The sequence below is a fragment of the Phyllostomus discolor genome, chromosome 11 (genome assembly GCF_004126475.2).
Source record: "Phyllostomus discolor isolate MPI-MPIP mPhyDis1 chromosome 11, mPhyDis1.pri.v3, whole genome shotgun sequence".
Classification (NCBI taxonomy): domain Eukaryota; kingdom Metazoa; phylum Chordata; class Mammalia; order Chiroptera; family Phyllostomidae; genus Phyllostomus; species Phyllostomus discolor.
Window position 1 is genome coordinate 31,199,280 of NC_040913.2, and position 144,179 is coordinate 31,343,458.

Below are 144,179 nucleotides of genomic sequence, written 5' to 3' on the forward strand. Positions count from 1 at the left end.
ATTAGTCAGCACTGCACAGCTCTGATTGAATAGGGGAAGACTCAGTGCTATTGATTGAAATAGGATCCCAGAAAACCTTTATAAGGGCTGACCAGGTGGCAAAGACATGAGTGCAGGCAGGCAGGTGAGCAGCATAGGCAGTCCAGTGCCAAGGTGACTCTGTAAGATGCAGTTTGTGTGAGAGGTTCCTGTGCAGAAATGGCAGCTAGGCTCTGCTGAGTTTTTCTTAGCAGGAGCCCTTCTTAGTAGGCCTGTTCCCCTCTGACCTCTCAGTGTTTATAATTTTTTTATTAATTTGAAATTTCAAGTGTCCTTTACAATAAACTTTGTGTAATTTACTGATGCATTACTTATGCCTTAGCATGCGATCAAGTTTGTGATGTATTTTCTGTTATTAGAGTATAGTGTAGTGTTTGGTCTGTGTCCAAAAGAACTGCCTTTTGATAATGCTGTTTACATTTTTTCATCTTTTTTTTCTATTAGCACTGTCTCAATGAGTGTCCTTTATTGTATTTATTCATTTGTTACTTGCATCTTTCCCTCTGTTGTTTTGTGGGGAAGTATTCAGAATGTTTTATCTTCATTGTGCTATGGGGCTTTATGAATTGGTATCAGAATAATTTCTTTGAGTTGTTTAGCTAAGCCTACTGGTATAATTATTTACTGTTATGATAACTATGTTTGTTCTCAGTCTGTCATGTCATATATTTTAATTATTGTATTAAATGTTGTATTTATTGTATATTCATTTTTATTTTTCTTGATTCATGTTTCCTAATCTTTACTCCTTCTTTTCTGAAAAAAAAAAAACATTTTGGTACAGAAGGGGTTTTGCATTTTATTCTAGTGGTTAACATTTTATAAGCATTTTTATAGTGCCCATCATTTACTTTTTTATTACTTGACCTTATAGTTTCTGTCAGTTTTAAATGGTGTTCTTTTTTTTCCCATTTATCATCTATACAACTGGCCATAATCTTATTCTAATTTACCTTCTTTTCACCATCCTTACTTGATTTTAAAAGTATTTTTCAGAACATAAAATGTTGTCATTATTCTTCAACTCATTACACCATAAACAAATCTTGTTTTAATATTAGTTCCACAGTTAAATATTTCAGATACTTACAACACATTTTTATAAATGCATATAATTTACCAGTTATAACTTGACTGGATGAAGCTGACCTGGTTGTGAAGAACAGTCAAGTCAAATTTTTGAAAATTCTGGAAATGTTTTATATCCATACTGTCCCATAGGATAGACTCTACCCACACATGAGGATTGAACATAAAATGTAACCTAAGGACCTAAGGAACTAAAATTTGCTAAATGGAATTGTAGTTAATTTATTTTTAATTTTAATAGCCACATGTAACTAGTCTAACATTATCTGGACTATGTGTCTCTAATAGATTCTTCAGGGATGGCACTTGTTTATAATATTTGTTAATTTTTAGCTTATTCAAAATTGGTTTTCTATGGTCTTAAAACTTAAAGAACAACAAAAAAATTTTGTTCACTATTTTTGAGTGTTTTTGAAAACATTGATCAATATCTTCATGGTTTGTATGTTTTTCATAAGCATGGTATCAGTTTACTTACTTTGCCTTTCTAAGTCGTAAAAATCACCAAGTTTAAGTGAGCCATGTGATTATTTTTTAGTAAATTACAGAGTTATGCAAAAAATTCCAATGGTATAGTTTTAGGACATGTGCAACCTAATAGGACTGTGGTTGGCATTGCATTGAATCTACAGATACATTCGAGGAGAATAGACATATTAACAAACTTGAATCTTTATTCAGTGACAATGGTATTTTTCCTTAGCATTACACTTCAAAGATGGTGGAGAATCTGTTGAAAGTGTTCCACATTCTGGAGGGCCTGCAACTAGAAGAACACCTGAGAATGTTGAACTTGCTGCAATCAACAAAGATTTGTGTTAGGTCCTAAGGTGCTTATTTTGAAGGGGATTGAGGCATCACTGTCCTATGTACAATGTTCCTTGTAACTAACTTCTTCAATAAATGTCTCTATTGTTCATATCACATGGCCATATGCTTTCTGGACAGACCTCGTGTATAGGCATGTGCATATACAGTGCACATATGCATATGTGTGTCTATGTGTCTCTGTGTGTGTATATATGTACATATGTGTGTGTATGACTCTTCTCTAAGCAAATATATAACATATATATCAAAGATTTTTAATTTACTCATATATTTTCTGGAAAAGTTTGGGAAATAAAAAAGATTACTGTATTTGTTTCATAGGGCTAATGTAATAAAGTATTGCAAATTAAAAAAAAAAACATTTATTTTCTCACAGTTCTGGAGGCTAGAAGTAAGAAATTAAGGTGTTAGAAAGGCCATACTTCAGAAACACTTGACTACAAAGTTTCCTTCTTTCCCTCTTACTAGCTTCTGGTGGTGACCGTAAATCCATGGCATGCTTTGGCTTCCACCTTCCCAACTTCCATCTCTGTCTCCATTTTCATGTAGAGATTTTCACACAGTCTTCTTATGAGAGCAATGGTCATATTGGATTAAGAGGCTACCCTACTTCAAATAACCTTTCTTAACCAGTTAACATCTGCAACAACTCTATTTCCAAGTTTCACATTTTGAGGTGCTATATAGATTAGGACTTCAACATATATTTTGGGATGACACATTCCAACCCATAATATATCCTTTTTTTCTCCAAAGGAAATTATGTCAAAATAATAAACAATATTTAAAACGTATTATCAGAGATCTGTATCTTCCTAAGTTCATGATATTTTTAAAAAGCCCACAGAGTGTTGTGATATGTTTTTTGTTGAGAATATCTCAGAAATTTCCTAAAACATTTCCTTCCTGGGATTCCTATTCATTAAGTGGCTACTGCATGAAATGCTCAGATATAAGATAAATATAGTCATTAATCTAGGTCCAGCTACTTATTTTAATGTAAGTTAAAAGAACTCAACAATAAAGGACTATATTAATAGTCATTAAAATAAATCAACAGGCCAGATGAAACCTAATCATGCTTATAGGAGTATTTTTCACTTTTGAATTATTTTATTAGATATGTAAAATGTGCTATAATTTCCCAAATGTGGCCTTTACTTCATTTAAAATACTGTATATATTTTCAAACATTTCCTTGCTGTACAAGTCAATATATAATATTAAGTTATATAGCTTAAGCCCTGGCTGGCATAGCTCAGTGGATTAAGCGCGGGCTGGGAACCAAAGTGTCCCAGGTTCGATTCCCAGCCAGGGTACATTCCTGGGTTGCAGGCCAGAACCCCCAGCAACCGCACATTGATGTTTCTCTTTCTCTCTCTCTCCCTCCCTTCCCTCTCTAAAAATAAATAAACAAAATCTTAAAAAAAAAAAGTTATATAGCTTAACAGCTTTATATTTGATGTATGATTTATTAGCGTTTTTTGATGAGGAACTAACATGAATATGTAACTCATTAATTATCATTTTTACAATTTTGGAAATCAAATGTATGAATTAATTTATTTTAACATAGTTGGCATACCTGTTAATTGACATTATAGTGAAAATGTTTAATTATACATAATAAAATTGTGATCAAATTGTTATGATACTTTATATGAATAAAACTTATAAACTATGTGTATCAAGAAAAATAAATTAATACTATATACATGTATATTTTAAATATAGTGCATGGAATTACACAGAGTTCAGGAAGAAGTCAGTTATAAAATTGCAAATGACAATGGGAATTTTTGCAGATGTTGCACAAAAATAATATTTTCCAAACTTTCAAATTAGGAGGTTCACAAAAGCTTAGTAAGCAAACAGCAAAATATTCTATATGATACAACTCAGACAAGGCCTTGCTTTTTTTTTAACATGAGACAATGGTGTAGATTGCAGATATTTTCTGTGTACCTATCTATATATAAATTAAGTAGATTGTAATATTTATGGTGTTCCAAGTCTAAAATTTCCTGTTTCCTGTATTAAAGATTGTTACTGACTTTTCAAAGCCCTTCCTTTCTCTGCTTTGACACTTATTCTCTCCTATAAACTGTCAAATGATGAAACAGTGTAAATAATTCTAGATTTTCAGTTTTCTCCAAGAATTATCCTGACAGTCAAGGAATCATTTTCAAGTTAGATGTAAATATTTTTTTTACTACATCTAAAATGAAATGATAAAACGTTTCCTCATTGTATCACATTAAAAAAGATAAAATAGGCCTATCACATAAAAATCTCTCAAAAAATAGACATTTACATTTGTGAAATAGAGTAGCAGCTTTCAATAATATAGGTATCATTCCTTTGTTGATGGGTAAAGCCAGTATTTAGCAAACAGCACTGTACATTCAGGGAAAATATATTTGTAGTAACGAGGTTTTAAAAACTTTGAATTTTAAGGGCATCTTCAAGATATGTAAATAAAATTTTAATTCTGTGTACCAATTATACAAATAAATTTGACACAACATCATCGTATCTGAGGTCACAGAACAATGTGAAAATGTAAATGTGTCCAGAGAAGGGAGCATAGGCACAATTTGAGTAAGTCTAAAATACAACAGAATTTTATTTGTCTCACGTGTGGTATAGGACATAAAGGAACTCTTTAGAAGTTTAAATATTGTATCAGAATTCCAAGCTTTATTTTGCTTAGCCTAGATATTTTTGCATAAAAGTATTAAAATTATGAGATCAAAAGATGTAGATTTACATTCCATCCACCCATATATGGCCAGAGTTTAAAAACACTTAGCATGCATTCATCTATGCTAATATTTCTTTGAAGAAAAGAGATATATTTATGACTAGCTCAAACACTGTGCTGATACCTTTGTGATACAGCTGAATAGGACAAATTTTTATTCTCCACAAATAAGAAATTTATTAAAGGAGATGTAAGCATTTACATGCATTACTAGCTGAAGTATGTGTTTACATAAGGATGTATGTAGAAATAGCAAAAATTCCCAGGATGACTATCAGGTGGGTAGTTGGAGGATTAGAGAGTTTCACAGAAGAAAGGGCATAAGAGTGTGGTTTAAAAGAATGCAAATTTAACAAGCCAAGGCTAGTGCTGAGACACTAAAAGAAAATAAGGTTTTGAGATAAAGCTTTTCTAATTATGTTTTTCATATACAGTGAACTTGTTTAAAATTCAGTCTCATTAGCTAAAAAGCCAGATAATATTTTTCCTTTACTTATCTCCATCTTTCATTTCTGTGTTTATAAATCTGCTAATTCTTTCTTCTGCCGTATCTGAAGTGCTGTTGGTCCCATTCATCATTGTCTTGTATTTATTTTTATGTACATGAATGGGGGCTTTTTATATGTTCCATTTCTCTACTTAACATATTCAATCTTTCATCTAATTTCAAATATACAGAATATAGTTGGAATCACCCTTTTAAATAAAATTTTATTTTGGAGCACTTATTTATATAGAAGTCTCATTGGTAGTGCAGGGGGCTTGCTGACACCCATACTCACATCTTAGTTTCTTCTATTATCAACAGCGTACATCATGTGGCACATTTGTTAAAATAATTGAGGCAATGTTATTAACTAAAATCCACAGTTTACATCTTCTTCATTTTCACCAAATGTTCTCTTTCCACTTAGAAGAGTACCTTTACCATACCACATTACACTTAGTAATCGTGTCTACTTGGGCCCCTTTTAGCTGTGAGAGCTTCTCAGATACTCCTTGTTCTGTATAACCTTGCCAGTTTCAGGTGCACTGTTCAGAAATTTTGTAAAATTCCCTCAGTTACACTTTCTCTGATATTTTACTTCTGATTACATTGGAGTAACCTGTTTTTGGAAGAAGACCACAGAGATTTAAGTGTTATTTTCATGTCATATCAAGGGTGCGTACTATCAAAATGACTTATCTCTGTGGCTGTTGACCTTACTGACATGACTGAGAAAAGTCTTGTCAGGATTCTCAATTCTACAGTTATTTTTTTTTAATTTTCCTTTTCTTCACTGTACATTTTGGAAGAGAATCACAATGTGCTGCATACATTTACAGAGCAGACAGTTATTTGAAATTATTTTGCATCAGAAATTTGTTCCTTCTCCCCCATGTATTTGTTCAACATTTATATCATTATGGTCCTATGAATATTTATGAATATGTATTTAAGCTAATGGACAAGCTGAAATTATTCTATATCTGGCCACTGGGAACTATTTCAGTTGGTTCCTATGTCCCCTTGACAGAACCCCATCGTTCTGGGATTTTTATTTGAACAATAATTTCTAGCACTACAAAATGCCTCAGCTTCATCATGTATATTTCCTACTACAGATCTAGAAACAGCCATTTATCCAAATGGTTCTTCCTAATGTAGAATTTTATTAGAAACTATGATGTTAGAAATATGGGCACTAGGTGTGCTCACGTACCAGGATGTAGTTGTTTCTAAATACTCTTGGATGATAGAACAAAGATATAAACATGTGCATACTAGTCCATGTGTATATGCATATTTATAAATGTTTCTCTATGTAACCATCTGTATCTATGTTGAGTTGAACATTAGTTCTGCCATGGTTGGAATGTTTGTGTCACACCAAAATTCATATATTGAAATCCTAAGGGTCAGTGTGATGGTGTTAGGAACTGAGGCCACTGGAGGTTCTTAAATTATAAAAGTAGAACCTCCATGATTGTGACTAGTGGCTTTATAAAAGTGACCCCACTGAGTAATACTTCGACCATGTGAGAATGCAACAAGGAGTCAACTTGGAAGAGGGCTTTCATCCAACTATGCTAGTGCCCTGACCTTGGAATTCAGCCTCCAGAACTGTGAAGAATATTTGTTGTTTCTAAGTTACTCAGTGGGAGGTACTTTGCAATACCAGCACAGACTAATACAAGTTTATATGATAGATCCAATGCTAATCCATCAGTATGTGAATCATTCTAGCTTTCTCTCCTTACTTATTTCTGAATTCCTACTCCAGCATTGAGATGTCTGACTCTGGCCAACAGCAATTTTGTAAAATAGGGTATACTGGTTATTTATTGACAGTTCATTTTGCTTTTAGTATTGTCTCCACTTATTTCCAAAGTTTCTTAGGTCAACACTTTGACCATCTCTCTTTCAGCCAGGTGGTTTACTCCATTTGTACCAAGCATAAATTGTTTTGTTCACATTTTGTATTTCATCCTGGATCTCAGGTTCCTAAATAATTTTTATTTGCACACAATCATGTTCACGCATGCTGTAAAATTACGTGGGTTTTGACACATATGGAGTGTCATATAGCCACCATTATAATGTTAAATAGAATAATGTCACCACTGAAAAATGACCTGTGCTTTACCCTTTCAACATCCCCTTCACCCATGCACCTGGAAAACACTGATCTTTTTACCATTGCTATAGTTTTGCTTTTTCTAGAATGTCATTTCATTATAACTAGTGTAAAAATAATGTAAATTGAGCCACTTTAAAATGAACTCAGAGCTGACATCCCAGAGGTACCGTCTCATATGCATTACTTACGAATCCTTCAGAATCTTTAAACTTACCCAAACAACCCTTGGACTGGACCTAAAGCAGCACTATATTCCCAACAACTGTTTGCAAAGATAGCACGAAAGCAGATATTATACTACCAGAATAAAAATTAAAGACATTCTTTAAAATTACCATCACTATGTTAGCTATTCTGTACTTATAAAAATGTCTTCCTTAGTTTATTAGCATCCATTAAAAATCCTTCCTTTATTCATAGAATTATCCCTCTTCCCTTTCTCATAAGTACCTTTTGTCTTTACCTCATAACCTGAACACTATTTAGGTCTGTGTCTGAATCAGTACTTTGCAAATACCAATTTTGTTGGATATCAAACAAACACCTGTTGCTTCTCCTTTTGGCCTTTTATTCTTAGGTTAACATTATGTAAAGCTTTTCCAGAATGGCCTCTTTCATTTAGCAATATGTTTGCATGTTTGCTGATGAAAACTTCATTGTATTTCTAATTCTTGTTCATCTACAGGTAAGTAATTTATTGTTTTGTTTTCTTCTCTATCTTATTTTAAAGACTTTCTATTTCTTTTTGGTATGGCACTTGGTTCTATTTCTAGGGATAGCCATGGTGCTATTAATCATCCTTTATTTTCTGAGATTTCTGGATCTGTGGTTGGGTTTGTGTCATTAACTCTGCAAAATGTTTGGTCATTATTACTTCCAATATTTATTTTGCTTCTTTTGTATTAAGGAAGAAAGGGGTCATTTGCTAAACCTGACATGGTTGGGGGAGGCTTGAGTAGTATATCTAATTTAACCAGGAAGGATGGCCTAAAATGAAAACTTATTTACTAAAAACAGTTCATGGTAGGTAGTCACGTCTTATGCTGGTATTTTTCCCTAACAGAAGTCAGTCTTTACCTTAACTGAGCCTGTCTGTTTTCTCTTTGCATGTAGGACAACTTACATTTGGAATGTCAATCTCCTTCCTCCGAACCTGCAAAGCACAGGCACAAAACCAGGGAGAGGCGACAAATCAATAACAATCCCCTCATTGTTATTGTTATCGTGTCATTTGTTAACTGTTAGCTATCCTGCATCCACCTGTGTGAAAGTATATGTCTATCATTTTACCTTTGATCATCCCAGAGGATTTCCCTGCTTGCTCTCTCCCTCCTCTCTAATCTATCACCAATGGACTTTGTGTAACCCCCTTATATCTTCTCCTTTAATTCCGATTTATAAAATGAGGTGTTAAAATGCTATTGTTTGGGGCATTTTCTAAACTCATTGAGATTTTGCTTCCTGGTAATTGTCATCAGTTTGTCTTAAATGAACTCAAACATTTTTCTTACAGGTTTGGATGTTTCTTATATTGACAGTATTTCAAGTATATGTATCTCATATTTTTTTAAAGTATTCCATAGTTCTTGGATATTCTTTTTGTCTTATTTAATTTTTGCATTCTTTTTCTCTTCACGTTTTAACTTGGGGAGTTTTTTCTAACCTTCTTCAAGTTCACTGATTACTTAGCCATATGTACTTTACTGTTTTACTATTTTTGAGTTCTAATATTTCTTTTTGATTCTTTCTTTTTTCACATTTTTTTATTGTTGCTCAAGTACAGTTGTCTCCATTTCCCCCCTAACACTCCCCCCAACCCCAGCTATCCCCACCTCCCACCACTGATTGTATACCCCTCTTTGGTTTTGTCTGTGTCCTTTATATACGTTCCTGAAACATCCGATTCCTTCTTATTGAAGTTTTCGTCTCTCCTTAAATCACCCACTTATTCTTGCATGTTGTCTATTTTTCCCATTACAGCCCTTAAAGTATTAATCATAGCTCTTTTCATCAGTGAATTTTAAATTCCTTGTCTTCTAACATCTTTGTCAAATGTTAGTCGGCGTCTTATGCTTGGTTTGTTGTTTCAGATTTATTTACTTCTTTATTTTACCTTTTATGTTTTGCAGTTACATATTGAAAGGCAAACATAATGTATTGGGTGATAGAAGCTGAGATAAATAGTCCTTCAGTGGTAGGTTTTATATTAATCTTACTAGAAGTTTTGTTGAGTTTAATGTTTGATATATATCTATGTGCCAGAGGACTCACATTTCCCTAGTGCCCTAGTTTTCATCTCTCCTGTTGATCCTGGGCTTTCCTAAGTACACCTCTGAGAGTTGCAGCTTTTGCAGCAGTAATCTATTGTTATTAAAGCGGAAACCTGTTCCTGTGCTGGTATGGGGTGTGTAAGGGGGAATCACATTCTGTAATTGTGATTAAACCTCAGCCTTTGTGGCCCTGTGGCCCTGTCATGTAACCATCACCGGTGCTTTTCAATATTTTTCTTCTACTAGATGACACATAAAAGCTCTAAGGGGCAGGAATTGGAAAAGTGCCCTTCCTCCAATTAGGATTGAATTTTGGCAAAGTCGTTTCTTCTTCAGAGTAAGCCTTTCCAAAGGGAACATTCTCAGTATATTTCATCACTGTTATTCTCTCCTGCCCCTGCTGAAGCCAAGAACTTACCTTTCCCAGATCTTCACTGTATGACCTTGCAGTTTTTCCAATGGTAAAATCCAAGAAAATGTGACCCCACCCCTGCCCCCAGTGTTTCTCATCTCCATGCTAATTTGCACTAAGCTTCCAGTAATTCAGCAAAATTATCATTTAATTGTTCCTGTCAATTTCTGGTTCCAATAGCTTCTGTTCCAGCTAAGGAGACCTTGGCTGTGATTCTCTGGATTCTCCTGTCTCTTTGGTTCTTGACATTATGATTTACATTATGACCTTAGGTCTTTGATGGGCTGATTTTCAGTTTACTCAGCTATTTTCTTGTAAGGATGCTAGTGATGACTTCCAAACTTTTTGGAAGTTGGAACTGAAGCTAGAAATCTAATAACTCTCTTAAAATCCTTTTCTACTAGTTCTATAATCCCTGTCATTTTTAATTATTTTAATTTTTTTTCTTTTTGTTATGGACCATATTTTCCTTCTTCTATATAAGTCTGATGAGATTTTTGAAAATTAAAAGCTTTCTTTGTTAAAGAATTTAGTTTTGTGTAGGGCTGCTTAGCTTCATTTCTGAGGAGCTTCTGATTACTCTGTATGATACTTTGTGAATTATCAGATATTCCACTCTGGATAATTAGAACATGAATAAGTTCTGGTATTGTGTGATCCTAACCAAGCAAAGTGGGGCTCGTACACGTGTTGCCTTGATGCATGACTCAATAACTAGTGTTGAGGGAAACATTTTTATTTACAGGATTCCAACCTCCAGGGTGCTGAGAGCACTCCTGCTGGGAGCCCTGTTTTCCCAGAAGACCCAGCACCAGGCTATAAGACAAGAACCTGCCCCAGAGTTCCCCATACCCTTATCTGTTCTCAAGGGGGCCGTGCAGACAGTTCTCCATCCTCTCTGGAAGGTGCACTTGTGGGTTTCATAGTCCCCATCCTCTCGCAGCAGCTCTCTCCTTCAGGATCTGGGGTGCAGTGTTCTCGGCCTCCATGTAGTGGTTCAGGGAAACATGTGCCGTGTTACACTGGGTCACGGTGGACTCCAGGGAGGCGCACGTCCCAAGAGAGTGGCCTCTCCATACATCCTTCAGAGAAGCAGAAGTTAGCATTCCCTGTTCACAGTTCCAGGCATCTCCCACGAATCCATGCTTGGTTAGGCAACTTCCTGCAGTTCCAGTGTCATCAGCTTTGCCACGTGTTTTTCGGGCAAGATTTCCAGTGGGTGTCCTCTTTCTTACTCTAGTACCTTCATTAATACCTTCCGCATGCCGCTTTCCTTCCTTACTACACCAGGCCGACGTGGCTTCCTCCTTAGAGAAGCAGAAGTAGCTCCTCTCTGACTATAGGCAGCATGGCAGAATCTCTTTGGCTGTCTCCCGGCTCACCCACATTTTAAATGCTGGCCCGGAGATTCCTACTTGACCTTATATCCAGGCCCTCCTATAAAGAGCTACTTTTTTGCCAGTTGCCCAGCATTTTTGTTACCTTCTTTCGGCTGCCTGTTTAGTCAGTGCAAGAGTACCTTCTGACACTGGAGCCTCCGCCTCCCTGCCTCTTGCGCAGGCACTATAACTCCCCCGGCCTCCACTAGGTCACTGGCCCCTGAATGCTCTTATAGTCATGTACTCTTTTTGTCAGGGTGGTGGAACAGGTATTAACTTGCCTTTTGTAATGCAAAGTATCTTAAGCACAGTATCGTGCCCTTCCCCTCAGTCCAGGTTTGTGGGGAATATGCTTTGCTACTTTGGAGACACCCCTCTTTGCACCCTGTTACATGACGTCCAGGGATTTATACTTCTGCTTCTTTTGAATGGTTCTTTACTTCATTTGGGGTAGTTTTCTCACAGACATGCACTGATCAGTACTCAGATAAAGTTCCAAGGGAGTCCTCTGCAAATTATTGGGCTTCTCCTTCTATGTAAAATCCTCTCTTTCCCAATACTTCGTCAAACTTCAACCTCCTGGAGACGTTCAGCTCTCTGTTGATAACAGGGGAGATTATCGGGCTGCAACTGGATTCCTTTTTTTCTGAGCTGCAGTCTGGAATCTCCCCAGGCAGTAAAATGTGTTGATTTTTAAGGTTTAGAGTGGTTTCCCACCACTGCCGAAACAAATTACCACGAACGTGAATGCTTTAAAACAGTATGCATTTGTTGTCTCACAGTTCTGGAGGCTGCCAGTCTGAAATCAAGATGTAGGCGGATATGTCCTACCTTAGCTTCTTCCTAGACTCTGGTGATTGCCAGCAGTACTTGGCATTCCTTGGTTTACGGTAGCATAACAACAATATCCGTGTTCTCCATCACAGGGTGCTCTCGCCGTTTGTTTCTGCCTCCAGACTTTTCCTTCTAAGGACATTGGCCATTGAGTTAAGTCCCATTGTGACCCAGTATAATCTTGTTTTAATTTTATTATTCTGCAAAGACCCTAATTCCAAATATGGTTATATTCATAGATTCCAGGTGGAAATGGGTTTTGACAGAGCACTATTCACTCGAAAGCAGAGATCAATTTATTTGTTTCCTGCCTCTCAAGAATCATCTTCTGAATGCTGTTATTTCATATAATTTATAGTATTTCACTTGTTTCATGTGGGAGACTAATTCAGTTCCTTTTACTCTATTTTGGCAAGTAGCAGAAATCTTTCTCATCATTTCAGTTTACCCAATGCTTCTCTAGTAATTTAATTGGAGTTCGGTGAACAATTTTCTTTTAAGAAAATATTCCACTACCTAAAACCTGGCTTAAATACAAAACAAAGTCTAAGCATATCACAAGTAGAAAAAATTATGGTGGGCGAATGTAGACATACACTAATTGCACGTAAATTAATTTGGTAAACATTGATATTTCAATGTTATTGAGGGGCAGAATGCACAATTTGTTGAATTGTATGTAGTTGGAGAAGGCAAATGTGGCACACAGAAAATGGGTACAGTGGGAGAGAAAGAAAAAAATAAAGATTTCAGGAAAGTATTTGCTGTAGAAGTTTAAGGATCTGAACACATATGAGACAGTTTGTTAGGAAAAGATATAGTCAAACCAATGCTCAGGGTGAATTGTCATGGTTTGCCAGTGTGCTAGGAAAAATGAAAATGACAGAACTCTAGCAACACAGGGGTGACAAATAAGTGCTTAATAAATGTGGTTATAACAAATTAATGATTATGGTTTTAGGGAGTATCTGTGGGGTTTGCTCACAAATCCCAATGAAATAGTAAAATGAGGTAAATCATAGATCATGATGAACCTGTGACATAATTGTAGGTATATACTTTTACTCTCATACTTCTATGATGTCTTTTACTCAGGTACTGCTACTAGTGTATTTGGAGGAGTGAAGGTCCTAGGTGAACTCTAATGTTACTGAGACTTTGAAATACCATGGGACAGAAATTATCATTTGAAAGAAGTTACATTCCCAGAATAGTAATTCAGTGTTCTCATCAAATTTTAACATGAACAAAGAATTTCAGTATTCTACACAAAATTCTCTAATTATTTTGACTTTTTATAATAGCCAGTATAATTTTCCCTTTGTTAATACAGAAGATGTTTCCATTAAGAATGCCATAATATCACAAAAATGAACAATGGAAACATTCTAAAACTTGATAACCAAGAGCTTTGTGCTACTATGGGTAAAAGATAATACCAACAGACTGTGTTAATTTACCACTTTTTGCTTTTCAAAGAATTTTGAAAGTTATATCGGCAAATGTGTACTTTTTCTGGGAACTAGATGAATCAGTTACATGTGTAAATTTGCTTCAAAATTACATTCTTATGTTCCTATTTTCTGTTCTAGTTTTAAAGTGTTTATGTACATGATTGATGAGTAAAGAAAAATTCTAAAATTCTGCATGCACTGTGGCATTATTGAGTCTGTGTTGGTAGAAGATGGATATGATTTTAAGCTTTGATATTTATTTTCATAAAGACACTGATTTGGGAGGAACATGAAGGAAAGTAAATGAAAGAATACATTTTATATATACAAATATGCCTAGTAATGATCAGTTTCCCTTTCCAAAGAAGCACACAATGGCAGATTTGATGAGGACAAATTAATGTTTTTTCCTGAGTTTAAGGATCACAACTAATGTAATGCCATCAATGGTTAAATGGTGTGACTAGTAACAGAGCTTTCATCTTCTGCAAAGAGTTAATACATTTTTTTCTTTCTGATTTTGATCTTGGATTGTGCTGCCTTTCTTGGTGTTACAAATCAATATTGGATACAGCAGGTCAGACCTTAATGCTTCAGACTGAGAAATGAAAAATAAAATCCCCAAGGATGGTAGGCAGGATTAAGAGTGTGCATTTTTCTTGTTCACATGTTGGTTAGCGTATATTTTGGTGAATTAAAGTGTGCCACAAACACCTCCATTATATAACCACTCATGTATTTCTTCACAGAATCTAGGTTTTAGAGTGTTCCAACTGTCTAAAGTGTTTCCTCTAGTTAACAAAAATGTAACTCAGATTACTAGTTTATATTATTTGTTTCAGTTGAAAAGGAATGTACATATATCTTTGAAAATTAACAAGTCTATAAAGAACATATTAAAAGTAGTTCAAAAGTTCTATAATTAGGCATTTTAAATATTTATTATATTCTAAATCAACTTTATAGAGATATATTTAACACAATAACATGTGCCCACTTTAAATGTACAGTTTGATGAGTTTTGACAACTGTTTATGCCCAGGTAACTGCTGTCACTATCCATGAATACACCACTTCTATTCCACTAGAATGTTCCATTGTGTCTTTTTACAAACAACAGCCCTACTCAAACGCAAACTCAGGCTATAACTGATCTGCTTCCTGTCACCTTACTTTTGCTTATTACAGAGGTTCATATTAATACATTGTCCTCCTCATCTAAGAAAACACTCTTCTCTTCATAGTAACAACATAATAATGTTATAAATATCATTATTACACTACTACAATTTTTATAAATACTTTTCTAAATACATAATAGAAGGGCTATCCTATTCACTACCTGAAATCGCACTCTTACAAAGCAACAACGATGCCAGCAATGTGTTGTAGTTGCACATTCTTGCACAATGACCACATCTCACCAATGACAGAAGATCATGAGTATTTTTGTACTAATTGGTCACTTGTATATCTTCTTTTGAAGTCAACGAAAACTGCTTGCCTTATTTTAAAATTGTGTTAGTAATCTTATTTGTGAATTGTATGAGATTTTTACATATACTGAATGTAAATTGTCAAGTATATTATTTATGATATGTATAATATTTTCTCTGAGTATGTAGAATGAAAAGACACAAGACTTCAATTTTAATAAAGTCCCAATTTTTTATTTTTTTAATGTTTGGTACTTTTTGTGTCATCTATAAGAAGTATATCAAAAAGTCATTATTTTCCCCCTAAATTTTCTTCCTTAAGTTTTGTATTTTTGTCTTGTATGGTTGGCTGTGTTATTTTATTTGTCATAATGTTGTATATTTCATGAGATAGGTCCTAGGTCATTTTTTAAAAATGAATATCCAGTTACTTCAGCACCATTTGTATTGGAAACTCTACTTTCTACATTGTTCCATCAGTGCTTTGGTTAAAAATGATGGGCCATAAATAATTATAGGCTTATTTCTAGATTCTTTAATCTCTCTGTGTATCTATAAGCCAATTCTGTGTTTTCTGGAAAAATTAGCTTTACATGGTCTCTTGAACTTAGGCAATCACATCTGTCTGTTTTTTGCTTCCTTTCAAAATTATTCTGCTTATTTAAGCTTTTTTTTGCATTTCCATATATATTTTAGAATCAGACTATAAATTCATACCAAAAAAGGTATGATTTTGATTTAATTCAAATTGAATTTATAGATCAAATGGATAATAATATGGATAGTTGCTAAATTATTAAAAATTATGTGAGTTCTGTGAATTGTTCAGTTTGCATGTCTTTGTAGTATTTTTCTTTTCCAAAGTGATCTATGCCAATCTTCTCTGGCATTCTGCCTTACTAATCCCAGACTCCCTAGCCTACTCAAATTCAATTGCTATCTGCACATATCAGTAAATCCTTAGTATTCTGACTGGAATCCCTGTGTATCAGAAAACTGCATGCAGGTAAAATGCATCAGTGATTGTGTTAGTCACTATGCTTTTTTTTCTTTTCTTTTTTTCAATTAAATTTATTGAGGTGACATTGGTTAATGGGATTGAATAGGTTCAAATGTGTATTTCTATGATACTAGATGTGCATATTGCACTGCGTGCTCACCACCTAAAGTCAAATCATCTTCTATCTCCATATACTTGAATCCCTTCACACTTTACTACCCCCACCCCCTTCCCTCTGGTGACCATCATACTGTTGTCTGTGTCTAAGAGTTTCTGTTTTATACCCCACATATGAGTGAAAGTACATGGTCTATAGCTTTTCTGATTCACTTATTTCACTTAGAAAAATATTATCAAGGTCTATACATGTTGTCACAAATGGCAGTATTTCATCTTTTCTTGTGGCTGATTGGCATGCCATAGCATATATGTACCAGAAGGGACCTTTGGGTGTTTCCATGCCTAGGCCACCATGGATAATGCTGCAGTGAGCATCGGGATGCATATATACTTACAAATATATGTTTTTAATTTTGGGGGTATAGAGACACAGAAGAGGGATTGCTGGGTCATATGGTAATCTATTCTTAATCCTATGCTTTTTTCCCTTCTCTCATTGTTTATTTTCCTGCATTGCCTCATCCAATATCTAAATGTTGTTTCAAATCTTACTCAATACCATCATTAATAATGGAGAGTAAGAATATATGCTAATCAGACATTCCATTATAGTCAGAAACAAAAGTTACATTATCGTGTTTTTACTATTAATTATGGTTATCTTATTCAGCTTATTATTTCTTTATAACAAACACACATTTTAAAGTATTAGCTTATTAAATATTGGGTTGGCCAAAAAGTTGGTGAATTTTTTTCAATAAAATAAAGGATACATTTTTCATTTCACCAGTAACTTTATTGATTTGGAGATTTTGAATATGTTGGCTATCTCCCACATGATATCACATTGATTGTTCTCAGTTAATGCCTTGATCTTATTGCTATCAACTTCAACTGGTCTACCCAACCATGAAGCATTATCCAGCAAGAAATCTTCAGCACAAAACTTTGCAAACCACTTTTGACACATTCAATCAGTCACAGTACCTTCTCCATACACTGCCCATCTTTTTTTGTGATTTCAGTTGTCTTTACTGTTCTTGAAATAATAAATCTAATAGGATGAAAATGTTGCATATTTTCTTCCACCTTCAATATTAAAATGGCTACACAAAATTCACCAATATTCATAATTTTTAATGCTGATACGACAGTTATCACAATACAATCTAACAAAATAATTCCTAATGAAGTTAAAGCAACTAAAAACTACTAGAGCCATCTTACAGGAAAATAAATAAACTTTTTAGTCAACCCAATACTTAAAACAATTCTATGACATAGGTACTCTTACTACTACTTTCTAGATGAAAAGATTAAGGTATGATACAAATTACCTGGCAAAGATGAAATGCCAAGTAAATGATGGAGTCGGTATTTAAAACCAGGGAATTGGCTATGAGAAGCAAGGTAACTTATAGGTTAATTCTAATAATATCTCTGAAAGTGCTTAATGTATACCATAGTACACAATAAATGTTCTGTGTATCTATTTTTCTACTTTGATTGGCATTATAGTGAATTAAATAGTGACCCCACAAAAGATACATCCAAGTCCTAATTACTAGAAATTGGAAATATAATCTTACTTGAATAAAAGCTTTACAGATATAATTATGTTAAAGACCTCCAGGTAAAATTATTCTGGATTTAGTGTGGGCCCTAAATCCAATGACAGATGTCCCTATAAGGTAAAATCTGAGGAGTATTTCAAACATAAAGCAACCCTGTGGAAGCCATGTGAAAATGGAGGCTAGTTTGGAGTCAGGCAGAATTAAGACCAGGAATGTCAATATTTTTTGACAGCCACTGGAAGTTACAAGAAGGATGTGAAATGTATGCTCCCTCAGTAGCCCCCGAAAGAACCAACTTCACCTAAAATGTGATTTAATACTGCTGGCTTCAAGAACTGTGAAATAATAAATTTCTTTTATTTTAAGCCACTATATTTGTGATAATTTGTTATGGTAGCCTTGGGAAAAAATATAGACATGATTCTTCTGCATAGTTTTGTATCTGCTTTTATACTCGTTCAGATTTAATATATTAAAGGCTTCATGATATTTCATTTTTCCCACATCATATAATAATGTAAACCATAAAACTGATTAAAACTGCACTAAAATCTAATATTCTAGTTAATCTCTCCCTGCATAAATATTTTTATGGATTTCTATTTCTTTGGGAATCATTTATAATTATTTATTTATGCCTAATGAATTCAGACAAAAGGGCAAAGTAAATTGTTGCTATGATATTTGGGTATTCTAGATCAGTTATAATCGATCATTTAGTTATATCTCTATTGTCAATTTTGTGTCATGGAGCAATAAAATGCAAATGAAAAGTCTGTAGATTTTTAAGATATTTTAAATTCACATACAAGTACAAATTTTAGATCCTTTCCTTTTCTGTGTAAGTTTTCAAAAGGCTTCTAATTTATTATTCTATAATACATATTTGCCATCATGGAGTACATCAAAACGTTGGAACTCTTAACTACTCATGAAATTTCAGGAAAATAAGAAGAGATGACATTCATTAGATTTAAATTTGTATTGGTTGCAGGAGCAATAAGTTTAGATATTTTAAGTGATTGGGAAACATAAATACTACATATTAACAGTCAAAACTAAGTTTGGGTATGTTACCAGTGTTTTCCATATATGAGTCAAATAAAGATCATGCTTCTGAAGAAAGAAGTCATTTTTTTTTGTACAGTGGGGTGTCTTTATCTCATAATTATTGATTTTCAGGGTGATTTGTACTCCCTCACTTTCACCACTATTGACTTCTAAAACACCAAATAAAACTTTTAAAAATACCTTTTGATATTGTTGAATGCCTTATGGAATTCATCTATCAAAAGCACTAGTTATTCTGTTGAATGTGATAAAGTGTTAGGGGCCTTTGTGGAAAAGGTGAGGAAGGAGTTCTCAATCTAAGTGTGGGGGCGAGGGGGTTCAGAAGTGGGAGATGACCAATCCAATTGGCTGACACACAGCATACTTTTTAAAATTTTCATTCTTGCAGCTTATATTTTAGATTCTTTTCACTGACTTCTACCTTCTGGCATTTCATAAAGTTCTGTCTTTACACTTTTGCACTTCTCTCATTCACTCCAGTGTATTAATATGTCTTTTCTTTATATCAGGCTCCAAAATTCATGTTCTTAAACTCTCCTCTGTGGTCTAGTTCTCAGTATCGAATAGTTGATAGTTCTACCAGAATATAATGCCAATTCCTCAAGTTCAATATATTTATATTTAATCTCATTATGTCCTGATATCAAATAGATTTTCTTTGGGATTCTTATGGTTTTATTAGTGATTTAATGCTGAAAACCTTGAGGTTCTATATGACATCCTCTTCTCCTTCATTATGCTTCTCCATCTAAAAGTCATAGTTCTTTCAACAAATGTCTCACCCTCTCTCTACCTTTTTGCATCTCCTTCCAATTTCTCCTACCAATTGCTTATCAAGAAATACTGCATTTGCATCTGAATTGGTCCTCTTGTCTTTATATTTCCCCCCTAATATAATCCCTTCAATACTACTTTTAACACCATTCCATAGCACTTTTTCAACGTGTTACTCCCTATCTAAAAGTTTCATGTCTAATTTTTTCTCTATATTAAAGTGTATATCATAGAAAAGTGATTTCAATCATGGAAAAATATTATATTTGTGGTGATTATAGTCCACTAAGTGGGTAAAAAAAGTTAAGGTAAAACATGAACTACACACATCTCTTTAAAAAACCCAACACAAATATTTTTCCATATAAATAACACAAAATTTGTCCAGAAAACATCCAGCCATATACTATGAAAATTGAGACATTTATTGGGAAAGATACAAGAAACATTGTACATAGGTCAATAATGCCTCATTTCCCTTCAAAATAGGACCTCACACAGTTCTCCCAATGTCTTTTCCACTGTTCAAAACACTCTGCAAAATGCTTTGTTGGAATCACGATCAGCTGCCTCATTGCATTTTCCTGAATCTCATCAATGGTCCAAAATCTCTTCCCTTGCAAAGGTGATTTTAGTTTTATGAAAAGCCAGAAGTTACAGGGTGTCAATTCTAGATTGTAGAGGAGCTGAGTCACCTAGGTGATCTGATGTTTCACCAAAAACTCTGTAGAGGATGTGATGCATGAGGATGTGTGTTGTGATGAAGCTGCCAATCACCAATTGCCCTAGCTGTGGCCACTTTTGTTGCATTGTGTCTCTCAACTGATGAAGAACACTGAGGTACTGCTCCTTATTGTTTTCCCTGGAGGAGTATACTAATGATGGACACCTTCCCAATAATAATAAAAAAAAAACACACAGTTAACATGGTCTTGATCTTGCTGGGACTTTGCTGCACCTTCTTTTGGGTGTGAAGAGACATGTGACTTCTGCTTGGATTACTGGGCCTTTGTTTTTGGATTTTACTCATAGATGTAGACCAGTTGTGACCTTCTTGAGGAAATCTGGTTAATTGCTAGCAGTTTGAATCAAGTCATTAGCAACTGTAGCACCATGTTCCTTCTGCATGGGTAGCAAAAGCCATGGTATGAAATTTGCCATGACACATTTCATGCCAAGATCTTGTGACAAAGTCTTGGACATGGTAGATTTTAGAATCTCTAGACCAGCTTCTAGTTCTCACAGTGTCAGTTGCTGATCTTTATTGATTGCAGCCTGCACACATTCAACATTCTCAGGTGTTCTGCTTGTTAAAGGCATTCAAGAACATGGATCACTTTCAACAGATTCACAGCCATCTTTGAAGCTTTTGTGTCACACTTTTATTTGCACTGCACTCATTGCATCATACCTGAAAGCCTTCTGAATCATCCAAATGGTTTTCACAGAAGAATATTTAAGCTTAATGCTCAATCTGATTCAGAATCATTGCTCTACTTGCTCAATCATTTTGAATGTGATAATCACACAGTACACATGCTCACTCTATGGTATTGATTGCCCCCACTGACTAGTACAGTGAAGCAGACATTGTTCCCACATGTGCATTCCAGTCCACTCTCCTTGGCTGCCAGGTTACAAAAATGCTGCAGACTGTTCTCATTATATTAACAATGGCTGAACTTTTCCTGGATAAACCTTGTATGTACTAAGAATAATTCTGGAAAGGTTAAAACATATATTTGCAGATGTTTTAAAAACATGTTTTAGAAAGGTAAAACCTTCAAAATAATTATACTACTTAGTTTCCAAATGTCATTTTGAATTTCTACAGTATATTGATATACATTTTTATGTAAACTAAAATACAGAATACAAAGATGATAATATAGAAAATACAGAATTAAAATATGATACATAGTAAATGGTGATATTTGATGGAGTTAGCAAATTCTAGTATCTGTTTTATATTATTTTTGTCATAGGTACATAATAACATTATAAAAGTTGGTTTTTACCTTATCAAAATAAAAATAAATTGTTATCTAAGTTATGAATAATGAAAAATTATCGATTTTTTTTTATCAGTCCATTATGGACAATCAAAGGACAGAAAGTTTGTCTAAACACTGAGAATTACAGTGGAGAAATATTGCCTATTTTATGTGAATGGCACCACCCAGGAGAATGGGAAGCTAATGCTCAAAAGCTGAAACTCCCTGATGAGCATATTGGTTACAAATTGTATAGGGAAAAAAACGCAAGACTCCACGGTTAGGGGGTTCTGGATCATGCTGAGAACTGATTTGTTGGAAGTGAGGTAAGGATGAGAAATAATTCATTCAGGCCTTGAGTGTTGGGAACCGCCCTGACTGGTATCAGAAGCTGAAACCCCTGCCTAGGCTAAGGCTAAGGGAACGCCCTTGGAACCGTAAGCCAGCAAGGAGACAAAAGCTCATCTCCCTGGTAGGAATGCTACTTCTGCTGTATTCATAACTGAACCCCAAAAAGCTTGGTCGGTTAGCCAAGACGGGTAAGATTCCCCACGGGGGGAACAACCTAAGCCAGGCACGATCACTTTGGGACGCCCCCCAAAAGAAGGATTTGTGGGGCTGCAGCAAAAGAGGGTGACAGACCCTCGCTCCTCGGCTTTGACATAGCCTGAGTTCTCATCATCTGGGAGAAAATCTCCTTATTGCCTTAGTTCCCGTGCTAAGCCTGAAACAATGACAGGGTGGTGTAGCTCTGTGCTGAAAAGGGGCAGATTCCCTGGGTGATCAGGCCTAAGAAAGAACATGTAAATTACTATGAAACCTGCTTTGTTTAGAATGCTCTCATTTGAATGAGAGGGGCCCAAGGAGGAAGTTGGTTCCTCAAAGTCTTACAGCTCTTTGACTCCCACTCAATAGACCAGCAGAGTTCCTTGTTTTCTATAGTTCCTTATTTCCCCCTGATGAGTACTGTACTTTACCTGAATTATTATGCAAAATGAGCCCAATAAAAGCATGTATGGACGGTAAATCGGGGCCCTCCCCACTAGGGGGGGTGGCCATTCTGCCCCTACTTCCCCATAGAAACTAGTCTTGTCTCTGTGCATGTGTGTTTGTTTTTTCGGCGAGCCATCCACAGCGTTCCGTGGTCACTGCTGGCCGGTGACCCACGCGCAACACTTGAGGACAGTTCTGAGGTCTTTTCCAGTGTCCTTCTGTTGGTCTCACGGGAAAGAAGCCACCTTAGGGCTCATCAACTGAAACATAACTTTGGTCAGGTATACCAGTAGCCTGCCAGAGGTGCGGACCTTGTGATCATCGTTAGGACCCAGCTGCCTCAGGTGTTGCTCTTCATCTGTGGGGAAATCTAGGTCTCTGATGGGGTGAGTGGTGGGGAGAGAGAATTTCTAGAGTGAGAATATAAAACTAAATTTAATCAATCATAATGTCCCTCTGGTTCAATTGTGACAATGAAAGTTATTTCCACTACACTCATTTGTCATCAGCCCAATCAATGCCCTGTATATTGATGATACTCCTGGGAATTATGATGATAAAAATCTCTAGATGATTATATACATGTTCATTGTATCAATACAATAAATATCTTACTTTGAACAGATTTAGTTGCTAGTTATTTCTTCCAATGTGATCTTTGTAATACATCCTTGCCTTATTTTATGTGTTTGTAAAATAAGAAGGTTGTGTCCCATATATTTATGAATTTATCTAACTCTAAAATTCTGATTTAATAACATATACATCTATATGTCCATATTGGAACTAGGTATTATAATGAAGTAATCAGTTAATTAAAATAACAATATAAATTATATGGTACATTCGTTTTACATATCCTTTGTACTTCTTCTGCAATAATCATTAAAGACAAATTGTCTTCTAAAAAAAACAGAAAATATGCACATAATTAAAGGATCCAGATTTATATATGCGCTTATCCTTTCTAGATGAATTGGACTTTTAAGTATAGCATAACCTAAAGCAAAATTTGGCCTCTGAAATTCCATTTCCACCTGTTACAATGATATAGTTTCTAATAAAGGATCTGATTGTGGTAGAGTGTAGCAAAGCGATTAGTTCTGCCAATTAGATAAATGTTGTGGAAAGTGAATCTCCCACCACCCTGTGGTAGTTTAGAATCATTGCATATTGGCATACTTCATTTAACTCGCCTTCCTAAATGATGCTTTCTTAATGAATGTGCATACCAAGTTATATTAGTGATACATAAAGAATGTATATAACAAACCAAATGTCCTACCCATACTTTGTTGGAGAAAAATCTGCTACTGACACACACTTTAGGTTCAGAGCAAGCAGTAAAACACTTTCAGATTTGTCATTAATAATTTAATCAGGAAGTCGCAGATGCCTTCACTTATACTTTATCTTTTTAGAGATCTCTGAAAAAGGTTATCACATGAAACACAATTCATTTCCACACTGAATTATTTAAGGCAGAATAATCTGTTTTGGAATTCCCTGGAATTTCACTTATAGTATTGTTTCATTTCTAAATCAATATAAATTTCATTCTTTGTTTTTTAAAGAAACTATGAAAAATATTGAGTAGAATTATTGATTGACTTAGAAGAGGTTATGTAGTATTTTTTATGCTTATTTTATGTTCTTAATATGTGCACAATGCTTAACTGCTGGCATAGTGACAATAAGCTATCACAGATATAATTTGTATTTGTGAATCATTATTAAATATTTATCATAATTAAGTCATTGTACTTACTGTTGTTATATAATATTCAGAAGCTGTTTTGTTTGTTTATTTGAGAGATTTCAAACTCAATGATATCAGGATTCAGATGGTAAGCTGAGTGAAATTAGAGTGGTGATAAGTGAAGAGGCCTTAGGTTGTTTGAAGCCTTCATGTTTTGCCTGTAATAATTATAATATTTTTAATTTTACATTTTGCTATGCATGAGACCTGAGAGCTAATTTGCTGTTTATGTTTTTTGTCATTTCTCTTATCTTTCTCATATGCTTTTACTTTTCTCACCACTCTGCTGCTACATTTGTAATCACAGCTCTGAAGTAAGACATTGCATTACACACCAGAGAATTCATGCATATAGATGTACCTCTCTTTGAAATTATGCATAATACCTAATGATATCATGGAAAAATACAGTAGATAAAAAACCATATTCTATGGTAAATTTGAATGCAAAAAATGGGCGTCCTCCCTCTGACTTTGGCAATAGATTTCTGTATCAAGGCACAAATATATTTATTCATATATTTAATGGCAGAAATGGCTGAATTTAGAAACATTCTTTTAAAAAAAATTACAGGCTACATATGCCTATTTTTTTTTCTAATTTAATAGTTGTTATTCACTAGAACTATTAGTTCTACCTCAGGAAGAATTGATGAGTTAAGAGCATACCAGCATAATCCAGAAATTATAAAAGTCTTCTTCACTCTTTTCATCTTTTAATTATTTTAAGAACCAAAGCCCTGGCTGGCATAGCTCAGTGAATTGAGCGCAGGCTGGGAACCAAAGTGTCCCAGGTTCGATTCCCAGCCAGGGTACATTCCTGGGTTGTAGGCCATAACCCCCAGCAACCGCACATTGATGTGTGTGTGTGTGTGTGTCTCTCTCTCTCCCTCCCTCCCTCTCCCTCCCTCCTTTCCCTCTCTAAAAATACATAAATAAAATCTTTAAAAAAAAAAAGGAACCAAAAATAACATCATCTACTCAATTCTGTGACTCTTATCATTGATGCTGTAAGAGTGCTTTGAAATTTACTTAGCTCTCTGTTTTTTGAATGTCCTGGGGTCATTGAGTTCAAGCCTACTCCTAGGAGTCTCAGAACACCAGGTTCATGTAAATTTGGAGTGTTTGGTCCAATTTGAGTCTAACAATGTTGCTAGTTTTAGGAGTAATACCATTGTGTTCAAATCCAATCAATGTAAAGTGGGCTTCTGAGACCAAATAGTGTTCCTCCTCTTACCCCAGGCACATGCTTAAGATTATCAAACTGAGGGGAAAAAACACTTTAAAATAACTAATGAATGGACTTAGAATGTATAATGTTAAGTGAAATAACTCAGAAAAAAAGATAAAAACCTTATGGTCTTACTTATAAATGGGATCTAAAAAAATAAACAAACAAAACCAGACAAAAGCAGAATCATAGAAACAGAGGTCGAAGGAGTGATTACCAAAGGGGGGGGTTGGGTAGATGTTAAAAAAAGTGAAGGGAAAGGTAGTAAATAATGTTGTGATAAGTTTGATAAGTTTACATGGTGACAAATGATTACTACAGTTAGTGGGTTGGTCCCATTGTAAGGTTTAAAAATGTCAAATCACTATACTGTATACCTGAAACTAATATAAATAAGCTAATGTTGTATACCAACTGTATTTACATTTTAAAAAATAAGTAAAATAATGAATAGCAATCTGCTCTACTCAAACTGAATTTAGTTAAGATATTTATAACCAGACTAAATTCATACCGAATTGTTTTTCTTGGTGCAAGACCAGGAAATAATATAAAACTTTTAAGGAAACAGTTGTTTTGTTTTCTTTTGTTTCTCTGTCTTTTCCTTATTATGCTTATGCCTTTAGCTATTATTAAATATATTTTATTAAAAGCATTGCCTCCATAATACTTTTGCATAGTAAATATATGATAAAACATCAGAAAAGGTAGTCAATGAAGAAACATTCTTCCTATGTTGCTATAGATATCATACTGTTCATCACATCTCTAGATTCCTTCATCTTACATGACTGTGACTTTGTATCATTATACTAAGTGAAATAAGCCACACACATAAAGGAAGAAAAACTGTATGATCTCACTTACATGTGGAATCTAAAAACCATGATACAAAGAAGCAAAATAGAGTGGTAGTTACCAAGGGTGGTGAGGGGGCCACATGGGAAGTTGTTGGTCGAAGGGTACAGAATACATTTCTTTTTATTTTTTTTTTTCATTCTAGGTTATGTCTGGAGTGTAGAAATACAATTGATTGTACTGTTAAATTTAGAAACACCCACCTTCTAAGCTCATCAGTTAGTTCTATAAAATCACTGATATGTCATTTGGATATTTCACATCTCCTTCAAATTACAATGTTTTCTATGCTTTAAACTTTATGAACTTATTTTTATTTCTTACTGAATAGGCCATGATTTTCAAAACAATGTTCACTGGAAATTGTTACCAGGGAGACCCAAGTTAGGGGAACCTTCCTCCTCAGTTCTTGTCTCGCTCATGAGAGATTAATTCAGTTAAGAGACAAAGTATATATTGGAAATGTTGTAGGTGTCGAAGATTCCGGCCAGCAGTATCCATCTCATCTGCGGATGTTCATCAAAACATGCTAAAAACGTACACAGAGACAACCAGGTCCTGTGGGGGAATAGGGACAGAAGGGCCACTCCTTACATGGGGAGTGCCTTGGCCACTCTCTCCTGGAGGGCACCATGGCCACTCCTCACGTGGGGAGCACCTTGTGTCCATACCCAAGCAGATTTTTATTGAGAAAACAGACTTAGTTTGTGGATTCACAGTTTGGCAGAAAAAATTAAAAGATGTAAACAACTTACAAAGGTGGGGACAGCACTCCTGCTGAGATTCTGGGCAAGGTTTGGGGTTTTTAACATATGAAAGAGGTAGAGGTTCCAAAAGTTTCCTGCCAATGCTTTTAACTTCCAAGATAATAACATTCTCCAGCAAACAGATCTTACAGGATCTTGCATATTCTATGTCCCAGGCCTGATGGCTCCGTTTCTGGTCTGGGCTGTTTCGCCCCTGCAGGCCTGAGTTAACAGAGAAGACAAAGGCAGCCAGGAGACTTGGATTTCTTACATCCAAGAACAAAGACTCAGGCTTTGACAAAGCCAAGGCAGGCAGGGGTTGATGCCTGATCACCCCTTCATTTCCACAGCCCCGTGAATTTCTTCCCTGTCATTCCTTTGTGAACGTGTCTGTCTTAGATTTATTCTCTATCCGAGAGAATTGTTACCTGTCATTGACTGCTGTTCAAGCCAGGGACATAAGTTTTGTCTCATTCAGTGGCTCCTGGTTGAGAGGTCTTTCACTCAGCCTAAGTCATGGGGGATTACAGCTTCCTGAGACCAGGCAGGGTGGCCTGCAACAGGTAGGACGTTTATTTATGAAATACAATTGAGCATGAAGCTGCAAACAAGCACCCAGCTAATATGTGTGCACCACCTATTGGGGTTTTATGCTTGTAGACAGAATCTAGACGTCCCTTCCTCCTCCCTACCTTCTCCAGACTTTAGGATTAATCGAATTTCAAAGGCTTCCTTTCCCAGATAGTGGAAAGGTTATACACAGATTTCAAAGGCTCCTCTCCTCCTGCACTTATCATGGCCTTTCTTGCGATCTTCAGAGCACCTGGCATTCTTATCTCAGAACTGCTGAATTAATGGGCGAGTCTTGTCTCCCTCTTCTCCCTGCCTGGGTTCACTATCTATTCTGCCTAACAGAAAAGGTGGTGATGAGTAATCATGTAACTTCCTAGACTTAAAGAAAAGTATTTCCAACAAACTTCCTTATGTTATGATATTTTTCTGTGGGATTTTAGGATTCTCTTTTTTCCCCAAACCAGAATCAAAATATTTAATAAATTTTTAAATTTAAATGTTACTTTTTTTAACATTTTCTAAAAATTTTAAATACGTTATCAGTTATATAACAAAATGTGTATAACAAATGGTTAACTTTATAACAACATGATTAAACAAATAAATACATGTATATTGTGTTTATTTATTGTTCAAGTACAATTGTCTCCATTTTCTTGCCACCATGCCCCCCTGCCCTACTGATCCCCACCTCCCACTCTTGAACCTACCACCTTTGGCTTTGTCCATATGTCCTTTTTACATGTTCCCATGGGTTAAGAAAGTTCCCCTAAGATTATATTTTTAAATCAGTGCATATTAAATCCTATTAAATACCTTTCTATGCCTAATTAAATGGGCAATGCTTCTTCTTTTATCAATTAACATGGTGAGATGAATTTATAGATTTTCTTATGCTAGTCTAGCTCTTTTGTTTTTGGAATAAATAGGTGTGTCTTGGAGCATTCTTTTCTTATAATTTTGAATTTTGTTTGCTAATATTTTGTTTTAATTTTGTTTATGTATACATTTATTTATGTTTTGCTATCATATAATACTTATTACTTTGGGACACAGTATACTATGCACACTATCAATATCAGTACTTCTTTACTTTGGAAAAATATACCTTAATTTTTAAATAATCATCCAATATTTTGTTGATTTGATTAAAATATGCATCACTTTTTCATTTTTTTCTAATCACTTGAATGCTTCATTTTTTTCTGGGTTTTATTCTGCTTAAATACATCAAGTCTATTCTCCCAGTTTGTAACTTTATTTTCATTAGGTTTATGTTCTATTTGCTTTGCTAATGGTTTATTTTTATAATTGTTTATTTTCCTTTTCATGTCTATTCTAAGCTTTGCCAGTTTATTTTTTAAGATATTGCATTTTCTTATAATTTATTGAATTGTATTTTTTGTGTATTTTCACTTTCTGGGAAATATTCCATTATGTATATTAATGTCATTTGTCTTATTCCTTTGTGGTTCTTCACATATTTTAGCCCCCTTTGAGGACTGTAAATTTTGTTTGTCCATTCTATTTTGAGAACAAGGGTCTGATGGCTGCAACACTAAAAATCATGTATTTATACGTATTGATTAAATATGTTTATCATTCATTTTTCTGTACACCTATGTGTATTTCAGTTCTGTACTAGCAGACTAGCAGCAACAATGGTTTATAGTCTAGTAGTGACTTAGTATTTATTTTTCTTCAAAAGATAAAATAAACCAAACTGGAGGAGATTGACCCACTTTTCCTAACCTTTGTGCATCAATATCTTCAAAAATACAATGCATCTGTTACTAGTGTTTGGCCCCACCGTTCCTGATGAGTTTTATCAAACTGCATTTAGAATGCTCCGAAAGAGTAAAAAAAAGCCTTTGTTTCATCTTTTTATTTTAAAGGCTTACCCAAGGATATGTTTTTGAGAGACAGAGAGAGAGAGGTGAAAGAGCAACATCAGTCAGTGACCTGTCACATGTTCCCCGACTAGAGATCGAACCTACAACCCACTTCTTCATATATGGCATTCAGAGTAATACGTATTTTCTAGCATGTCTGAAAAAAGTAGTTTCTTGTTTTGCTCCTATTTTTTTTTTAGTTTTATGAAGATTCATGTGGGGCTTATATAATCAGTGTATTTTTCTCCAGTATTTTATTATGACTGCAAAAATAAAATTAGGGAGATGTTATGCTAATCTTACTTGGTTAGAGTTGCTATGATCTGCTGTAATTAGAGATTAGTCAGTCACGAAGATTTATTGACTCCACACTCGTTTATGAAGCACCATGCTAAGTGTATAGAAAGTTTTGCTGAGGATATTAAAATCTACTGAAGAAAACCAGAAACATTTTTCTTGCTGTGTGCCCCTGGGAAAGTTAATTGACCTCTAAAAGATTGAATTTCTTCATGTGTAATAAAATGATAATAACTTACTAGGCTGCTGTTAAGAACTTATGGTATAATAAGGCAAAAAAAAAGTAAAAAAAAAAAAAACCAGAACATTGACATTGCTGTATGAAAAGTTTATTGAGCTTTTCCTCAATGTATGTGAAGTAAATTAGTAGATAAGGAGATGCATGAAATGTAGATGTTTTATTTAGCAACTTTTTAAAAGATATAAAATGATCTAAATCAAATTGTTGGCTAACTGTGCTTGTGGTGCATACCACTTGATGGCTTGGATCAAGCAATAGCTTATAGTTGTTTAGAGTTGTAGTCCATCCCACTTTTTATACACTCACTGACAATACCATTAATTCACACCCAACATTATTTTAGTCTACAATCTAGAAAGCTGATAATCCATAAGAGTAGAAACCTTATACCAATATCAATCATGTATAATAAGATCAGATCAATGGTTACCAATTAATTTTAGTAAAACATGATTATTTTTCCTAAAGGACTACTTTGGGTAGTATTAAAAGATGTAACTGAAATGCATGCATATTAAAAACATAAGGGTTAACCATTGTTCCATTAGGAGATAGAACTGTCACTTCCCCAATGTGTTTCTGCCAAAAATACCTTCAGACATGAACTCATGGGTTAGAACTTTAACTACTAAAATTACCTGAATCTATCAATGCTATTCTGTGTTACAAGATATGTTCTAGGTTAATTATGTATTTTTCAATTTAATTTGTCTTTTTTTTTTTTTTAATTTGTCAGACATTTTATTCTGGAATTTAATAAAATGTTCTCCCATCTTAATGTAACTTTTTTTATTGTTGTCAAAATACAGTTGTCTCCATTTTCACTGCACCATGTCCCCCTGCCTCACCCATCCCCGCCTCCCACCCTTGAACCTACATCCTTTGGCTTTGCCCATGTGTCTTTTATATATGTTCCTTGATGACCATTCTTCTATTATCCCTCTCCCCTTCCTCTCTGATTACTGACAGTTTGTTCTTTACTTCAATGTCTCTGGTTGTATTTTGCATACTTGTTTGTTTTGTTGATTAGGTTCCACTTATATATGAAATCATATATTCTCTTTCACTGCCTGGCTTATTTCACCTACCATAATGCTCTCCAGTCCCATCCATGCTGTCATGAATGGTAGGAAGTAGGAAAAAGAAGTGGTAACAAAATATATTTAGATAAAAATGAATTTTGTAGAAATTCTGTAGTTTTTATTCCATACCTGGTGATATCTAAGGTATTCACCCAGTTTAGTAGAACAACAATATCATTGAAGACCTGGACATTCTGTGTGAGTAAAGCTTTTGTGATACTCAATTGAGTGCATTAAATAATCAAAAATATTTGAGAATAAAATGTTAAGCATTATTACTTTATTTATTCATTAGATTCAAATAGTTGCATTAAAAACACACAGAACAGTGACTGGGAAATACTAGCATAGTCGGTCCTTATTAGCTGTTTAAAACATGATGAATTAATAAGTATTCATGATAGTCAATACACAAGTCAAAGATAGTTAAGAGGAAATTAGACCTTTGTTAAGGTTAAGAAACATTAAAACCTTCTAAGGGCTCCATTAACCAAAAAGAGATACACGGTGATTTTGAGATTCTAGTCACCATACTGCTCAACCCAGTGCTCACAAATATTAGAACACCTGAGAAGAAAGGCCACATACTCTGTGGAATTTCCAATTACCATTCAATTTAATACAAAAGCTACTATATAAATATCAGTTCATAAATAAGTCCTTGGATCCTACATTGACTTCTGAGCAGCTTTTATCAACATCAGTAGCAGGAGAGCACCCCTCACAGTGAGATCCTTGAGGACAGTTGGACATTAAGCATGGAAGGGATGCTGATTACAGCATAACTTCGCCAGGTTGACATATTTAGAAACTCAAAGTGCACAAGTGATTACTATGTGATACGATGAAAGGATATTGAATGCAGATGATGGCTTAAATTATTTTAACATATCCTAAAGCATTGCAAGATAATTTAAAACACTAAGAGAAAGATAGAAACAATTGATATTAATAATAGCTTGAGCTCAGGGATAATAATCCCTTCAGCAGACTCAGGTAAAAGTAAAGCAACCATTGATTTCAAAATTATTTTATCTTTCTATTAGGTAAGCATATGCATGTTTTCATAATCTCTTTTAAATCAGACATATCCCTTCACAAATGTGCAATTATTTTTCTCAATAAAAGTCATTATTAATTAGAGATTAGAATAATAAGGAGCGGTGTTCAATATTAATTGAGTGGCTTCTGTGAGAAGAAACTGCTATTTTACCTTCTGGATTCATTAGCTTACTTAATCCTTACAATAGCCTTGAACAAAATGGGATTTCATCATATACGATTTCTAGAAAAAAATTCAAAAAGTAAGGGAAATTACACAAAGACAGATTTAGCCACTGAAAGGACTCAGGACACTGTATTAAAGCCAATGTTGTTGCTTACAAATGGCAGATGATTATTCCTAAACACTATATGTATACTATATAACACATCCATATTATTGAGATTTATATGTACCCACATATATATAGAGGTATATGTAGATAGGTAGATGGATATAGGTTTATAGATTGATAAACACTGTAAGTACAGTTTACATATATGTAGGTATATGAGTACATAAATGTACAGAGTATGAATTTATACACAGTAGCTTTAAGTAGTTTTCTTCATTATTTCTTGCATAAAATAAATAATTCTCCACTAACCATCCCTAAATTATTTATTACATATTATTCAGATTTATAATTGTATATATTTTTGTGTTATAACTGCATAAGTGAATAAAATTCAGTTTAATGAGACTTATTTAAGGAATTTCTGACATTATTATTACTTTATGTTTTTCTAGCCAATTGATGAATTAACATAATTTTCTAAGTGACAAAAACAGAGTTTCATCACAATGAAACTTAAAATCTAAAGTCAAGGCAAGAATTATAAGTAGAAATCAAGGAGCTCCTATAAAATCTAAAGTGATTAAAGTGGCTCTTCCACTATGTTTGTATATGTCAGAATCTCTAAGAGTATTTTTTCTATGTGATCTTCTGACACAATGAACTACTTTTTATTTAATGCTTAAAATGCTGAACCTTCTGTTATGTGGCAGCTGATTTGTAATTGCTTTCTTATATTTTAATGCTGTTGATAAATTCAACTAGTAACTGGAGGAGGAACAAAAGAACAAGCCTCCAAATTAATGTATTTCCTGATCATTCAATTATGCATTATTCCTGGCCTCAATAATGTCATGTCAACACCAGTATGCATTAAGGGAGAAGCTGTGGCTGTCGTGGAGAATCCCAAATCCTTTACATTTTCTCTGAGTCAAATGATAGACCAAGATTTATAAAGAAATTAGTAAAATATAATTGAAGTTATAGTTACAGATTTCAGCAGTCCAATTTAGTATACTTTCATAGACTTTTCCTTTAACAATCTGAGTGTGTTCAATTACATAAGACGACTCAACAAGCTGAGAATCCTGAGCAATGAACAAAACCAACTTAATAAATTTATCTAATATTTTCAACATTTGACCACAGAAAAATAAAAGAAATAGAAGTCTAATCTTAAAGCACTTAGTTGCTTGTATCATATTAAAATTTTAAAATTGAGATGCAATTATAAGAATATTTAGAAAAATTATATACATTCTTAGGTTTAAACCCTTATTATCTGAGTAGAATGGAATATATAAAGTTACTACTTTGTTATATCAGTAATTTCATTATATATGTTAGTTGACAAAATGTTAATGTTTTTATAAAAGTCTGTCTTTTCACTTGGGAGAATTCTTACAACCAGTACACAGTGACTATAGAGCACATTTATCTCAAATTATATAAGTCAAATGACACTAAAAAATTCTTTAATGGAAACTAAAAGAAAAAGAGATCTGGCAAAAGGTTTTTATTTTTATTTTTTCTATTTTCTAAGGATAAAAATAATAAATATTTGTATATATTTCTGGAAAGATATTCATTAGTAAATTTTTAACATTATAATTAAAATACAACATGCAGATTTGGGGGGGATTTCTTCTAACGCCCCTTATTAAGAACTAACTAGTGTTTCAATAGAATATATAGCTGAATATTTTAAGCAGTTATGTTCATGGCCAGACACTGTGATGTGAGAAACATATATTATCCTAAAGTGATTATGTGACCATATTGATGTCCAAGCCATGCCTACCTTTTCTATTACTGTGGTCCTCTTCAATTTGCAGTGTCACAGAGTGGGTGATTAATACTTGGAAAATGAGTAAACAATATATAGGTTATTGTCATGCACGGTTTAAAGTAGAGAGTACAGTAATTTGGCATTGCTGATCTAAAAAATTGTGTTGATATGGATAGTAGATATTTAATAAATATTTACTTAATGCAGAGTCCTCTTTAGATTGAAATTATTCTTTAAGCATAAAAGAGGAATCTTTCCCAAGCTCAAGGCCTGACAAAAGCATCCCTTAAGAATATCCAGTTCCATCTGTTTGAGTTAGATGATTACCAATTTCTCATCTAATTTGGTTTTTACACCAGAACTAACCACTGTGAGGAAGTGACTTGTGCAGGCAACCAGCAAATTATAAATACGTAAAATAGCATTTCATTTTATAAAGCACTATCATGGGAGTAATTTTTGTGAATTTCTTACCTGGAATCCAATAACTGCTCTTTCCTGTATTCTCTAATATTTGCAGATACCTTGAGGGCCAGGTAAAGCTTACAGTTTTAGCCCTTCCATACTCGTGCCTAGCACAGTTATTGTGTTATTGTGTTATTTAACAAAGATTTGAAAAATGAGCTAATAAATCAATAAATGGTGAAAAAAAGAAACAAAAACTAACAAGCCTGGAGATCGTGTCCTACACACAGTATCAAACCTCTCACTCTGAAACCACAAAATTACCCCTGTCTAAAACTCTTCCTTTACTGGTTTCATTTAACATAAAAATATTGTAAAATGATAAATCATTTCAATATCAGGACTAAATTAATCATATTTTTGGAAATTTGAAAATGGCTTTTATTTGTTTTACTCATCAACCAATACTTATGAAGTTATTGAATGCATACTATGTAGCAGAAATCATTCTCTACTTCAAATGAGCAGGTACACTACCTAAACTTTTTCATAATTAGGTTTAGACATAACTGTATGTGATTAGAATCTAAAATCTACTTGTAAAATATAATTTTAAAATGTTTCACCAGCAACTTATCATTAAAACCAAATTGTTTTAAAACAACTGTCTGTAAAATTTATGAGAAATATTTCTGTAAGATAATTCTCCAATTCCTTGCATTAATCACAAATATACTAATTTTTTTCATAAAAATTTATACTGAAGTTCTTTCTCAATAACCTATGCATTAAAATATGTAACCTGTTCATTTTTCTAATGGATAAAAACAGAAAAATAATTTAACAACTTTACTTTTTAAAATATTTTAACATATTATTTTCTAAAGGAAACAATACTATATATGCCTCTCTTGACCAACTTGTATATAAAACCTTAACATAACAGCTTATACCCAGTATATATGAAGGAATCTAAATACAGTGGCATTACTAATATTCATGGACAGCTGCTCTTAGAATTGGAAAAAAGTTTAGGAATATAAATCACAGAGCTTCTTTTTAGAGATATAGACTGTGGAAAAGATATTTGCACATCTTAGTGAGATAGAGATAGTCTAGACAATATTTGCTTAAGAATTCACTGCACTGAGAAATGCACCGATGATTCCCTAAATCCTAGAGAAGCACCCCACTTTCATGATGATTGAAGGGCTTAGTTCTTATCTCCATGCAAGTCATAAAACTAGTCATAAGAGAAGCCTTTTAAAGGAGGTTCTGCTTTCAGTGTACCTCTTGGAAACAATATATTCAATGTGAAAAGCTATATAAGAGGATAAAATATCTTATTATTGTTTCAAAAGTATATTATTTGCTACTTTAAAGATAGAGATATCAGGACACTATGGGATTGGGCAATATACATTTGTTTTTATCAACCCTCTCCAGAAACGATGATCATATGTATGCACAGCAGGCCCTGCTGATGAAGCTGCAAACTTCGTCCTCAATGATTTGGTTCATTGAGCTGATGTGGTGGCATCCCAGTAGCTTGTAATTCTAACACTTCATTTTTCTTCCCACGAACACATTACCTTCATGATCTTTTACTGTTATTTATGTTTATTATGAAAATCAATATTTTTTTCTAATTTTGTCTTCTCAAAATGTATTTTGCTCCCAATTATCTAGGGCTGTTCAGCAAGTAACATATTATCAATGAATCTTATTACCTGTGTTTTATCTAAACCCTACTCTGAGGTCAAAAAATGCTTTTCCTTATTATCTCTTTGGGTGAAGACTTACAGACTCTAATTAAGGAGATAGATCTTCTTTATAAATTTTTATCTTAGAAAAATAAAACAAAAAATCAATTTAACTCTATAGATGATTTATTTTCCTGATGGCAGGCACCTGGAATGAATGATTTACTGGAAACTAAACTCAGCCATTGCTCACATAATTTGTCTTCCAGGAGAGATGACATCACAATACACATCTTTCATAAAGATAGGAACAAGCCTATTTGAAATCGGATGTCAGAGACCAATCGAGAGAATGTAATTAACACAGTTGAAATTTAGCCAGGATTATTTGTATATAGGTGATTAAAGGCTAACTTTCTACACCATTTAGAAACAAAAATGAAAACAAAACTACTGACAAATTATATTACAACTTACGTTTTATGAAAAGTGAAATTGAATGTAAAGCATCCTCATTAAAAATTGAATATTCTTTCAAGCCTTCTATTAGTATTGCATTTGCAAATAGGTGGTACTGACTTATAAAAACTAGCTGAATCCTACAGTTTTGTAAAATATTACCAATTAACTATAAGACATAGTTTATTTTCAAATAAATTCTTTAGTTAAGCCTATCATTTAAATAACCAATTACATTCAGTATTACTTAAAAGTTTTCCTACTAACAATCTTTCCAAACAGTTTTGTATGAGAAATAAAGAATGCTTGCAATTAGAGAGATGTCATTAAAAATGTTAATTTTCTCACTGCTAATAACTTTTAAAATTTAATCAGAAAGTAGAAAAATAATTATACTGTAAAATGCCTTTAATTCAATTTAATTAAAACTAGGAGAATATTTCCTTTGCACATTAACAATAAAATTAAATTCTTTTAAATCTATCGTTTTAGTGTTAATGGTTATAATTGCTTAAAAAGCATGACAATGAAATTGTTTTCTCTTTCTTCTATTGCTTCCTCTTTAAAGGTTATATGTCATTAACCTAGATTTAGTTCTAACTGCTTAGGAGACCATGCATTCTTCTCATGGAATGTGTGAGTGGATTTGTGTCCCACTTATACCTGCCTGAATTTACTCGTTTATTATCACACCAGACTGCCATGCAGGAATAACCTTTCTGGCTCCTGTTTTGAATAATTGAACAATAACTTTTATTTTCATAGTGCTTTAAAGATCACAAGACTCTTTCACAGGCATTATGTTTTTATTGTCACAAGAGCTCTGGAAATTCTTATTGCTAAACCCTCTGTACAGATAAGGAACTAGAAACTAAGCGGTTATTTAATATCATACACCTCATAAGTTAAACACTTTTTTAAATCTATGAGTTAATCCAAGTCATCAGATTTTTCAATCTACAAATGGTTATTTTTCAAATATTCTAGAAATGAAAAACTGTAGATTTTGCTCTCTTTGCATTTTCTTTCTAAAAGTGAAATCTATTTAAATATGGCGCTATATTGCTATGTCTGCTTTGTTCAGCACCCTACAAATTCAAGAGTGCACAATGATAACACACTCAAAGAATCTTTCCAAATTTCCTAATGAAGACTTGGGTGTAACCTGATTCCTGAGCTGCTCTCACAGCCAGGAACCAACTGGGTTTTGTGGGACACCTGAGGAAGTTCAGCAGGATTCAAGTCTGAGTGAAAGCTGCTATTGCTGTGATGATGATGATGATGATGATGATGATGATGGTATTTCTTCCTAAAACGGTAGCATTTATAAAAAATGTTTAAAATATATTTTTATATTTTACACATGTGCTTATTAAACTTTGTAATATTGATAGTAATATTGCATCATACATGTGTGATATTTCTTTTCAAACAGTAATTGCCAAAAAAAGTTTGTCTTTTTATATTTATTGTCTATTTTGTGTCAGGTACTTTTCTGAGTGCCCATAGCAGTGCCCGAGCAAACCGAGGTACCCTCTCTGCTGTTGTGCTTCTTTTAGTAAGAAAAATGACAAGGAAGCAGTTACTGGAAAACTCCAAACTCCTTGTTTTAGTGATCTGAAGTTTTTTTCCCAATTGTCATGTAAAATTCAGCAATATTTCCGTTCCCTCCCTTATGCCAAGGAAGCTTACAACTACATTGTTTTTTCTCATGGCCTAGGTGCTTAGTGAACGCAACTGCTGTTTTATATTTATTCATCTTGAATACCAGGATCAAAGTCTTGGTGACACCTTCTATATAGAATACAGCACATGCTGTCATATTTATAGGATTTCTAGTTGGAGTCATTCCACTATTTTTTTCCTTTTTCAGTTTGTTTTGGTTATTTCATATATATTTTATATTTTATAGATTCATAGATGCATTGGTTGTAGAATGGATGATTGATCTGTATACCATGCAGTAAGAAAAGAAATTATGGTAAAATGCCCTACTCTTAATGCACAATCCATAAAATAGTCACAACTCTTTCTGGTTGCATGAAAATTTTTCTTCTACTCCGTGGAATTTGGCAATTTCTCACACCTTCAGGTTTATTACTGGGTAAGTGACAGGATTTTTTTGTAACCATCTCAAAAATAACATGTTGCCATCTTTACATGTGATGCAGTTTTTTTAAGATTCTATAAAGCATGTGGTTATTGCTTTACAAGAAAAACTAGAATTTCAATAATTCCTCCAGTAATTAACATTTTCTTCTTTGAGGAAATTCCATACTGCTTTCCACAGTGGCTGCACCAGTCTGCATTCCCACCAAAAATGCACTAGGGGTCCCTTTTCTCCACATCCTCACCACCTCACCTTGTTGATTTATTCATATAACCATTCTGATAGGTATGAAATGGTATCTCATTTTGGTTTAAATTTGCCTCTCTCTGATAGCTACTGACATAGAACATCTTTTCATATGTCTAAGAGCCATCAATTTCATAAATCTGGAACTATTGCAGCACTATGGATAATGGTAAACACTTTGGGAGTTTACCATTAATAATAATAATCACATGATTTAAAATCCTGGAAAGTAGATAATCCTTGGGAAAGTCTATAACCTGTCAGTTAATGCATTTCTATTTTAAGGAAGGAGACAGAGGAACTAGGAGACTAAGTGGTATTTGAGAGAAGCAGGTTAATGTAATTTTGTGATATACATGTGTGGTTATAAATATTAAATAACAACAGGGGTTATTAACAACTTCAAAACATTTTAATTCCATGCATTACTATTGGAATGGTCTTCTGGTGCTTTTCTTTAGGGAATCTTTTCTAATTAATTAAACCTGAATTTGAGTAACATTGTGTGAGCATCAGTGTAGTGAAGAATACATTATGAATGACTAAATTTTGTTTACAGAAAATACCACATCAACAATTTGCACTTTGAAAATTATAGGAATATCCCCATATTTTAGTTATTTTTCATCTCTGTGTTAACACCAGCTTTACTTAGGTATTATTCTTGATTTAGTGGATTGTGATATGTTATTTGAAACAAGATTATTTTAATAATTTCTTAAATGTTGGAGTTCACACCTTATTCTTGGATATCAAAAATCTCAGGAGGGTTGTATAGACTATGCAGTTTGTTAAAGAATAGTAAGCTGATTGTAATTTTTAAATGCTTCAGAGTTTAATGTTTCTTAACATCATTTAAAACATATTAATATTTTGATAGATTTTTGAGATCTGAAAAAATACAGGATGGTAGACAAAGATTATAAAATCTGATTACCTTTGTTTATTAGAAAAGGAAAATTTTCACCTTGCTTGGAAATACTTCAACTAAATATTGTGTTTCTTCCTAACTGTCTCTAACCACCTCAAGCTATTGAAACAACAGCACGAAATGCCATGAACTGTGTGAAACTCATCAGTGAAAGCTGAAAAATGATTACACTTTTTGCACATCTGTGGAACATCAGACTTTTACTTGGCTAACACTGGAAGCTCTTTCCTGACCAGTGGATAGGGGCACTTGTTTAACAAACTGCATGTAGCCATATAAATTCATTTTGTCTACAGTACAAAATTCATTTCTTAAGTAACATAACTATCATGAACTCCTCTGACTTGCTCAAATATGCTCACCCCTGCCCTGCATTTTCTTCTCATCTGATTCAGTGAGCTGACTTTTGCTCTTGTTATATGATGTGTCCTCTTTCCTAGAAATCTACACACACCTCCACCTCCAGTGTTCTTTGCTTTATTCTTTCAAAACATTATTTTCTTACCCTCTCCTGATTTTAAGATATTTCCATCATTTTCATTTCTGTTTACATCAACAAAAATAAATATACCCCTGTTTCTATTTTCCACTTTCTAATCTCTATTTTTTTTTTCAGTTATCTGCACTGTGACTTCTTTCTTACTATTCCACTATTTTTGTGCCTTAAGACCAAAATTTAATGGATTAAAATGACTATTATTATCCCTTACAAATGTGTAGGTTGAGTGGATTCGTCAGAGCAGTTTTTTCTTTGAGTCTATCATGTACTGTAATCAGATATCTGCTGAGGCTCCAATAATCTGAAAGCTCAGCCATGCTGGTTGGCTAAGGTGTTGACTCGGAAGAGTGGCAGTCAATGTCAGCTGTCGAATGGGAGCTCACCTAAGGATATTGACTGCAGCATCTTCATTTGGCTGCTCCATGTGACTTTTGCATTCACACCCCCTCCTTCTGAGAGGAAATATAGTAAGCAAGAATTTTCTGAGAAGCAGAGGCGGAAAGTACCACAAAAATACATGTATGTCTAGGTCTGCTTTAGTATCACTTCCACCCATTCTATTTGCCAAAGTAGAAACATTGATCAACTTTTAGTAAAGAGGATGCAAAAATTAACTTTGTCTATTAATGAGATATAAAAAATTCACATTGAAAAAGACCACAGATAAAGAGGTATTGTGTTGGGCCTTGGCACACTAACTTTTCCTTTTTTTACCTACCATTAAACATATACATTCAGGCAGCCCATGGGGGAGAGAGAGGGACATAAAACTAAAGAAGAAAGAGTCATGTAGTTCCATATATTCCCATTTGATACATTGATTAGTTTGATCATAACAATATGTCTTTTTAATATTTTATTTTATTGTTGTTCAATTATTTTGTTGTTGTCCTTATTCCCCACTTCCATTGCTCTCCCCCATCCCACCTTGTTGTCCATGCCCATGGGTCCTTTATTCATGTTCCTTGACTAGACTTTTCATCTTCCCCTTTATCCCCCTTCCCTTTCCCTCTGGTCACTGTCACTTTTTTCCTTATTTCCATGCCTCTGGTTCTATTTTGCTCATTTGTTTGTTTTGTTCATTAAGTTCCACTTATAGGTGAGATCATATAGTATTTGTCTTCCACCGCCTGATTTATTTTACTTAGCATAGTACTCTCCAGTTCCATCCATGCTGTTGCAAAAGATAGGGATTTTTTCTTTCTGTTGCATAGTATTCCATGGCATAAATGTACCACAGCTTTTTGATCCATACACTCACTGATGGGCACTTAGGCAGTTTCGATCATTTGGCTACTGGCAATAATGTTGCTATGAACATCGGGCTGTATAGGCTCTTTTGAATTGGTGTGTCAGGATTCTTAGGGTATAATCTGATCAGTGGGCTTACTGGATCAAAAGTTAGTTAGCTCTTTGAGGAAATTCCATACTGTTTTCCACAGTGGCTGCACCAGTCTGCATTCCTACCAACAGTGCACCAGAGTTCCCTTTTCTCCCCAACCTTGCCAGCACTTGTTGTTTGTTGATTTGTATATGATGACCATTCTGAATGGTTTGAAGTGGTATCTCACTGTGCTTTTAATTTGCATCTCTCTGATGGCTAGTGATGCTGAGCATCCTTTCATGTCTCTGGGCCCTCTGTATGTACTCCTTGGAGAAGTGTCTGTTCAGGTCCTTTGACCATTTTTAATTGGATTATCTGTTAATATTTGTTGTCGTATATGTCTTTATGTTTTTATAGTATGTGAGAGTGTCCAGAGTGCTATGCAGACCATAGTGACACAGGTACAGCCTTCACACTTTGGAGCTTAACTTCTCATGTCATTCTCAGAAAGAACATTGGTTTATACCTTTTACTAATTTCTGATTATATTTTTGTCATTAATATTTCCTATGACATTAGTTTAAGATTCTGAATCTGCACATAAGACATTTCTAGTTTCTTTCGTTGGCCAGTATGGAACGACCATCCATGAAAATGCCTGAAATTGGATTATATTTTCAGATTATGGTACTCTTTTTGGAGTAACTTGTTCTGGTATCTGTGCATGTTTACATAGGCAGAGCATGCTAAACAATATTATCTGCCTAGTGAATTTCAATACAGGGCTTTTTTGTTTTGTTTTGTTTTAGTATTCATCTCATAGCAAAAGCTTGCATGGCTTAATTCAAAAAATGATGCATTTATTGATTTAATGTGTAAAAACGAAACTGTTGAAACTTCCTATTTCTTAGATAGGTGGGTTTTCCAAAAAGGACAGAGTGTTCTCCGTGTCTGAAATATTTTTTCAGTTACAAAAGCTGTTTAATCTTCAAGTGGCTGTTGCACTGACAGGTTGAAGTAGTGTGCGACTGTCATGATCATTTTATTCTGAATTGTGGCACATCTCCTGCTATCAAAGCTTATTTATACAAGCAGCAGAAAGCACTTCAATGGGGAGAGCAAGTTTTTTCTTGGCAGGGTATTAACAATGTGACAGTTTTTGTTTTTTGATATTTGCTGAAATGGGGAAGGTACTCTGTAAAGTGGTTGGAGACACTAATTGTGATACACAGTTCTGAGATAATTTTCACTTTATTTTTTCTCTAAATAATCTTGCTATTGTTGAATTATCATGGTTCCATGGAGTCACCACATGGGAAAAATGCAAATTACATAGGGTGTAAATCTCATATTTAACTTGCACTTAAAATACGTACACATACAGTTAAGGTAAAATAGTGTTTCTTTTTGTAGAATAATTGATTTTGGGATAGATACAAATTTAAACTGTCATTTCATTTTGATAAACATATTTTGAGTTTATTATAGCAGACTATTCTTGATTCACTATTTTATTTATTTTACACTTATTAATTCTAATTTCTATAATACATAATATTTGTTTAAATTCAGAATTATCATATATGTCAAATTCTGTTGCATATTCTATCTAATTTGTAAAAGGCTTATATGATGATACTCTTGACATAGTGTGAAAATAAACCAAACTTGGAAAATAAGTGGTATATTTTTTAGCCATTCTTATTTTCACTTAATATCTTTTTGAGTCTGGAACCAAGAAATGGTATATGAACCTGACTTTGCTTGCTGGTTCTAAGTCCAACACCTTTAGCCTAACGCGTTGTGTCTCATCCATCCTCGCCAGCCTCCATTCTCACTGCTAACTTACTAAATTACCTAATAATCAATATGCTAAATACATACTATTCAAATACACTTAGAAATTTGTGTTTCGAGATAACATTTTTCTGTTATTTTCGGCTGGGTGATCATTTTGATAAATGGGCTATTTATTTATTTTTTTATTTTCAAGCCAGAACAAAAGGGTCTCAACATAGAAGCATTGTACAATAATTCTTTGTGGCAAGATGATTTAAAATGAATAAATATATTTTAAATACCTCTGAAGAATGTTATGAATCTATAAAGGTAATGCATCAATTTCTAAAGTAGTAAACAAAACTTACTTAAATATGTTAAATTCCTTAAGTACCATATAATGATAGTAGTCCCTATTTATTTGTTTGATTGGTTGCTAGCAGTTGTATTTTAAAATATCTTTCTGATGAAATATGAAATCAGAAATATTTCCTTGCTCTTTAAAACACCCCCTTTCGAAATTGTTTACATTGTGTTTATAGGGTCAAATATTTTTTCCAAATTTCTTAAATAACAATAATAAACTATAGAAATATTCACCTTATACATGTGCTAATGTAACTCTTCCACATATTTGTAACCTGGTAAAATTAAAATAGAATAAACCATTTTTCATTTTTACATGTATTTTGTTTTTATTTTTTTAAATTTTTATCATATTTTCTCACTGCTAATTAGCCCATTTACACCTGCCTTCCCCCCACAATTACCACACTATTGTCCATGCCCATAGGTCCATGTTATCATTCCTAAATCTTCTCAGAAATCTCAAATTATTACATCTTTTAAAATTTTTATTTATTTATTTTTAGAGAGAGAGAAAGAGACATTGAGTTTTGTTGTCCCACTTATTTATGCATTCATTGGTTGATTCTTGTATTGTGCCCTGAGGATTGAACCCACAACTTTGTTATATCAGAACAATACTCTAACAATCTGAACACCCAGCCAGAGCAACAGGCGTCTTCCTGATGATCTTTTTATGTGGCTACTTAAACCCTGCTACATGTAGTAGCTCAGGATTCTTCAGTATAAATAGGACTGCTTCCTTGTTAGAAACAACCAACTACTAAAGTTTCCATTGTGGCAAGGATAGATTTTAATTATTTTCTTTCAAATTTAGATTGTTAATAATGAGAATAAAAACAGAAAAAATGGAAAAGTTTATGAAATGCAAAATATTGCATGTACTTATGCGTAATGGCAAAGGTAAATTAGTAAGATGATCTCTCAGGAAAGAAGAGAGGAAAAATACAGATATGAATGAGTAAATAAAGAAATAAACACAGCAAAACCAATGACATGTCGTTTTCACTTTGAGCAGGAAACATAAGTGTAGACATCATGGGACACATCAGAAAATGATAAGAAAGTAAAAGGCTGTGATACAGACAATAGGTAAATCAAAACACATTCAATCACTTTAGGAAATGTGTGTTCTAAATTGATTTCATATCTATGTAAGAAGGAATGTATGTGTGTGTATGTACAGTTTTCCCTTGTTTCTTTCCCACCCCAAATTTCAGTGATAAATTTCTAATGATATTCATAGGCAGAATTGGGGAAAATAAAAGTATTTTTTTATAATGTGAATAAATGTTTTTGGTTCACTAGATCACTACTTTTCTATAAAAATTTCTGAGGAATTAAATGATATTACCATATGTCTTCCATGTGGCTATTTTGTATGAGCAGGAACATATTAGCCTTTTCTAAATAGATCTAAACTATTCACATAAAATGTTTAGATATTATTTTATATCAAAAGAGTGAGTTTTTCTAACAACTGAAATATGTATATCATCCTCAGAAACACATTCACTTTTTTATAAGTTTAATCGGGGTACTGTTTCCTTCCCTTCCTTGCTTTCTTCTTTCTTTCCCTTTTTTTCTTTCTTCATTTTCTGTTTTCTTTCTTCTTAGCTTCTTAGGTTGCTTCTTTCAAATGTTCAGAAAATGATTGCCTTAAATATGCAAAAAGCCTTTGATAGTCTTTGCATTGGTGTATATTTGGGGATTCACTGTCTCGTTTTTGCTTAGTTCTTCAACCATAGTTGAGAGAATGACATAGTGAGAATAATGGCTCATGTATTGCATTTAATTTGGATTTTGCCAATACAATAGTAAGTGCAACACACACACTCCCATACACACATGCATGCATGGTGTGGCAAAAGTAGGTTTACAGTTGTGAGTAAGGAAGCACAGCACTTATCCTTGTATCATTATTTATTAATAATTGTATTATTTTCATACAAATAACTGTAAACCTACATTTGTCCCACCCTGTATACCTAAAAAAAGCCCATAATGTCCTACTTCTCATGTTCTCCACTACTCTTGGCCTCAAAATAGTGTTTGTGTAGAAAGAAAGGAAGGATACTAGAGGGCATAGAGATGTAAGCATAAGTCAAATGCTCTAAACTTATATTATGCATGGGAAGTCCAATGGACCAGAACTGTAGTCATCATAAATATCTAATTTGTGTTTGAAGAAATAAGTATTTCTGAATCCATATACTGAGAATAACCAAGTATTAGGTTATCAAGCATAACTATGGCTTGATGGCATCATTCTTCAGATTAATTCATTTGATTTACAGCAAATTCTTAGTTGAACTCCAAAAAATTTAATCAAAGCTTTCTTAATGTACTGCTCATTTTTGGCAATATAAAATTTTTGGTAAGATTCATGAGTTTTAACAAGTTTGAGTCAATATTGTAACATTGAGGGAGCATGATATTTCATATATAAATAGTAAGCAAAAGTCTTGTTAAATTGGGGGATATTTTTGTATTTTCTTGTTAAGTCGTTATCATATTATATTATAATAAACTTATATATTATGATGATTCCTTGGAACTGTGAGAAGATGAGGTATTTAATGCATTTTATACTTTTTGCACTTTGGAGATGTTAAAATAACTTTACCAGCTCAGGTAGACATGACCATAATTCAAGTGTAGAAATGGAATTTTGGTCTTAACAGTTACGTGAATCTGACTAAAAGTCTAAGTCCAAGCAGGATGAAAGACTAGGTATGAGAGAGAAGGCATATACCAATACAGTTGGCAATTAAATACTTTTGTAAGAAAGAAAGAAAAAACATTTTCCCCCAGAGGTTTTCTCCAGGGGAAAACAGAATTGACCTAATACAATGTGTTCTTTTAATGTTACAATTTTAACTTTAAAAGTAAATTTAAAACCAATCAAAACAATCAAACAAGCAAAATATAACCAGAGACATTGAAATAAAGAGCAAACTGACAGTAACCAGAGGGCAGGGAGGAGAGAATAACAGGGAAAAAAAGAGGCAGGATGGTCAAGAAACATCTATGAAGGACACATGGACAAAGGCAACAACAACAGGGGCAGGATTGAGGGTGGTAGGTGGGGATGGGTGGGGTGGGGGGAGAATGGAGACAACTGTACTTGAACAACAATTAAGAAAACAGAGCAAAAAATAGTATAAAATAAAATGTTAAAAAACATCTTCCTTCTTTAGCATAATGAAGTATAGACAGGGAGACAACTTTTCATTCTAGTACATGTAGTAAACATGGATTAAAAATGAAAATAAAGTGTCTGTTGACGTTTGATATTTTTGGTGGGAAAGGGGGCTATATGAGTAAGACTATAAGTCAAGTAACAACATAATTAGTTAATACTAGCACATTCAAAAATAAACTATAAAGTGATAGTGCAATACAATGAAAAACTACATATTGACTGTTTTAAATGAAAAACTATTTTAGAATTGTTACAGTAAGTTTTAATTGACAAAAATATTAATGCTATTGACATTATGTTTTTTTAGATTTTATTTATTTATTTATTTTTAGAGAGGGAAGGGAGGGAGAAAGAGAGAGAGAGAAACATCAATATGCGGTTGCTGGGGGCCGTGGCCTGCAACCCAGGTATGTGGCCTGACTGGGAATCCAACCTGCAACACTTTGGTTCACAGCCCATGCTCAATCCACTGAGCTATGCCAGCCAGGGCGATATTGTATTTTTTTAACCTCTGTGAAGTAGGTACTCTTTCATGAGTCTAAAGAACTCTTATATGTATACACATACAGATACACACATACCACGTAGCAGCGCACCCCAAGTGACAGGATAGAAAGCTATTAAGTCTCATTTATGAAAGTGCTATTGCACTGTACTTTAGAGAGTTAAAATGTAGTAGAATAGCTATGTGTATTGATTTAACAGTTTTCTGAATAGACAAAACAGAAGACTATGTATTAGAAAAGCAAGAAATTCAATTGAATAAACATTTATTGAACACCAATTATATATAAAGTAGTGCAATAACTTCTTTCAGAAGGCATAAACATGAGTAATCCTTCTGTGTAAGAAGCCCACAATTTAGTAGATATGGTAATGCAGTTTAAAATATTTATTCCAAACTGCAAAGTAGATAAACAAAACAAAATATTAATATGAAGAAAGAAGCTTAAAGTATTTCTATAGTAGCCTTTTATCCCTTTGTATCCTATTAGCTATGCTCAGAAAGGAAGTATATATGTTTCTTGTTTGTGGTAGTTCTGACTCTACTCCATAAATGTTATTTAATTTTCTTCAAATAGTATATGGATTGATAATCAAAGGAAAAGTTGTGATCCATAAAATATGTGTTCATTTTAAAATCATAAAACTTGACTTTGTTTACTTGTATGTTGGAAGATATCAAAAGTATTGCTTTAACTCTGCTTACCTACTTTCTTTAAAATATTTTTAAATAGTGCCCTGGCCAGATGGCTTGATTGATTATAGTGTCATCTGGTGCACCAAGGGGTTGTGGGTTCAGTTCCTGATAGGGCACACACCTGGGTTTCAGGTCCCTTTCCCAATTGCTGCATGTGTGGGAGATGGCCCATTGACATTGCTCTCTCACAAGATCTCTCTCTTTCTCCCTCTCTCCTTCCTTCTCTCTCTTTCTTCCTCCCTCTTTCCCTTGCCCCCTTTCTCTCTAAAAATCAATAAATTTTAAAAATTATTTAAAAGATTTAAAATAGAAACATAATCAGAATCAATCTTTTGTTCAAGACTATTTTCTGCCATGCTTACAGTTCTCTCATAGGTTTATGAAATATTATTCTTTATAAATATGACCCTGTACTACTTTCTCTACTTACATTGGTCCTTCCTTCTCTTCATTTTATGCCTCTTACTTGTCATTAAGTATCTAACTTGCAAGTTACCTCCTCTATGACACTTTTCATCCTTAAAGCTGCTTGTTTCTGACTTTGTACAGGGTCCATAATTTTAGTGTTTTAATGTCATACACGATGATAATGCATCCTCTACTATCCACTAGAGGACACAAGGTCTGGGTCTCTTTATCCTTGGCATTTGTTTTTAAACTAGTGTCTGACACATTAATGACATTTATTAAATGCCTGTGGAATAAAAAATAATGGTTATTATTAAGATAAAGATACTAGCTAACAAAGGAAAGAGCAGCAAGACTAAAGATCTCACCCTCCCCATTGGGTTTTTATTGAGGAAATTGCTGTAAATTTATCATCAATCTTGTACCGTCCAGGACTAAAGTACAATGCATAATTTCTCTCCTCAAAATGACCTCTCACATTTAGGGATCAAATTTCAGTTTCAAAAGTTAATTGGTTGTAAGTCTTTTTAAATTATTAATGCAAAAATTAATTATGTGGATTGAGTGAAGAAGAACTGAAAGGCACCTTCTATAAGCACTTTGAATGTAGACATAGTGTAATGGTAAATCATTGTTTTAGGGACCCTATTGGAAGAAGACTCTTCCATAACAAGAAGTTCAAATAAAGCATATTGAAGTTCCATTTGCCATGCTTTTTCTTATCCAGATGCACCTTCACAGATGTACAGGTCCATTTTTTAAAACACACCATTTTAAAAATTGCACATAGAACAATTATCCATAATGGTGAACATAGGGGTGGAGCTCATTTCTGAGTCTTTGCCCTGATAAGTGTGCTTGGTAAGATAAAGATAGCAACAGATTTACAGTGTTTAAAGTATAAACCACAAAAATATGTTAATATCAGATAAAATATTATAGTATAAGCAATACTGTATTGTGGTGGACTCCGGCCAGCAGAGTCCGTCCATTGTGACTGAAGACGAGAATAAATGCACAGGAGACAACAGTCCTGTGGAGAAAAAGGGGACGGCATGGCTACTCTCTCAAGGGGAGAGTGCCTATGAGTGCCTTGGCCACTCTCTCAAGAGGAGAGCACCTTGACCCTTGCCTAGACAAGCTTTCACTGTTTTTCTCATACCTAACATCAGAGAAAGATTTATTATCTATTACATAGAATATTATTGTGTACATTTTAGGTACAATCAAGGAAATGAAAATAATGTGCAGAGAGGAATGGCGATGAGCTGATTAGCTCTGTCCTTGGGCAAATTCACACAAGCTTTGGAAATTACCTTGAAGATAGAAAATACACATTTATTGTTTTAGACCAAGATGTCAGAGTTTTAGCAAGAGCAAGCCATAGCAGTCAGTATGCATTTTCTAGGCCTGATTCCCATGGGAAAACTCTGTTTGAAGGTCTGGCTCCTGCCCACCACTTCACTGCTGTAGGTTTTCCATACAGAGCTGAGTCACATTTGCTAGACTGAAAGAAACCAGTCCCCTACACTGTATAATTCTAGCTACTGGGAAGGAAAAAAAAGGTAGGTGGGAAATACCCAAAATAAAATGTTACTTTTTGTTCTTAGAAGTGATTTTTTTGTAAAGGATATATTTCAAGAATATCAGATAATTATCTAGATTCTAATGCATGGAAGTTATCATTGGAGAGATTTATTTTATTAACAGTTGCAACATGGAGGCAATCATAGACTCAATGAATTATTTGACTCAAATTTTCAGTAATGGTAAATGTATTTCTTATATTACAAGGTGTTGCAAGTAGGGATCTGTGGTACCATGATGCTTTCAAGGACATGGGGTTTTCCCCTTCTTTCTCTCTCTCCCTTGGTGCACTCACTTTGTTTCAATGCGTCATATCTTTCCTTAACATCACCTCTGTCACCTGAAGAGTAAGGAAATGTTTCTTAAGTTTCTGCCACCACAGCTGAATTCACAACTATATGGCTAAAACCAGTCACTAAACTAGTCACTGTTCACAATAATGCAACTACTTGACTTGGGTGAATCAGGGATTATCACGGATGAATATTACTTTGCTTCTGAAAACTGAATAGACACAAAGGTTGGCTGAATACAACCAAGTTTCTCTCAGCCAAACTGAAAAGTGGAACAGATATTGAAAGGGGAAAATGTTTCTAGGGCAATTATTGTATTAGCAGAAACAAAACATAATAAAAGTAACTTAAGAAATATGCTTTGAAATAAATCCAGAAAAAGGAGAGATTTCTAATTTCCCAGGGACATTTCCAAAAGTTATGAAATCAAATAACTTTAAAAATATCATTCCTTGGCTTTTTTGGAAATATAAATCAACTGATGAAGTCTTAGAGTCTGAAAGTATGAAGTAGAAATAAAACAGTAATGATTTCTTGATTTCAGTACACCGTTTCTTGCTATTAGGGGAAAGGATGTGAAATTTTGAAGTAAACATTACTACCATGCATATTAACAAAAAATGTAATATATTGTACTTCATGGCTACCTGCAGGAATCTGGATTTTACTTAATGTATGAACCATGCATAATGGATCATCCTAAGTTTCTGGCTTGAGCTTTTAAGATTTGACATTTAATACATAATAAATATCTTGTGAACTCATCTTTACTTTTATATGCCTAGTCTTTCACTGATTACAGCAGTAGATACTGTTTTTTTTTTCCTGAATTATTTCAAGGGTTATTTGTGTACAATCTCTTGTCAGAAGCTAATTTCTGTTAAATCTTTTTACACAATACCATAATACTATCCTTTTCTTGCAATGTAAACAATTGAGATTACTGCAATATTGAAATTTAATAACATGCTTCACTGAATATAATGTTTTCACTTATTTTCTGTTTTATTTAACCTTCATAAGGTAATGATCACCTAAAATTTAATAGAATTATATTGAAGTATCTAAAATATAAAATATCCATATCATGTGAAGAAAGTAAGTATATATTTTAAAGTTTGTATGATCTATAATTTTGAAGTATAATTTGTTCTTAGTGTATTTATTATGTATATGGTAATAAGGCTTGAATATAATTTTGTTATATAAATTTTACTATCACTGTGTGTCTATTTTTTCATTTATACATGCAAACTTAATTTGAAAAAGCTTTAGAGTAGGTCTATGAATATTACATGTGTATATTAGAAGTAAAAATATGTAGTTACTGTATACATTATTGAAGACTATCTTAGTAAGAGGTTGTACACTGAATTATTTTTTCTCTTCAAATTCTCCTCATTTTCATGTTAATGTCTTTGGAAATGTCACTTCAGTACTTTTGTGGTTACAAACTTTTCAACAACTAACCATAAATAATGCATCAGTGACAATATTGTTCTAGTAACTTATTTAGGCCATAATTAATTCACAGCTCTAGGCATATTTAAATAAGGGTATTTTTAAGTGTATAGTTTTTAGTGCTGCTTAAGTAATCTGCAAAACAAAATTCAAAACCAAAGTAGAATGCTTCCTTTTTTTAAATTGTTGACACTATTACAGATGTCCCCACTTCCCCCCTCCCTTTGCTTACCTCCACCCAGCCCCTGACCCACTTTCCTCTGGCCATCACCTTTAGTTTGGAAATTGCAATCTATAGAAAAACATGTGCCAATAGACAAATTATCTGAAATATTGTATCCTTGTAGGATTTCCCCCCTACCTTTTCTTTAATTTGCTCTGGAGTTTTAATTGCTGTCTATGGATTCTTCTTCTCTATTCCCTAATTGCAACTTTTCATGCAGAGGAGTTAACAGGGCTATAATCTCATAATTAATGAAGATAATTTTAATTTTAGTGAAGATAATCTGATGATTCTTTATCATGATAATCTTGTTAAGATTATGGTGTTTCATTTGTTACTCCATGTGAACAGTTGGTTTTGTGGAGACAGCCTGTGTTACTGAGTTACTAATTCAAAAAGCAGTCCTGGCTAGTGTGGATTGAGCACCAGCCTGTGAACCAAAGGGTTGCTGGTTCGATCCCCAGTCAGGGCACATGCTTGGGTTGTTGGCCAGGTCCCCAGTTGCAGAAACGCAGGAGGCAACTACACATTGATGTTTGTCTCCCTCTCTTTCTCCCTCCCTTTCTCTGAAAATAAATAAATAAAATCTTTTAAAAAAGCAGAAAATACAAGCTAGCTAAGTCTTATCGCTAATCTAAAACCAAAGTTAGTTTTAACTTTCTGTAAATTTATTAAATGAACCTGATTTGACATATGCAATATGAGTCATCGAATAAAATATATAGCTTCATTAAACAGGTATTTGATTCCATATTTATTAAATTATTCTTTCTAAAATGGACATCTGTATGTCATTCTGCACAGTAATAAACATAAATGAAAACTCATTAACTAATTTAGCAAATGTTGTAACAATATTGGAAATTTATAATCATAACAATACCCCATATATATATATATATATATAATGCACTACATGTAACTTTTCATTTACATTATACCTTGAGATATGCTTATGAAAGAATAATATTTGTAACTGTACTATAGTCCTTGATGATTTGTGAACACGGCTGGCCTTTTTCTGAGTGTTAATGGTCAAAGGCAACAATGCAATATAGGGTAGCAGTATTCATGTCTTCATGAGTTATATGCAGCAAGTGCATTTACACTTACACAGTTTATATATTTATGTTCTAACATATATCTTTAGATTTAACATCTATTTGTTTAAAGGATTTTTCAAAGTAAATAATTGAGTGATTTTTCACCATGTCTACCTTTATATTATTGAAGAATAAGTCATTGAAAACAAGGGAGTTCATATGCAGCAGTAACTGTCTCTTTCCTGTTTAAGAATATTTTGAATGGATCAACATGTTATATGAGACTGAATTAAATCACTCATTTACAAAAAAAAAACTCACTCTGAATGCAGTTAAGGGAGATTGATGAATGTTTTAGAGCATAGAAAATTATTGAACCCTTTTTATGAATCTTCATTATTATTTAGTGTTATTAAAGATCATGGAGCAATCTAGTAAATTGTTACAAGATTGATCTGGTCTTATTACATAACACATTTTGAAATTATTTGCAGATTTTAACAGAATGAGAAAAAAGAGTCAGTAGAACTACCATATGATCTAGTAATCCCAATTCTGGATGTACATGGTAATGAAATGAAAACAGCATATTTGCCTCCCATGTGTGAAAAGGTGTCTGCCTTCTGTGTTTATTGTAGCATTAGTCACAATAACCCAGGTATGGAAATAACCTATATGTTCACCCACATATGAATGGAAATATATAATGGAATATAATATAGCCATAAAAAGAAGGAATTTCTGCTGCTTGTGACAACATGATGCACTTCTGGGCATTGCACTGAGATGAGTCTGATACCACTTACATGTAAAATGTAAAAAAGCTGAACTCATAGAAACGGTGAGTAAAATGGTGGTCATCAGGGACTGGGGATTGAGGGGACTGTGGAGGTGTTGGTTACGGGTACAAACTTGCAGTTAGAAGACAAATAAGTCCTGGAGATCTGATGTGCAGCATAGCGATAATAGTCAACAATATTGTATTATATATACTCTAAAATTGCTAAGTGACTAAATCTTAAATGTTCTCACCACAAACAAGAAATGATAATTATGTGACAGGATGGAGGTGCTAGCTAATGATAAGGAGGTAATCATGCTGCATTATGTAAATGCATCAAGCCAATACCTTGTACATCTTGAACTTACATAATGTTATATGTGACTTATATCTCGATAAAAAATTTTATGAGGTCCCGAAATAGCAGTTAATAAATTTTAAAGTTGTTATAAATAATATGGAAAAATCTAATAAAGCACTCACATCAGAAAAAAGGAGTAATTGCCTATCTTTCAGTGAGTAAATTTTATCTAGAAAAGTATAAAAGTTAATATTAGCTATAACCATTTATGTTATACATAAATGTGTTGAGGCAAAATAAAAACATATACAGCTATGTAAGTAGAAGCACAAAACTATGGGGGAGAAAAATGGAACAAAATTATTTTTAAATCACACTTGATAACTTACTAATTTCTTTGAGAATAAAACTGAATGGAATAAATCCTAACTTGCTTTTTAGCTTCAGTGTTCTTATGAGCACAGAATTTGTTTTATATCACCCACAAAAGCAGCAAACCCATGGAATAAACTTCAGCAGTACTCGCTAAAGCAGAGTTTGCTTTCTGGGAAGCCTGGTATGTTATAAAAATAAAGTGATAGAAATGGTTGAGAGCACAGTGTTCCCAACAATTTGCACTGTATTTCTGAAGATATTCACAAAACGTTTGTGTGCCGCACTTTATCCACCATGGGCAGACACTCCTGGAGGCAAGCAACTCCTGCCTTCATGCATAAGCCATTGTCCTTCAACCTGTCGGGATAAATCAATGTAAAATAAAATAAGATAATAGGATAATGATTTTGAAATTAATATTTTCCATTGAAATAATTGTGATGATGTTTTCCTCAGAAAATAAAACATTAATGTTTCTACAAATTTTTTTGCATTGTGTGTAAAAGCTATGGTTATGGTTGACCTTTAAAAAATATGGACAGTGTATGTCACTTAGTACAAAGTGTATCAGATATTCATATCACAAAGTTTTGAAATTAATGTGTTATTTTCCTCAACAAAAGTTAATATAATTTAGTTGCAATATAAAGAATTTTCAATTATAACTATGAATATTAATAAACTAACTCAATTCTTTCCCCTCAGAGGGTTACATGGAGTTATTTATTGTATGTCCACCTCTAATATCCATGAGTTAGAGAAATTTTTACCTTAATGCTTGTGCATAATGTGCTTTTTTGCTGCTGAATATCCCCTTAATATTTAATAAATGTTGTTAGCTAGACAGGATAAAACAGAACATTCAAGATCTAAAAAATTCAACTATTTTGCTCAGCCTACTGAAAAATGTTGCAACATGAGGCGTTTGGGTTCTTGTGGGTAGTAGGATGCATAATCTAAAAATTCATGCTCTCTTCCTCTCTGCGCAGGGAAGAGTGATGGGTAAGAACTGATAACTACTTTATGTAAACAAATGATCATAACCTAATATTTTGTCATAATAATTATCTTTTTGTCATGTTTTTTGAGGATTAGGGAAAAGGATATTTATGAGAAACTCCAGTACAGTTCCTAGCATTTAAGTGTTGCTCAATAATGATTTTTGAATACTATTCCATTGTATACATAAACTACATTTTTTTGTTTCACATAATTCTATTTATGTGGGGTACTCCTAATAATTATGGATCTCAGAACAAAACAAAACCAAACCCCATAACCATATATATCTTCCAACAAATTAAAGAGAGGTTGAAGTAAAGAGGAAATATTTGTTGACAGTAGAATTTAAAAAGCCTTTATATGTATTTTAAGAGATGAAGAGTATTTCTAATAAATAATGATATAATGTTTTCTGAAGAGTTGCATGTACCTAGAAACTTTTGGAATACACTTTGGAAGAACTCTCTTCAAATATATTCTATGTCCAGATTAAAGTTCTGATTAAATTGGATTAAAATTCTGATCCAACATCCACAAACCTGCTTTTCCCACAGGTGTCTTCATCTGTCAGCAGCAACTCCATCTTCTAATTTGTTAGCCAAAGGAAGCAAAGAAATTGCTTGGTATTCTTTTTATTTCCTTCTTTACACTGATGTGTGGATCCAAAAATCCCATATGACCTATATTTAAATGAAATCTGAATATGACCATTGTGCACCTTCTCCAGGGTAAAACTCTGTTTAGACACCATCACCTAGAGCTTGATTATGGAAGTAGCCTCTTAATTAATTAGTGCAATAGCCCCAATTATTTCAATAGTCTGGATTATTGCAGGACCCTCTGTGTTATTGCAGTAGCTCCTAATTAATACTATAACCCCTCATTATTGCAGCAGTGTCCTGGTTGTTGGAGAAGCCCAGGATCGTTTCAGTGGTCTTCTGATTATTGCAGTAGTACCTTATTATTGCTGCTCTCCCTAATTGTTGCAGTAGCTCCTCATTACTGTGTAGCGCAGTAGCCTTCTGTTTATTGCAGAAGTCCCTCATTATTATAGTAGCCTTCTAACTGCTCTTCTTTTTCCATCATTGCGCCTCTTTAATCTCTCTTGAACATTGCAGTCAGCATGGTCCTGTTAATCCTTAGGTCAGACCACATTACATCTTTGCTGAAAACCCTCCAGTGTTTCCCATTTTATGTGCAATAAAAACCAAAGCATGTAGCATGCTCTGCAAATTCTTCTGCTGCCAGGGATTAAATTTGCACATTTTCATACTCTGCTGTAGCCACACTGGCTTCCTCATTTACCTCAAGCATGATAAGAATTCTGCAGGCCTTGGTGCTTGCTCCTATAACAGCTCCTATGTAAATGATTTGCTCCCTCAACTTTTGCCCCCTGTTCTCAATGTCACATTCTGTATGAGGTTTCCCATGTCAGTGTTTAAAAATGCAGCCCATTCTCAGCAGTCCCTCCTCCCTACTCTGTTCTATTTTTTCATACTTAGTACATATTATCTCCTGTCATACTAAAAGTTTATTTATTTTTTTACTTGTTTGTTTCTCTCTTGCCCCAAATAATGCAAGCTACATAAGGGTACACATGTTTTTTGTTGTTTTTGTTCAGCGTTAGATCCAATTTTTTAGGTTCTACAATATAAAGCACATAAACAAATATGAGCACAATTGAGAGCAAAGTAAGTATGTGTTTAATGAGTGAATCTCAATGTATATGATTCAAGGCTCAATTACCGAAAAGAGTGAAACATCTGCTTCACATCATCATGGCCAGGAAACTGAAAAGACAATTGAACTTGTTGAGACCAAGCCTATTCTGGAATGACTCTACTGAATCTGTACCAGCCAAGCCGGAGCTGACCTCAGATTATCCTGTGAATACAGTACCTTTCTTAGCTGTCCCACCCTTGATATTTTAGCCTGAATGACTCAAAACCTGAGAATTGCACTGTGAGATATGACAAGGTTCCTCTGCTTGTGTAAAAGTACTTGTGAGCAGGGGAGAGTAATGCATTCTCAAACCTGGACAATATTTCTGGGTGCATGGTGGGATTGCCCACAGGCAGATATACATTTTCAGTGTGGCAGTTTGTAAGTGGTCTGGTCTAAGAAATATCCAGGTTTGAAGATAGAGAAGTTAGGAATAATGAATTAGGGAAGATACTGTTTCTTTGCATTACTGAGACTATAATGGGAGAAGCAGTTTCCATGCCTCTCTCCTACACTGTAATTTCTTTGGGTTATTCCATTTCAATATGATAACACAGATCCAAGAATAAGAGAACAAGGTAATGAAGGAATGTTCACACCTATGGAAACGCAGGGATTCACATGCTGCCCAGTGAAACCATCAGCAGGACATAACAGCAAAGCAGGCAGTAGGAACCCATGGTAAAGTTAGTAATTGTAGCTAGGAGCACATTGTGGGGTGGATGCAGACAGGAGAAAAACCTTTTTTTTTCCTCAAAACATATTTGGAAAGGTGGATATTGAAAATAATGAAAAAAATGACCATTGTTAAAAGCATAGTCCTCCTTCATAGGAATTTGAACAAAGCATATACTAGAATAATTGAAATTCCCATTTCAATTAGTGGGGGCATTACAATGTTACAGTTTTTTTAGATCATCTTATTTTAACAGAATTATAAAAGTAGCATAAGACATTAGTGAGTAGTAGAGATAATAAGGAAGTATGTACCATCTCTTTTTTTTTCTGGTTAAAAACAACATCACTAGATAAAATTGTGAGTTAAAGGGATAAGGTCATTTCAATTGTTCATCATGATAAATATTCATCTTCTCCCATTTATTTATAAAATTAAAAATCTGATGGAAAAAAATTTTCCTATGGGCAGGGGTTAGGGGATGGAGGGATAGAGAAAAATAGGAAAAGGACTCATGGACATGGACAGCAATGTGGGGCTGGGGGGGTGAAAGGGGACAAAATGGTGTGGAAAAAAATAAAAATAAAAAAATAATAAAAAATATGATGTTACTTCATAATCTTATATGTCCCTAGGTTAATGATTTTCCAAAAGAAACCTAAATAAACAGGAACTTATCACATCTATAGACATAAACAAATGTGCAAAACGAGCAGGTTCATCTTATGGGTTTTATTTTTGGATGATACAGATTTATGCTACCTGACATATTTCACTTCAATTTCCAATCAAGTTTTGTGGTTAGAATTTGTGTCCTTTAATCATTGTTTATTGATTCAACATCATACAGAACCCTTGACTTCTGATGTACAAAACAATCAAATATCACTACCTGAATATTTTGTAGGAAATCAAAGTCTGCATCATTACACAGGAAAACACATTAATAGACTACTGTTTGGAAAGCATACCCACATTGATTTATGTGACCATAGCCATTTAGATCATTATACGTGCAGCCCTTTTTGATATATCTCAGCAATACAGAGAAGTTAAAATATAGAACATAATTTTAAAGTGTTATTAGTTATATTTAAATGGCATATAGGAAGAGAAACAGAAACATTTTAATATAGTTTTTGAGACTACATGTTAAATTAAATTTCATATTATCTCCCTTTTTAGTAAATTGACACAAAGTTTTGGGATTATGTGTGTATAACTGTTCAGGTTATTTCATGTATCATGCCACTTTAAAATTTGGGAAATTTGAAGTCAAATCCCATATTAATCTTGTAATCCTCAAGAAACAGACATAAAACATTAAGATTTGATATTTTTATCTTAACTATTTACATAGAAAATTAGTATACAGATCTCTCAAGATCTCCTTTAACAGTATTTACCAAGTGACAGTAAAGTTAAGGGGGGAGTGGTGATTCAATTAAAATGGCTATTAAAGAGTTTGAGTGTAGAAAAATGTTTTGTTTTAATTATCTGTATTAACTATGCTATTACTTGGGAGTAATTTCATTCCTTTTGTTTTTATGGGCATGAAAATCAAATTAGCTATCAAAAAAGCTAATACATGAAGTGAGTCAAATTTTAAGATTAGAAGCTTTACTTGGAGATATTTGGATTTTTTTTAGTAGCTTAGTACTATGTTTTTAATAATATAAAAGTTAGCACTTCTGTGAAACTTCTATTAATATTTAATATTTACAGTATATTCCATTTCACTTACAGTGCAAGGCAATTACTTTTATTTCAATCTTTAATTTGGTATTTTAAGTAATTTAAAATATTTAGAAAATTAACACAAATTTTGACTTTTATACATCATTATATGCTTTTTTCCCCAAGTGCTTATAACACCTATAAAGGAAAAATATTGTAGTAACTTTTTAGTGTTTCTCTAATTTGTATATTTTGTCAATTCTAGATTTTTTTTAACCAGTGTAAAGGTATAATATTATTTTGGTGTTTGAATAAAATTCAAGATACTTTAGTTTGACTCTCTTTAACAGATTAAAAAACTGACACAAAAGAGTGTGATCAGACATGTTTACACAGTAAGTTAAAGAAAAATTGATAACTCATATAGAAATGTAAAAACTCAATTTGACTTAGAAAATAAAGGATTTGAATAATAAATATTTAAATAACTACATTTTATCTTAGGAATGCATCTCATGCATTCCATGCCATTCTATTTGCTTTACATGTACTTACTCAATGCACACATTAATTTTCACTTAAGAAAAAGTTATGGTCATTTTCATTTATGAAGTGGGAAATTCAAGTGCATTGAGATTTAGATATGTTTCCAAGCACAAATTGCATTGCAGATCTGGTCTTTAAAATTAGTTTTGTTTGATTTAATAGCCTAAACTCTTAAACATGGCTCTCTACAATCAAGAATTCTGTACATAGAATTTCTAAAGTAAATAGTGTCATCCTACAGTTTTATTTTCTCTCTATAATCTCTGCCACTTCTCTATTTCAACACTTATTTTCTTCAACCTATAACCTTTATATCCTTCTTATTTCTATTATTTCCTTAACTCCTATCCAAATCATGGCTATTCTTAGATCATTAAATGTTGAAATTGGATGGGACTTTGGGGGTCACTTCTAACACCTTCATGTTACATATTAGGAAATGAAATGCAGACATTTAAAATTGCTTGCCTGAGGCCCTACCTAGAAGATGGTAGAACCACAGATGAAAGCATGTCTTCGGCCAGTTCTATTCTCCTGACAGTAAACTTGTAACCTTCTTTTCCATCGTACAATGTTTATTCTACAATAGTAGAAATATGACAGTGTAAAAGTGTTTTAAAAGAAGGCCTTACAACTTGAAAAAACAATTTGTTGTTTTACTTCCTTTCAAGAAGAGACATACTAACAAACCTGAAATTACAAGCGTAAGAGTGAACTATGACCTTTTAAAATATGGGAGAAGTATAACATATGTTTGCTTTCTTAGAATACATAAGAATGACAATTACACTATTATATGAGCCAGGGTCATGAGTAAAATAGCTGGTTTGTAAGCTACTTAAAATCTTAGAAACTTAATGCAATAAATCTTTACTATTTACTCCAATCACAGGTGGGTGACAGTTGGATAACCCCACTAGACAGATTACCTCAGCAGGACTGAAGGAAAGAATTGCCCCACATCACCCTGCTCTGTTCTCCCTTAGGAACTTCTCAGAGGTGTTTTCCAGATGGTCAGTCTTCCACTCTTTGTGCAGACAGGGATGCAAAGGATCCTACAGATTAATTTATGACAAAGCTTGGATTCACTCATCGTTTCTGACCACGTTACATTTGGATGGAATCCAGTTACATGACCCTAATGCAATTATAAGAAAAACTGAGAAAGATCATCTTTCTGTGTGTCTAGGATAAGAAAAACGAGCTAGTGCACATCTTGTCAGTGCATGCCTCAGATTAAGTTCTACTGTAGTCTATCCCCATATGGAATAATACTCTGGTAATTAAGACTACGCTTTTAATCAAGAGAAAGCAAGCAAAATGGACAAAACTATGCAATCTGAGAAAAATTAATACAATATTCCTTTTTTAGCTTATACAGACACATACTAGTTTTTGGTACACACAAGTACATTTTTTCAGTTATAAATGTTTAAATAACTTTACCAAGGAGGTCAAAACTTATTCAGATATCAAACTTCATATCTAATATCTGTGGTGCTTCATTGTGCACTCAATATATTTTACTAAATACACCTCTGATTAGAATTTGGGGTAAGAATAAGCATATACATTTATTACCTCTTCCTAAATGCATACTCAATCCCTATGTGTATCTAACACTCATAAAACACAAATGTGGCTGATCTGGATGGTGTGACTCAGTGGATTGAACATGGGTTGGAAACCAGAGGGTCACTGGTTCAATTCCCTGTCAGGGAACAATTTGGGTTGCAGGCCTGACCCCCAATAGGGGGTTTGTGAGAGGCAACCACACATTGATGTTTCTCTCCCTCTCTTTCTCTCTCCTTTCCTCTCTCTCTAAAAATTAATAAATAAAATCTAAAAAAAAATCTAAAAAAACAACATAATTATGGCCTGGTTATCTTTTTGCCTCCAGAAAAATTTACCAGTGAAAGTAGATTACTTCCTATCTCTATACACTCTCTTAATTTGAAGTCTTGACAAATGGTAGAATCAATATAAAACTGTTAAACTTTTTGTACTTAGTTTGTATATGCTAATAAATTGTTGTAATATATAATGTATTTTACAGTTGTAAAATATCAAAATCTTGCATAATGATACCATACTACAAGTTTATTATGTGTACTTAGTTTTTAATGTATTGTTCTTTTGTCTGGAAAATGATTCTTACTAATAGAACTAAATCCCTAAGTCTCACATTTCATTATATGACCTTGTCCTCTAACTGTAGTTGACTTGGTAATGGTAGAGAGTTGACTTGAATAAACTCAGTTACTATTTACCTCCTGGAAATGTGAGGAGATCCTTGGAATTAAATTCAATGTTTTTGTGTGTGTGTGGTGTGTTTGGAACTTTAAATTTTTACATAAAACCTATAACATTTGAGCTATCCATATCCTATTCTGTGAGTGTTTATTCAGAATATATGTCAACAGAAGGAAAAAGGAAGGAAGCTAACATACAGAGAAAAGAACAAAGTTCATAAAAATCTCTGGGTTATTTGTCCAATGACAAAATTTAGCTCTTGTTGAAAAAAAGGATCTGTAATATTCCCCTAGAAATTTTTAATCAAATATTTATTTTTTAAAGATGGTTGAGTGGGTTTCTTTACTTAAAATAAAAAGAAATTCAGCTGTAACAGATTCTACTTCAAACATCTATCAGATTCAGGGAAGCTGTATACATAAATAATACGCCCGTTTCAAGATAACATGCATTTTATATTTTACTTTGACTAATAACAGCAAGAAAAAATTTAGACCTTACATGTAAAACAACATAAATAGGGACAATCTTAGCCTTTAACTTTTTATGCCAATGCCACTTAAAACTCTAAAAAGTGGAATACATTTTTAATTTTCAAGCAATGAAAGTTCAAACATCACTAGCATTGAAGTAACTTACTTTAAAAATCCACAATCTATTTTCTGAATGATTTTGACCATTTACTTGTAACCCAGCCCACAATCCTTTTAACACTATTCTGTAAATGATGACTTGTTAACTAACATGTGACTACACATAAATAGCCTGTTTGCTTAAGAATTCTAGGAACTAACTTCTATAGAAACAGACTTCGACCTTCAGATATTCTGGCTTTGGTGTATTTACTGACCTTATATCAATTTCTGAACATACTATTTGGCTTGCATGTAGTTTCCTCAATGGAGAACTACCAACCCACTCTTTTTAATTTCTTTGTTCTTTTTTTCTCTCACCTTACAAAAATCCCTTGTCCATCTGTTAAGATAATATCTGTGAGGAGAATCGGCCATCTTCTCAAGCTCCCAGTTTTTGAAAATAGCACTTTTTCTTTCATCAGCCCTTGATGTTTTTAATTGCTGGCTTTTGAGTGGCAGACAGCCAAACCCAAGTTCCATATGAGAATTGTTGAGCCAGCCAGAAGGGCTCAGACTCAGACAGGTCTCACCCTCCTCTGTATAATATTACTTGGGAGAAACAACGACTTGTCTGAGTGTCAGCAGCTTACAGCAGACTTACCCTGCTGCAGAAACTGCAGAGACTTCCCAACAACTGCCAATAACTTCTTATATCAAGGACTTTCCTTGGTCTCCCTATCATGGCATTAGCTCTCTGTAATGCTTGGGTGGTGGAACAAAACAGTCATTAGGGCAGTTAATGAGCTCTGAGAGTTTGTAAGAGTCATTGCTGAACTCTGTGGTGTGATATAAGATTCTAAGACTGGTGTCTCAGTTTCTCCTTCCAGAGGATTTGGTTTGAGAATACTCATTTGCTTGAACTTTGTTTCTGTATTAAAATGGTGTTGATTCCAGCCCTGGCTGGTGTAGCTCAGTGGATTGAGCATGGGCTACAAACCAAAGTGTCGTAGGTTTGATTCCCAGTCAGGGTACATGCTTGGGGTGCAGGCCATGACCCCCAGCAACCGTACATTGATGTTTTTTTTCTCTCTTTCTCCCTCCATTCCCTCTCTAAAAATAAATAAATAAAATCTAAAAAAAAAGCTTTCTTTAAAAAAAAATGGTATTGGTTCCATGAGAGTGTCCATTATGGTATAGTCTAGCTTCATGATCGACTTATAGCTATAAGCCAATGACTAATTAAAATTGTTTTGCCAATGTCTAGTTAATAGGAGATCTCCTATGTATAAGCTTTCATGTTATTACATAATAGGATTCTACTCAGAAATTATCTAAATTGACAGTTCAAAGAAGGGGAAACTTCACTACCTTTCTAGACAGTAAAACTCAGGAAGAAATAGAAAATTTTAAAAATTAGTCTTTTGAATACCCTAAATTCTCCTCCTAGAGGTTCAGGAGTTGCTGAGGTCCTGGGAACAATAGGGGAGTTAATGCCACTCCCAAACCCAGTGGGTCTGCAGGAGCAGCCTGGGCAACTCCCCCACCACAATGTGAAGGGAAGAAGTGGCACTTTTAAAAAACTTAACTGGCTGAAGTCAATTATGCCAGATATCTTCCCTATTTATTCTCAAGCTTCCTTAAAAAGATATCAAGGGCAAATAAAAAATCATGTCTTCTCTACAATTATTTGTAATACTGTTTATGTGTACAGTAAAAAAATAAAAACTATCCCAAATGTTTTCTTTTCCAGGATCACGTGTTCCCTAAAAATATTTGATATTAAAACTGTTTTGGTGGATGGCTTTTAGAGTTATTAACATAAAATATATTTTCTGTTGACTTGATTTACAAAAAAAGTTCATTTATATCTATTATGTACCTTGAAAATGTGAATGTGTTTGCTGGTGAAAAAACCTGTTTCTAGATGTTATGAAATGTATTCATAAATTTGTCAATCTAAATAATGCTAATTGCTTACTTTTAGTTGTCCCTAGAAATTAAGCTTTCAAAGAATTAAAATTTTTAATTAAGTTGGTAGTAAAAACTATATGGTTTTGGTAATAAAACATACAATGTATGAACATTATTTTTGTGAAATCAGGAAATAAGTAGGTTGTTCTATAGCTGCCTAATTTCTAAATGAGATAAAAGGGGGCCAGCTGAAAGAGAGTAGGAGAGTTGTAAAAGGTTTATAAAAAGAAAATCATAGAAAAGAAAAAGAGGTAAAAATAGAGAAAAAACAAAAAAAATTGAAGAAGGCAAAAAGCTAAAAAGAGGTTAAAGAAGAACAGGAAAGGAAAAATCAGAGAAAGAAAAGAATTTAAAAAATAATTAGCCACACATCATTATCAATGTAGAGAAATTTTGGATTCAATAGCATTGGCTTATTTTGGCTATTGACATATTTAATATCATATAACATATAGTACTATATATGTTATGTAATATATAATTCATGGAACCCCTTCATTTATTTTTCTTTTCTTTAGAATATTGACACATTCCCTGGCTGGCATAGCTCATTGGATTTAGCGCAAGCTGTGAACCAAAGTATTGCAGTTTTGATTCCCAGCCAGGGCACGTGCCTGGGTTGTAGGCCAAAGCCCCCAGCAACCACACATTGATGTTTTTCTCTCTCTCTCTCTTTCTCCCTCCCTTCCCTCTCTAAAAATAAATAAATAAACCTTAAAAAAGAATATTGACACATGAAGAGATGCTCTTTCATTTAATATGGTAGAAATATGCCAATTGATAGTCATGCATATCATTAGAAGCCATAAAATTAATACTGTTGGTGGGATTGCAGACTGGTGCAACCACTGTGGAAAACAGTATGGAATTTCCTCAGAAAACTAAAAATGGATCTGCCTTTTGACCTGGCAATACCACTAATAGGATTATATCCTAAGAATCCTAAAACATCAATTCAAAAGAACCTATGCACTCCAGTGTTCATAGCAGCACAATTTACAATAGCCAAGTGCTGGAAACAACCACTTCAAAAAACATGATGCAAGGGGTTATGAAAATAAAGGCCATCTAGATGAAAACTGATGTGCCTATTGCAGGAAGGACACTAAAAGAAGGATCATCTTAAACTTAATAAGAGAAGAGGCATGTAGGAACATGATGGAATGGAGTGCTTACTCTAATGATGAATGAAGAGGCCCGGCATTTCCTTTAATTAAAAAAAAAGTCATTTCCACACAGAAGCCACAGGAACAATTGACAATAGGGAACGCATTGATTGATTCTTTAGTCAACACCAGAGTGACTTAAAACAACCATCTCAGTAGCAGGGGTTACCAGACAGATGGAATGAAAGGCCTTTTTCCATCCTTCCTAGTGTTTAAATTTTAAGAGACTTATTCTTAACCTGAAAATGGTTTAGAGTTATTCCAGTGAGTCCCTAGAATACCTCAAGGATTTGTTCTTTCGCCTTATAACAAAAAATGTTAAACTAATTAAGTCTATTCGATATGCTTAAAGTATGTGGTGTGGTAGTTTTTGTCAAATAAGTAATAATTATGTTCTATTTGCATACATATATTTTATCATTAAATTGGATATTCTAGAAATCATATAAAAATCTCCAAGTCTATAAAGTTCTAATATACATTTATTTGTAATTCTAATTTTTACAGAAAAGCAAATGCCTTAAAGTGTTATTATATATAAGCAAATTCCTTTGTCAATTAATTTATAATCGGATCTATAAATATACCATTTTTAAGTTTTTTGTGTCCTTTAGAGACAGTCATTATTTTAGCCTAATGCATTAGCAAATATGTTAATCTTCAGAAAGATCTATGGAAAGGACTCTGACTTATTCTAAAATATGGGTTTCTGAAAATATTTTCAGAACTGGATACTTGAACTGAATGTTTACGAAACTTCAAGAAGTAAATGAATTCATAAAAATACTGGCCAATAATCAGAATAAACACAAATTGATTATGGGACTCAATGAACTGAGAGTATTTATTATTTTTATCATTTTTTTCAAAATATTGATGATTTTTAAAAACTATTTCACCTGGCTGGCATAGCTCAGTGGATTGAGTGTGGGCTGGGAACCAAAGTGTCCCAGGTTCGATTCCCAGCCAGGGTACATGCCTGGGTTGCAGGCCATAACCCCCAGCAACCGCACATTGAAGTTTCTCTGTCTCTCTCTCTCTCTATCTCCCTCCCTTCCCTCTCTAAAAATAAATAAGTAAAATCTTTTAAAAAATTATTTAAAAAAAACTATTTCAGATATAAGGAGACTTTTTTTCTTAGAGCAAGTTGGCAAATTATATATTTATAAGGAATATTGAAACATTTATATTTTCTACCCTACCTGATCCCTCTAGAATTTGGAGACCCTTAATTAGTAAATATTATGTTCATGGAAATATGTTTTCTTTAGTTCAATCTGTTTTCCTTATAACAAGATACAACTGAAAGCTGGTTTATTAACCAAACCTTTGACAACACTGTCATGTTTGAGAGATATGCCTAGACTGTAGATGTCAGCAGAAAGCTTTAAGAAATTAAGTATAAGGAATAAGTAGCATAAATAGTAGGTAGAAAATAGACCAGGGGATAGTATAATATAGTATAGTGTAGGAAGTGTAGAAGCTAAAGAAGTTATATGTAAGACCCATTGACATGAACTAAGCAGGGGAGAATGTGGGTGGGAAGATGTGTGCAGGTTGGAGGGGAGATAGAGGGGGGAATGGGACAACTGTAATAGCATAATCAATAAAATATATTTTAAAAAGATATTAAGATTGACTTTGGAAGTCTATAAAAATCCCTTGGAAAAACAGCCTGGTACCTTGTTTATTTACATGGTTTATGGTAGTCTTTCCAGGTAAAGAGTGAAGCTTGCTTTCTTGGGAGATGGCAAAGAAAAAACTTCAAGACAATCTTGGGGACCTTGAGAAGTTGAGAAATTTACTCACACTTATGGGAACTGCAGGTGAAGTCTTATGGCAGCTGTGTGGCTTGTTTTTTTGCCCCAAGGTTCCAGTAAAGCAGGTTTAAAAGAGACTATATAATCAACTAGTCTTTGTATACATATGCAAATAATCAGACAGTTAAAACAGTACTTAATGCAGTGATTAGTCTTAATTTGGCTATCCTTGCTATAAATGAAAGTGATTTTTAGAGAAAAAAATGATTCTCAACAACACACATTAGACTCTAGTTCAGTAATTATCTTTAAAGTTTTGTTTTCCACCTATAAACTCAACTGTATCCAAAATTTTCTAACTTTCTTAAATACTGTGGCTGTAGCCCTGTGAACTACTGTTATACTTTGTTCCCATCCATTGACTTGAAATTATTGAGAACTAATTTTTGCTGAGATTTGCAGCTAAATAATATGACACAAACTTGGAAAATCATGAAAACAGCTTGAACACTCTCAGTGACTGATGCTGTGTAAACCACGCTGAGTTTACCTGACCACCTAATGTCATCACCAGAGACACACATAAAGGAAATACAGAGGGTATATCCGATAGTCACTGCATGCTTTCATTCCAGCAAAAGAAACTGGGGCTTACACCCTCAAATCATCTTGATTGACAGCCTTACAGACTCAGAAACTGGTTTATAATTGGTTCCGACCATTAACCTCTAATATTTCTTCTGTTTCCATAGACATATCCCTTATTAAATACCTGATTGATTTTTTAACAATATAAACCTCACTTTGAGAGCCATCTGTATCATCACCTGCTAACATGAGACTCAATAATTCAACTGAACTGACATCTCAGAAATAAATGAATGAATCAATGAAATGAAACAATCTGCCAACATAGTTTCTAGGATGTAAATTTTTATTACAATATTTAAAATGTCAAAGGTGGGACTAAAAACATCAGGATTCTTCTACATTGAAGCTTCTTCTTCCTCTAAATTCCAAAACTAAAAGTTATATCTCACAAAAAGTTAGGGAGATTCATGATAAATTAATGCTCCAATGCTCTGCTACAGATTAGTCAGGGAAACCTCCATGGAAATGGAATAAAATAAATTGACAGTGGGGAAGTATAACCAAGCCCATCATTCTTTTAACATTATTTCTATAAATGATAACCTGTTAGCTAATATGTGACTACAGATTAATAGCCTGTTTGCTTAAGAGTTTTAGAACTAACTTCAAAAGAAGCAGACTCTGACCTTCAGACACTTTGGCTCTGGAATATTTGCTGACCTTCACCCAGTTATCTGAACAGACTGTGTTGACTTGCATGTAGTGCCCTCCAATGAAAACCCACCCCTTTCCTTTTAATTCATTTGTTCTGTTTTCTTTTTCTCCTCTGCCTTACAAAACCCCTGTCCATGTCTAATTATTAAGAAAGTTTTTGTGACAAGAGTCTGCCGTCTTCTCAAGCTGCTTGTTGTTTAATAAACCATTAGCCCCTGCCTCTTGATTATTGGTTTTTTGGCAGTAGGCAGATGCACCTGAGTTTGGTATCATACTGGATTCCTACTGAGACCTGAACTTTTATATGAGAAGAAATCTAGTGCCCAGAAACCTTTAATCTGTGGAAAAATTGGCCTATAGAATTCATTAGAGGAAACCTATTTTAGCTCATCCTGAATGAACCGTAGCACTAATAAAGAAGTCTGATCTGAAGGTGCAAGAGTATAATTTCCTCTCCATTATGAGCTATAATTTGGTTAATGTATTAATATTTGTGACTATCAAGAACAGAGACTATCATTCATTATTAGCTTCACAAATATGTGTAACAATAACTAACTCTTCTCTCACTGGCAGGTTATGATACTTGAGTGCCATGACTTGTAGAAAAGAAACAGAATATTGTCCCAAGTTTGAAATGCAAATGTTCCCCTAGCTAACAGGATTATAGCCCGAAGTCTTTCTAAGAACAAAATTACAGCAGGCTATTCATTTGTCAGAGAGATGGTGTTCTGTAAAGTGGACTTCTAAAGTATAGGTAGCATGCACAATGCAGTTAATTCCTAGACTGAATATAAACACAGTTCATTTGGGAGATTATAAATGCCAGTGATGAAAAGCTTGTGTCATTTATAAATGATAGAGTCAGTGGACTTTTATAAATAAGAAATTATACAAAAATGAATAAATATAAACATAAGAAAACAATTATTTTTCCAAGTTTATAGTGCTTTATGCACATATAAGATTTCTTCCTCTTCATTTTGTTAAATAAAGCTATGTTTCTGCTTACTTTCATTTAAACATATTGGTGGCTATCATTTATTATTTATTCTTAGTGACAATAAAAAATCCGTAGGCTGAATAATTGTTATGATGGTTTAGATGATTTATGACAGATTATTTTAATAAAGCTGTATTCTTAGCCTTGTCCTCCTCCTCCTTCCTCCCACTAGGTTTTTGCTGTGTAAATAATTGATAATTTGTCCCACTTCAAAACAATGAATTTGTTATTTTGAAAAAAAAAAACCGTTAAGACAATTATGGGAAACTGCTGTTTCAAAGCTTTTATTTTCCCCTAAATTGGAGTCTCATTTGTGAAACAAGCCAAATTTAAACATAACTCTGGCCTAGCCCAGAAATGTGCCTTGATAAAATTATATTATAATCACACCTGTTTCATTCATTACTTTGGAAGTTATGATAGTCAAGGTAAGCATGTGTCAATGAAACTACATTTAATTCTAGAGTTTATTCTCAGTGAATCCAGACATACCCACAGGTCTCTGTTTCAGAAGTCCTTGACAAAACCCAGTAGATACAGTATCATAGCAATGCACATTCAAAACATACATAGTACTATTAAACATTGTCATCCCAATTAATTTAATAAAACTTATTTTTAGGAAAGTAAAAGTGAAAAAGAGAGAGAGAGAGAAAGCCCAGTAAAGGTAGCACTTAGAAGAATAAGACTAACCAGTATCCCCAGAAGGATTTACTTATCCAGGAAAGCAGAAATTATTTGTTCCCACCTTAGAAACATCAAGCACCAGAGAGAAGATGAGTATAAAACTCTAAAGAAGGAACATATGTAGAACATATGTGCATCTTTCCACAACTGGTTCCTTCCTTGGCATAAGTAAATTAAAATTAGAAAGCTTATAGAATTCTGAGCCAACCTGAGACATAGCATGTTCCTTATCATGAAGCCTGCAAGGTGCACTTCTCCGGAAGAGATGAATTCATCTTTGTAGTTGTTATCTTGTTATTTTTGGAGTCTAAGCAAAATCTTTTGGGATGTATCATGTAATAAAATTAGGTGAACCATATTTCATGTTGATAATAGAATTAAATGTTTCAGTAACTATATACATTTCTGGAAACATATTGTTGATTTTTTTTAAGAAAGAGGATGATTTCTTTAGAAAAAAAACAAACAACCACCTGTCTAGTTGTCCAAGGGCTTCTGTCATTATCTTGGCTTAGTATTATATTATTCCCCCAAAATGAGTGAACTGTTTTAGGCATCATCTGCCACCTTTGAGAAATGAAGAAATTGATCTGAGAACTTCTATGGTTTCTAATATACTTAAGACTATTGTTTTTAAAATCTATCAAAGTTATACATGTTCACAGAGTAAGAGTAAAAAAAAGCTCTACAATCTTTGTTACCAGAATATGGAAGTTCCATTAACATTTCTGTTTTGAGTTATTCCTTCATTTGCCTTTGTATCTGTGAATAATGTACTTATGTTGTTTCCTTTGATTTTTTCAACAAGCACAGACAATGCTCTTATCAATAGATAATGTACTCTAGGAAAGATTTGGATCTGCTGTCTTCACATTGTTTTACCGAACTTTGATATGTGGACATATAATATGTATATTATGAATAATGTATGAGAAACAATTTTTCAGAAGGAAATAATTCTCTTTTCGTCCCTTAAGCTTATTAAGCTTATCCATCCCTAATTTATCATGAAACACTCACAAATAGGTATGTATGGTATGTTTAAATGCCTGTATTTTTTGTGTGTTTACATGCATGTTTGTTTCTGTCTCACCATTAGGAACAGGTCTCTTCTAAGAACCTTTTCTAACCTTATCACAGTGACTTGATTTGTCCCTATGCTTGCCACGCATCTGTTACAGAGACCCACTGCTGCTGTCATTTCAGCCAGTCCGTTGACATACAAGTTGTGTATAAATTCCTTTTCCTGGATCCATGCCTCCTGCTTTTTGTTTGATTCCCTAATTTGGTTGCATACCAACTCTAGTAATTTTATGGTAAAGAGTACACGGAGTTAAAATTTTTGAGAGATAAGCTATCCGAAATTATCTTTATTTTACCCTTACAATTAAGTGCTAATTTGATTTTAACATTTATGGTAGATAAGGTCTTTTATTGTGTGTTTGTTTTGAGATATTGTTATTCTGCCCAGTAGCTTCCACAATCACTTATTTTTATTTTTTACATGAAAAACCTCTCTCTGTCTCATTAGACCCTTATTCCTAAAAGTATTTAGAATGATCATTTAAATTTCCCAGTTTCTTGTTTTTTTTTTTATTTTCACCTATTATACTTCCGCCATAGTAGATCCTTCCTAAACAAAAACTGACATCCTTCAAATTCATTTTTTAAAAATTGCATTATTTGTTAAGTGAATTCCTCTATTTTTATTGTTTTACACACACACACACACACACACACACAACTCTTGTTATGTAATTCAATGAACTCCCAGATTGATCCACTAGTTTGCACTAATTTTCTCATCTTCCCCCCTTATTTTTTAACCTAATTGTATTTTGCTTGCCTTTTGGGAGTTTTTCATTGCTAAATGAATGACTGTATTCTGTGTGATCTTATTTTGTAGAGAATACTGTTTTGTTTTTGTTTTTGTCTTTGTGTTTTTGCTGATTATAGTAGCTTTTCTCATATTTCTAAGTTTATTAGTAACATATATTTTGGAGACATTTCTTGTATGGCCTCTGTTTTAAGGGTGTTTTTACTCTGCTATTCATTTATTTAGTTTTTTCTCTCTCTTTCATGTTAAATATTTTTAAATTATTTTGAGCTCTTTCTCTGTTTATACATATTAATGATAGTGAGCCTAAAAGATGATTAGAAGTTTCAAGTATAGAGGGATAGACCTTGGGCTTCACTCAAGTGTGGTCTGGCTGGTTGCATCTAGGTAACCCCCAGGCTAATGTCAGTAGAGAGATGAATAAGAATTTGTAAGTGTACATTTTCATGAGTTTTTACAAAGATTACATATCAATGCAATCAACATCCAGAACAAGAAGTAGAATATTAAGATCATTGAAGACAGCCCTTACCACCACCATGTCCACAACCAGTCACCGTTTCTTCCTCCTTCACAAAGATTTCTGACACAAGAGTGTTTCTGTTTTAAATATATTTTATAGCATAATTTTCATCATTACATTCATAGAAAAATTGAATTAGTAATGACATTATGTCTCATTATATACTGTCATATGTCAGGGCATTTAAAATAATATATTATGTATGAGGGACAATACTGGCAATTCTCTATAGTATTCTGCTTAGAAATATACTTATGGAAGTTTGGAGCAATTTTCCAAGCCTTCTACTTCAGAAATTTTTGAAAATTCTCTTGACTTACAGAACATTTTCTTTATTCTATATTTATCTCAACTTTAAATGATAAACATACTTTTAGTGCAGTAAAATATTTGTGTCAAGACCAAACACTTATCATCTATTTTCTAGTTAATACATAATTGAAGAATTGTTTTATCAATGTGAATCTTAAAATTGGAACAATATTTTACTTTTAAAAAAAATTTTATTGATTTTATTTATTTCTTTTTAGAAAGAGAGGAAGGGAAGGAGAAAGAGAGGGAGAGAAACATCAATGTGTGGTGGCCTCTCACATGGCCCCCACTGGGGACCTAACCTGCAACCCAAGTATGTGCCCTGACTGGGAATCAAACTAGCAACCCTTTGGTTCACAGCCCACACTCAATTCACTAATTCACTGAGGTACACCAGCCAGGGATATTTTACTTTTTGAAAAGTAGGAAAGTATCATTTCTTTAGAATATGTGTTTTTATATATATATATATATATATATATATAATATTTGTGTGAGTGTATAATTGTAATTTCCAAGAGATTTATCTAATTTGAAAGAATGTTTTTCTTCATAAATATAAAGAAAGTTTCCAATTGGGAAACTATCCACACACACATGCACGTGTGTGGATATATATATATATATATATATATACACACATATACATACACATATATATGTATACATATATACACACAGATACACATATATATCTTCAAAGTTACGGTGATGTATATATAAATATATCCAAGAAATTTTTTTCAAACTATACATATTATGTTGCAACACATGAATTTTAGTTACAGTAACATAAATTGAAATTTTATAATGGATTAATTTCTTACAAATATTTCATCTTCTTTCAAAGCACTACACCAAAAAACAGAATGAGAAAAAAACAAAACCTAAGTCTATGCTACTACTTTAAGCTGTTCTTTTTCATGACTATGACAGCACTGTGTATAGGCTGAAGTCATTTTCATATTTTACTTAAAGCCTAACATGGGTCAGGCCTGTAACCACTGGGGCACTGGGTCACAGCTCCTTTGATCGTGGAGCTTACATTGGACATAGTCCTTCAAAGTTACATTCTGATAAAAATTACAATATTTATATGGATTGTATAATAAACACAAACAGGTATGGTCACTTCATTGTGATTGTTTACTTATTCATGTAGAATCCTCTTCGTGAACTTCATGGAATGCATTCCACCTCTCATCTTCCTATTTAGTAGCAACCAGCAGATGGTGTTATATTCTCTTTTCTTGATAGAATAGGAGAATACTGAGATAATATAAATATAAATTTAAATATGAATATAAATAATTTAGACCTAAACATTAGGTATCTTTCAAGCAAGTTCAGATTATCTGATAGGTTATGATAACTCCTTCAAATGAGTTGTAAAGCATGAATCTTCTCTGCAGGAGAGAAAAGGGATACTGGTGGTAGTAGTAGTTGTGACCTTTGCACTTCAAAGAAAAACTAATTATTTCTTTCTCTTATTTATCAGTCTTCTCTGTATATGCTCTCCTCTTTATACATCCTGTCACCTCTACTTAAAGTAGCAAGTAAATATTCTACATTCTATTTCATCTTTATTGTTTATTGTTACTGCAGTCTAATACCCTGATATCTTTGTCTCAGGTGACAATGTAGCTTAAAATTCTATCAATGCATTTCATTAGTTTACTTTAAAACAACTTGTTTAGTATAGAACACTGTAAAATTAACATTAACTGGCCACTCAATGCCCTGTATATATAAAGAGCCCTCCTAAAAAATTTGTTATTGTTTCAAGAAAACTCCAATCAATTATCAACAAATAATAACAAACTCCATACTGCCCTAAAGGCTTGTGCATTTATCAGAGAAGGTTAAAGAGTTTCTGAAAAATACATTAGGGGTTAAATAGAACACTGCAGAAAACCAAACAGCCTAGAGGAAACTAGGATGAGGGGGTCAGTTCATTTAACCTGGTGTGTAGACTCTAGAGTTCTGGGAGAAAAAAAAAATCCCTCCAGTTAAAACCTGTAAACACATTCATAAATTTGAACCTGCAATTCACATGTTATAATTTTATCTCTTCACTTCCATTTCATTGTAATTTCCAAAATATTAATATCATTCAAACTGTTTTTTTCTTTATATATTTTTGTACCACTTGCTGCTGTCAAATTTTATTTTCAAATATAAATGAAATTTACATTTGTCATAAAATTCTAAATTATTATAATCTGAAAAATGATGGGGATATTTATTAAGATGTATGAAGCAGAAATCGACCCAAAAAAACACCCTGTAAAAATTATAATCATTCCAAAGTAAAGAATTATTTGTTTTCCAGTAGATAATAATATAGTTGCTGTTTTCTATGTATAGGAAATTTCCCAAGGAAACAATGTAAAGAATGGCTATTTTAAGATGTATAAACATGCAATTCCTAGTCCAATAAAGTAACATGCATTCATTTGAATCTTAATATAGCCAAAATACATTAATAACTGATGATATTTTAAGAACATATGTGAAGATTTCAAACAAAAAAAACAACAGTTTTTTTTCTTGATTAAAGCATTTTAAAATCAGAGAGATGGAGGCTGCTTAGGGAATTGTGAAGGCTGTCTGCCATCCTTTCAAATACTTATTAGTAGGAATAATTTTCCTTCAATCTCACTTTCACTTCGTTCTCTTCTATAAGGATATAGTTTTTTACCACTATCAAAAACTGGTTCAGAAACAGTGATGAAAGTGAAGATTTCCCCAGCTTTAGGGAAGTTAAAATTGGTCAGTAGGTTCAGCTGTTGTCAATCTAATCTACCACTGTCATTCCCATAAATTATATATATTTGACTCTCATTTTATCTGCATTTATTAACTGGATTTTTTAACATTTGGTAACTTTAAAATATAGTTCATATAGGAAAAGCAAAAAAAAAAAAACAAAAAGAGGCACAGGAATTTTCCTTTTAAAACCTAGACAAACTTGAAAGAAGAAAAAACTTAAAATGCGATTTAGAAATATTTAAGAGGAATTGTTTAAAAAAGACATTACTAAGTTATATACAATTCAGCGATCCTATAATACTATGTATAATACTACTGTATTATACAGTAGTTTTTCCCCTAACTAATTATATTCAGTCTTCCATTTGATAACCCAAAGCCTACTTTAGTTTCAACTTGCATTTTCATCTATATTTCATAATATGCTTCCCATTTGTAATGGAAAACAGATCTGGTAGTTGTAATCTTCCTTAATCTCATGTACATTTATTTTAGTGGATTTCAACTTTTTGACCCTAAAACAGCTTTTTGTTAGTTTGTTTAAAAATAGCTTCTTATCCTTCTGAATTTCACTTGTTTCTGTTGTCACTGTTACTAAATAAATGGATGAATTATCTGCAGGCACATAATTCTTAAGAACACATTTTTTCTGTACCATCTGTCATGGTTTCTTTGGTTATAACAGCTGTAAAGTGACTTGTTGCCTTTTCAACTACTTTTAGAAATCCTTTACAAATCCTCAAAATCAAAAGTCAGTTTTAAAAAATAGCATGCACTCAAAATGATTTCCCCACTATTAAACTATAGAATTAGTTAAGTTAGTTGATATGGATTAAGTAGATACTTAATATTGTAATCTTCCCCAAATTCTGTATTATTTTCATATCTGTTCATGCAGTTCTTGACACAATTCTTTAATTGGACTGTTTTTTAAAATACTTCATTTATTTATTTTTAGAGTGAGAGGAAGAGAAAGGGTAAGAAACATCACTGTGTGAGAAAGAAACAGTTGCCTCTCACACACCCCCAACTAGGGACCTGGACCGCAACCCAGGCATGTGCCCTGACTGGGAATCCTATCTGTGACCCTTTGGTTTGCAAGCAGGGACTCAATCCACTGAACCATACTAGCCAGAGCCTGGAATGTTCTTTACAGTGGGTAGAACAATGATCCCCCAGAGATATTCACATCCTAATCTCTGAAACCAGTGAATATTTTACTTTACATTGTAAAGGCTTGTTAAAATGGGTAGATTGGAATTAAGGTTGCAAGTGACTTTAAAATGAAGATATCACCCTGAATTATATGGATGCTAATTTAAGTATGGAAGAAGGAAGCAGACAAGTTAGGGTGATAAAATGTTCAGAATAACACTTCACTTGTATAGTTAGTTTGAAGAAGAATGAACAGGTGAATAAACCAAGGAGTATGTGTGGCTTTTAAAACTGAAAAGGGCAAGGAAATGGATTCACCCCTATAGCCTCCAGAAAGGAGTGAAGCCTTGCTAGTGTTTTGCTTTTGTCCAGTGAGGCCTGTTGTGGACTTTTGACCTTCAGAATTGGAAGACAGTGACTTGTGTTTTTTTTAATCTATTAAATTTGTGGCAATTTGTTACAGCAGTGATATAAAACTAATATAGTGTTTCTTATTAATAGAAGTAGAATTCTGCTGAGCATAACAAGATGTTAGAAAGGTTACAAAGTGTTTAAATTAAGAAGATCTTGAAATTGTTATACTGAAGTGTTATAGATTTCATGTTTTTCATCTTCCCTTATAGCATGAATACCAAATGGTGCTACTTATAATTCTTAGCTGCAAACAGAAATGGACTTGGAAATATTTAGCAGAAGTTTTTTAAAAGGTATCAGGAGATTCATAAATAGATAAGATGTATTATTAGTCACAGAAAACATACAGGAATTAATTATGGAAACTCATACATAAGTTATCCAGGTTTGGATGCTACCTACTGCCATAGCTACACTGTCAAAGCCACTCTTCCTCCTGGACACTTGTCACTGCCTTTGCCACTGTGAGAAGTTTCTCACTTTCTCCTTAGTCTGTGAGACATTAGTCAATACCCTAGGTCCTAGGTGCAACTTTTTGAGGGCCAAATCTAATGTATGTAACACAGTCTATATTATAGGAGAAACTAACAAATTGCTTTGAATTTGGGGGGAAGAACATTCTCTATCTCCCTCCAAAACTCACAGGAGAGTTTCTCAAATTGAAGAGGAATGTGTCAAATATCTCATAAATATTCTGCTATATAAAAAATAGCCTTATTTTTGTTGTCATTATTACCCCACTGAGGTTGTGAGGAGGTTAAGGTTTAGATTAGTAGCCTAATGTTATTTAAGTAGTAAGAAACAAAGAAGTAATCTTCATTTTTGCAAACATAATGCCTAAAATTCAGCATATATTTTATGTACTGGAGTAGGAAAGTGGCTATTTTCAAACTGTAATAATAATTAAAAGTGAATATTGGCTTCAGAATAACACATATGGATTGCTTCAACATAATGCATTTTTATATTTAAAAATATTTTTCATCTTATATATCAGCTACACTACTTATTTTAGGGGATACATTATCACCTATTAAATTTGATCATATTACTAAATGATCAAATCACTAAAACTCCTTGATTTCAATAACTAATTGAAACTTCAGAAACCCCAAGTCCTGATGACAGTTAGGAAAAGCTTACGCTTGCTGGGGGTAATGTTTTCTGTTTGTTTAAAGTTCAGTTCTCCACCAAGGCTGTCTGTGTTTTCTCTGCATTATTCTCCATGATCTGCATACAAGGACAGAGGGGCGTTAACCACATGGGGTTTGAAGTCAGGAGAGTGAATGGGACCCACGCGACTACATGCACATCCTCAATGATTTTATCCTGGGTTCTGGACCTTCCAAGGTTTCGCCAGCTACTGGTGTCACTGCAGCTTGCTCCTTAAACTCAGTGCTGGTTGTGTCCAATCTTTCCTCTGCTAATTCCAGCCTCCAGGAACTGTACTTTCCTCCCCTTGGTGGAGATTCCCCTGCAGTCACAGCTCCATTTTTGAGTTGTCATTTGTCTCAATTGCTCCTACATTTACTACTCAGCAAAAATGCTGGGAAGTCTTCAGGAAGGGAACCAAACTTAGTCAAGGTGACATGGCTCAAAATGTGTTCTATTAGAATTTGTTTTCCCTTAGGAGTACATTCTGAAAAGAATATTTTATCAGCTGTCTACTGTAATGTCTGTTAAATTAATTTATTTTAGTATTGCTAGTCTATTACATGTAATTGTAAATATAATGCAGATATTTAATATATTTATAGTATATATGCTTACTTATGCATTTTCACTCTATCATTTCTCTTTACTGAAGTTGGTTTACATATCCTTTTATTTTTATTTTTTTAAACATTTTTAAAGGATTTTATTTATTTATTTATTTATTTTTAGAAAGAGGGGAAGGGAGAGGGAAACAGAGGGAGAGGAATATCAATATGTGGTTGTCTCTCATGTACCCCCTACTGGGGATCTGGCCTTCAACCCAGGCATGTGCCCTGTCTGGGAATAGAACTGATGGCCTTTGGATTAGCAGGCCAGAGCAGGTTTATATATCCTTTTAGACAGGGTTCATGCTTATTATTTTTTTGAATGGCTTACTAGGTTTTATTTTCTCTTTTTTTTCATAACTTTGGCCAGCATGGGATTTATTTATACATTAGAAAAAAGAGATAAATGAAAAAAATCACCTGACATAGACAATCCAGGTATAAAAATGGCTACTCTTAATATATCTCCCAATTATGATGGTTTGTAGTATTATGACAGTATTTTCTTTATCTTTCATGACATTGGACTTCTAAAAAATACGGTCTTTAATTTAGTTTCATTTCTACCATGTCAAGCAGAAAGAAATTCCTTAATGTGCATTTCAACTATAATATCTATTCTATTTTTGGCTTTTAGTGACCAAGTTTTTGTTTTAATATATTTCTAGGAAGATTATCTGTGTATTAGTTCTTGATTCATTATCTTTGGTAAAAGTCCTTTTAAGTCTTTGTAAGAAACTTTTGATTACTGCCTTTGTCAGGAAGATATATTACTTGTCTATGCAATCCTGGCTGGAAGTAGATCTAAAAATCATGATTTTTTTATTCATTCAATCTTGATAACATTATTTCCCCTAAGAATTTAGGTTTAACATTAGGTTTACTTTAAATAAAACATTAGATAGTTAAATAGTGAGTTATTTTATGGTTTATATATAGAAATATCTTGTTTTACACTTTATAGTCTGGAATGATTTTCAAAATTTGCATTTACTTACAAATAATAAACTGTAATTTCTATTATCCCAAATTGCATTTTATTGCAGAAAAATATGTATTTGGCAATTTCTTTTCTTATACCTCTATCAAATTTGTTTTCTTAAACACATATAATATGTAGATTGGAGTCCATGTAAAAATTACTGAAGCTAAAGCACATTAACAAAAGCACTTTTAGTTAATTAGTCTTTTGGAGCTCTTCAAACAAGTACTTCTATAAAGCTGCATCACATATAAACGCTGATTCCATCATATACGCTTCACATACTTTGTTTCCCCATGAAGATTGATTGGTTTCTGCTACAGTACAAAATGAAAATCAAATTTGTAATTTAAATAAATGTAGCTTTCCTTATATTGCCTCTACTTGAAATAAAAGCCTTTACCCTCATCCATAAAATCGTCCCCAAAAGTGAGATTGTATTTTTCTGTTTAGTAAGGGGCATCAGGTCATCAAAATAAGGACTGTGGAAATTAAAAAAAAAAAAAAAAGAAACTAGGAATCTTCAATGAAAATAATTATAAGGCTAACCTTTGACTTAATAACATTCAATTTCAATAAAATGAAATTTTCAGGAAGAGTTCACTCAGGTGTACAGCCAATGAGGTCAATCAACTAAGAAATTAAGCACCCAATCTTCAAAAAGTTTTGAAAGATGGTTATTTACCCAAAAGTGTTACTCAGAATGTTGTGTTGTATTATGAAACAGCAACAAAAAGATTGTCACCTCCTTAGGGGCAGGGATTATGTCTTATTTTTATTTTGTTTCCTGGGCTGAAGGTAAAGTAGATTTAGATTTTTATGGCAGGGAAAAGATTGTGAAGAATTTATCAAAAGGCATATAAAGATGGACTCTCAGAAGCAATAGGGATTTAAAATCACTTAGATAGGAATGTGCTTATTTATTCAATAGACACTGAATATTGTTTTACTTTTAACCTAAAGTAATTTTCTCTTTAATTTGGTAATATCAAAAGATTTTTTAGTTAGGTAATTATTTATTTATTTATTTATTTTTAAAATATTTGATTTATTTATTTTAGAGAAAGGGGAAGGAAAGGAGAGAGAGAGAGAAACATAAATGTGTGGTTGTCTCACACGTGCCCCCCACTGGGGACTTGGCCTGTAACCCAGGCGTGTCCCCTGACTAGGAATCGAACTGGTGACCGTTTGATTCACAGTCCCATGCTCAGTCTACTGAGCTACACCAGCCAGGGGAAGGTTTTTTTTTTTTAAGTATTAGGATTACCATCTATTCTTTCATCAATCTATATTTAACACACACATTTAGCTTGTACTTATTCTTTGACAGGCAGTTGTATAAGATATTTACATATATAATTTTATTTAATTGACAACAATGCAACAAAGAAGCTAATATAAATTGATTCTCTTTAGAAAAGAAAAACAGTGACATGTTAGTTTTACAATTGTACAATTTGACTCAACTGTAAATTATAAGCTTCAAGTTCTGAATCCATGTTTTGTTAACATGTCATTATTAACATTCAGATATTTTTATTTCCTATAATTCTCCATTTCACCATTCATATAGCCTGCTTTTTCTTCTTTATCCCATACACTTTAGCCAGAGCTAATATTTTGAGACAGGAAGTTTAGCAAAACGACAAGAACAAAAAAATTACCTAGTAGTGGTTTCAAGAAGTAAGGAAAGATATGGTTGTGAGGCACTGTGAACCTACAGGGATATCATGGTACAATACTACAGACACGAGGGTCGTAAGTGTGTTTCTGCACATAATGGAAAAGCTTAGAGAGAAAAAAATCCATGAGAAAGAGGATTGCTTAATAAAGAACATACTGAAGTAAAATGATAGAAGAAATGATCAAAAATGATCATAGAACAGCTAGCCTAGAAGAGGCTAGGCAGAAAGACAAGGCAGTAAGCAGAGTTAAAGTATCAGAAAATTATGAGAAGGATTTAAGTGAACTGGAAAAATAATGAGACAAAGAAAAGGGAAGGTGAGTAAACACAAAGCAGATTGCTTTGAGCCCAAAAGGAAATGGGAGCTAAACTCTTGAACTAAAGTGAAAAACTTTGAGTGGGTAGAGGATAGTGATACAATGTTTGAATTGGGCACCAGTGAGGCAACTATGCAGTCAATTAAGAACAATTAGAATGACTAACAAACATCACTGGGTCATTTAAAGTCACTTTAAATTTATATTAATTTTTTTACTTTTTGAGATATTAATTGAATCAACCTGCTGTATCTTCCTGAATGGCATGCATATGGAATTATCAAAATGCTGAGACTTTTAATTTTTTAAATTGATTGTAATGATTACATGAATAAAAAACATGCTTTTTCGTTTGCAATATAGTGTATCATTAAATATTTCAAACAATTTTGTCATTTACATAGACTTGACAGCTGTGTGCTTGCATAAATAAAAGGCTTTCTTTAAATTGTAGAAAATTTAAAATTAACAGAGATCTAAGCACTCTTCAAACAAAACCATATATTTAGAGACATTACTAATTCACTCAAACAATATTTTCAATTAAAATAGAAAATCTCTATACAGCATAAGATTTCAAAGAGGAAAAAAACAAAGCATCCTTTTAAAAATGTTAAAATTTTCTCTAGTTTTTGTTGTCAAAGAACTGATTTGCCATCTCTATGTACTAACATAGATGAAAAGAATCTTTATTAATTATAAAAATAAGATGAATGAAGCACTGATCTTCAAACTATTTTAAACAATATTTTAAATTAAAAAATCGGTGCAATATGACATTTAAAAATAGAAAGTGTCTTTTTCTGAAATTTGATTACAGTGTCCCACAAAATCATGTGCAGAAGAATGAATCATCTAAGTGGGTTTTTAATTACAATAATATGTAATAATAATAGTTGGACAATATACTAAGATGACAATATTGAGAAATATCCATTTCTAGAGTAGAAGTTTATTGGTTAAAGATTGGAAATAGAAATCTCAGATGGGAGGGGATTAGGAAGATGGCTGAAAAAGGGAAAGGATGAAGATGTGTAAATTAACAATTATAAAAACAGTCCCAGGATGTAAGGTGCAGCATGGAGAATAGTATTAATAGCATTGTAATAAGCCTGTAGGGTATCACATGGGTACTAGACTCGTTGAGGTGGTCACTGCATAAGATATATAAATGTCTAAGGACTATTTTCCCCCTGAAACTAATACAATATTGTATTTCAACTAAAATTGAAAAATAAAATATCATTAGAAAAAGAAATCTCGGGGATTTAAGGGGACAAATTGTCAAATGATTAAAAGCTGCAGTTTTCAAAAACATTTCTGGAATTTTACCGAAGTGTTATTTCTTGTTTAATTCTATGAATATACAAACACTTTAAATATTTATGAACAGAGTGCAGTTAATTTTCAAATGTATCACTTTTATGTAGGATTTCCACAAGTATAGTTTATTTTGACTTAATTTGAAGCTGTCTTTTGCAAATTTTTATTGAATTTTAATGATAGTTTTCATATACACTGAAGAATGTAATGAATATGTTCATATATGGAATATAAAAATAACAGTAAACATCTCTACTCACTCTAGTTAAATATGAGAATATTACTAATATTGTTGACAAACAACACAGATATCTGAATATTTTATTTTCTTTTTTGTAGATTATTTCACATGCATTCTATACATACATATATATATAATAAGTTTGAATTTGATGTAAATTGGATTTCACTTCAAATTTTACCAATTTTCAGACTTGAATTATATTTTGAAATTTGGGCAGTTACAAATTGTTGAGTCATAGTAAGTCATGATTAGAATTTCAATGAATAAACATGTCAAAGCTTATATTATTTTGCTGAAAATAATTAGAAAAATATAGTATACATAGAATTTGGCTGTGAACATCTAAATTTGCCTATTATCTAAACTTTATTCTAAGTGGCATTAGTTTGGATTGAAAAATAAGATTACACCTGTGGTGTTTTTAGAAGTAAATTTTTAAACTTATTTTATTAAAGAAGTGTAAAGACATATTGATATATTTTAACTTTTTCTACTGCTTGAATTTTCAATTGTAAACAAAAAGGAAAAAAATATAAAATGTAAGAACATACCTGAATGCATACATCATGGAATAGCTGCCTATATCAGTATAAAAGAAAAAAAATAAATACTGCTACTTATCAATGAAATTAAACTGTAAAATAAGTTATGTGTACATTATATTATACTACCTTGATGTTTTTGGTAGGATCAGCTTCAAGAGTAGAAAATGAAAAAGCAAAGGAGGCTTTTTACCTATCAAATGTTAAGAGAAACTAGTTTATTTTTATTTTGGTGATAGAGAATTTTACTTCTTCAAAACATTTTCATATTTCTACAGAAAAATACAAGTAGAAACTAGGGGAGAGAAAAATAAAATAATGTAGAATTATATTGGAACACATTTGTCAAATTTGTTATTAACCCTAATTATGTATCTCACTATGAAATAGCAAATGTAAAAATAAATATTAAAATATTAATCATAATTAGGTTAAAACATAATTTAAAATAATTTAAAGTTCACATATTGAACTTTCACAAAATGTTATTAGACGTAAATTGTATAACTCAGTGTTTTTCAGGTTATAACCTGTCATGTATAGGCAAAGAACGTGGAAAAATAATCAACAATCAAATTGCAATATTTAATGAATGAAGCACAATGTGCCATTTAATGGAGAATGTTTAATATGTAGGCCAATGTCTCAGCCAAAGAAGAATAAAAATTTTTAACATCATACAACTGAATGTAGGATTAATAATTCCAAATTCATTACTGTTTCCTTTACAACCATACTAGAGATATTGTTATTATACTTTGAGATCATTAGAGGTATATATCTGACACATGGTTTTATCAATCATGACTTGATATGATATGTCTGAAGTTTTCATGTGGACTGTTGTAGATCTGTGATCTTGTCCATGGACCTTGATATGACAAGGTAGGGTTGTGAAGGCTCTGGAATCAGAATTTACTTGAATATATGTGAATATATTACATATTTTTTTAAAAAATTATTTTATTGTTGTTCAATTATAGTTGTCTAAATCCCCCCAACCGTTTCCCCCACCTCAGCAAAACCCCTCTCCTTCCCTTGCTCCCACCCTCCCCCTTGGTTTTGTCCATGTATCCTTTATAGTTGTTACTAAATTTCCTTCCCCCCACTATCCCCTCCCCCCCCGGCTATTGTTCCTAATCCCAATGTCTTTGGTTATATTTTGTTTTCTTTTTTCTTTTGTTGATTATGTTCCAGTTAAAGGTGAGATCATACGGTATTTGTCCCTCACCGCCGGGCTTATTTCACCTAGCATAATGTTCTCTAGTTCCATCTATGCTGTCACAAAGGGTAGGAGCTCCTTTTTTTTTTCTCTCTGCTGCATAATATTCCATTGTGTAAATGTACCATAGTTTTCTGATCCACCCATTTGATGATAGGCACTTAGGTTGCTTCCAGCACTTGGATACTGTAAATTGTGCTGCTAGGAACATTGGCGTACATAGGTTCTTTTGGATTGGTGTTTCAGGGCTCTTAGGATACAATCCCAACAGTGAAATTGCTGGGTCAAAAGGCAGTTCCATTTTTAGTTTTCTGAGGAAGTTCCATACTGTTTTCCATAGTGGCTGCACCAGTTTGCATTCCCACCAACAGTACCCTGGAGTTTCCTTTTCTCCGCATCCTCTCCAATACTTGTTTGTTGATTTGTTTATGATGACCATTCTCACCAGTGGGAAGTGACCATTCCCACCAGTGGTTTTAATTTGCATCTCTCTGGTGGCTAGTGATGCTGAACAACTTTTCATATGTCTCTGGGCCCTCTGTATATCCTCCTTGGAGAGGTGTCTGCTCAAGTATTTTGCCCATTTTTAGTTGGGTTGTTTGTCTTCCTGAAGTGGAGTCGTGTGAGTTCTTTATATATTTTGGAGATCAAACCCTTGTCCAAGGAGTCATTGGCAAATATGTTTTCCATATAGTTGGTTCTCTTTTCATTTTAATGCTGTTTTCTTTAGCCATGCAGAAGTTTTTTAATTTGATGAGGTCCCGTTTCTTTATTGTTTCTTTTATATCTCTTACTTTAAAGGACATATCAATGAAGATGTTGCTGTGTGTAATGTCAGATTTCCCTGCCGATATTTTCCTCTATGACTTTTATGGTGTCATGACTTATATTTAAGTATTCTGGGATAAGATCTTTAATTTTGTTTCACATTCTGAAAAATATTAGTGACTTCTCAAGACATTTTTAATCATTAGTGTAGGAAATATTCTTTTAAAACACTTCCACTTAAGAGAATAGAAGGTTTTGAATACTTTATTAGCACTTTTTATATAGTTGAAGGGACTAAAGAGAAGTACTTCCTTCATTGTTTTATTTAGATTACAAAAAGATGTGGCAATAAATTAGATTTCAATGTAATTTTATGCCAATTCAGTTGAGTTCAACTAGCACCTATTTAGTGATTTACTCTGCACCAGATATCCTAACAAGAACCAGGAATTTAAAGTTGTTGCCCTGACTGGTGCAGCTCAGTGGATTGAGTGCTGGCCTGTGAACCAAAGGGTCACTGGTTCTATTCCCAGCCAGGGCACATGCCTGGGCTTCAGGCCAGGTCCTTAATAGGGTATGTGCAAAAGGTAACCACACATTGATGTTTTTCTCCCTCTCTTTCTTCCTCCTTTCCCCTCTGTCTAAAAATAAATAAATAAAATTTAAAAAGATGAAGTTGCATAAAACACTGTCCTGATCTCTAGCTCTTTGTCTCCTATAAAGTTAAGAAAAGGAGAAAAACATATGTGTATAGTAACACATACATACACTCAAAGCACAAACACATACTTTATATTTTATATAATGAATAAATAAATATTACATCTGTTATCATCTGTTACATTGTCTTAATTTACATACTTACCCTATTTTTAATTTCTAGCTTCTGGAAAACACTGAATTGAGCCCTGGAGTGCACATAAACAAACATGCAAACTTTGCTTGCTCATTTTCCAAGGGGACTCATAATACAGTGGAAAGACATAAAAATATCAATAGGAAAGTTAGATGAATGAGAAAGTCAAAGAAAAGTAATTTTGTTCTCTTGGAGTTGTTCAGAATGATAAGGGAGATTTCCAATTACAGCAGTTACAGAGAAAATTGCTAGTGAATTTATGACTAAAAAGAAATCAATTTTAATGTTTTTCTCATGAAGGAGAAAAAGCAAATATCCAGTCAGGATGGACACTGAATGTTTTTGCTAAACATGTGCAGGTTGCAAGAGAGAGACTTGAAACTTTAAAAAAAATTGAGACCTCAGCTGACTTTGTGCATAAAATTGCACCAATAAAAGTGGCCAGAAATGATTTTTCAGCATCATGGAGAACAAACTAAATGTGTGGCCGTCATTCATAAACACAAAATAACTAAAGTAACTACAGAATTAAAAACTTGCCTTGGCTGGTGTGGTTCTGTGGATCGAGTGCCAGCCCATGAACCAAAGGGTCGCTGGTTCAATTCCCAGTCAGGACATATGCCTGGGTTGCAGGCCCAGTAGAGGGCATGCAATAGGCAACCACACATTGATGTTTCTTTCTCTCTCTTCCTCCCTCCCTTCCTGTCTTTATAAAAATGAATAAGTGAAATCTTTTAAAACACTCATGCTATAAATTATCATAATTCAAAATCATGTACCACATTGGTGACTTACCTTTATAAACATAAAACACAAAATAATATCCAGAATAGATGGAAGGTGAGTGTACATTGGAGAAGTATCATAGATACTTCTTAGACTTAGGGCCTGCAAGAAACTAAATTTTCTTTCCACTCTTCTTAACTGCTTTGCTTTTAAGATAGCAAAGGTAGATTGTTTTCAGGGAGGTGGATTTGTAGGGTGGATTTGAAAAAGACTTTGTGCATTGCTGCGCATTGAGATTTACCCCACTATATGTACTTGCATGTCCTATGTGCAGAAGCCCACTCAAAAAGATAGGATTGATAGAGGCATACATCAACGCACTGCATAGTGCAGTGCCTTCCACAAGGTAATGTTCACTAGCAGTAAAATATGTAAAATAAGCCCATCTAACAGATGCAATTGTATCTGCTCACTTGGCCTTAACACCTATCATTATAGAGATCAAGAGAATTTTCTAGATATGCTAATACTAAATAAACATTGAGAAGGTTTACTTCAAGCTCGCTAATCCACTGATTTAAGGATAATTGAAGATCATCATATCAAACTTATGAGTACTTTGGAGTGACTACCAAAGCAAACTGAAGTCCTGATGTCTCAGGATGAGCCAATATTTGGGTGCTGGGTAAGATCTGAGCCTGGGTATTGTTGAGGAAAATCATGTCCATAATACCCCAAATTAATGCCATTTCTCATTATGCCATTTCTTAGTTCTCATCCTACTGAACCTATAAGCAGTTCATGACACTTTTGGTCTACTCCTTACTTCTACAGTCTTCACTTGGTTGATCATATAGGACTTTTCATGGTTCTCATCCTACTTCAATAGACAATCCTTCTTAGTTTGATTTGCTGATTTCATTAGTTTCTTCACATAATCCTTGATAGACTTAGATGAGTTTCTTGACATCTTTTGTATGATAAACTACACACCCTGTCACATAGTTTTATGTTTCATTTATACGCCCACTGTTCTATAATTTATATTGCTTGTCCTACTCCTGTCTTAAATATATAAAGATGCAGGTAGGTTCCTTGGACTGTATACGTACTTATGAATTTATGCTTGACATTTCCAAATGTTCTGGATAAAAATTCCTAGGTCTGCTTCTTTCTATTTGCAGGACTTTGTTTGAATTACTTCATGAATCTGAAACCTCATTATCTCATATTTTACTTGTCCTAATAATAGCAATGAAAAACTGAAGCTTCCCAGGGAAAGAAAAGTGCATTTTGTTTTACTTAAAGTTCCATTATCTGCTAAGGCTGTTTCTTCTCTCTCTCTCTCTCATTTTTAACATCTGGTTACATAGGTCATGCAACCTCATGCAAATCCTAGAACTATATTTTTGGTCTTCAGTAGTCTATAATCGCCACAATCTTTTTTTGAAGTTATTTTCTAAATAAATGTAATAAATATCACTGCAGTTTCAGAGTAAATAAGTAGGCTAAGCATATGTTATGGACTGAATGTTTAGGTCCTCTCAGAATTCCAGTGTTAAAACCCAAATCTTCAATGTAATGGTATTAAGAATTGGAGACTGGGAGTTTTCAAGGTCAGGAAAATGCATGATAATGGGATTCATGCCCTTTTAAGAAGAAACACCATAGAGTTTACTTACTCTCCCCACAAATGTGGAAAGACCATGTGAAGATACACGTCAGCAAGATAGCCTTTACCAGGAACAGAATCTGCTGGCACCTTGACCTTGGATCTCCCAGTATCCAGAGCTGTAAGAAAATAAATTTATGTTATTTAAGTAATTCAGTGCATGGGGTTTTTGTTATGGCAGCCTGAACAGATGAAGACAATTAACATGAATTTTTTTTGGTAAGTAATTTATCACAATGACCATTCTCAATAACTTGTTACTTCAACATTTTGGTTACTGGTAATTGGCCATATCTTTTGAAATCTGTGGTGTAAATATCTCTGAGCTGCAAGTTGTTTGGATTATCTATTTCCTAGTTTCTCTCTCAGGTGTTGCATAACGTATTAGGCATAAATCAAGACGAGCTGACGGAAACTTGCTTTATATTGTCTTGGTATAACAGGAAAACTTGTCCATTTTGTTGTATTAGAGATTGTGACATTTGCCATCATTTTATAGGTATTTAACATATTTCCCTGTGGCCAACTGGAACCAGAATTTCAAAATTGCATTGCTAAAACAGAGATCGTTTGTGATTTTTAACTCTCTTACATTTGGGATATATTTTAGCTGTCCAGTGTACTTACATGTCACTCAACTGTCAAATTTAAAATGATCATTTTAAATTTTTATTAGGGTAAGTTCTAAGACATAGGTAAAATATAAATTTAGTGGCTAGCAATTTCACTATCCTAGTTAAGTCCTACAGCCTTCTAAATATTTCTAATCACATTAGCCAGTGATCATATGTTGAATCTTAATTTTATTTATATATTTATTTATAGATCTATCATGTTTCTGTCTTGAGCAGATTAACAAAGCTCTTGTTATTTTCAAAGGTCAATATTTTAAAAAATTTTAAAAATATGTCAAGAAATTCAGGTTAAATTTTCTTACTTTTTCTTACAAATTAAAGAGAAACTCAAAGTTCCTTTTGAATATTTTGTCTGCAAAATATTAAAAATATATATTTGAATAGCTTGAGTGTAAAAATTAATTTATTCCTCTCTTCTTGAATCTATGTTTTATTAAGAAATAGATGGTATATTTCAATATCCTGCAAAATTGTGTGTGAAAAAAATATTGCATGTGGCTTAGTCTCCAGGGTCAAAGTTCCATTAGAAGCCCCATTCACAGAAAGAACAGCTTCCTAAAGTGGCTGCAAATCACAATTGTTCAGCACTCCACAAATAAGTGCCTATTCTTTTTATCACTGTGATACAAGCATGACTCTGACATAAAATCTATTCTCACCATCTAGTGAATAAAAATGATGGGTAAACAAAAATTTCAAAGCATTACAGCAAATGCTTTATGAGCATAATGTTCTAGGAGTGCAATAGAGAGAATAATTAACTCTGTTAGGGAAAGCTAAAGAGGAATTCACGGAAGTGATATTTAAGACTTGGTCTGAAGCCTGAATATCTATCTGTTCAACAGGAAGTGGAGAGACTAAGATAGGCTTTCTGGACCGAAGAAAGGGAGTTACGGAGATAGGGAAGTGAATGGGTTTATAAAACAATTATGGTTAATTTAGAGTACTTAGATTGGAGAACATATTGAGGGAAGTTAGGGTGCAAGTTGAAAGTTACAATAGAATTCAACTAAGGCTAATTTAGAGTTAGGGTTAGAAATATGGTCTGTGACTGCATCATGAAGGACCTTTTTTCCATCCCAAGTGATTAAATCTTATTATTGAGTTAAAAAGGAGCCCCAGAAGGAATAAATTTTTGTGTGTAAAACATTTCAGCCCTAAAGTCTATTAATCTCTCTCCCTCTCTCTCTCTCTCTCTCTCTCTCTCTCTCACACACACACACACACACACACACACACAGATGTACACATCCTTTTGTTTCCCTCTCTCCCCTTCCTAAATGGAGATATGGAGATACTAACACCTCAGTATTCCCCAAATAACATTAAATTGCAGGCTTTAAAAAAATTAACTACATTAATGTTTTGTCTATGAGTGAGGGGGCTTGCAGCCAAATCTGATACATTTTGACACAGCTGACTGGCTTGTAAATATCCGATGAGGGGTGAAAAGTCTACATTGGTGAGATATTTGTAGAAATTTTTAGAACAATTTTGAGTAACACTTAACAAAAAGTTGTTGTTTCAGGAATTACAGTTGTTTGCCCTTCACTCTTCTGCTGGAAGGTTGTTGGAGCCATTCTACATGCTCCTGTTTAGAGCAATGTTTCGAAGATTGGGGGCAAGTTCTGAACAGCACACATGTTTCTAGTTACCAGGGAGAACTGGGAATGCATGCATGTGCATGAGGAGAATTTCTGATGCTTACATTCAGTGACATGATAATAAAAATGTTTTTCTCCTGCACCTGGAGCTCAGGATTCTTCTGGAACTCTGTACTCAAGCATAGGATGCAAAGGACTGCTCCGCCAGTGCAGAGCTATGGCTCCAATATAAAACTGCAACAGTCATTTTGAGGGCTTCTGCCGTGTTTGAAGATTTTGTCTGTAAATCCCAGAATGAGCTGAAAAAAAGTGTTCAGGATATGGAATTAGGTAATAGATTTTGATAATCATTAAGAAATAGAACTCTGTTTATTTATTGGATACCAGAAGCACTATGGATAGAATTGGGGATTCCTTGTTCTCTTCCTTGCATTCCCAGTTTTAGTTTTAAAAATGACCATGGATAATAAATAATGCCTCTCTAAATGTGGAAGAGTCAGAAGCAAGTTTTTATAAAATTGGTTGTGATCTGGCATAAATAATCCCATTTATCTGAGAAATTGTCCAAAGACAATTAAAGGGTAGTGAAGGAGGGAGTTAATATGTGCACATTAAGAGAAAATGTGAAGAGTTATCTGTATTTTTAGTTTTGTAACCTTTTTTCAACAATTTTTATGTGGTACATTTGTGTTGGACAACTTTACCATTGATGTCAAAATTTGCATATTAACACAATATGTTTACAAGTAAAACAAAAACTGGAATCTTTAAATAAATGTGAAAATATTCTCCATATCATATGTCATTAGGCATTGGGGAATTGCTCATTAAAACAATGATGGGATACCAAAGTATATCTAATAAAATGGGTAAAATAAAAAAGAAAACACTGACAATAGTAAATGCTAGTGAGGATGAGGAGCAATGGAAACTCTAGTATTCATTGCTCATGGGAGTGCAAAACTGCACTGTCCCCTTGGAAGACAGTTTAGAAGTTTCTGACAAAACTAAAATTGACCTGACGACATGATCTTGCAATTCAACTTTTTAATATTTACCCAAATTAGTTGAAATGTTATGACCATACATAAACCTTTACATAAATGCAGCAACTACATTCATAATTACTAAAAATTAAAAGCAACTAAAATGTTCTTCAGTAAGTGAATGGATACATTATTCATGGTATATCTAGTCAATGAAATAATATTTAGCAATAAAAATGAGCTATCAAATCATGAAAAATACATGGAAGAATATTAGAATATGCTAAGTGAATTAAGTCAACCTTAAAATAATTTCAATTATGGAAAAGGCAAAACTGTAGAGAAAAGAAATGATCAGTGGTTTTCACAATTTAGGGAGAGGCAGAGAGGGGTACATAAGTGTAGTACAGGATACTTTTAACACTGTGAAACTTTCCATCTTATACTCTAGTTATGTATGCATGTCATTATTTTTTGTCATAACCAATAGAATGTACCATAAAAATAACTAACCCAAATGTAAACCGTACACAGTAACTGACAATATTTGAGGTTTTCTTGCATTAGATAAGAGAATGAATACCCCTTAAAAATAGGTGCATTATGATTTCGTTTATCAATATAAAAATGGGCATGAATGTTTTTCGATTCTGAAAAGTCAAATTGATGAAGAAATATTCATATAGTCACCATTTCTCATTTTTGCGCTTCAACTACAAATAGTCCCTCCTTCAGTATGATCAATCCCACATTGGGGAAGGCAGTAGCTTAGCTCCTGGATCAGAAGTTTACAGTGGTGAAATTCAACCAATTAGATTCTCAGATATAGAATTTGGAATCTATCGATTTTAATGCAAAAGAAAGGAAAGTTTAACATTTCTTATGCTGACAGTGGAATGATGTTCAGCAGTAACAGAGAGATTACTGGGCAAATTTCTGCCCAGATGTTCCTGCTGCCAAGTTCTCCGAGTCTCACTTTTGCACATTTCCCTAACCTAGGTACTCCAACCTGCAATCAATACAGCGGTTGCCCTTGTACACATCCACTACATTAAACCTTTGCTTAAAATACAGTCCATGCCTGGTTCTTACATCCAGGAACAATCAATGACATAACTGTCATTATCAGTGTTTTTATTAATAATTATTATCCAGCTTATATGTAAGGAGAGTCAAGAAGTCCAACATAATAGGACAAGCAACAATCCTGTGTTGCTTCTTTATCTAATAAGCTTGTCATCCACTCAGAAATATAAATATTTTTAAACAGTAGTCCACATTCCCACAGCTTAAAATCATTTCAGCTATCAAAAACACCTAAATGTGTACTTTCTTTTGTGAAGTTAATAAGTATCATCAGGCAACATATTCTTCAGAAAAGAAAATCAAAAGTTTTTTCATCAAGAACATTTCAGAGTCAGCTAAACAGTCTCTGTAGGCGACACTACTCATTAACCTTTTCATAATACGTACACCCCCGAAAGCCCTACTGTTTTACCAGTGACATACCTTCATTATGGAGCTGTCAGTGTCTCCACACACAGAGCTCCTCTGTATCTTTGGTGACAATTAAAGTGCTCTGATCACAAGGGCAAAAGGCTGAGAACAGACAGACATGTTTATCAAGCCCAAATGTGAATCCCTACATATTAATGTATTATTAATTTGAACTAATTGGAGTTATAAAAATAACTAGTTTATGCCATGGTGACACAAAGAATTCACTGAATTCCCAAAACTGTGAGGCTTCAATCTGTTTTCCTAAATAACAACAAGTATACACCATTTGTGTGTCTATTGATAAATGTACATTACAATGATAAGCATTTTAAAAGTCTCAAAATATGACTTCTACTTCTGTTAGGCAAATGTTTCATATCATTATATGGAAATTTCTACTTTTTTGGAAAGGCTCAGAAAGGAAATGTAACATACTTCCACAGTACAATAGCAGAGATTAGAATGAGAAAGATATGCTAAAAAAGCAAAGTGTTTGTATATGCAGTAACATCATAATACAAATTGCTGATATTTGACATTATTATACAGGGAATGGTTGTTTTTATGTATATAAATGAACTTTAATAGTTACCCTTCCATGTATGTTTTTCAGATAATTATATAGAGCTTTGATTGAAGAGTGACTATGAAGCTTTTTATTGAATTTATTGGGATGGCATTGGCTAATAAAATTAATACAAGTCTATAATGCATCATCTGTACATTGTATTGTGTGTTCACTAACCCAAGTCAAATCTCTTTCCATCATCGTTTATCCCACTTTTACCCTCTTCTACCTCTCCCACCCACCTTTCCTTCTACTAATCACTATACTGTGGTCTGTATCTTGAATCATTTTTCTTCGCTTAACCACATCACCTTTCTCACCCAGCCCCCAAGCCCCTTTCCCTCTGAGAGCTGACAGTCTGTTCTCTGTGTCTATGGGTCTGTTTCTATTTTGTTTGTCAGTTTATTTTACTCATTAGATTCCACGTATAAGTGAAATCATACAGTACTTGTTTTTTCTCTGACTAGCTTATTTCACTTAGTATAATACTTTCCAGGTTCATCCATGCTGTTGGTGAGGATGTGGAGAAAAGGGAACCCTTGTGTACTGTTGATGGGAATAAGACCGGTGCAGCCATGTGGAAAGCAGTACAGATACACCTTAGGAAAATTAAAAATGGAACTGCCTTAAAACACCCAGCAATTCCACTTCTGGGAATATATCCAAAAAAGTCCAAAACACTAATTCAACTAATTGAACTTGCACCCCTATGTTCACTACAGCATTATTTAAAATAGCGAAGATTTGGAAGCAGCCCAAGTACCTATCAGTAGAGGAGTGGATAAAAAAACTGCGGTACATTTACACACTTGTTATTTATGGCCATGAGAAAAAGGGAAATATAATTTTTCTGAAATAATTAAGATAGTGTCACTAAAAAATATTCGGTAACTCTGTTATTGTAGTGTTTGTAAATGTTATTTTCTTTTAAAGAGTGGAGGGAATCATGGAGGACACATCATCTCACTAGAAAAAGGTGAGAATTATGAACCAAAAGGAGCTCCTCTATTAAAAAGAAATGACAAATGCTATCTTTCATAAAGGCATTCTTTTAATGTAGTAAGAATAGTGAACATTCTTTAAATTGTCAATACCTAAGAAACATAATTTTATTATTTTCTGAATTACAACATAATTATATGCATGTGACAACTTTCATTAGATATAAACTCATTTGGCTAGCACTCTTAAATAATGGGTGTTCTAAAAAACAATTTATACTATTTGCTAAAAAATCCTGTTAGGTTTTCTGTACTTACATTAACAGCTACTCTAGAATTTTTTCTTAGCATTTTTTTACAAAGTTTTCATGGCCAATAAGAAATAAGACTGAATAGAAATTTATCATGTGGGCATTCCATAATTTATTTAATAAATATGTCAAACTGTTTAAGCTTTTTCCAATACTTCCAGAATTTGTGAAATGTAATTTTATAGTTAAATTTATTTAAACAATTAAATTTTATGTTTGCAACCTACTTTTATACTCTGTTTATCTTTGCCTGTCTCACTTTGCAATACTTCATTTTTCTTTATTATAATTTATAATTTTAATGCTTATATTTATTTATTTGCCTTGCTTTATTTTCATTTTTATGTCATCCAGAAAATGGTTAAGTATAAAGTATAATATTTAATATCCCCTTTTTTCATACATTAAAAGGAAGGCTGCAATATGTTGCTATTTAGTAAAATATCAACTATAGGTTCTTCACAGAAGCACTTTATCATAAAGATATTTCCCATCTCATGGGTTGCATGATAGTTTATAATTATTTAATTTTAAGTTTGTCATTTATTAAATAGCTATAATGCAGTAAATAAATGTCTTAACTTTAATGAAGTGATTTTATAGGGTTGAACATATATTTATTTATTTATTTTTAAGATTTTATTTATTTACTTTTAGAGAGAGGGGAAGGGAAGGAGAAAGAGAGGGAGAGAAACATTAATGTGTGTTTGACTCTTGTGCATCCCCTACTGGGTACCTGGCTTGAACCCAGGCATGTACCCTGACTGGGAATCAAATCCATGACTTTTTGGTTAACAGGCCCACGCTCAATCCACTGAGCTACACTAACCAGGGCTGAAAATTTATTTATTTTTATGGTAAAAGATTCTTCCTGACTAGTAAAAATGTTAGGTCAAAATTCTAATATATATTTACAGTAGGGTTACACTGGTACTGTGATGATGATTGCATGCTTATGAGTAGATTTACAATTATCTGCTTAACTGATAATTTTTTTGGAGCTGTACCTGTACCAGGAATTATCTATAATGAGGTTTTTTGGAGGGTTTTTGGTGACTTAACAGCATTGTTTTCTTTTATAAGATAATCACAATAATAAATCTACCATGATTTTCTTTCACTCCCATTCTTTTCTCCTTTAATTTTATCGCAATTAACTTTGAGTTTGACAAGCAAACTTTGTAATACTTTTACAGCTTTGAAGTGGTTTATGGGAATTTATTGCATGTGCAAATTCAGTTAGCAATAATGAAAATTGATGGATATATAACTGTGAATGCAAAATTTTGATGACTTTGTCACCCTTATTATTTTGGCCTATTTTGTATCATCAAAAAATTGTCACTGGTACATTTCACTAACCACAGTTGCTTTAATACAAGAATTTCACAGAAAAATTTCATTAAACTTTTCATTTTTAGGAATTCCACAATTAAAATGTAAAGCCTTATCGCTTTTATATTAGCATTATTACCTAGTGCAGTTTTTACAATTCTTCCCTGAACATTTTCTTCTATAAACTTAATCAATCAAATTCATATACCTGGAAGTTTTACCTCTCACTTTTCCCCTGTAAGTTAATAAGGTCACCATGGGCAATAGAGTCAATGTGCTACTCACAATACATTTTCATACTTTAGATGAGTTAACAGAAATGTTTCATTGTTTGAGACACGACACTATATTTCTAAACAATGAAACAAAATGCACACCAATAAAGTTGCATGCAATCTATGTAAAACTGAAATGTTTGATATTTACTGTGACCTCAAAATTTCTGATTTAGCTTTTAAACATGAGGGCATGAGTTACTTCTCTCTTTAAAAAATTATTCTGTTGTTTTTTAAGTATATTATGACCTTGAATTAAGTCATCAGGAGAATTTGGGCTTACCTCAAGGAATTCTGAGTCAGTGTTTTGGGGTAGGTCTCATGAATTTGCATTTTTAACAATTTCCCAAGTGACATTAAATGAACCTTAGTCCTCATAGCTTTAATAGCACTGGGCCAATAATGTCAGGTACGTGCAATATCATCAGTACACATCATAATTGTTTATATTCTACTAAAAGATTATAAAATAAATTGTATTACCAAACTAAAGAATAATATATTAGTTTATGTTATATATAAGAAATTAGGTCTCGAGTGAACTCTTGAAAGTAAGACACACATAGATACAAGTTGGTAACTTTATTGGGAACAAAAGGATATGCTTCCTTAGTTGCCTTCATTCAAACTACCATTAATTCTTACCCAGTTCACTGTAAGTAATTTCATAAATGGCCTTCCTGCCAACAATCTTGTTATCCTCTAATAAAATCTGCATGTTGCCTGAATTTTTTTAAAACACAAACCTGACAAAAATTATGTATCAAAAATACTTTTTATCAGAATAAAGTTCAAACTTCTACATTTGCATTAATAACCTTTATGACTGCATTACTACCTCCACTCCCATCAAGTGCTGAGCCCCATCCCTGCTAGCCACTTTGGAGAACAAGTGGCAGTTCCATCTTCATTTACTGGCCAAGACCAGTAAATGGTCTGTTTGCTCAGACCATTTTGGAACCTAGAATCCATTCCCATCTCACAACATTTGCTCCTCATAAGTTTGCAAAGTCTTACTCAACTTCCAGATATTACTTTCCCCAAGAAGCCTTCCTTAGTCCTTTAAAACTAGCTAAACAATTGTCCTAGAAGAGACTTGTTGGCAGCAGAGCTTTTGGAACCCTATGGTTTATTTTCCATTCTACTACCTTGTAAGGAAGAAGTGTGTTTTCATTTCCTTCTTGTCTTTCGAAGAATGGACATTAGTTGTTTTGACTTACATCTGTGTAATAACATTATAGCTCAACAATTAGATACATCTTTGCTGGACTAGATCTACATAAAATAAGAGTAGATCCATATAAAGAAAAATAGAGAATAGGTCCATATAAATATGACAAGGGGAATTTATTTGATACTAGTGCTTGTTTTTACAATCCACTACATAAAAGGATCCTAAAATAATTTTATATTTCACGTTCTTTTTGCATTTTCCTATACAAATAGATGAATACAACTAAAACTAAGTCTATGATTATAAACATATAAACATACATTTATATGGTCTTTTAGACAAATGAGATATTATTTTAAATAATGTCATAATTACTTTTCAGTGAACTCTTACTATTTTTTCATATGCCAGTAGGTCAATTTTGATACTAAAACAATTAAAACTCTAAGAATACATTACACCAGCAATTCCAAATGCACAGCCTGCTTGCATACTTACTGGCTTATGTCATATACTGTTAGCATTTATAATCAACACTTGCTATTGCAATGTAAAAATAAATGAAATAGTTTAAATAACTTTAAGACAATGTTCATCAATGAGAAAGAGGAGTGAACAGAATGATTGAGATCAGGTGATCTATGTAGACATTTCATTTTTTTAAATTAAACAAATAGATAATGTATTCTTTTTATATATTTAACAGTCAAAAAAGAAAAAATACTATGTAAAGTTTGATGAAGAATTTCATTAATAATGGGCCCTGGCTGGTGTGACTCAGTGGTCAAGTGCTGGCCTGGGAATCAAAGGGTCACTGGTTGGATTCCCAGTCTAGGGCACATTCTTGGGTTGCAGGCCAAGTTCCCAGTGGGGGCGATCGAGAGGCAATCACACATTGATGTTTCTTTCCCTCTTTTTCTTCCCCCCTTCCTTCTCTAAAAAATAAATGAAATCTTTAAAAAAAGAATTTGATTAATAATAGGTTTCCACTTAATTATTAAAGATGACCAAACCATGCTTTTAAAAATGATATTACTTTTTTAGTATAATTCATTAACTAATCTAATACATTAATACAAATACATATTACATGTTTTAAGGATTGTTTTTTATAGTTGTTCAATTAAAGTTGTCCCCATTTTCCCTCCATTACTCTCCCTTGCCTTACACAACCTCTCGTCCCACATTCAATCCTCCCCCTCAAATTGCCTTTGTTCATGGGTTCTTTATACATGTTCCTTGACCTCTCCCCTTCTTTCCCTGGTTACCCCCCTCCCCATCCCCTATGCTTATTATCAGTTTGTTTTTTTATTTATATGTCTCTGGTTCTATTTTGCTTATATGTTTGTTTTGTTGACTAGGTCCTACTTATAGTTGAGATCATATGGTATTTGCCTTTTACCACTTGGCTTATTTCACTTAGCATAATGTTCTCCAGTTTCATCCATGCTGTTACAAAGGGTAGGAGTTCTTTCTTTCTGTTGCATAATATCCCGTTGTGTAAATGTACAACAGTTTTTTGATCCACTCATTTACTGATGGACACTTAGGCTGTTTCCAGCACTAGGCTATTGTAAATTGCAATGCTATGAACATTAGAGTGTATAGATTCTTTTGAATTGATGTTTCAGGGCTCTTAGGATATAATCCCAGCAGTGGAATCAAAAGGCAGTTCCACTTTTAGTTTTTTGGGGAAATTCCATACTGTTTTCCACAGCAGCTGCACCAGTCTGCATTCCTACCAACAGTGCACTAGGGTTCCCTTTTCTCCACAACCTCACTAGCACTTGCAGTTTGTTAATTTTTTCATTATTCCCATTCTGACCAATATGCCCCCTAGAGCAAGAGACAAGAAGAAAGAATAAACAAATGGGACTTCATCAAATCAAAAAGCTTCTGCATGGCAAAAGAAAACATCAGCAAAATAAAACGGGAGACAATTGTTGTGCATGGGTCACCGGCCAGCAGTGACCACGGAACACTGTGGATGGCTCGCCGAAAAACACACCAGAACAAAACATGCACAGAGACAAACTAGTTTCTGTGGGGAAGTAGGGACGAAATGGCCACCCCCCCTAGTGGGGAGCGCCCCGATTTACCGTCCATACTTGCTTTTATTGGGCTCATTTTGCATAATAATTCAGGTAAAGTACAGTACTTATCAGGGGGAAGTAAGGAACTATAGAAAACAAGGAACTCTGCTGGTCTATTGAGTCGGGGTCAAAGAGCTGTAAGACTTTGAGGAACAAACTTCCTCCTTGGACCTTTCTCATTCAACTGAGAGCATTCTAAACAAAGAAGGTTTCACAGTAATTTACATGTTCTTTCTTAGGCCTGATCACCCAGGGAACCCGCCCTTTCCAGCACAGAGCTGCACCACCCTGTCATTGTTTCAGGCTTAGCACGGGAACTGAGGCAACCAAGAGATAGGAGTTTTTCTCCCAGATGATGAGAACTCAGGCTATGTCAAAGCCGAGGAGTGAGGGTCCATCACCCCCTTTTGCTGCAGCCCCCCAAGCCCTTCTTTTGGGGGACCCTCCAAAGTGATCGTGCCTGGCTTAGGTCGTTCTCCCCTTGGGGAATCTTACCCATCTTTGGCTAACTGACCAAGCTTTTTGGGGTTCAGTTATGAATAAAGCAGCAGAAGCAGCATTCCTGCCAGGGAGATAAGCTTTTGTCTCCTTGCTGGCTTACGGTTCCAAGGGCATTCCCTTAGCCTTAGCCTAGGCGGGGGTTTCAGCTTCTGATACCAGTCAGGGCAGTTCCCAACAACAATCATATGGGAAAATATATTGCCAATGATACCTCAGACAAGCATTTGATCTCCAAGATGTATAAAGAACTCACATGACTCCATACCAGGAAAATAAAAAATTCAATTAAAAAATAGGCAAAGGCCCCCAATAGACACTTCTCCAAGGAGGACATACAGAGGGCCCAGAGACATATGAGAGGATGCTCAGCATCACTAGCCATCAGAAAGATGCAAAATCAAGGATTTTGTCCTGCAATTTAAACTTCTAGAATTCATCTTTAAGTGTGAATGTGTATATACATATACATATTATTCATTCAGAAAATTATAAACAAATTTTAATTGAGTTCCTTTTGTGTACAAGCTTCTGATCTAAGACTTGAGGATATGAGAACCTAAACAGTAAAGAATGTACAAAGAAATAGAAAATGTTAAAAAATCATTGTTCTATGTCAAGCAAATTATCCAGAAATGATACTGGGAGCTATTTCTATATTTAGTATATGATGCAAAAATGCCCTGGGTCAAACTATTTTAATGCAATCTGTACATAATTAATTACTTGTTATCAAATAGACATTGACAACATACTTTTTTGTATTACATAATAACATCTTAAATTTCAGTTTTCTAAAAAATAATATTCAGTAACTGCATTCAAAGTAATATTATTCTTGGCTGTAAGTGGAAACACAATGGGTTACACAGAAATATATTGGCCTCCATAGAAATACCTTCATAACTGTGTTTTTAAAGAAGGCTTTCAATTTGCGTGTGAACGAGAGACTTGGAGAGTGCTAGTGTGCATTACAAATTTGCTGTTTTATTTTATTCAGCCCTAATGATTTTCATTATATCCTTAGTTGATAGAATCCATTTCCAAAACCAATAATCTCTTGAAATCCACTGAGCCACAAATTACTCATTAGAGAAAATTTTCAAAGATCATTACCTTTACCATAGATTTTCACTTTTCATCTCCTGCCTACTCACTTGTAATGCTCCGCATAAGGGGAGGGGAGATTATAGAGTTACAGACAATGGTTTCAATATAATACAGACCAATGACTTATTTACCATTAGAATCACGGTATTTTATTAAAAGTTAATATTTCAGTGTGTTTTATCTTATTTCATATTTGAAGATCCAATGCATTATCCTTAAAAATAAAAATGGTCTCTTAATTACACTCTTGTGATAGTTTCTGAGGTATTGTATAACTTCATTATAATTATGGGAGAGGGGCAAATGTGTAAAAATATTTGAACTTCCTTTTAGTGGGGAACAGTAATAGTAGGATAATTATTTAACATAACTTAGGACATTTCAAATATAAGGACATGGTTTTACAAGTATAAAGTTTTTATATTTCTAGTAAAATATATGTCTCATTTGTTAAGAAATCATGTCTATTGATGTGACTCATTATAAGAAAAACAAAAATTCCCATTTAGCATGAACTTAATCATTTTGAATTAAATGGATGTTGCCCTCAAAAATCTCTCTCTCACTCTGGCTGGTATAGCCCAATGGATTGAGCGTGGGCCTGCAAACTAAAGGGTTGTGCGTTCAATTCCCAGTCAGGGCACATGCCTAGGTTGGGGGCTTGGACCCCAGTGGGGTGTGTGTGAGAAGCAACCACACATTGATGTTTCTCTCCCTCTCTTTTTCCTTCCCTTCCCCTCTCTCTAAAAAATAAACAAATAAAATCTTTAAAAAAGTCTTTCTCTCCTTATATATATACATATACATTCAAATGATCAAAGTCAATGTAGAAATGATTGGAAGTTCAATAAAAATCAGAGTAGTTTTGTCAAATAATAAATATTGAAATATTGTTATTTAGAAAAATATCATGCCACTTAATGATGTCTTTGTTTTTTTATGAATTTCGCTAAAGAGTCCTGGCTCCTGTAGCTTGGTGTACTGAGTGCAGTCCTGCAAACCAAAGGGTTACTAGTTCAATCCCTAGTCAGGGCACATACCTATGTTGCGGGCCAGGTTCCCCAGTAGGGGGCACTCAAAAGGCAACCACACATTGATGTTTCTGTCCCTCTCTTTCTCCTTCACTTCCTCTTTCTCTAAAAATAAATAAATAAAATCTTTTAAAAAAGAACTTAGCTAAAGAGATATTTTCCAATGCATATTTTAGGAAATCTTGGTTTCAATATTGATGGTATTATTTAAGAGCCTTGTGACCTTGGGCAAATTATTTAGCTTCTCTCTTTCTCCATTTTCTTACTTATAGGACAGAAAATGTGGTCTTTTTCACAAAGCTCTGAGCATAATGGTACCTGGCACATAGAGATTGTAATGGATGTTTGATTTTTTACTTTTTGACTGACCAGTCCTACATTTTATGTTTTGGGCATTTTATATGTAATGATCATTAACTGACCGCAAACACTTTTCTAGCACTGTGATTGACAGTGCTATTTGCCTGCTTCTCGTCTCTATGTCACGCAGGACACAAGCATGTGGCCCAGGCGCCAGCAGTCAGAGGCATCATGCCACCGTGGGCTCAGGAGCTGCTGACAGATAAAGGTCAGAAACAATGAGTGCTGCTTTTCAAGAGTTGGTAGAAAGAGCTGGAACAAGAGAGCAGATCCATTACCAAAAAGAGTATGGAATATTATGATGGGAATATCTGGTGCTAGCCAATATATAGCAGTATGTTCATAGTGGTCATTAAAATAAGGTTTAGGGCCCTTTTCTTACTGTTTAGCATTTGACCCAGTTCCCAGCTTTTCTAATGATTCTGTGAAATGCTCGATATCCTCTTAATAAACTCCTTTTCTGCTTAACCCAGTAAGACCTACTTGAAATACTTACAAATAAGAACACCTTCTGATGCAGAAAGTGGTCACTGAATTCTGATTACTCTTTTCTTATAAAGTGGAGCAAATAGTTCGTGGGGTTTATTCAGTGGACACACAGTCTTTCATTTATAAAGGAGCAGACTGACTACATGGTCCTAACTTCACATCTAGCCAAATGCTTGTGATTCTGTGATATCATATGCCTGATGGATTTTGAATGTTGATGTTTGCATAGAAGAGCATGCGTGTATGTGTGTGTGTGTATGTGTATACATATATATATATTATATTCTAATCACACCTAGAAGTGGAGGATTTATTGTATCTAATCTATATGAAAGATAAATAAAGAGAACAATATATGTTCATACAAACACAAAAGGAAGCAGAAGGACAAAAGAAAACTTATTTCTGAGCTTTGAGAAATAAATGTGACATACAAAAGTTCAGTGATCTGTGTTAATGATATCTTGTACTTTACAGCTATAATTTCACTCAAAATAGATAGTTACATTTAAAACATTCAAGACATGATTATTTTAATTATTTTATGTCATGCTTACTTACATTAGATAAAACAGACTGTTTTCATGCCATTTTCCTACATAGTCCTTGCGCTAATTAATCCAGCCATACAAAGGCATAAAATGAACACTAAAAAGACATAAAAATTAATTGATCTCCCGAAGGCAACTTTCTTGGCTTTTCCAGGTAGTATATTGATCCATTAAAGTACTTGCCATTACTTGTATTCATTAAAGTAAGAAAAAAAATCTATTTTTTTCATAAAAAAGCCAAACAAACTTTTTTATCTTTGTTCTGGTTCCATAGTGACATTTTTAAAAATTGGGCTGACCCTGACTATCCTTCGGGCTTCTCAGAGAATAATGCAGGCAGATCCATGTACAGTGAAGATAAGTGATCCTGGAAGAACCTCGTGAAGTGTCCATGGAACTGTGGATACAGTGTGTACAAAATACTCAGAGTTTGAGTGAATGTGAATTACATGTGACTGTCAAACTGCTAGAGGTCACAACTAATTACAGCAGTTCTAAAAAATGTTAATAGATGTTTTATATATTAGCTAAATTATTTTATTTTATTGACAATATGTTTCAAGTGTCATAGTATACAAGATTTGTAAAAATATACATGTAATAAAATGCCTCGTATAGGCTTAATATATTATTGTCCTTATTATATAAAGGACAATGGCTAAGAAAAGGAAAGCACTAATATGGCATTTGACAAATATTCAAAGAACTTAAATAAAGAAATACAAATTGCTAATATACAAAATATGTTTAAATGTATAAGCAATAAAAATTATGCATATTTAAATTGTAACATATTGTTTTTTTCTACATATGTAAAATTGGCAAACATTAGGGAAAAATCAAATAAATATTTAGTGCTGGAAAGCTGCAGTGAAAGATTGAGTCTCACACACTCATTTGGCTAGGTAACACATAAAACTTTTGGCTAGAAAGCAAGCACCAGAAGCCCTTAGTAATATATTCACTTTGACAAAGTGATTCCACTTTAAGAATATATCCTAGATGAATAATAAAAAAAATTGGCCTCATATTTGAGGGTTTTTTTTAAGCAAAGCATTATTAGAGTGCAAAATTATAGCAATTTAGTTTTAAATGAATAAGGCAGACTATAAAAATCTCATATAGTAAGGTCAAATTGTTCATATATGTGTATATATACACATTAATTCCCACTTATTAAGCTATATAAATTGTTGTTATACTGTGTTCTTTACAGGAAAATGACAAGAAAACAAAAGTATGCGTATATTAAGTACAGAGGCAGCCACCACAACCATCATAGGCCTAACTACATGGTGTAAGTTAGCAACCAGAACACTTTTAAAACATATTCCAATCTCAGTTGGTGGACTTCACAGATGTGGAATCCACAGGTACAGGGGGCTGACTGTATTATCAAATCAACTGTGTGAAGATCAAACATTTAACCAAAGTATGGTTGCTTGTTCTAATTATTTATCCATCCCCCTATTTTCTTCCATCACCTGCCTCAACCTTCCTCAGGCTGAAGAAGTTGACCTGTGTTGTTTCATCAACAGGGCACCACTGCATTTCAGGCAGGTTTACACAATGGGGAGCCTTATTAGGAGATTATAGAAAGTAAAGGGATGAAGTTACAGTACTTATTTCTCTTGCTACCTTTTTAAAAAATATATTTATTCATTTCTAGAGAGAGGGGAAGAGAGGGAGAAAGAGAGGGAGAGAAACATTAGTGTGTGGTTGCCTCTCACCACCACCCCCACCCCCGTCACTGAGGGCCTGCAACCCAGGCATGTGCCCTGATTGTTTCACAGGCTGGAGCTCAATTCACTGAGCCATACCAGCTAGGGCTCTGGCTACCTTTTTATGATGTTGATTTGGGCTTCTCACTTCAGTTCTTGACCAAATTAACATTAATGTCAAGACTACTAATGCTACACAGTGATCTTTCCTTCTGGCTTCTATGCCATATTTCTGATAGTTATGATATCTGGCTCCTGGGCCTAGGGACAACAAGAGTTTACTACTATCAACCCTGAGTTACTGCCGTGTCCCTGTGGTTTCCCTAAAACTACATCTTTATAACAATAAACATTATAATTAAACTCACATCATTGAATTATGAATGTGCCATTCTTTTCCTGTTAGTCTTGATAGGGTATGCATGTAAATTTGCAAATAGCTTATATTTGTCATTTTGAATTACTTTCTCTTCTTTTTCCATGTTTGGTTGGAATCTTATATAAGCACGTCTTCCTTTATCACATTAAATTATTTGTGTAGGCCTTCAATTTTTCTCATACAATTTTATACACATTTAAATCATATATAATAATATAACTTTTTCTTGTGTCACATCTTTTTATCTACTTAGAGCCATGTCAGTTTTTATACTCATACATTAAGGACAGAGCCTTACCAAATTATGTTTCTGTAGTTATAACTAGCACCATGCCTTCTAGATACTGGTTAATTTGAACAACGTTGATCTTCAAGGACATGGGCACCCTCCCTCTGGTGTGTTCTGTAGAGTTGCTATGGCTGCCACTTTTTCTGCGAGTTCTGTCTATAGTGCATCTCTGGGGCTCTGTGAGTTCTGTTTAGAAAACTCTCTCGTCTCTGTCTCAGAAATGGAAAGGTTTTTATGGTTTTCTCTGTCTTATGAAACAGAAAAAGAGTCCAATTTATATAAAATTTAGAAAAAAAATCCCAACAGTGAAAAATTTCTGAAATAAGAAGTAACTAGAAATGGTTGCTTAAACATTTCAAGCCCTCCTTATGTGAGGGATAAAGATGCATGTTCTTTGATACACTAGTTCCCTTCCAGCAACCACTGATATAATGTATATTTTTATTTTTTGTTTTAGAGTTCAGTTATGCATAATAAAAGTTACATACTATTAACCAATGTCTGACTACAACCCTAAACTATTATTTAATTTGATTAGTATATTCAATATCTTATTGTCTGGGAAATCTTTGACCCAGTTAATCAGCACATATATATTGAATACCTAAAAATGTTGAGCATATATTTACTCAACAAAAACATTTACTCAGCCTTATAGAGAGATTTTCAAAGCCCTGAATATATTCATTCAATCTGCAAACATGTATTTATAAAAGGCACTGAAAGACAAAGAAAACAGCTTTTTACAACTTCTTATCCCTAATAATTTTAGTGTATTATTATTATTCATGAATCTATTTTGTTTATTTTATCTATGTCTCCTCTGATACAATGTATTATGGGCAAGTTTCTGTTGTGATTTTGTTTGTATCAGGAATTCTTGTTACAGTCTCTGTCTCAGCGTAGGACTTAGTTCATTATCTTCTTTCTTAATCCTCTGGCAGTTCTAATTGGCGCCAGGGTGTGGAATGTGCTGCCAGTGCCCTTCCTCAAGCCAGAGAGGGTGATGCCTAAAGATATATTTCTTAATCTAGCACATATACAAATATATATCCTAAACATTGCTTGACATTTTAGTCTTTTTAGGGTCTTATGCATAAGAGAACCCTTAAAAAGTAAATACTTTTAGTATTCCTTCTCCTGCTCATCTGAAAGTAATAAAACAAAAATATATATTTTCTTTAAATTGTATTTCTTTTTTTACATTATTTGCTTTGTTTTTTGGAAGGAAGGTCAGAAGTTGGAGTAAATCTTTATCTTTGATTTATGCCACATTATCAACATACACCATGAAAAGCCCTTACAATTATTCATTTAATTATTTGTCAGTGAACAAAATGAGAAGACACTAGATATTTTATTTAAAAAAAAATAGACATTCAAGCTGGAATACTGAAAGCAAATAAATATTAGTGAGGCGCGGGGCCTGTGCACATCCTGCTCTGGGCTGTCAGCATGTTCAGCTGGAAACTGGAGGGACGAGCTCCCAACCATCCCTGATCCAAGCACTGAGAGTAGCTCGGTGTGGAAACTTTATCTTCCTGGTGGTTGCTTGTCTGCCCTGAATAAATGTGGTTGGACCATCTCCAGCTTGGGACCTAGCATCTTCTAGCAGCTTACCTGAGAGGGAACCCAAGGGCCAGGGGACTGCCTGTTGTGTTGCGGGGTAGGTTCCCAGGTGCCTGTGAGGGTTTGTATGCAGTCCTCGAGAATCCATGTGTCTGAGGGAGCTTAACATTAAATAGCAAGTTAAAAATATGTGATCACATGACATATTGAAAATATGCCATGACATGTAGACAGAAGGACTGTGGAAGAAAATCTTTTTTTATGGTTACTACTTCTAATAGCACTTTTTATTCCTTCTTTTGGAGCAAAGGTCTTACATTGAAATTATGCAGTATGGTTGACTATTACTGGCTTACATTTCCACTGACTTCAGAGGAAAAGATATATGAGTTTTATTCATTTTCTTTTTTATATTCTTACTGTTTTGTTTGCTTTTTTTGCTTAATGTTTGATATGTTTTAGTTCTGTTACCAAATATATGCCACATAGCAGAGAATGAGAAACTATAAGCATGTTAAATCATTCCCATAAGGGTACTTACAGAGGGGATTCTCCATCACCCTTAAAAACTAAGGTGGCCAAAATGCCAAAGTTCTCAGTGCTGAGAGAAGAAATGTAAGTGATTACTAGGAGGAAAATAAATTGCATATGTCAAGAAAGTCTAGTCAAGTATTCCCAGTGGGTGTCTCCGAAGAACTCACAAATAAGCTCCCAAACAGCTGCTTGTTTTTATTATCTGTCAAGCTAAAAGTATGTCTGTTTCCTTGGCAATTACCAAGACCAGAAGTATCAAAACCTAATTACACTGATGCAAGGAGAAGAGGGCCTTTTTGTATCTTACCTCTCATGCTTCACCACCTCCATTCATGTCTAGGAGCAGCCTGTTTGGTGGAAAAACGGGAATGGAAGAATTATACAGGTAAAGAGAGAAGTGACTGGCCCAGTTACCTTCCTTCCAAAAGACTTTGCATTGGGCTGGAGGTGGGTAAGGCCAGATGATGTCCTGAAACTTGGAGGCTGCTCAGTATTGCCATGTATATTGATCACATGGCAACATTATTGTGGCTGATAACAAGGAGAGGACCTTTTATTACTGAGAGAGATTGAAAGCATTATAAGCTTTGACCTAGATTTTATCATAGTAAGAAGTGTTTGAAGGCAGATTGATTAAGGCAATCATAATAAAGGTAAAATAGTATGCTATGATCCTTATTGTAACCCATTATGGCATGCTTATGTGGACTTATCAATTAGCTATGGTACCTTAGAAACAAAAGCTTAGCCCTGGCTGGTGTAGCTCAGTGGATTGAGCCAGTGTCGCAGGTTTAATTCCCAGTCATGGTACATGCCTGGGTTACAGGCCATGACCCCCAGCAACTGCACATTGATGTTTCTCTCTCTCTCTCTTTCTCCCTCCATTCTCTCTCTAAAAATAAATAAATAAAATCTTTAAAAAGAAGAAGCAAAAACTTTATTGAAGCAATGTAAATTCTGTAAATAATGGATATTACTTGAATCTCAGCAGTTTACTTCTAATCCTCGTTAGATTATTTGTAAGTGACCCTAAATAACATATGCACGGTAATTAATGTTTGTGAATTCCTCAATATAAACATAATTTTTATAACATGTTAAACAATAAATGGCTATTTTTAAGGTTCTGAAACATTTGTTATCAATATTGATTTATAAGTTTCATTTTATTTATATAAAATAACCCATTTATCATTTATCTAGAGTGATTTAAACATTTTTCTGACTGTGTCTGAACTATCTCCCCCATGAGAACTTACTCTAAAGAGATGCAAGCAGGGCAGCATTTTTTTTCTGTGCTCAGGATCTTTGGCCCCACTTAAAAAATTTCCAAAAATGTACCTTGCTATGAATCCCACTGCTGACATTGACACTTTTACACATTTCTCAGAGTCTGTAAATACATCTCTGAATAGGAGTTTAGGAATAATTATTCCCTCAGAATAAATATACCCTGAAGCTGTTTAAATATCTAAATATTTTGGGCAAAGAGTTTTGCAGGAAAAGTGTATGTATATTCACAACCTGTATGCTGACCTGCAGGGAGTTTGTTTATTTCTCCACCCTGGCTTCAACTCTCCAGAAAAGAAACACATCACACTTAAAAGGAACATTGTTTGCTCTATAGACTATGGGTAGGGTAAGGTTGAATTTATGGTGCTTCTCAATTCAAAAGTAAATAAATAAGTATATGGTTTTATGTATTTCTTGAAATGGAAGAAAACAGAATATTTGCTGAAAAATAAAATATAAGGGAAGTATTATTGGAAGTGTAGCAAATATATGAAAATATATGAAAATATATATATTTTTCTTATATACATAAGAAAAATTATGTTTCATAAAAAAGAAAGCTTTTGACCAAGATCACTTACTCTTAATTAAGGCAGAAACACATTGTAAAAAATAAGTAAATAAATAAATAACTCAATAAATCAATAACTATATAAACAAACGATTAAATGGGCATCTTGATTTTAAATAGGTAAATTTTGATAACATCACATTTGTTTGACTGTGTGGAAGATGAGACTAGAAATCTAGTTTGGCACCAAAATATTATAACCTTTTTTTAGACTAAGAGTTTTCTACTTTATCATATGGGATAATTAGGTAACTTGGGTTTTTTTTATCCCCAACAAGTAACTAAGTATTATTTTTATAAAAAATAATGATTACAGAAGTGATGGAGTAGAGAACAATTCTAGTTAGCCGAATATCAAAAAAGGCTGGATGAAACACTATTGTGAAAAGACAATATTCAGGTTAAGACAGGGTGAGTTTGAGAAATAGTTGATTGGTGGCATTGGCAGGATTCAGAAACCAAAGAGACATATCACTTGTAAGAAAGTGCTGGGGAAATCATAGTCATGAACAAGGTTCCCAACCATGGTCGGCAGCCAGGACAGTACTGAATTCATAAAACAGAATCCTGCCCTTCTCTAACTATTTGACCTCCTCAACACTGTGGTTTAATTTTCATGCCCCATTCTCAGCAGGTGATACCCCGTGCTATGTCAGATTTCAATTTATTGGGAAGAATAGCTCAGCTTCCCACCAGGACCTGACAAATCTGTTTCCTTCTATAGTCTCCTCAGCCTCACTTACTACCCAAGAAGAGGCACTCACTGATTCTCCAGTCTAGCTCTGATCCCTCTACCTACATTCCTGTATCATTTCTCTACTTCTCTTTCAATTTAGTTACACACTTCTAGATTGTTAGTCTCTCTATATATACACCAATTTACTATTAACACTTGTTCAAATCTCCATCCTCTGTGGGCTTGGGAGTAATCCCATTTAGTTTTTGCCTTGTCTCACTATTTCCCTTTTCAACAACTTGTTTATATTTGTTGTCTCAATATTTTGTCACCTTTTTGAAAATCTAGTTTTTGACTCTGAACTATGATGTCAATCCCCACATTACAAAGTCAAAAGCACACTTTTTTTTGTCTGAAATATTAATTTATTTATGCTTATGCTGTATATCTCTTCCAGTTGAAAAACGACCTTAAGGACAGCAGATATTTTTCTTGGAAGTTTGCAGGAAATATTACTCTGACTGAACTCTGTTCACTCTACTCATTCCTTACATTTTGGTATTTATTAGTCCAAGCATATCTTTTTTTTTTTTTTTTGAGGTTTCAAAAAGTTGTCTATGAGCCAGTGCTGGGTTGGATATGTTTGTTCAGCATGTAGTGTTGTAAATAAAGCACTGGCTACTTTTGTGGAGAAGCTATTTAGCTCCACAGCAATGACTCCTTTTGAGGAAGATCCCCTACTAAGTATTGATGAGAGAATTCAGGGCCTTTTCTGCCATTCAGGAAGGCAAAGTTGTCTTAACCACTTTATCTGCTCACTGGCACCTACAAAGTTTATTTGCTCTTGGCTGGCCAATCAGACACTCCCTTTGGAATTGTGAACCTAAAGTTAGGAGAGGAGAAATAAAAATGAGCTGATTTCAGTGATTATGCTGAAGATATGTGGACTGATTGTACAGAATGCCAAGCCTACTGAGACTTACTGATTTTTGTCTACTTTGTAAGCCTGAAACTCTTTGAAGTATCCCACCAGTTATGTGAGGATAAATATCATCACAAAAATTCCTCTTTTCAATTAAAACATTCAGAGACCATTTCTTTGCTTGCTAAGATAATTACTAAAATAAACAATGGGCAGTGTATGTATAAATATAGATATCTGGATTCCCTTCAAAATTAGGTGATCTGGCAATTCCCTTGTCTTGGAGACCAGCTGTCTTTCATTTCTAAGCCTTCACTACTGCTCTTACATTTGAAGCTTTGCTTGTTTACAGGGTAGGCATTTGACTCTGAGAACTGCAATTTACACCTCTCCCCAAGACATCTCATTCACTCTTACTGGTTTGGACGCTGTGTGTGTTAAAACTTCAAAATCTAATACACTGCACAGAGAATATTATTCTGAGCTTCAGATCTATTTTTATAACTGCCTTTTATTATTTTTTTGAAAACTTTATTATGAAAATTTTAAAAATACAAAATGGCTGAAAGAAATTTATGGCAAACAGAATTCTATCATTAACAATTTACAATATTTGTCTTGATAGATAGATTTTTAATTGAATTTATTGGGATGACATTGGCTAATAAAACTATATAGGTTTCAGTTGTACAATTCTATAATACATCATCTGTGCATTGCATTGTGGTTTCACCACCCCAAGTCAAGTCTCCTTCTACCACTGTGTGTACCCCTTAAGCCATCCCTTCTACCTCCTCCCACTTGCCCTTTCTCTCTGGTCATCACCATACTATTGCCTGTGTCAAGAGCTTTTCTTTGTGTGTATGTGTGTGGTGGGTTTTATTGTTGTTTGTTTGTTTGTTTGTTTTTGTTTAATCTATCACTTTCAGTGACCTAATATTAAAAGTAGTACAGAGATCATCACACATGAAAAAAATCCCTGCTATTTTTCCTATTTTTATTTATTTAAATGTACACAAATACAAAGTTAGAAATCCAGGATATATCACAAACTTTGTCAACTCTATGGTTAATTAATTGTGACAATCATTCAATTGCACATACTGTCTCTTGTATTTATTTTTTGCTCATTTCTTGTCCCATCAGTCTGGTTCAGGACACAGTCATTTCTCATGAGCATTATTGTATTTTAACTACTCACATGATATATTTAACTCAAAGCCTCATTTCCAGAAATACATTTTCTGCATTGTAATTAGAGCATAATTTTGACAATAAGGAAAATCTAGGTAATACCCCATTAAATAACTTTTTTTAAATGTTATATCTATAATTCTTAACATTGTTCAAAGATCTTATGTCAGTGGCCTCATCATATCATAACATTTATGTTTTACATACCCAGGTGTAATGTGTAGATACAGGTGTAATGTGTAGATACAGTTAGATATTACAACCAAATAGATGTAAACTTTAGCTTTAAACCACTGCAGAAGTAAATTTAGGTTGACTGTGGCATCCAGGTTCTGTTTTGGGAAAAGGAGGGGTGGTCATTATTTGCCTGTAGGTAAATAGGAGCTTGAGAGTGCAGGCAGATGTATCTGAACAGTGAAAACGTAAGAAGAGCCTTTAAAGGCTTCATTAATGTAAAGAAGTTTAAAAGAGAACCTTGGTGTAAAGCAGTGGGATATTGAGCCCTGTAGTGTGCAACACTTGCCTAAGTCCCTGGTGTCAAAGAGCTTAAAACTTAACACAGATACAATCAATGTTTTACAAATATACCAAACTGTGATAAATTCTATATGGTTTGAAAATGCAGGTACTCAAAGAGTGTATATTACTTTATTTTGCCTTATCAATTTTTGAATATCCACCTACTTTAACAGTTTTATGCAGGTTTTCCCCAAATGTGAACCCACTAGAGCTAGGCTATGTAAGATGGCTTTTTAGATGGTGCATAGGCTAGTACTTCAGTGGCCCACTTTTACCTGCAGTGCTGCTGAGTTTGGCATGGGTTGGAGAGACCAGGTACGAGACCAGAAAGACAATGAGGGGTTAGAATATGCAAGATATCTTAAGTTATGTCAAGACTTAGGAGTTTACCTTGAGTGAAATGGGGAACCATTGCAGTTTATTGTAGAAAATTAACATGCTTTATATTATTGTAAATTCAAAAGATCATTATGTTGATAAAGGTAGATGTTGATAATAAACTATGGGAATATGGCAGATCTAAGGGGACTAGTGAGACAGCTACTGGTGTTAGCGTAGTCAGCTACTTATTAACGGAAGGGAACAAAACTAGCTAAGCCTAAACGTGATTAACTCTGAAGTTACAGTTCATCAGGCTTAAGCCTGCAAGTTATAGCTTCAGACAGCCCAAGGGACAGCCAAATCCCTGCCAAGGGAATTAACATTCTTCTGCCCTCCCTCTTCCATGAAGGGAAGAAAAACCAGGTTTCTAATTTCACCAAATTGCAGGACAGGGAGGAAGGGAGAAGGGGGACAATTGTTCCACTCACCCAGACCATGGTGGGGGGGGGGATAAAAAATGAGGGGAAGGGGAAATTCCTCTGCTGGGTGCTCGCTCAGTATAAGCGAAGACGGCACAAAGGGAAGAAATAAGCATATGCGCACTGGAAACCAGACGAGGTGACAAAACTTTGAAGTATGCTCAGGCGGAGTCAAAATGGGGCTATAAAAGGGGCGGAGCCTAGCTTGGGACAATCTGAAGAGAAGATTGGATTGGATAAGGGACCCAAATCTCCCCCACCCATTCCTAAGAAAAGGGATTGTTTAAGGAGAGGGTCCAGCACAAACCTGTAAAGAATTGGGAAATAAATTAGTTTAAAAGAAACCCTGCTTTTTCCCAAGTTCCAGGTAGTAAAATCAAAGCTTAACAAAGGTCATCTGAGTAGCATGTGTTAGTTTTTCCTGTTTTACCTGTGTGTTCTCTCTCCATAGAAACAACAGTGGAAATGTGGGTCCAGGCATAGCCTTGGCTGCAGATGAGGAAATGAAACACAAAGAAATTCTGTATCTCTGGGCCCTGGCCCTCCTGGGCTTGGTGAGGACGAGTTCAGGCTTGCAGCCTCAGAGCTGGAGTTTTTCCACAGTGGGATGGAGCTGGGCCATCTGGACATGGTTAAGACACGGGGCACCTGGAGGCAATCCTTAATTCTTGCTCCAATAAATCTCATCACTGTAACTCATCCTCCTATGCACAGGTCCCCAAAATGCTTTTCTTGAGATTCCTTGAAAGAACCCCACTTTCACTGGCAACACTTGGATAAGTAAAGTACAAGCAATGGTGAACAAGACTAGAAGAGTAGCAATAAATGGAATGAGAAAAATGTGGATTCTGAACACATATATTTTCCTTTATAATATTTATTTTTCAAATTTTCACTTTCCATGTGTTTATGCATAAAAATAAGGACATTTTCTTTAACCAGAGTTTCATCATCAAAATCATGAAATTAGTTTTGACCCTCTATTATTTTTATATCTGCACATATATTTGAGGTAGAGCCAACAAGATTTCTCACCAAATTAAAGTTCTTTATAAATGAAAGAGTAGAGTTAAGGGTGACTCTAATTTTTTTCTCTAAACATATTTAAAGATAGGGTTGACACTGGTGAGAATGGTAAAACTATGGGTGGAGCAGGTTTTGGGTGTGGAAAAAATCAGAAGTTCATTGTTAAGTGTGGAAAATTTGAGAATTTACCACCCAAGTGGAGGTCAAGTAGCCAGTTGAATATATCAGCCTAGAGTTCTAGAGATATCTCTGGAAAATTGTCCTTAGAAGGGAATGTAGATATTTCTTCTGCCTACAAAATAAGTTTGGTAATGGTGAATGAAGGAATAAAGCTATTTAATATTTGAGATGAAGATAATTGATTAGTTTCATGAAAAATAATCTCTGTTTTCTCAATGAAATAGTCACAGAATAAATTTTGAGGGGTAGCTTTGGGAGTAAAGAAGAATGTTCACCACATGAAATACTTTATAAAGGGACAAGGAAAAAAGTCGCAAATGTGGAAACCACTATTCCTTCAGAGATGCATGAGGGGAGAGTGCAGGGTCTGAGGGGACAGTCAGAGGTGAAGAACCTACCTGGTTAAAGCGATGCGCCAAGATATGCAGGTTGGATAGAAAATAAAGGGCAAAACAGAGGAAAATAGAGACATGAGAAAAAGATGTTGATAAAAAGGTTAAGGAATGGAAAGGATACAATAATAAATGTGAATAAAAAAGAATGAAACAGATATTTGCAAGGATATCCATGGAATATGTTCAAAGAAGTATGGAGTTCTATATTTGAGTAAAAAAACAAAAACAGTTCCTAATGATAACAATGTTTAGGTTGTGCATTGAATTCAGTTATTGAGATGGGATGAAGTTTGGTGAACTGGAGGGTACCCTTAACAAGAAAGAGATTTGAGACCCGGCAGAGACAACATTCAAAAGGACAAGGTGGCAGTGTCAGTACTGCAGGACTAATTTACTGTTTTGTTTTGTCCCCTGGCAGGAAAGGGGCTAAAATCACACAGCATCTACTTTCTCACTCTTTTTTTCTCTTTTGCTACTTCTTGCAGAATATTTTCTCTCTTATCTAAACATATCTTTCCCTTCTATACTACTGAAAAGCTTTGTTTCTATTTATTTGCTTCATTTACAACTGAAGTTTATTTGCATTCTTTATATCCACTCTGAATCAATAAATAGAATCAAGTTTCAGGGTACTCTCATCCCATCTAGCAAGAATCTCTTTCAGTAAGTCTATAAAAGTGCCTGTCTCTTATCTATAAAAATTTACATGCATTATATATACAGGATAAGCTGTGGTTCCCTGATAAGTCAACAACTCTTTAAAATGATCAAAGCTTATCAAGGTTTCTTCAGTTACTGAATCTCCTCATTCCTGAGGGAAAAAGAAACCACCCAAAACAACAAAATTCTATTATCTTACGAGCCTTACATGTCATTGAAAGGACTTATAATTTGGATATTTTATTTTGAAAGGCATTTGTATCACTTTTTTCTCCTCGCTTGGCAGTCTTAGACCAGTATCTTCATCTGTAGTGAGTAAAAATGTTATTACTTGCTAGCACATCATTAAGGTCTGGCAAGAGTATAACAAGTTATACCTTTTCTCTGCAAAATTATTCTAGCACTATTTCTGTTGAAATGTCTAAAACTTGGAAAAATGTTGGTCTTCCACTTGACACAAGAGAATAGAGATATTTTATAATTATCAAGGTCACTAATACATTTACAGTCAGGGTTGTTATATGATTTTTGGTCTGCTTATATATAGAATGAGCCAACAAAAGAATTCCCAATTAAATGTGGAGCAAATCAGAGTATATATGGAAAAATGGCATGACCCGTTTGTGAATATATTTGGTAAAAATGGAGCAATTTAACCATTTACTAACATTAGTGTGCCATTGGACAATATTGTTAAATTATTGAATTCAGATATTCAGAGTAGAGATATTTAAGGTGATGTGGGTCAAAAGATACTTTTTTTATATATCTGTGCAAGTCTCCTTATAAAGAGTTTTCTGTTTGACCAGAATGTTTGCAGGTAGTAGGAGTATACATGAATAATTTACTATACTTTATTTCTTCTGTAGGTCTTAAGAAGTAGAATTCAGAAAAAGTTAACAGGCAGAACACCAAAGTCACAATAATTAAATTTATTATTATTTTTAAAAGATTTTATTTATTTTTAGAGCTAGGGGAAGGGAAGGAGAAAGAGAAGGAGAGAAACATAAATGTGTGGTTGCATCTCGTGCTCCCTCGTGGGGACCTGTCCTGCAACCCAGGTATGTGCTCTGACTGGGAAGGGAACCAGTGACCTTTTGGTTCACAGGCCCATGCTCAATGCACTAAGCTATACCAGCCAGGGCCACAATAATTAAATATAAACTATTAAATTATTTACTAACATTCATCTTCATTGCCTTAAACTGTTATATTATAGAACTTTTGTTGGATGTCTAAATAATATAAACTTTTATTTCACTGTATTCCAATTGTTTTCAGATCAACTGTCTCATTCTATCCTTGGAATAACTATGAGCTGGTATTTACATGCTTCCCTTCTCTCTTTAACCACTGGATTTGGTTCATATGGTTAATCTCCAATTCTTATCACCTAATTCAATAATAAGACAGTTGACCCCATGGGTACTTAGAAAATACCTCAAGAACCTCACTGTTTTGAAGCATAAATTCTAGCTGAGGTAACTCTGGTGCTTCTTGGGAAAACCAGGTTATCATGCATTTTTGAAACATAAATAGCTTTTGGTGTAAAAGATATGCAATTCAGATAAAAAGTATCCAGCCTTCTTAGAAGAGCTTCCAACTGAGTTAAACAATCTTGCAATACTTTAACATAACAATTGTTACATTCTTCTGCAGTTGCTTATTTACTTTTCTATTGTAAAAAATGGTGTTGATTTCTTAAAGAGAGAAATTATCTCTTTTAAATCTCTATTTGTGCCTAGCAAAATGTATGGCACCTTTTTGATACCCAACAAATTTTTGTATACACAGGACTGGAATTCTCATCTTCATCCCACATTCACCAAGGAATTTTACCATCATGAGAATTTCAATTGACTCACGGATCTTGAGATTTCTTCCTAAAAGCAATTGAAAACCTTGGAAAGAAGAGAGTTGAATGGAATTAGCACACTGGAGTGCACTGGGGAGCACCTGGAAAGCTCCATTAATTCTTCCATCTTTTCTTTACTTTCCAAACCCACAATTATCCTGTTTGAGGACAGGTGCCTTCATTAACAAAGATGACACCACATTCACAAGCCTTTGTTATCTAATGGAGTGTTCTTGGGTTGTGCTTATTATTCAAGTTACTGTTGTTTACTGACACTCACATGCCAAATGTGCCAATATCATCTATTGTGCAAACTCTTCCTTGGTTCTAATGATTCATATCTATGTTTACTGTGAATATTTTATGTTTTGTATGTGGATCAGATTCTGTAATTGTTGCATATATCCAATTCTTTCTGGTTCAGAGTATCACACTCAATTTAGACCAACTTAAGAATATTTATCTCCAACTTTTACAATGATAAACTATAGACATATTTCACCCTTCTATTTTCTCAGTGTTTCCATGTGCATTCCTGATGACTTCTGAGTTGTAGTTCAGAGCATAAAAAGTCTGTGAATGACTTGCTTTTTTTAAATTTAAAAACCCTTGATTTATTTTAAATTTGTGTTATACTTAGAGAAATTACATTTTAGCCACAAGTACTGCCAATTTTGTGTATTTTATATTATTAAATAAAACAGTGAAATTACAAAACATTATTTTATGAAAAAGAATATAAGAATGATGAATATGACAAATAGAGCAGTGGTTAAACAGTACTTAGGATGAGAAAGGCTAAATAAGTGAAGTGAAGAGGATTGCTGAAAGTGGCTAAAATGTTCTGTTTGCTATAGTATTGTAGATACGTGCCAGTATGCACAAAGACCTTTACTGCACACTGAGTGTGTCTTGTTGTATGCAAATTTGAAAGTTTATTTTAGAAATTGAGAGATACTAGTATGGTCATAGTGTACAACAAAACAATCTAGCCATATTAAAAATAAATGGAACTGCCTTGATCTATGGGATAGGGAAAAGTTGCAACCTAAGTAATACTGGAAATGAGTGGAGTCTGTAAAAATAAAGTGAAATAAAACTGTACACAATATCTCTAATGGATAAAGTTGTTCCCCATGGGAGTTTGGCTAACAACTCTGAAACCACTATATATGTATACTGAAATTGAACAGTTAAGTAAATGGGTAGCAGATGGTAGAAGCTAGGTTTCTCAATGTTGAAGTGGGATGTTACACATAAGCAAGGAGAGGAGTCTACAATGAACCATATGGTAATGAATTAGAGTCGGAGGCATTAACATGAACTTGTGTTTAGCTTAATAGAGATACAGATGGTTACATACAGAGTTTTCATGTGTGTGTTTATATAATACAGATATATTTATAAATATTCCATATATTTAAAGCACAGATTTTCTGTGCAATGAAGGGACAACCATTAATAATGAAGACTAATATTCTTGTTATCGTGGAGTTTATTTCCATAAAAGTTCGGCTGGAGGTACAATAACAAGATAAATAATTTGGTTAGATTATATTTTCAATGAAAATAAGTGTGACAAGTTAAGAATGAGTTAAAAATTAGGAATACATATAGGTTTCAATTTAAAATAAGCTAAAAATAACTTGTCATTTTTGCAAGGACTTGAGATGGGGGTTCACAGGGGTTGAATCTCCTGTACCCCAGGTTCACAGATGTGTCAGAATGACTAACTTAGTTCCTCCAAGCATCAGGTAAATGGGAGCAACAGAAAAACGCCAAGGCATAAGATGAAAGCTATACAGTGAATCTGAATAAGGGTACTATTAGTTTATGTATGTGATATTTGACACATTTGTGACCAGTTTCATATTTTCAAGCTTTACTGTATACCATATAGTGACCACTAAGGATTGTTTGTTGACTAAGTAAATATGTGAATCAATTAAACATGCTCTAAAGAATGAAGAAGAATTAGTTGGAGCATCTACTGATATATGACATCCAAAGATTTATAGTGAATAAGTGAAAGATGATCTTAAAGCTAAGTGTAAGTACAAATATTGCATGGATTAAGGAGATTTAAGCATATAGAATGAGTGAAAATCATTCTAGAAATCACCATAATGACTGGGAGATGTTTTGGTAAATACTCTTTTTTTTTCTGTTACTAAATCCAGAGAAAGGTTTTTCTCATCAGTTTTCATAAATTTTTCATTGCTTATTTTAGTTTACCTTATCATTAACTTCATCCTAACAAAGTAGTAATTCACAGGTATGCCTTACAGTGTCTTTTAGAAAATGGTGTATGAAATAGTACCAATTACTAATTTAAAATATATACTCTTGAAGTTTCACCAAAAAACAATTGTATTTTGACACTCTAAATTACCATGTTCCTCCCAAATTTAAGGTAAATGAGTGTGTTTAGTGAATCTTAAAATTGGTGTCACATAGTGAAGGACAGTAAAATCCCAATATTTTCAACAAAAAGGCTATTTAACAGGAGGATGCCATCAATGTTTCAGGAAAATTTAAAAAGTATTCTTTAATATTAATATGAGCAAATCCTTATTAAATGTTAGATTTTTTTTTATTTTGCTCTTTATTCACCAAAATGATAAAATAAAAAAAAAATATTCCTGAAACACTGCCCATTCTTGCAACCACCTGGCCATTCATAAAAAGCTGATGGTTCTGTTCAAAGGTCAGAACCTACAGGGACTGTAGAAGGATCATGAACAGGAAAAATAAATCCTGGTAGGGTGGAGTTTGATCTGTATATCTTCTGTTAAATAATTCTTCATAATACATTAGATGCTGAAAACTATTCTAGGATTCCTAAGCAGAATGATGTGTAAATGAAGAAACACGGTGAGAAACGTCTCAGCCTTTTGTCTTTCCATGGTCCATTTTATCTTTTTGACTTAAGACGCTGGTGCTATAGTCCTCTCAACACTACTGTGAAAACTTGTATGAGTGAACTAGAGAAACAAAGTTAGAATGAATTGCAAAATCGTCAGGTAAATAATTTTACTTCAAAAATTCAGGATTGGAGGGATTCTGGCAAGTTGGTAAACAGGGCTAACAGCACCAAAATTAACCTAAAATATAGAACAACGATTATTCAGTACAACCAGAAATCAAGCTAAATAAAAGTCTTACACCTATAAAATTAAAAAAATAAACCACACTGAGGGTTGCGGAGAGGGAGGAGATGCAGAATAGGCTGGTTCTGCACTCATGTGTGGTGAACAAAAATTGGGAGAGATAGCTCAGAAGTGAGGGGCCCCAGCCCATGGCTCCAGTGCCCGGAAGATAAGTTTCCATAACTTATGGGTATAAAAAAAGAATGAAGATTGAGGCTGTGGAAGACAGGAACTTCTGGAGTTCCAGGCAGTTCTTCTTAAAGGGCTCACCCATGGACTTACATGGACTCACTCCCTCTGAACTCCAGCACTGGGGCAAAAAGCTTGAAATGCACCATGGACATGAAGGGAGAAACTGAAGTATCTGCTATCAGCCTGCAGGGCAGCTTTCTCCCTGGCAAAATGTTGGCAGAGGGCATTGTTCCTTTTCAGAACCCTCCCACCGAAAATCTGGCAAGCAGGTGACATATCTGAGACTTCGTCAACCTGGCTCACACTGTTTTCCCCACCCTGGAGATTCCCTGAGACTCTGCTCTACTCAATTTTCAGGCTCACTGAAGCATGTCCAGTGGTTTTTCCATACAAATGACTTTCCTTAGCTTATGTTTGATATTTTCCTGAATTATCTCAAACAGCCCTGGCTGGTGTGGCTCAGTGGGATGAATGCTAGACTGTGAACCAAAGGGTCACTGGTTTGATTCCCAGTCAGGGTACAAGGCTGCTTTGCGGGCCAGGTCCCCAGTAGGGAGCACATGAGAAGCAACCACACGTTGATATTTCTCTCTCCCTCTCTCTCTCTCCCTTCCTCTCTCTCTAAAAATTAATAAATAAATAAATAGAAATTATCTCAAACAAATAGCATCTGGCCTCAATGAGTCCTGAACCTCTTGCTTAATGGCCCTAGGCCTGGCACTAGCAGCAACTGATCTTGGTTCACAGCTTGGCCTCTCTTGGGTACCTCTAAGCCAAGCACAAGTAGTAGCCATCTGCAGATCTCTTTGTAACTTATTCCAGGTGGCCCCAGACAGAACAAAGATGGTGGCTAACTTGGTCTATACCTCCTAGGAAGGCTGCAGGGCATGTACACCCAGTGGACAGCTACAGATCAAGTTAGAGCACCACCACCCAAACACCTCCACAAGTGACACACATAGGGGGTGGATTCATCAGGCATCAGAGCCCTGCTGAAGTAAGTCTTGCTCTGTGGAGTAGGCTCCTGCAGAGCCAGTCGTCCATGGTGGTTGGAGGTTGGTGGTCTGTAGTAATAGCCAGTCCTTGGAGCTAAGTGGTCTGGGTAAGTCCCTCCCATTGACCTGCTAACAGTAAGCAGAGCTCACTGACAAGAGGAGTGTTACAGAGCCCACATTGTGAGCATACTTTGAGTGTTCTGCTTGGGTAATAAGGTAGACTGTGCCACTGGACCCTATAGGACACCTGCTACATTAGGCCACTCTACCAACCCAGGGAGTCATAGCAGCTTTACCTTAAATGTAGAAATAAACACAGAGAGGCTGCCAAAAGTGAGAAAACAAAGGAACATGGTCCAAAACAAAGAACAGAACAAAACTCAGGGGAAAAAAAAACACAAAAAACTAAACTAAATGGAAAGAAGCAATCTATGAGATACAGAGTTCAAAACACTGGTTATAAGGATGCTCAATGAACTTAGGGTAAGGGTAGAAGAACTCAGAGTGTCAAGAGCATAAAAAAAGAACATGGAAACCATAAAAGTAATCAGTCAGAAATGATAGACACACTAACTGAAATGAAGAACAATTTACAGTGAATTGATAGTAAAGTGGAAGAGGCTGAGAATCAAATCAGCAATTTGGAACATAAGGAAGCAAAAAAATACAACCAATCAGAACAACAAGAAAAAAAAAGAAGTGAGGATAATGTAAGGAGTCTTGAAGACAGCTTCAAGCATACAAACATTTTTATCAAAGGGGTGTTGGAAGGAGAAGCGAGAGAGCAAGAAATTAGAAACCTATTTGAACAAATAATGAAAGAAAATTTCCTCACCTTGATGAAGGAAATATACATACCAGTCCAGGAGCACAGATTGTTCCACGCAAGATGAACTTAAAGAGGCTCACACCAAGACACATTATAGTTAAAATGCCAAATGTTAAATATGAAGAGAATTTTAAAAGCAGCAAAATAAAAGAAGTTAGTTACCTAAATACAAGGGAGCTCTTATAAGACTGTTTGCTAATTTCTCGAAAAAAACTTTGCAGGCTAGAAGGTATTGGCTAGAAATATTCAAAGTGATGAGAAACAAGGGCCTACAACCAAGATTACTCTACCCAGCAAAGCTATCATTTAGAATCAAAGGACAGATAAAGAGCTTCCCAGACAACAAAAGGCTGAAGGAGTACATCACCACCAGGCCAATGTTATATGAAATGTTAAAGGATCTTCTTAAAGGAGAAAATAAAAATTGAACAATAAAATGGCAATAAATATATATCTATCAGTAATTGAACCCAAAAAAGAAACAAAATAAAACAAACAAACAAACAGAACAGAAATAGAATCAATAGATATACAGAGAACATTTTCATGGTTGCCAGATGGAAGGGTGTTTAGGGTATGGGCAAAAAAGGTGAATGGATTAAGAGGAACAAATTGGTTCTTATCGAATAGTCATGGGGATACGAAGTACAGCGTGGAATATATATGCATGACCCATGGACATGGACATCAGTGTGGGGATTACCTGAGGGAGTGGAGGGGTCTTGGTGGAGGGGGGCAAAGGGGAAAAAACTGGGTAAACTGGGACCACTGTAATAGCATAAACAATAAAATATAAATCAAATGTTAAAAAATCAAGATTGAATATCTCACAAAAACTTCTTTTATTACTTCTAATGTTTACTAAGAAAAATATCTCACAGAAAACACAAGGATGTTAGTTTTGAAAAATATACCACACAGGTTAACATTAATCAGCATCAATAAACTTATTTTTAAGGAAAACATATATGACCCAATGTTCACTGTTTTTCTTTATCTTTACTAATATTTTAAAAATATTTGTATAATGCTTAGCATGGAAAATTGATTCACCACATCCAATGTTATTGACTAGGTAACATTTGAGAGGGGATCATTGGAATTTCACTTTCTCCCCTTCCTAAACAATATATGTTTGTTTGATAAATAAATTATCATTTAATTGCTGGTATTAGCATTACTTATTTAAATTCTAATTTCATTTAAATGAAAATATACTTTTTTATATTAAGTATCAAATTAGACTAAAACATTATTGTCACCATTGACAAGATCCCATTAGGGGTAGTATTCACTATCTTAATAAAGATGCTAACACATAAAAGAACAATGTGATAAATATTTTTAAAGGTTAAAATTACAGTGATATATGAAAGCTGACAAGAGAAGTTATGATTTCTAGCTGAGATACTTTAAGTGGGTCTTTCTTATACAGGTTTGGAATCTGATTTTATCACAAAGATATAGTTTATTAATTCAGATTTTATAGTATATAACAGAAATGTATAATTTAAGTAGACAGCATAGATGTAAACAAACATTAAGTAATTTAAAAATTGAAATAAGTTTTGAATGACCAGAGATATGAGCTCTCGGCTTAACTTCTAAGAATAAATTTTGAATTACCAGAAGTCACCATCTGATTTAAGGAAACACTTATTTGCTAAGAAAATTTTGCTTTGCTCCCAAACCATCAGAACACACTTCATGTTTCTCTTTTAAGTGCCTGCCACAGGGTATCTGGAGCATACTCATCTGCAACAGGCACTTCAGGCAGAGCTGGACTCAAGCCAAAGGAAAAAATCTGTTTGCATTCCATCTGGGAACAGCTGGAGAATATTTTATTGCTCAAGATCCCTCTTTATGCAGAATATTAATGGCCCTCAAAGGAATGGACAATAATAATACACTCAGAAGTGTTCTGTATGCTGTCTCCGAAGTCCAAAACAGGGGTGTCTAACCCTTTGGCATCTCTGGGCCACATTGGAAGAAGAGTTGTCTTGGGCCACACATAAAATATGCAAGCACTAACAAAAACTGATGAGCAAAACAACAAAAAGATTTTAAATAGAGTTACAGTTTTCTGTTGCACTACATTCATAGCCATCCTGGGCCACTTGTGGCCTACAGGCTGTGGATTGGACACCCCTGGTCTGAAGAGACATCTCCTGCTACTGTTTCATTAGTTCAGGTTTCAAGGCAAAGCAATTTCACATTCACTTTGAAGAAGCTATATACTAATATGTCCCTAACCTTGCAAAACACTTATTTCTGTTGCATGGGGAGGCCTTCAAATTTCATTAGTGATGTGGGTCAGTGTAATGAAAATCCTTGCATTTTAATTATGAGTCAGAAAGGGGAGCACTGATAAAGGCAAGAGCAATCTTACTATGTATAATTTTTAATGAAGGTACTCTGCTATTCTTGTCATGGGAATGCAACCTGCTTCTGTTTTTCCCAGGTTCTATTCACACCAATATGCCATTTATAAAATCATTGGTTATCCAACAGATACCAGGTTTCTATGGATTTGTCCCATCAAAAAGTCTGTGTTTGAAATATCTGCTGCAATTGGAATTTCTGCCTAATTTGATTTACAATAATACACGATAATCTTTCAAGATACATCTATCTGCAGAAAAAAAAACCCAAAAATAAAAACAGCTCTTCCTTTGGCTGCTTTTACATAGTAATATTCTAATATATATCGCTCTTCCTGAAGGTCATTAGGTTATTGTTTTGATAGTGAAGTATACTTCCACAATTTCCACTTGCCACTTCTAATCAAAATCCCTTCTGTGCCAAATTTTACTTAGAGATTTAGCATAGAAGGTTGAGGAAATCCTCAACAATGCAAGGAATGATGTCCAAAAAAATCAGTATTAAAGAGCCACAGAAAACCTGTCCACTTGTTCTATATCTTTATAATAAAATTCCTAGTGTGTGGAGCAGAAAAAAGCAGAAGGAAATAAACTAACAAAAATGACAGAAAAAATTTTCCTAATCAGATGATAGTCCTCAGTCTCCTACTTGAAAAGGCCAATAGACTGCCACACTAGTTACAAACAAAGTAACCAGAGATGGGTATGTTTTCTCAACTACCAGAATACTAAACATAACAGAAGATTGTAAAATCATTCAGAGGAAAAAAAATGGTTTGGTTACAAAAGAGCAAATATCAGATGACCATTAGACTAATACATGTATTATTGTAAAATAAAAGGTAATTAAGCCTCTTTAATTTCCAAAAGAAAATAATATCAACCCCAAATTTTACATTTGATTAAAATATAAATCTGGTGTGAGAGGTTTTGGTTTAAGAGAGAGAAAAAATAAAGAATATTTTTAGATAATCTATTATTCATACATTCTTCTGATTAAAAAAATAAAAAATTGGAACTTTCCTGCTACCACTATGGCTAAGGATATTGCATATTTCAGAAAAAAAAAATGATTTCTATACAGAAATAATATTTTTTAAGGATTTTATTTATTTCTTTTTAGAGAGGGAAGGGAGGAAGAGAGAGAAAGAGAGAGAGAGAGAGAGAGAGAGAGAGAGAGAGAGAGAGAGAGAGAGAGAAGCATCAATGTGTGGTTGCTGTGGGTCATGGCCTGAAACCCAGGCATGTACCCTGACTGGGAATCGAACCTGCGACACTTTGGTTCACAGCCTATGCTCAATCCACTGAGCTATGCCAGCCAGGGCTAGAAATAATATTTTAAAAATTATCTACCATGCTGCTGTTCATTTTTAATTTTTCTCATTTCTTTTTGGTTGCTTTTTTTTTCTGTTTTCCTTAGTACTGACTTCTATAATAGTAGTTCCCGGCATTATACCATGGATCTTTCACTTCTCACAGCTGTCCTTCACATAGAGCAGTATCATTTCCTATATTATAGAAGAAGCTTGCCATAGTATACTTTCTTGGACTCCTACCCTTTTTTCCTATAATTATGGTCATGCATTTTACTTACAAAATTATAAATTTAATATTGAACTGTTGTTATTTTCCTCTATCAACTCTCGTCTAAGTAGTTATTGATATTGAAAGAATACAGGTTTACTCATTCTATTGTTTTTCATTCCTTCTAAAGATCTTCCTTTCTTTAGAAGTATAAAATCCCCTGCCAAACAACACAAATAAAGATATATTTTTTCTATGAATTTTTCCTTAATTGGTGGAAGCACTATCAAGATTCACAGTCAGATCTACCCATAATAACTAAATCATGTTTCTTCCAAAATGTACTTCCTTTGTGTCCTGTACCCAGACTCACCTTTCTTGGCTCCAGTGGCAGATTTAACCAGGGAATGAAGGTCCTTTATTCTTATTCTTGTTGACTATTGCTAATTGTTTTGTTTCTCAGCCAAGTCTCATTCCATTTTGTAATGAATGCCATTTTTTTTTCATTTTTTTAATGGCAATATTAGGAATCTGGTTCTGATTATATTATTTGACCAAATGGTTTTTTTCAAGCATCAGACAACACTGATTATACCTTTGTATTTATGCTTTGTGTTTTCTTGTGTTGAGGATTCTGTTAACTCTTGATTTTTAGAAACCATTCTCTTTACCAATATACTATAAAAATATGATTTTGAAAGATAGAAGGCTGACCTCTAATGCATGAATGACAAAGTGCTCATATTACATATTAAATTAAAAATTATGTATCATCTGATTATTGGAAAGAAGTCTTTATGTTATTTACACATTTTATCAATTTGAAAAATTCACAGAATATGCAAAAGAAAAGGCTTAACTTTAGAAAAAGTTACTCAAATAGATGTCACTTAAGGAACATCTCAAAGAGCATATATGCCTCTTCTGCCTGACTATTCCTACAGATCATGATGCAGCTGATTGCTGAATTTAGTTTGAAATACATCAGATTATTTTCTGTGTGTTTACATTTGACCAGTGGCTGATGTTCAAAAAAATAAGGCTATTGTTTTTGTGGTGAGTGTGTGTGCAACTAATTTGTTAGTTTTTTTCCTCTTCAAAAAAGAAGATAATTAGCTTTTACAAGAGCTTGCTTCCAATTGTAGCCCTTTTGTGCTATGACTGGCTTCTTTGTAAAGCTTTTGGAGATTAATTGGTCATATAAATCTTTCATTTGTGTGCACTATAGAGTTATCTAATTGGAACAGATCTGTTATAAAGGGGGTGAAATGTATGCAGAGTTTTAGTGACTGACACTGTTTTTGCATGATTTAGAGAGCAGAGAGCTCTGACAAACAAAAAGGAAGAAAACTTTGCCTGGTTTAGATAAAAATTGTATAAGTTGAATTACTGTCAGAATCAAATGTGCATGAAATGAAAAAGCGTATGTCTGGCTTGTGAAGGGTTCTTTCCCTGCCTGAGATTTTAGAAGGGTTCCAATTGCATGGTTGTTCTTAATTTCTTTTCAAACACACATACACACACATGCACACACATACATGCACACACACATACACACAAGAAAGCCACATAAAAATGAATGTCTAGGTGAGATATTTACAATAATGCTGTGTTTGAAAAAATGATATTCTTTATTTTGATCCACAATCTCCAGACTAATGCTTTAGCCAAAAAAAAAAAAAAAACCACACAAAAAACAAAACAAAGCAAACAAAAAACAAAAACAAAAATACCCACAAATGAAACAGGTAGATATATCTTCTGACCCTAAACCCTTTATGTTGAATTCCCTGGCATTTTAACTAATACCAGGCCATACAATAAAATCTGTGGTTATACTTCTTGCCCATATATTACAGTAACATCCCTCATAAACATAGTTTCAGTAATGCAGGTGGATATCAAAGAAGTCCTGAGACTGAGAGGAGAATACAACGTGGCCCAGGTACAACATTACAGCAGCAACTCCCTGGCTGTCTTCTGGAAGGTTATTGTTGGAATATCACTTAAAAAAGTGGAGTATAGAAGAGGAATTATTGGGCTCTGAAGATCAGTAAGTCATGTTGTAATATGAACCAAAGGCTGCCATAGAATTAACCTATGCAGGAAATAATTTAGTTATTGACAAATTCAACTCATTTAAGTTGTAGTATATTCCATGGTCTAGAATTTACAAATTATAAACTCGTTGTGAAATTCCACATGTCCTCTGACCTCAATCTTTTATGAAAATTAGAAGCTAAATCCAGAGACTTGATCAGATGCAGACTGAATGAATTTGACAAGACAATTTGTGGTGTTTTATTCTTTTTTCTGGCAATATATTCTATGTGTCTTTTTTTTTAAGATTTAGCAGTCACTGATGTTCAAACTTAAGTCCTTTAATTCATTAACTATTGAATTTGACAAGTTTGATAATGTCTTTTCTGTTAGAATGAGACACTAGGATTTTCATAGCTACTGAGTTAGTAATTGAGAACCTTGATTTTTTTCTCTTTAGTCTCCAAAAATTATACTTTAAAACTGGTATAAATAAATATTTTAATAAACCTTTCACAAATCTGAGCATCAATTAAATGTAGAATCTGAATACCTTTTATTTTTTTTAGAATACCTGATTATGCTGATTTGATTATACAGTCATACATCAGCACTCATTGGCTTCAGAACTCCTTGAACACTGTGCTCATCACATTTTGATGAGAAAAAAAAATGTGTTTCAGCACTTGGTGCTTGCTCAGGACTCATCGCACTTGCTAGAACTTGTATGAGTCACTACGCCGCCCTGCAAGAGAAAATATTTCAGCACTTGTCACTTGCTTGGTACTCATTGGTTTTGGCACTTGTCACAAGTTCTGGAACAAATTAACAACACATACTTAGGTACCACTATATTTGACATTAATTGAGAGAAAAAGTGGACTACATAATAATGTCTTATTCTAGGCTTCTTATTTAAGAGAAAATTTTCAAATAATTTTAGGAACTGTCTCATAACTCAGTGATGTTTATGAGTTTCCCTTGATATAACTAAACTCCTTGGTTGAGGTAGGAGTGGATAACAGTTTTAACAAATATATCTTTCCAAGTCTGTTCACTGGATTTAGAAGATACTCACTTTTTCCAAAATATAAACATAGTCCAAACTTGTAATTCATTCAGATACCATAGAAGTGAGTCAAGTACTAATTCATTTTAATCAATGTGATGGTTAAGAATAGAATAATAGCCATGATGAACACATTATTTGTTTTAAAAAATATTTTTCAGGAAGCTTTCATCAAGATGGTAGTGTAGGTAAATGTGGTACTCCAATCTTCCACAACCACATTGAAATTACAGCTGAATTACAGGGAAAAAAACACATTATTTAGAATCACCTGAAATCTAGCTAAACAGGAATCCTACAACTAAGATTGTAAAGAAAACAGATGAAGTCTGGTAAAAGGGGCAAACACAGAAAGTGCTGGTCCTATACCCATATGTGGCAGATACAAATGAGGAGGGATATCTTGGCTGTGGAGATCCCTCAAAGGAATGAGGAGGTCCCATCTCCACAGCAGAACCTCAAGTCCAGGGTCCAGTTCTAGGAAGAGAAGGCCTTACAAATTCTGGCTGTAAAAACTAGCAGAGATTATGGCTGAGAGAGACACAGGGCTTCTAGATCTCTGGCTGCTGGTTTCCTTGGCCTTCCTCATAAGGGCCCACACACATGTTCTCTGGTTCACTTGCTCTGAGCTACAGCACTGGGACAGCAAAGCAAAACGAACCAGGAACATATGGGAAGAATCGTTTAGCATCAGGGCCAGAGTTGGAGAGGCAGCTTTCTCCCAGACAGAAATGCTGGCAGAGGCCATTGTTCTTCTTCTGGCCCTCTCCACACAGCACTGGCAGGTAGGCGCCATATCTGAGTCTCCATCTACTTTCTATGGCAATTAGCCCTGCCCTGGTGATTCCCTGAGACTCTGCCCCCCAATTTCCAGGATTACCTAAACCATTTCCAGTGGCTTTTCCACATAAATGGCCTGTCTTTGCTCATGCTTCACACATTCCTAAAATCTCTCAGACAAGCAGCATTTGACCTCAGCATGCCTAATACCTCTTGCTAAGTGGCTCTGAACCCAGGTCTAGTAGCAGCCATCCTTAGTTCACAGTTTGGCCTGCTTGGCCACTTCCAAGAGCAGCACAAGTAGCAACCATGCAGACCATGTGGTAGCTCATGGTAGGTAACCCCAGGCAGGAAAAAGGTGGAAGCTAACTTTGATCTGCATGTCTCAGGAAGCCTGAGAGTCAGTGCACCCATTGGACAGTTTTAGACCACATCGAAGCATCACCCAACCACCTCACAAACAACATAAATAAAGGGTGGACTCAGTGGGCACCTGAGCTCTGCTGAAGTAAGTCCTGCTCTATGGGGTTATCCCCTGAAGTGCTCATCCTCCATGGTGGTCATAGCCAGTCCTTACAGCAGATTGACCTGAGGGTGAATACCCCCACTGGTATGCCAACAGCAGTTAAGGGTCACCTACAATAGGGTAGTTAACATGACCCACATGGGGGGCATACATAGAGTGTTGACTCAGGTGATTAGGGAGGCTGTGCCACTGAATCCTATAGGACATCTACTAAATAAGACTGTTCTACAAGAATGGAAGATGTAGAGCTCTACCTGATACATAGAAACAAACACAGAGAGGCAGTCAAAACAAGGATATGAAGAAGCATGTTGCAAATGGGAGAACATAACAAAACTCCAGGAAAGGAACTAAATACAATGGAAATGAGCAATCTACCAGATGCAAAGTTCAAAGCATTGGTTATAAAATGCTCAATAAACTTAGGGGAATAGTAAGTGAACTTAGTGAGAATTTCAAGAAACAGATAGGACACATAAAAAATGGGTATAGAACACATAAAAAGAATCAGTCAGAAGTGAAAACTACACCAACTGAAATGAAGAATATATTACAGGGAGTCCACAATGGAGTAAAAGAAGCAGAGGATCAATGGAGTAAGAGAAGCAGAGAATTGGAAGTAAATAAAGCAGAAAATATCTAATTAGAAAAAAGAATTACATAAATGCAGCATTATCCTAATTCCAAAACCAGATAGAGTCACTACAAGAAAAGAAAATTATGGGCCAATATACCTGATGAAAATAAATGCTAAAATCTTTAACAAAATATTAGCAATCCAAATATAGCAATACATCAAAAAGATCATACACCATGATCAAACAAGATTTATTCTGTGAATACAAGTTTGGTACAACATTTGCAAATCAATAAATGTGATTCACCACATAAACAAAATGAAAAATAAAAACCACGTGATTATATCAATAGATTTGAAAAAGCATTTGATAAAATCCAGAACACATTTATGATAAAAACTCTCAGCAAAGTGGGAATAGAGGAAAAATACTTAAACATGATGAAGGCCATATATGAGAAATCCACTTTTAGCATCTTACTCAATGGGTGAAAACTACAAGTGTTCCTGTTAAGATCCAGAAGAAGACCATGGCCGTTTTCACCTCTCTTTTCAACATAGTACTGGAAGTCCTAGTCACAAAAATCAGACAAGAAGAAGTAAAGGCATCCAGACTGTAAAGAAAGAAATAAAACTATCTTTATTGGTGGATGACATGATATTGCACATAGAGAACCCCGAAGTTTTTGCCAAGAAACTATTAGATCAGATACATGAATTCATCAAATACAAAATTACAGAATACAAAATTAATATCCAAAAATCAATTGCACTTTTTTTGCCAATAACAAATAAAGAGAAAGGGAAATTAAAGAAAAAAAATTCCATTTACAATTGCTTCAAAAAGAATAAAATACCTTGGAATAAACCTAACCAAAGTTGAAAAAGGCCTGTACTCAGAAAATTATAAGACATTGACAAAAGAAACTGAAGAAGATATAAATAAGTGGAAGCATATACCATGTTCATGGATAGAAAGAATTATCATCATTAAAATGCCCATACTGCCCAAAGCAATCTACAGGTTCAGTGAAATTCCTATCAAGTTTCCAATGACATATTTCACATAATTAGATCAATATTTCAAAAATTTATATGGAACTATAAAAGGCCCCACATAGTAACAGTGATCCTGAGAAAGGAGAACAAAGTTTGCAGAATCACACTGTTTACTATCAATCTATACTAGAAGGCCACAGTAATCAAAACAGCATGGTACCAGGGATATAACAGACACATAGATCAATGGAACAGAATAGAAAATCCAGAAATAAACCTACACCTTTATAGAAAATTAAATTTGACAGAGGAAGCAAACACAAACAATGGGCTAAAAGTAGTGTATTCAATAAATGATGTTGGGGAAATTGAACAGATGTGTGCATAAAAATGAAACTAGATTATGCTCTTAGCCCACACACAAGAATGAATTCAAAATGTATAAATGACTTAACTGTAGGACCTGATACCATGGAAACCGTAGAAGAAAACATAGGAGGCAAAATCTTGGACATTGCTCAGAGTAATATTTTATCAGATGTCTCTCTCCAGGCATGGGAAACAAAAGATAATATAAATAAATAGGACTATATCAAACTAAGAAGTTTTTGGACATCAAAGGAAAATATCAACAAAATGAAAAGACAACCCATGGATGGTGAGAAAATATTCACCAATACATACGATAAGGGGTTAATATCCAAAACTTTATAAAGAACTTACAAACTCAACACAAACAAAAAAAACAAACAATCCAATTAAAAAATGGGCAAAGGACCTGAGTAGATACTTCTCCAAAGAGGACATACAGATGGCCAATAAACATATGAAAAATGCTCAACGTCATTAATCATCAGAAAGATGTATTTAAACCACAATTAATCATCTCACACCAGGCAGAATGGCTGTCATCATTAAATCAACAAACAAGTTCTAGTCAGAATGTGGAGAAAGGGGAACACTTTTGCACTGTTTGTGGGAATGCAGATTGGTGCAGTTACTGTGGAAAGCAGTATGGAGATATCTCAAAATATTAAAAATTAATTTGTCTTTTGACCCAGCAGTCCCACTTCTGGCAATACATCTGCAGGAACCCAAATAACTAATTTGAAAGGACATAAACACCCCTATGTCCATTGCAGCATTACTTATAGTTGCCAAGATCTGGAAGCAACGTAAGTGTCCTCAGTAGATGAGGGGATAAAACAACCACAGGGCATTTATACAATGGAATACTACTGGGCCATAAAAAATAAGAAAAATTTTACCTTTTGTAACAGCATGGATGGACCTAGAGAGCATTATGCTACGTGAAGCCAGATGAAGAAGACAAATACCATATGATTTCACTCATATGTCAAATCTAATGAACAAACTGAACTAAAAAGCAAAATGGAGACAGACTTGTCAATAGCAGCATGACAGCTAAGAGGGAAGGGTGGGAGTGGAAGGATTAACAAAAAAAGGAAAAAGACTCATGGCATGGACAAATGTTTAGTGATTATAGTGGGAGAGGTGTATAAGGGGACTAAATGGTAATGGAAAAAAATAATTTTTTAAAAACCAAAAAAATAAACTTGAATTTTTTCATGCAGTTGTAATAAAATGGTATTCTGCAAATGTGAAACACTAAGAGGATTAACAATTCCAACTGAGATAAAAATATAAGGTAAAATAAAATAAAAATAAAGGTGCATTAAGACACAATGAACTTGAAAAGGTTAGGAAAATTGTTACGTTATAACCAGAAACACTCTTTCTTGAGCATGTGAGAAAATGTTTGTAACTTTGGCTTTGCTGAAAAATTAGAGGTAGAGATATGTGGTTAATATGAATTTCAGTGTAATAACTGCAGAGTCATTGTCTAGTGCTTCATAACATTAAAAATATGATAGGAGATGCAATGGGAATAGAATAGAAACCTTGATATGGAGTTAGTGGCAAACATGTATTAAAAGCAAATTGTCAAAATGTAAATGAATACAGCAAACATAAAATACCAGTAGGGGGATAAAGTAGTATCTTTTAAGGAATCTAAATTTTGGGTATATAGACCAGAAAATAAAATACTAAATGGAAAGAGGGGCAGGGAAATGGTGACACATTGTAGTCAGCCCCAGCACAGCCATTCCAGCAAATACTTAAATGGTGATCTTTGGATGTCAGAGGTGGTATCATAACCACTGTGGTTTCCATTTCCCCCTATTTTAATAATTTTTCTGTTACTTACATAAATACAGTTATGTTAAAAATTTTGATATCCAGTGACCCAGAAATCTCCCTGTAAATTATAAATTTACTATGACTTGTTTCAAAATGGATTGGCTACAACTCAGTGGTAATTTATTGGATGGATTTAAAACACTTTATGTGGTTTCAAAAAGTGTCTATTTTGCTCTGAAGAGGAAAAAAATTGTTTCACCCTGCCTATGACCAAATTGATTGTCAACTTGCCCATGCAATTTTTAAGTTATGAGTAAATCCAAGTAAGTGTTATACAGCCACTTAGAACAACTTCCTCTCTGGAAAGAATAGTCCGTGATGGAAGGCTGGTGGAGGCTGTGCAGTTACTGCCCGCCTCTACACATGAAACATCTAGTGCAGTGGCACTTTGCTTCCCGAAAGAAACCCACCTGTTCAAATAAATAAGAGCTACAATGGTTTTGTGAATCATACTATTAAAAAATGTCTTCCAATTGACATAGTTTTTAAGGTTTAGTAAACATATTTTAAATCATTTAAATACCTGGTCTATGCATATTTCCTTATTAAACAACTTCTACCTATGTAACCCAAATTCCTGTGATTTTGCTTTCTTATTATGTGTTGAGCTGAATAGATTTTTCTTAAACTCTACTAAATTGCTAAAAATCAAAGGATAAAAGCATTTGGAATATGGTTTTAATTCCAATGAAACTGAATATAAGATTTAATGGTTTGTGTCAAGTCAATGTCTCAAAAAGAATAGAAGATAGCAATAGCTAATGTGTGTTTTCTTTGCTGCCACTGAAGTACTTTTATTTTTTCAACAGCTTTATTGATATATAATTCACACACCACAAAATCCACACATTTAAAGTGTGCGAGGTAGTGGTTTTAAAATATTTAACTACCATTCAATCAATTTTAGAATATTTTCATCACCACATAAAGAAAATCCATTTCATTTAGCTATCATGTCTTAATGCTTTCATCACCTGTCATATATTCTAAGAAACTACTAATTTACTATTTTTGTCTACAGATTTGCCTATACTGGATATTTTATACAAATGAAATCATATAATATGTGTTTTTATTTATTAAATAAGTGACTAGTTTCTGTCATTTACCATAACGCTTTTCAGGTTCCACCATGTTGTAACATGCTCCTCATTTCATTCCTTTTTATGGCCAAAGAATATTACATTGTGTGGATAAAACATTTGGTTTATTCATCTACATCCATTTATTGACTGACACTGGAATTGTTATTATAAATAAGACTGGTATAAAAATTCACACACAACCATTTGTGGGGAAAGTTTTTTATTTCTCTTGGGTATATAGCTAGGAGTGGAGTTTATGGGTCAGAAGGTAACTAAATATTCAATTGTTTCAGGAACTGCTAGACTTTTAACCAAAATGGCTAGAATTTTATGTGCCTACCATTTTAAATAACCACCATTTCATTGATTGTATCTTACTACTTTGCGGAACTTTTAAATTCATTTCCAGGGTTACTGTGGCTCTATAATCACACCAGTACTGGTTTTCATCTGGCCCTTTGTTTTTTGCCATTTTAGTGGATGCTTGCTAATTCATTGTGGGTTTTTTTTTTTTTTTTTTGCATTTCCTGGGTGGTAAGTGACTGAACATCTTTCCATCAGCTTCACCACTATGTATATATCTTCTTCAGAGAAATGTCTGTTATATTCTTTGGCCATTTTTTAAATTGGGTTGTTAGTCTTTGTATCAATAAGCTGTAAGTGTTCATTGTGTATTGTAAGTACGAAATCTTTATGAAATATATGATTTCAATATATATTCTCCCATTTGGATTAACTTCCTTAATGATTAATTTGAATCACAAATTTTTTAAATTTGCCTATTTTTTTTCTTTTGTTGTTTATACTTTTGATGTTATATCTAAGAATCAATTGGAAAAGATGAGGTCATATATATTTACCCCTATGTTTTTTCCTGTTTTTACAATTTTATCTCTCACATTGAAGTCTGTAATCCATTTGTGTTATTTTTATATATGACATAAGATAAAAGCCCAACTTTTTTTTTTACTTGTTTAAACCTCATTTATAAAAAAAAGAAAAACAAACATAAAAACTATTCTTTCCCCAGCTATTAGTCTTGGCATCCTTCTAAGAAATCACTTGACTATAGAATCGTAGTCTATTTTTGGACTGTCAATTTTATTCCATCGATCTGTATGCCTACACTTATGACAGTACCACACTGTCTTGATTATTTTTGTTTTGTAGTAAGTTTTGAAATCAAGAAGCTAGGTCCTCCTAATTTGCTCTTCCTTTTCAAAATTGTTTTGAAAATTCTGGGCTGCTTAAAATTTCATATGCAATTAGAATTAAATTTTAAGTTTCTGTAAAGAAGTCAGCTGACTACACCAATCTTCATCCCAACAAACTGTGGAGAGCACTATTGAGATACCTCAAAAAATAAAAATGGATCTGCTTTTGACCCTGCTATCCCAGTTCTGGGAATGTATCCAAAGGAGCACAAAACACTAATTCAAAAGAACACAAGCACCCCTATGTTCACTGTGGTGTTATTTACAATTGCCAATATAGAGAAGCAGTCCAAGTGTCCATCAGTAGATGAGTGGATAAAACAACTACAGGACATTTATACCATGGAATACTACTCGGTCATGAAAAGAAGAAAATTTCACACTTTGTAACTATGGAAGAACCTGGAGAACATTACCCTAAGTTAAATTATCCGGTCAGAGAAAGAAAAATACCATATTGCACTCATATGTGGAAACTAATGAACAAACTGAACTAACAAGCAAAATAGAGACAGACTCATAAATGGAGAGTAGAATGATAGCTATGGAGGGGGACATTGTGGGTGGAGGGACTGAGCAAAAAGGAAAAGAAATAAGGACCCATGGACATAGACAACAGTGTGGTGATTGTAGGAGGGAAAGGGTAAAAGAGAAATAAATGCTAATGGGAAAAATACAACAAAATTAAAAATTAATTTGAAAAAAGAAGTCAATTGGGATGTTGATAGAGTTTGAATCTGTGGATCTGTTTACTAAGTGTAGTTGCCTTAATAACATTAACTTTTCTGAAAAATAATCATAGATATTCTCCAACAATTTAGAGCTATAATTTCTTTTAACCCTGTTTTGTAGTGTTTGGACAAGTACGTTTTGCACTTGTTTTTCTAAGTATTTTAATTTTGATGCTATTGTAAATGGAATTGTTCTTTAATGTTTAGTTCATTTATTACAATATTTAGTGATATGATTTTTTAAAAATTTGTATTTACTATCTTGCTGCACTTATTAGTTCTACTAATTTTTTGATTGCTTGGAAATTCTTACATACAAGATCATGCCATCTGCGAGTAAAAACAGCTTTTGTTTTTCTTTTCCAATCTACATATGTATATATATATATTTTATCTTGATTTATTTCCCCAACTAAAATAATGTAAGCAGGCATCCTTGTCTGGTCCCTAATGTCAGGAAGAAAGCGTTTCCTTTTACATCATTAATATATTATTCACCAGTCTTTTGTAGATGTCCTTTATGAAAATGAGGAAGTTTTCTTTTATTCCTACTTTGCTGAGTGTTTTTACTTGAAATTATATTGAATTTTGCCATATTCTTTTTCTTCATCTATTGAGATCATGTGGGTTGTTTTTGTTCTATTTATATAGTAAATTAAATTATTTTTTGTATGTTGACCAAACTTGTATTCCTGGAATAAATTGTATCATGTATAATTATTTGTATATTGCTGGATTGCATTTGCTAGTATTTTATTGAGTATGTTTGCATCCATATTCATAAGTTATTTGTATGAAGTTTTTTTCTTGTGATATCTGTGTTAGCTTTTGGTATTAGAGTGATACTGGCCCATACAATGATTTAGGAAATGTTCCCTACTATTATAATTTGTTGACAGGTTTGTAAAGACATTATATTATATTTAAAATGTTTAGTAGAATTCAGTAGTGATGATTGTGGGTCTGGCCTTTCCTGTGTGGGTTGTTTTTGATTACTAATTCAATCGCTTAATAATTGTTATAGGTTTATTCAGATTGTCTTTTTATTCTTCAGTGAATTTCAATGGTTTGTATCTTTTAGAAATGTATATATCTCATCTAAGTTACCTAATTCTTGAAATACAATTATTCATACTACTGCTTTATATCTTTTTTATTTTTGCGAAGTCAGTAGCAATGGCCTTTAATTGTTCTTTCCAGTAATTTGTTTTCTCTCTTTGTTTCTTGAATAATGTGGTTAAAGGTTTGTCAATTTTGTTGATTTAAAAAAAAAAACCCAGCTTTTTTAATGTTTTGTAACAGTGTTTTTATTTTTTAAGTATTTTATTGTTTGTGCTATTACAGTTGTCCCCATTTTTCACCCCCTCCCCCACTCCACTCTGGCTGCCCCTGGGTCCCACAGTCAATCTTTACACTGTTGTCCATCTCTACTGCTTTTCTAATATCTAGTCCATTTATTTCCACATTTCACAGGTAAAACCTCAGCAACAGGCAGGTGATGCTAGCGTGACAACTGCTGGCATTCTACATCTCTTGGGGAGATAGTCCTTCTAGTGGTAGCTGGAGGAGAGATCCTTATATTTTTGGCTGCACAAAAATATTGTGTTTTTCTCTTAGTGAGAAGGCAAGAGTAGGGAGGTCTCAGTTCAAATAGCACTGACTCTTCCTCTTCTTATCAAATTGCAGTACATTTTATGAATAGATGTTTCTTAATTTGCTGCATCTACTTAGGACAATTCCCAGAGCTTTTAATTTATGTAAATAAGTAAATTTTACCAGTTCAGCTGAGGAGTGTGTCAACAGTACCTTTCACACTGTAATGTAGGAAGTCTCTCTAGCCAAGTAGTTCTCATTACTTGTTCACTCATATTCACAACGCTATGTGGTACATTACTCTTCCTCATTTTTACACATGGAGAATGTAAGTGCAAGAGGTTAAAAAACTCTCCTTTTCACATGGTTGTCATCTGCCTAATTTGAGGAGCAAGTTTTTAACCCAGTGTAACTATTAATTTTATGAGTCAACTTGATTGGACTACTGAGTGCCCAATATTTAGTTAATCATTATTTCTGGGTGTATCTGTTTTATCCACCCCTCCCCATAGATTAGGATTTGAGTTTGTAGAGTGAGTGAAAAAGATTGTCCTCCCCAATGTGAGTGGGAATCATCCAACCTTTTGAAAGCCTGACTAGAACAAGAATGAGGAAGGGAAAATTCTCTCTCCATACCTGACTCCTGTAACTGAAATGTTAGTTTTCTCTTGCCCTTCACTGAGAGTTACACCATTGATTATATTCCTGGTTTTTGTGACTTTGGACTCCAACTGAAACTATAGCACCAGCTTCCCTGGGCATCAAGCTTGTAGATGGTATACTGTGGTACCTCTCAGACTTCACAGTCATGTGAGCCCATTTCTTATAGTAAATCTATACATTTATTATATTATCTATTGGCTCTGTTTCTCCAGAGAACCCTAATACACCCAAGAACAGTGGCTTCAGAATATTAATATTAACAACACCACTCAATCCCATGCTTGTTTAAAAAATGTTTTTCTCTTCCATTACTATGTTCGGAGATAGTCGGGGTAAAATGGCATTGCTGCGTAGTGCAAAAGTCTCAGAGGTTTGTAATCAAATGTATCTGGAAATAACTCCTAGATTTGTCAGTATTATATGTAATCAGGTAAGCAACTACAAGTATGTAATTGCAAAATGAGAAAAATAATCATCTCTCATCAGATTCTATTGAGACATGAACTTGTATATCATTCGTAATGTGCTTTTGTTATACCCAAATTGTAGTGTTTGTTGACATAGTTCCATACTAAATACTAAACAGACCCTCTTGGTAACATGTGCCAGAAGGTTTATGATTTAAAGGTATAGTTGGCAGAAAGGATTTTGTCATATACTGACATCCACAAGTACTTTATTGTCAGTTTATAGAAACTAGGGAAAACATGTATTACCTTTATTTCTGCTGCTGATAGACTTCCAAAAGCTTTCCTTCATTGATGTATATTTTGGAGCCAATAGATGTGATCTCTGACTTCAACATATAATCTACAAGTTATTGTATCCGCCATGTTTCAAATGGCAGTGGATAATAATAGCCCACTTTTAAACATCAGTTTTGTAATGTAGGACCTGCCCTTAAAAGATAAGGAAGCAGATGAATTAAACAGTTGACAACATAAAGTGTTATA